The sequence below is a fragment of the Piliocolobus tephrosceles genome, chromosome 17 (assembly GCF_002776525.5).
Source record: "Piliocolobus tephrosceles isolate RC106 chromosome 17, ASM277652v3, whole genome shotgun sequence".
Taxonomy (NCBI): Eukaryota; Metazoa; Chordata; class Mammalia; order Primates; family Cercopithecidae; genus Piliocolobus; species Piliocolobus tephrosceles.
Window position 1 is genome coordinate 52,336,998 of NC_045450.1, and position 137,900 is coordinate 52,474,897.

General features: G+C 50.0%; 7 protein-coding genes across 14 annotated transcripts in view; 5 read left to right on the plus strand and 2 right to left on the minus strand.

Annotated features, from left to right (window-relative positions):
- Positions 1-15,159, plus strand: part of RIPOR1 (RHO family interacting cell polarization regulator 1) — an 18,804-nt gene extending 3,645 nt beyond the window's left edge. The window contains exons 1-22 of one of the 3 annotated variants that reach the window (XM_023210173.2): positions 5,465-5,602; positions 6,441-6,567; positions 6,707-6,859; positions 7,025-7,103; positions 7,760-7,783; positions 7,878-7,931; positions 8,084-8,236; positions 8,331-8,394; positions 8,491-8,534; positions 8,612-8,737; positions 9,499-9,647; positions 9,722-9,851; positions 9,936-11,315; positions 11,402-11,520; positions 12,376-12,508; positions 12,769-12,904; positions 13,031-13,192; positions 13,758-13,916; positions 14,039-14,235; positions 14,324-14,407; positions 14,516-14,606; positions 14,740-15,159. In XM_023210173.2, coding sequence (XP_023065941.1) covers positions 5,584-5,602; positions 6,441-6,567; positions 6,707-6,859; positions 7,025-7,103; positions 7,760-7,783; positions 7,878-7,931; positions 8,084-8,236; positions 8,331-8,394; positions 8,491-8,534; positions 8,612-8,737; positions 9,499-9,647; positions 9,722-9,851; positions 9,936-11,315; positions 11,402-11,520; positions 12,376-12,508; positions 12,769-12,904; positions 13,031-13,192; positions 13,758-13,916; positions 14,039-14,235; positions 14,324-14,407; positions 14,516-14,606; positions 14,740-14,837 — 3,681 coding nt within the window. In that variant the 5' untranslated portion in view covers positions 5,465-5,583 and the 3' untranslated portion in view covers positions 14,838-15,159. Of the gene's footprint in view, positions 1-5,464; positions 5,603-6,440; positions 6,568-6,706; positions 6,860-7,024; positions 7,104-7,759; positions 7,784-7,877; positions 7,932-8,083; positions 8,237-8,330; positions 8,395-8,490; positions 8,535-8,611; positions 8,738-9,498; positions 9,648-9,721; positions 9,852-9,935; positions 11,316-11,398; positions 11,521-12,375; positions 12,509-12,768; positions 12,905-13,030; positions 13,193-13,757; positions 13,917-14,038; positions 14,236-14,323; positions 14,408-14,515; positions 14,607-14,739 lie in introns of those variants that run through there. The other 2 variants (XM_023210172.2, XM_023210174.2) reach the window with 2 other exon arrangements.
- A 15,352-nt stretch (positions 15,160-30,511) lies between these two features.
- Positions 30,512-110,261, plus strand: CTCF (CCCTC-binding factor). 3 transcript variants are annotated; one of them, XM_023210176.3, is made up of 13 exons: positions 30,512-31,922; positions 40,670-40,786; positions 50,868-50,984; positions 77,749-78,538; positions 78,873-79,043; positions 83,945-84,078; positions 88,520-88,640; positions 89,275-89,424; positions 96,719-96,879; positions 98,210-98,392; positions 99,228-99,363; positions 107,767-107,928; positions 108,768-108,952. In XM_023210176.3, the coding sequence occupies exons 4-13, from the start codon at positions 77,758-77,760 to the stop codon at positions 108,950-108,952; spliced, it is 2,184 nt and encodes a 727-aa protein (XP_023065944.1). In that variant the 5' UTR covers positions 30,512-31,922; positions 40,670-40,786; positions 50,868-50,984; positions 77,749-77,757. The 3 variants fall into 3 exon arrangements, with proteins under 3 accessions (XP_023065944.1, XP_023065945.1, XP_023065943.1); XM_023210177.3 differs by lacking the exon at positions 50,868-50,984 and having other exon boundaries at positions 108,774-110,256; XM_023210175.2 differs by lacking the exon at positions 50,868-50,984 and having other exon boundaries at positions 31,724-31,922; positions 108,768-110,261.
- A 5,269-nt stretch (positions 110,262-115,530) lies between these two features.
- On the plus strand, positions 115,531-128,497 carry CARMIL2 (capping protein regulator and myosin 1 linker 2). Its single transcript, XM_023210179.3, is given in 39 exon segments — positions 115,531-115,904; positions 116,158-116,249; positions 116,342-116,395; positions 116,632-116,694; positions 116,800-116,924; positions 117,046-117,137; positions 117,334-117,404; positions 117,520-117,593; positions 117,733-117,808; positions 117,894-117,982; positions 118,102-118,196; positions 118,269-118,355; positions 118,435-118,547; positions 118,640-118,816; positions 118,818-118,903; positions 118,987-119,091; positions 119,274-119,343; positions 119,472-119,553; positions 119,655-119,751; positions 119,833-119,890; positions 120,027-120,199; positions 120,386-120,548; positions 120,629-120,730; positions 121,767-121,895; positions 121,981-122,094; positions 122,261-122,421; positions 122,497-122,584; positions 122,771-122,914; positions 123,047-123,113; positions 123,583-123,818; positions 124,709-124,809; positions 124,892-125,252; positions 125,334-125,456; positions 126,962-126,998; positions 127,157-127,228; positions 127,353-127,574; positions 127,731-127,811; positions 128,166-128,243; positions 128,334-128,497. Coding segments are annotated over 39 exon segments (4,311 nt in total). The 5' UTR covers positions 115,531-115,864; the 3' UTR covers positions 128,447-128,497.
- ACD (ACD shelterin complex subunit and telomerase recruitment factor) lies at positions 128,440-131,787 on the minus strand. The gene is made up of 13 exons (XM_023210181.2): positions 131,655-131,787; positions 131,048-131,413; positions 130,829-130,971; positions 130,628-130,721; positions 130,462-130,538; positions 130,300-130,344; positions 130,154-130,188; positions 129,853-130,004; positions 129,641-129,737; positions 129,479-129,562; positions 128,914-129,290; positions 128,690-128,781; positions 128,440-128,612 (listed from the first exon to the last, which is right to left on the minus strand). The coding sequence occupies exons 2-13, from the start codon at positions 131,144-131,146 to the stop codon at positions 128,534-128,536; spliced, it is 1,374 nt and encodes a 457-aa protein (XP_023065949.1). The 5' UTR covers positions 131,147-131,413; positions 131,655-131,787; the 3' UTR covers positions 128,440-128,533.
- Positions 131,788-131,841: 54 nt separating this feature from the next.
- Positions 131,842-133,687, plus strand: PARD6A (par-6 family cell polarity regulator alpha). Of its 2 annotated transcripts, none has more exons than XM_023210182.2 (3): positions 131,842-132,018; positions 132,372-132,594; positions 132,809-133,687. In XM_023210182.2, the coding sequence occupies exons 1-3, from the start codon at positions 131,956-131,958 to the stop codon at positions 133,558-133,560; spliced, it is 1,038 nt and encodes a 345-aa protein (XP_023065950.1). In that variant the 5' UTR covers positions 131,842-131,955; the 3' UTR covers positions 133,561-133,687. The 2 variants fall into 2 exon arrangements, with proteins under 2 accessions (XP_023065950.1, XP_023065951.1); XM_023210183.2 differs by having other exon boundaries at positions 131,843-132,018; positions 132,812-133,687.
- Positions 133,688-133,857: 170 nt separating this feature from the next.
- Positions 133,858-137,900, minus strand: part of ENKD1 (enkurin domain containing 1) — a 5,008-nt gene continuing 965 nt past the window's right edge. The window contains exons 1-7 of the mRNA XM_023210184.3: positions 137,220-137,900; positions 136,933-137,127; positions 135,923-136,095; positions 134,853-134,978; positions 134,572-134,735; positions 134,333-134,469; positions 133,858-134,234 (exon numbers count right to left, since the gene is read on the minus strand). The exon at positions 137,220-137,900 is cut by the window's right edge and continues 965 nt beyond it. Coding sequence (XP_023065952.1) covers positions 134,074-134,234; positions 134,333-134,469; positions 134,572-134,735; positions 134,853-134,978; positions 135,923-136,095; positions 136,933-137,127; positions 137,220-137,304 — 1,041 coding nt within the window. The 5' untranslated portion in view covers positions 137,305-137,900 and the 3' untranslated portion in view covers positions 133,858-134,073. The remainder of the gene's footprint in view (positions 134,235-134,332; positions 134,470-134,571; positions 134,736-134,852; positions 134,979-135,922; positions 136,096-136,932; positions 137,128-137,219) is intronic.
- The window catches only part of C17H16orf86 (chromosome 17 C16orf86 homolog), a 1,936-nt gene continuing 1,703 nt past the window's right edge, over positions 137,668-137,900 (plus strand). For 2 of the 3 annotated variants that reach the window (XM_023210185.2, XM_023210189.2), the window contains exon 1: positions 137,696-137,900. This exon is cut by the window's right edge and continues 40 nt beyond it. In XM_023210185.2, the coding sequence (XP_023065953.1) occupies positions 137,833-137,900 (68 nt within the window). In that variant the 5' untranslated portion in view covers positions 137,696-137,832. The other variant, XM_023210186.1, reaches the window with a different exon arrangement.

Consider the following 137,900-nt stretch of genomic DNA (forward strand, 5'->3'; position numbering starts at 1 on the left):
CTGAGACCTGGGTGACAGAGTGAAACCTTGTCTAAAAAAAAAAAAGAAACAGGCCGGGTGCAGTGGCTCAAGCCTGTAATCCCAGCGCTTTGGGAGGCCGAGACGGGCGGATCACGAGGTCAGGAGATCGAGACCATCCTGGCTAACACGGTGAAACCCCGTTTCTACTAAAAAATACAAAAAAACTAGCCGGGCACGGTGGTGGGCGCCTTGCCGTGAGCTGAGATCCGGCCACTGCACTCCAGCCTGGGTGACAGAGCAAGACTCCATCTCAAAAAAAAAAAAAAAAAAGTTAGGTAGTGAGTCTACCTCAACATCCCTACCCCACATACAATTCTTCCTTCCCCAAACACTTCCTATAGAGGGACATCCTCATGAGAGGAGATCTCATTTCATCCTCCCAGCAGCCTTGGGAAATAGCTGTTGTTATTATTATTATTGTCCTCTTTTTACAGATGGGTGTCTGAAGCCCAAAAGGCTGAATAAGTGTCTTGCCCAAGGTCACACAGTTAACCTCAGGTTTCTCAAGTGTGAAGTGGGGCTAATAGGACTTACCCCCATAAGGCTGTTGCCAGGATTAAATGAGATGATGTTTGCTAAGCTCAATGCCGGGCATATAGAATGCTCTCAATAAAGTACAGTTTTTGGCACTGCCAAGTGGCTAGAATTTTAAGGTCAGTGTTGTTACTGAATAACGAATGGATGATTGCAGGTTAGAGTGGAGACAGGGAGCCCCTCCGGAAGGTTCTAACTCATCAGAAGCCCAGCTGTAGGACTTGAGGGGAGAGTTGGTGATGGCTTGGACCTGAATTCTGGCTATAGGGGTAGAGGTGAGGTGGCAGATTGCAGAGAGATTTAAGAGCCAGACCTGGCAGGAGGGGATGACTGAGTGGCCATGGAGGCTAACTGAGACATCCAGGATGACTCCTAGTTTCTGTCTTGAACAACGGGGTACATAGATGGTGAGGTGTCATGGAGAAGTTGAGACTGAGGAGAGTCAGGTGGAAAGTGGTGAATTTGGCCGGGCGCAGTGGCTCAAGCCTGTAATCCCAGCACTTTGGGAGGCCGAGACGGGCGGATCACGAGGTCAGGAGATCGAGACCATCCTGGCTAACCCGGTGAAACCCCGTCTCTACTAAAAAATACAAAAAACTAGCCGGGCGAGGTGGCAGGCTCCTGTAGTCCCAGCTACTCGGGAGGCTGAGGCAGGAGAATGGCGTGAACCCAGGAGGCAGAGCTTGCAGTGAGCTGAGATCTGGCCACTGCACTCCAGCCTGGGCGACAGAGCGAGACTCCGTCTCAAAAAAAAAAAAAGAAAGTGGTGAATTTGGTTTGGGAACCTCAAACCCAGCATGCACTGTGACAGTGCACTCAGCATCTGGGGAGGCAGCAAGCGGGCAGCTGGATACAGAGGCCTAGTGCTCAGAAGAGTGGCTTGGGTGAAGGAGAGATAAGGAAGCTGGCAACATTTAGATGGCATTGAGCTGCAGGAGCTGTGCACAGCCCAAGGGCGGGGAGGATAAGGCCCTTTCAGGGATGGGGGGAGAGAAGGGCCCTCTGTGGGAAAGTAAGATATGCAGCCAGAGAGGTAGATAGAAAACCAGCGTATTGCCTGTTGAAATTCAGGGGAAGGAAGGGCTTAAAGAAGAGGAGAGGAGCCACAAAGTCCAAAGTTTTGCTGAGATCAAGCAGGATAAGGATGAAACATGGGCACTGGGTTCAGCAACAGGAAGGTCACTGGTGACCTTGTCCAGACTAGTCAGGGGAATGGTGGATACAAAAACTGGACCAGTGTGGGAAGAGGAGCAGGCGGGTATAGTGAGAAAATGCAGGTAGACATCTCTTTAAGACACTTGGCTTTGAAAGGAGAGGAGAGAGATGGAATAAGGAATTCGGTAGCTGAAGAAAGACAGAAGGTCCACAGGGCAGTCTTTTTTTTTTTTTTTTTTTTTTGAGACAGAGTTTTGCTCTTGTCGCCCAGGCTGGAGTGCAATGGTGCCATCTTGGCTCACTGCAACCTCCACCTCCCAGGTTCAAGCAATTCTCCTGCCTCAGCCTTCTGAGTAATTGGGATTATAGTCATGAACCACCATCCTGGGACTGTTTCTTTTTTTTTTTGAATTTTTTTTTTTTTTTTTTTGAAGAAAGAATCTTGCTCTGTCACCCAGGTTGTAGTGCAGTGTGATCTCGGCTCACTGAAGCCTCTGCCTCCTGGGTTCAGCAATTCTTACGCCTCAGCCTCCCAAGTAGCTGGGACTACAGACCATGCCACCACGCCTGGCTAATTTTTGTATTTTTAATAGAGTCAGGGTTTCACCATGTTGGCCAGGCTGGTCTCAAACTCCTAGCCTCGAGTGATCCACCTGCCTCAGCCTCCCAAGGTGCTGGGATTACAGGCATGAGCCACCGCACTGGCCCAACATTTTGTAATTATAACCAATTTTACATTGAAATATAATAGGGACACAAAAAGTGTGTATGTCCTAAGTGTACAACTCTGTATATTTTCATAAGAGAACACACTCATATAGGATCAGGAAATTTAACCCAGAGCAGGAAATAGGACATTACCAGCATCCTGGAAGACTCCTTGTGGCCTCTTCAGTCACAACACCTGGAGGGAGACTACCAGGCTAACTTCTATCACCATAGATTGGTTTTGCTTGCTTTTGAACTTCATTATCAAGGGGATCATACATTCGTCCTCTCTTGGATTTGCTCTCAGATTCACCCATATTGTTGCATGTCACTGTATATTTTTCATTCTTTTTGCTGTGTGGTAATTCCATTATTCATTGACAGGTATCTGGACAGTTTCCAGGGTTTTCTTTTTTTCTTTTTTGAGACAGACTCCCGCTCTGTCACCCAGCCTGGAGTGCAGTGGCACAATATCAGCTCTATGCTGCCTCTGCATCCCAGGTTCAAGCGATTCTCCTGCCTCAGCCTCCCAGGTAGCTGGCACTATAGGTGCGCACCACCACACCCAGCTAATTTTTATATTTTTTAGCAGAGGTGGGGTTTCACCATGTTGGCCAAGCTGGTCTCGAACTCCTGACCTCAAGTGATCCACCCCCCGCCTCCCGAAGTGTTGGGATTACAGGCATGAGCCACTGCACCCAGCCTGTTTTTATTTTTCATGTGGGAGTGACTTGAGCTTGTCTGAGACTTGTGGAGAAAGTCTGAAACACCCCAAAAGGAGAAAGAAGACTAAAGTCACACTTGAGGATTTGCCAGGTGGGTGGTGAGGACCTGGCCAAGGTTGAGGATTGCTCTATGATTCCAGCCAGGCTGCTGTGCCAAGACCTCTGGGAACTCCTGCCAACCTGTGTGCAGGTGTAGAGAAGACCAGGAGTTGGGTTCCCCAGGGCTGGTTTCTATCAGCTGGGAGAAAGGCAGGCAGTGCTGAGGATACTTGCAGCAGGTGAGTGATGGGATGGTGGCTGTGAATCCAGGCTGGGGAGGAGGCTGTGCAGGGAAGGTAGGGAAGAGAAGGTAGGAGGGAGCTGGCAGAAAAAAAAAAGCAGAGGCGGACTGTGTGAGCTCTGCACAGGGTGGTGTCTGTGAAATTCTGGGCTGTATCTCCAGTGACTGGCACATACTTGGCACAGGGTTGCCATTCAGTGAACAGGTAAATAAATGAAAGAGAGCTCAAGGGGTGAGAGGTCTCAGGTAAAAGGTAGCTGAGGTGGGGGTAATGGAAAGCCTGAGGGTTGTATCAGTGTGGTTGTGGTTTAGGAAAGGGGCATTCCAAAGGCGGGTGATAAGGCTGGGGATGGCTGAAGGGAGCAGAGAGGCCAGTTTTAGGCAGGCAATCCATGGGATGCACAGGTCACCAGTGTAGGGTGCAGGGTACCCAGGCTTCGGCTTCAAGGAGGAGGGGAGAATAACATGTCTCAAACTGAGGTCCCTGGACCTCTTGCATCTGAATCTGTCAGGGGGAGGGGGAACTTGTGGAAATGCAGACCCCTGGGCCCAACCCAGACTCTTGGGGAGAAAGTAAGCACAGTATGGGAGAATTGAGCCTCAGGGAGCAAGAGTGTTTATGGGATGGGGGAGCATCCAGCCCCTCCAAGGTCAGGGGAGGGATGGGCATGGTGGCATCTATCCAGGCTAGAGGTGGACATGGGATATTCAAAGAGATAGGCTGGGCACGGTGGCTCATGCCTGTAATCCCAGCACTTTGGGAGAATGAGGCAGGCTGATCACTTGAGGTCAAGAGTTTGAGACCAGCCTGGCCAGCATGGTGAAACCCTGTCTCTACTAAAAATACAAACATTAGCCGGGCATAATGGTGGGTGCTTGTAATACCAGCTACTTGGGAGCCTGAGGCAGGAGAATCGCTTAAATCTGAGAGGCGGAGGTTGCAGTGAGCCGAGATCGTGCCACTGCACTACAGTCTGGGTGATAGCACAAGACTCTGTCTCCGAAAAAAAAAAAAAAAAAAAAACAAAGAGACACTGGGGATGGGGATCAGGATGGGAATGCAGAACCTGAGAGGCCCATGTGAGCTGGGGGCAGTAAGGATGGGACATTAGCCTAGGATGCAGCTTGACTAGGGAGGAGGCCCTGGCTGGCAGCCGGACCTGATCCTTTCCCCTGGGTCCTGGGAGGAGGGGAGTGCTCAGACTGAGCACTCACTCTGTGGGAGTAGAGGTGGGGTGGTGCATGGGGCTATGGGACGCTGCATCCAGTTCCTTCTCTGCATCCCTCTTGGCGCAGCAGCACACACTATGGGGTGGATCTAGTCCCACACTTTCAGCCTCTCTTCTCAGCCTCCCAGTCCCCTGGTGATCAGTGCCCTAACTCTCTGCCCTCCATTGGCACAGCCCCTCCAATCAGCACCCTTGGCCCATCCTTCCACTCTTCAGCCCCCTACTATCCACCTTCACACACTTAGAACCCCAGCTCTCTGTGTGTTCAGCCTTAGCACTGCTCAACAGCAACTCTTTTTTGGGAGGGATGGAGTATCACTCTGTCACCCAGGCTGGAGTGCAGTGGCGCCAGCTCCCGGGTTCAAGCGATTCTCCTGCCTCAGCCTCCTGAGTAGCTGGGATTCCAGGTGTGCGCCTTCATGCCTGGCTAATTTTTGTATTTTTAGTAGAGATGGGGGTTTTGTCATGTTGGCCAGGCTGGTCTCGAACTCCTGACCTCGTGATCCGCCCGCCTCGGCCTCCCAAAGTGCTGGGATTACAGGCGTGAACCACTGCGCCCGGCCTCAACAGCGACTCTTTAAGGCCCCTACTCTAATGTCCGATACTTCCTCCACTTAGCGCCTTCATTCTATCCCTCCATATTCATCCCCATGTTCAAATCCCTTTACGCACATTACTGACCCCAGCCGAGAAGATCCCCCCACACCCCCGTCGGTCCCCTCCCCGAGGGGAACCCCAGTCACCGGTTCCGCCCCATCCAGGCGGGCTGAGTCAGGCGGCAGGAACTGGGCGGGGGGCGGCGCCGGGAGGAGCCGAAGCCGAGCCAGAGCCGCTGGGAGTGAGCCGGGAGCCCAGCCGGGCGGCTCCAAGTGGCCAGGGCTGCAGGGTCCGCGGTGGGCGAGCGCGGGTCGGGGACCGTCCCAGACCCACCATGAACACCAAGAAGAGAGGTAGGACCCGGCTCGGGGCTGCGAAAGCTCAGGGACTGGCCCCAGGGGGCGCAGGCCGGGTTCGGGGGCCAGGAGTGGGTGTTTCGCCGAAGCGGGGTGGGGGTCTGCCGAGGAGCTCTCCCGGCCGAGGCCGGGGTGGAGGCGCACGTCCGTGACTCAGTTTCCAGGTGGGAGCCACATGAAACAGGAGGGGGCGGGGCCCTTCTCGACATCGCGCTCGGATCTGGGAATCCCCCGGCCGGGAGGGCGCCGGGACGGCGGGGCCGGTGGGGGCTGTGGGGAGCAGGTCACGCTGGCGGGCGGGGGGCAGGCAACAAACCCGCACCGGATGGGCCTGTCGGGCAGCTCCGTAGGGCTCCGAGCGTGCGCCCTGCCCCGCCCCGTGACCTCCTCTGCCTCCTGGGGTGGGGGCGCCCGAACTCCGGGTGGCCTGGGTGGGGGGGGGCGTCTGGGGCAGGGCTGGGGAGGCCGCCCCGCCCCCGGGTAAACAGGCGCTTCCGCACATTCTTCCCGCGCGCCGCCTCTTTCCTGCCCCTTCCTAGCCAGAGGAGGGTCCGCGCGCGACCCCCCTTCCTGCCCCGCGGCGGGCTGAGCCCGCACCTCGGCAGGAAGTGGGGGCCGAGCCGAGGCCACGCTGAGTCCAAGACCGAGTCGCCTGCGGCTGGCCTGTCATTAGCGCCCAGGTCGGCGGGACTAGGAGGACCCGGCCGGAGCCCGCTGGGGCAGCTGTGCCTAGCGACAGGAAAGACCTGCGCCAGCCCTGGATTCCAGCTGTGGGGAGAGGGCTTCGGGGATGCGACTGGTACTGGACACCCCCCCCCCGCCCGATCCCCCGCAGGGAGCCCCGCGCGGACTCACTCTATGATGTCCCTGTCGGTGCGGCCGCAGCGCCGTCTGCTCAGCGCCCGGGTCAGTAGGAGCCAGTCCTTCGCAGGCGTCCTCGGCAGCCACGAGCGGGGGCCCAGGTACGCGGCCTCGCAGGGTTGGTGGGGTCAAAGGGCGTCAGATGGGGCTGGGACTGGGCGCTAGTGAGGATCTGGGGGTGCGTAGTGAGGGTCTGGGGGACTCCTGCTCTCCTCTTTCTGAGGACAGCCTCTCCCTCAGGAGCTTCCCTGTCTTCAGCCCGCCGGGGCCCCCACGGAAGCCCCCCGCGCTCTCCCGAGTGTCCAGGATGTTTTCTGTGGCTCACCCAGCCGCCAAGGTGCCGCAACCCGAGCGGCTGGACCTGGTGTATGCGGCGCTGAAGCGAGGCCTGACGTGAGCAGCTCCTCTCTTCCCAGCCCTGTCCCGGGATCCCTCCCCAAGCCCGCCTCCTGCTAGCAGGAACCTTCTCCAGCCCCATGCCCTCTCCCTGCTGTCTGCACCCTGGGCAGCATGAGCCTGGAGAGCCGAGTTCATTCTTGTGGTCGCCCCTTTCCTCAGGGCCTACTTGGAAGTGCACCAGCAGGAGCAGGAGAAACTCCAGGGGCAGATAAGGGAGTCCAAGAGGAATTCCCGCTTGGTGAGTGGCGGGAGGTAGGGATGCCCTTTGCCTCTTTGGTGTGGAGGGCTGGGCAAGGCCAGCCCTGGGTGATATCTGGGTTATTTTCTGAAGTGATCTGGTTCAGGTGTGAGTAGAAAAGGGGATATCAGGAAAGGCTGAGGGCTTTTCTATCCCCAAACTTTGCTGTGCATACTTTCTGCTTGGGGCTCAGTACCTGCTCCAGGAGCTTCCAGTGGGGTAGGTGGGACCCCTACAGACATGGACAGCAGGAGATTCTGCTGCCATTGGTATTGAGCAGTGGTACTGCTGCATGGTGCTTCTTAGGAAGACGGGCTTCCCAGAGGAGGGAACACTTCTGTCGGGTCTTGGTGGGAGTTCCCCTGCAGAGGGAACCTTGCCCAAGGAAGCATAGAGCTCTCCCCAGGGGGCTGCAGGAAAAGGAATCCCAGGGAAGAGGTGGGGGGAGAGGTCCTGGAGGGTGTTGAAGGGACCAGATCTGTGCTACCAGCATCCACCAAGGGCTAGGCCAGCAGGAAGGGGCATCAGTTGCTACTGTGATGGGAGTGCTTGTGGACTGTGGTGTGAGAGAGGGGAGCTGTGATGAGTCTGAGTGCCTCTGCTGGAGTCCTCCTCATCCCTCCTAAATATTTGCCCCTTCTCCCCACCCCCTGCAGGGCTTCCTGTATGATCTGGACAAGGTGAGTATGCTTGGAATGGTACTGGAAGGGATTGGCTCACAGGGAGGGTAAGGGCCCTGGGCTTCAGGCCCCTCCTGACCCACCTCTCCCCCAGCAAGTCAAGTCCATTGAACGCTTCCTGCGACGACTGGAGTTCCATGCCAGCAAGGTATGAGTGCAGCATGTGTGCAGGGTGGGTGGGGGGTTGGATATCATAGGGAGAAGAAAGGCAGTGCCAGGCCCAGGGTGAGCAACCCCAAAGGTAAGTAAACCCAGAGGTGAGTCTCAGTCCCCCTACTGTCACCCCACTCACCTTTCCAGATCGACGAGCTGTATGAGGCATACTGTGTCCAGCGCCGTCTCCGGGATGGTGCCTACAACATGGTCCGTGCCTATACCACTGGGTCCCCGGGGAGCCGAGAGGCCCGGGACAGCCTAGCAGAGGCCACTCGGGGGCATCGCGAGTACACAGAGGTGAGGGATGGGTGCCCACAAGGCAGAGGCACAGGGTGTGGCAGGGCTAGTGGCTGGCTCTTGACCCCCTCCTGTCCCTGCCCCTCCCTCCCAGAGCATGTGTCTGCTGGAGAGTGAGCTGGAGGCACAGCTGGGCGAGTTTCATCTCCGAATGAAAGGTACTGAGTTGTGGGGGCAGGCGGGGGGCCGGAGGGAGTATGCTGAAGACCTCCGATATGGCTCACCAACTTCTCCCCTTCTCCCCCAACTCCCAGGGCTGGCTGGCTTCGCCAGGTTGTGTGTAGGCGATCAATATGAGGTATGAGAATGTGCAGGGAAAGGCTGGGTTGGTAGGGTCCCAACACCTAGGCTGCCTCATCCCGCCTGTTCCCCCAGATCTGCATGAAATATGGGCGTCAGCGCTGGAAACTACGGGGCCGAATTGAGGGTAGTGGAAAGCAGGTGTGGGACAGTGAAGAAACCATCTTTCTCCCTCTGCTCACGGAATTTCTGTCTATCAAGGTGATGTCTCTGCCCAGGATAACAGGCCACTGTGGTCCTGTGAACCCCTTGTGACCCCCATTACCCTGAGTCCCTTACTCCTGTAATCCCCTCATGGCTCCATAGCCCTGTGAAGATATCCCATGACCTTCATGATCTCTGTGGCCCTCAGAGAAACAATCTTTATGATTCTTAGGACATCATGGCCTCCTGACCCTGTGACCTCCTCATGATCTTCTGACCCTGTGAATATTTGGTCTCCTAAGCTCCCATGAGGCTGTGACCTCATAACCTCAGTGACCCTACCATGCAGACCTCTGTGATTCCCATGCTCCCAGGCTGCTTCAAGCATCCATGGCTCCATGAGCATTTATCTATCTATCTATCTATCTATCTATCTATCTATCTATCTATCTATCTATCTATCAAGGAGATGGCAGGTCTCACTCTGTCACTCAGGCTGGAGTACAGCAGTGCAATCATACCTCACTGCAGCCTCAAACTCCTGGGCTCAACCCATCCTCCCACTTCAGCCTCCCAAGTAGCTGGGACTACAGGTGCACCACCATGCCTGGCTAAATTCTTTTTTGTTTTTTTTTTTTTTTTTTGAGACAGTCTTGCCATGTTGCCCAGGTTGGTTTTGAACTCCTGGCCTTAAGTGATCCTCCCGCCTCAGCCTCCCATGACCATTTTATAAGTTCTGTGCAAATTCAGACCTCAGATTGCCCATGATCTCATAGCCCCTGCACCCCTGTGACCCCACCATGCACTCTTGGCTACAGGTGACAGAACTGAAGGGCCTGGCCAACCATGTGGTTGTGGGCAGTGTCTCCTGTGAGACCAAGGACCTGTTTGCCGCCCTGCCCCAGGTTGTGGCTGTGGATATCAATGACCTTGGCACCATCAAGCTCAGCCTGGAAGTCACATGGAGGTTGGTGGGGCTGAGGGGCTTGGGGGAGGGCCACGAGGGCTGTGGCACCTGCCAACAGCCTCTTCCCTTCCCAGCCCCTTCGACAAGGATGACCAGCCCTCAGCCGCTTCTTCTGTCAACAAGGCCTCCACAGTCACCAAGCGCTTCTCCACCTATAGCCAGAGCCCACCAGACACACCCTCACTTCGGGAACAGGCCTTCTATGTGAGTCATAGCCCAGGTCCAGGCCTTGCCATCCCCCAGAGGCTCCCTGGGGGTGGTTCTGACATGCCCTTTCCTCTTTCTCAGAACATGCTGCGACGGCAGGAGGAGCTGGAGAATGGGACAGCATGGTCCCTGTCATCCGAATCTTCAGACGACTCATCCAGCCCACAGCTCTCAGGCACTGCCCGCCACTCATCAGCCCCTAGGCCCCTGGTGCAGCAGCCTGAGCTCCTTCCCATCCAAGTTGCCTTCCGTAGGCCTGAGACCCCCAGCTCTGGTCCCCTGGATGAGGAGGGGGCCGTGGGCCCAGTCCTGGCAAATGGGCATGCACCCTACAGTCGGACTCTTAGCCACATCAGTGAGGCTAGTGTAGACGCTGCCTTGGCTGAGGCTTCAGTGGAGGCCATTGGCCCAGAAAGCCTAGCCTGGGGACCTAGCCCACCTGCACACCCAGCTCCCACCCATGGAGAGCACCCCAGTCCTGTTCCTCCTACCCTGGACCCTGGCCACTCTACCACAAGCTCCACCCTCGGTACAACAGGCTCTGTCCCCACATCTACAGACCCTGCCCCATCTGCACACCTAGACTCAGTTCATAAGGCCACAGACTCTGGCCCTTCAGAACTGCCAGGCCCCACTCACACCACTACAGGCTCCACCTGTAGTGCCATTCAAAGCCCCCCCACTCACACTACTAAAGGCTCTACCCACAAGCTCATAATCTCTACCCTTACTACTACAGGCCCTACTGTCAGTATCATAGGCCCAGTCCAGACTACCATAAGCCACACCCATACCATGCCAAGCCCCACCCATACCCCCACAAGTCCCACCCATAAAACCAGGATGTCAACTCCTACCACTATAAGTCCCACCCACACACCCACAAGTCCCACTCATAAAACCAGGATGTCACCTCCCACCACTACAAGTCCAAACCCCAGTGCTATGGGCCTAGTCCAGACTGCCACAAGCCCCACCCATCCCACCACAAGCCCCACCCTTATAAATGTAAGTCCTTCCACTTCTCCAGAACTTGCTACCCTCTCCAGCCCCTCCAAACACTCAGACCCCACCCTCCCAGGCACGGACTCCCTTCCCTGTAGTCCCCCAGCCTCCAATTCCTGCACTCAGGCAGACTCTATAGTCCCCAGCACCTCCCACCCAAGTCCTGCCCATTCCAGTAGGAAACCCCTCACAAGCCCTGCCCCAGATCCCCCAGAGTCTATGGTTCAGAGTCTAAGCCCCACTCCCTCACCCCCAACCCCTGCACCCCAGCATTCAGACCTTAGCCTGGCCATGGCTGTCCAGACCCCAGTCCCAGGGGCAGCCGGAGGGTCTGGGGACAAGATCCTGGAGGAGGCACTGGGGGCCCTAATGGCTGCCCTGGATGACTACCGTGGCCAGTTTCCTGAGCTGCAGGGCCTGGAGCAGGAAGTGACCCGACTAGAGAGTCTGCTCATGGTGAGGAGGGCTGGGCTGGGCTAGGGCAACCAGGGAGGGCAGCCAGCGGGCAGCAGCTGCTCTGACACCCTTCACAACCTCAGCAGAGACAAGGTCTGACTCGCAGCCGGGCCTCCAGTCTCAGCATCACCGTGGAGCATGCCTTGGAGAGCTTCAGCTTCCTCAATGAAGACGAAGATGAAGACAATGATGTTCCTGGGGACAGGTGGGGGGCTAGGCAAGGTGGACATGAGGCTCCGTGAGAGGGAAAAGGTGAGGTAGGACCAGGGAAAGGTGGAACAGGTGAATTGGGAGAAAGTCAAAGGGGAGGACAGGTGAGGCAGGGTCAGGTGGAGCACATGAGGACTGAGTTGCTGGCAGGTGCACCTGTGTCCACCCCCCATGTCCTTCATGCGCATGTCTCCAACCCTATGTATCCCCCCCCCAGTGCTTCTGACCGCCCTCCTCATCTCTGCAATGTCTTCCTCCTCTTCCAGTCCCCATCAGCTTGGGTGCCTCCAGCCCCTCCTCTTCCCCTTGGCCTCACCTTGGACCTGCCCTTTGAAGAAGCTCTCTCAGTGCCTCGCAGTTCACTCTGGGACCCCAGCACTGCCCCACTCCTTCTTGACCCCAACTCTCCCAGAGGCCCTGGCCCCTCAACTGTCAGTCCTGGAGTGGCCTTTGCTGGTTCCCAGTTGAGAGTTGTGCCAGGTCCCTCCTCCCTCTGCTGTTGCCCAGGTTACAGCCCCATGCCCTGCACCCTTTGCAGTCCACTTGTCATAAACCATCCCGCCTGCAGCCTACTCCTACCCACGCCATCCCCAGTGGTCCCAGCTGGAGGTAGCACGGAGCAGACTGACTCCAGAAATCCCTTCTACCACCTGCTGATCCCAGCCCCTTCCTCCTAGAAATCCTCCACGAACTTACCCCACTGTCTGCTGTCAGTGCATCATCTTCTTCCTTTCTGGGATGGGGGAAGCGTAATAAAAATAAACACTGGTGACCAGGTGGTGATGCGTGCCTCCTGGTGACCAGGTGGTGATGTGTGCCTCTGGGGTGGTTGACCCCATTTTTCCCTCAGGCCTCCAAGCAGCCCAGAGGCTGGGGCTGAGGACAGCATAGACTCGCCCAGTGCCCGCCCCCTCAGCACGGGGTGTCCAGCTCTGGACACTGCCTTGGTCCGGCACCTGTACCACTGCAGTCGCCTCCTGCTGGTGAGGCTGATGGTGTTTCCCCACCCTTCCCTTGTAACCCCTAACCCCAGGGAGTCCTGTTCTTCAATCCTGGTCCTCTATACCTCCTCTGAGTGCCACACCCAGTGCCCCAGGGCCCTTGGCATCTGGCCCTTGCTGAGTGGAGTATCTTCCAACTCTGTAGCCCCAACCTCCCCAAGTGGGGAGGGACTTGTCCCTGAGCACGATCCTCCCAAGCCCTACCCTGATGCCTGAGCTACGTGGCCACCCATATTCTCCAGAAACTGGGCACATTTGGGCCTCTGCGATGCCAGGAGGCATGGGCCCTGGAGCGGCTGCTGCGGGAAGCCCGAGTGCTGGAGGCAGTATGCGAGTTCAGCAGGCGGTGGGAGATTCCGGCCAGCTCTGCCCAGGAAGGTAAAGGCCCAGTGGGTTGGGGCTCTGCCATCTGCCTTGAAGTTCCTGCCTCAGCCTACCACCATCTGCATGCTCTCTACTCACCCGCCTGCTCTATTGCTGACAGTTTCCCTCACGCCCTCACAGTGGTGCAGTTCTCGGCCTCTCGGCCTGGCTTCCTGACCTTCTGGGACCAGTGCACAGAGAGACTCAGCTGCTTCCTCTGCCCAGTGGAGCGGGTGCTTCTCACCTTCTGCAACCAGTATGGTGCCCGCCTCTCCCTGCGCCAGCCAGGCTTGGCTGAGGCTGGTGAGTAGGCTGCCTCCTCCTTCCACCCTTGCTCAGATTCCCAGTGACAGGAAGCTCGGGGAAGCCAGGTCAGTCCACACAGATAAATGAACTGGGCACCGAGGAGACCAGGAAAGACTTGGGCCTTAAAGCAGAAGGACCCAGATGGGTGGGGTTTGAACAGAGGGCCCCTGGACCTAAGCCTGGGATAGGAGCATCTCTCCCCTCTAAAAACCTGTGTTCAGGCCGGGCGCGGTGGCTCAAGCCTGTAATCCCAGCACTTTGGGAGGCCGAGACGGGTGGATCACGAGGTCAGGAGATCGAGACCATCCTGGCCTACACGGTGAAACCCCGTCTCTACTAAAAAATACAAAAAACTAGCCGGGCGAGATGGCGGGCGCCTGTAGTCCCAGCTACTTGGGAGGCTGAGGCAGGAGAATGGCGTAAACCCGGGAGGCAGAGCTTGCAGTGAGCCGAGATTACGCCACTGCACTCCAGCCTGGGTGACAGAGCGAGACTCCGTCTCAAAAAAAAAAAACACCTGTGTTCACCCAAACTCTGAGGCCCGTGCTACTGCCTCCTGCAGTGTGTGTGAAGTTCCTGGAGGATGCCCTGGGGCAGAAGCTGCCTAGAAGGCCCCAGCCAGGGCCTGGAGAGCAGCTCACGGTCTTTCAGTTCTGGAGTTTTGTGGAAACCTTGGACAGCCCCACCATGGAGGCCTACGTGACCGAGACTGCCGAGGAGGGTGAGGCGGTGGCCCCGATCACAAAGTGGCCTGACTCTTTGGATCTGAGGACATGAGTCCACCAGCGGGAGCTCCTCACCCTGTCACCTTGCCTATCCACCCACTATATCCCCTTTTTTCAGTGTTACTGGTGCGGAATCTGAACTCAGATGACCAGGCTGTTGTGCTGAAGGCCCTGAGATTGGCGCCCGAGGGGCGTCTGCGAAGGGATGGGCTGCGGGCCCTCAGCTCCCTGCTCGTCCACGGCAACAACAAGGTCATGGCTGCTGTCAGCACCCAGCTCCGGAGCCTGTCACTGGGCCCTGCCTTCCGGGAGAGGGTGAGTCGGACAGGGCTCCCTTGAGGGCAAGGGCTGGAGTCCTGGGCTCCCAGCATCTGGCTAAGTCTGTCCTCCCACCCTTCCACAGGCCCTCCTGTGCTTTCTGGACCAGCTGGAGGATGAGGATGTGCAGACTCGAGTGGCTGGCTGCCTGGCTCTAGGCTGCATCAAGGTGACCCCTGCCAACCCTCCCACCCCTCTGTCCCCTTCCGGCACCCCCACCCCTGAGCCCCTCCCATCTGCTCCCCTGGGCCCACCTCAATGTTCCCTCCCCTGACAGGCTCCCGAGGGCATTGAGCCCCTGGTGTACCTCTGCCAAACTGACACAGAAGCTGTGAGGGAAGCTGCCCAGCAGAGCCTACAGCAGTGTGGTGAGGCTGGGGGGTGGGAGAGATGGGTGGAGTTCTGGAACATCTTGGCTGATGGGGGTAGGAGAGATGGCGCCAGGGGTGGGAGAGTGGGATGGGGCTAGGGCCACCCCGACCCCATCCTCACTCATTACAGGAGAAGAGGGACAGTCTGCCCATCGACGGCTAGAGGAGTCCCTGGACGCCCTGCCCCGCATCTTTGGGCCTGGCAGCATGGCGAGCACAGCATTCTAAACTATTCACCCACGGGTTCCTGGCGCCCCTTCCCCCTACTTTCAGGGCTCACCAGGCACTGGCAAGGAGGGTAAGGGCTGGCTCCAGATACCCCTCCCCCACAGATTCCTAGCAATGAAAATCTAATATATTCTTCTGTTGCCCCTGGGGTTGGAGAGTCAGTGCCTGCAGTCAAGTGCCTCCCAGCCTAGGCTCAGCACATCCCTTGCCGCATATCAGTGTCCAGGGCTTGGCCACCCTGCCTCTGCCCAGCCACATCCCTTGATTTTGTATTTTATTTACAGAGTTTTACAGAAAATAAAAAAGCAAAATGCCTTTCCTACATGGCCTGGTACACTCCCTACCCTCTGCTCCAACACCCTCTGGCTGTGGCCCTGCCTGACACTGGTGTGTCCACACTGCAGCTATGACAGTGCCATGTGCACTTGTCCTGGAAATCCAGGTGGAAGAAAGCCCAGAAGGCTGGAACTGGGCTTGGAGAAGAGAGCAGGGGAAAAGGGTGGTTCAGCCTACAGGTGGGGCCTACGCTGGGCCTGGGAACTATGGCCCAAGGTGGAGCTAAACTGGAGTTGGCCCAGAAAACACCAAAGGGTGCCAATCCCAGGCTGTGGCCTGGGAGTAAAGGGGAAGGGAAAGGAAAAACAGGAAGGGAAAGGAGGCACGGGGTGGCTGGAGCTTCTGCCCACCAGGGGGCAGCAGATCTGCATCAGCAGATGCCAGGTTTGGGTCTTCTGCAGCCTGGGCAGCTTTCTGCAGAGGGGGCTGAAGAAGCTCCTTGAGGCTGGGTGGCAGGGGAGAGGAGCTCCTTGCAGAGGGGAAGAGCTGGGACCTGGGAGGCAGGAGAGCTGGATGGCTACCCTGTGACCCAAGACAGCAAGTCCCTTCCCTCCCCAGTTGTCTCCCCCTCTGTAATAACAAACCTGCCTGAACTCTGTGATCCCCAACAGCCAGCCAACCTGTGCTGCTTCAGGAAGCAGAGATCCCAGGGGAGGGCTTGCCTTTGCCCTGCCTCACCTCGCCCCAGAGCTGCCTGGCCAGTGAATGTGTTAACCCCAGAAGGCTGAGTCCTGTGTGAGGAACTGGAGGGTGGGTGGGACTTCAGGATGGCAGGACTGTTCTAAGGAGGGGCTGAGGGAGGCCCACACCCGTGGCTAGAGAAACAGGCTCTCCACCTTTCCCCTCTCCCTCAGCCCTTCCAGTATCCAGGGGCAAGGAGATGATGCACAGGCAGCACCTCCCCAACTCATTGAGGCCACTGTGATGTCCCAGTGCCTGTGGCAGCAGCTTGGCCTGTGCAGGACATGTCACGTTGGGGAGCCTGCCCCTCAGGAAGAGCCAGTGAAGTGCCAACAGTCCCCTGGAGGGTGACCCAGATCCCCGGGGAGCCCTGCCCCCAAGTGTTTTAGAGCTAGATATGAAGAGGTTTGGCTGGGGCCTTAACCACCTGCTGGGGAAGCCAAGCTGAGCAGAAAAAACGGCAACAGGAAGGAGCACAGGAAACACCTGTGTGGATGCAGGTGGCTCATTCCAGATGCTGGGGCAAGGGTGGGCAGGGCTAGGCAGGCAGCCCTCTGCACACTGGCGCAGCTCTTCGCTCCCTGGGTAACAAAGGATGGCACGGGATGGTGCAGCTCAGTATTTGGGGTGGTCAGCTGGAACAGCATGGGGCAGAGGAGGCAAACAAATGATGGAGACCAGGCCAGCACCCAAGGCTGGCCACAGCTGGGGGCATGCCCCCGAGGTCCATGCAAGAAGTCGGCAATCCCAGAACTGCCCCTAGCAGCCCTCAGTCCTGAGGACCCCACAGAGACCCTCTTGTGGTAGAGCAAGGTTGTCCACCTGCATCAAAAGCATAGCCTGTCATGGGGGGAAAGAGGAAGTGAACACTGGTTGACCAGGTCCTGGGAAAGTGCAGATCGGGGTGACTGAGCCAACACAAGCTCACAGCTCAGTACACAGGAGAGGGCAGGGCTTGGGCAAGAAATGGAGGATGGAAAAATGTCACCGTCCCAGCCAAGGGGTCCACTGGGGTTGTCACTGAGAATCCCTGGTCTCCAATGCTGGGAAGGGACAGACCCCTGACTCTCTGTGCTCTGAAGAGTCCTGAGGCCACAGCCTAATATTCAGCTCTAGCCAGGGGTGGGTGTGAGGATCGGAAGGGGACAGGAGCTGGAATGAGGGCACTATGAGCACAGCCAGGTGAAGCCCATGATGCCTATCTGACTCAGAGCAGCATGGATCAACCCCAGGACAGCCACTCGGCCTCTCTCCATCAGTGGCTTGAAGGCAGGCTGGATGGCCTCCTATACCCAGGCCCATGCCCAGGTTCCTCAGATGGTAGAGGGGCAGGGAGAACCCTTGTCCTCCCACCTCTATATCTCTCCTGACGCCCTCTGCCTCACAGGGGCCTCCCACAGGGCAAACCTGCCCATTGCACTCTCCCGCCCCCTGCCCTGCTGTCATGTGGGTCAGGGAGGCACGTGTTCCTGCTGTCTGGGACTGAGGACAGTTGGGAGCCCCCTGCCCCAGGTGATGGGTGGTTGATGATACCATCATGAGTCAAAGGTATCAGGGCAGGGAAAGCCTCTGCCCAGCCTCTGAGGGGACAGATGGAAGTGGGCCTCCAAGGCCTGTGACACACTGAGAAGTGCCCTATCAGTTAAGTCCATTGAGGCCATGGTCATGCCTTGGCCATCATCTCTGAGACTGCCCAGAGGAAAGTGATCCACGCACACTGCAAAACAGGGGCCAGGCTGAAGTAGTCCATGATACAGTTTATTGTGTTGGCAATCGATGGAGTGTATCCTCTACTCCCCTCTTTCCTCTTGCCCTCTCCCAACCTTACCTTTCCTCCTGTCTCTCACTCTTCTTCCTCATGTATGCCAAGCTGTAGGGGACCAAAAAAGAAAGAAAAAAGGCACATTTGTGAAGGCAAAGAAGCAGATGGGTGAGCACGTGGGAAGAGGACTGCTGCTTTGTCTCGCCCACAGAGCGGGGGTGCCTTCCTTGTATGTTTCTGTGCCTGGTATGTGGGTACAATTTGCTGAACCCCAGGCATATGACATGACCCTCCTTTTCCTCCATACCCCCCTCCCCACCCCAAACACTCCTGGAGTGTCCCCTTCAGGCCATCCATCTCCCATGGACAGAAGGCTCTTGGCTTGGCTGCAAGGCCTGGCTTTTCTGGGCCTGGGTGATACAGGAGGGTGAGCTTGGGAAGGACTCCCGTGCCTCATATAAACTGCTAATGAAGCACAATCTATCATTTAGAAAATAAGACTGACATTGGCCTGTGAGAAAGGGGTCTCTTGTTTCAGAAGGTTGATGGCAATTGGGTGGTGGCCACTACTCTGAGTTTAATGTCAAGGGGTCAAGTCTCACTTGTCTCCAGATACACACAGGGCATATGGACACTCAGTGAATGCTGACTGAGAGCAGCTGAATTGCTATATGCAACACCTAGATTTCTAGCTGTCTCCTCTTAATCTCCTTACAACCTTCTCCTCCTCCTCAGGCATGTCTTAAACATCACCTCATAGGGTTCCATTCTAGGCCCTTTTCTCCTCTCTCAAAACACACCCCTAGATGACCTCCCCATTCCACTGGCTTCCATCCACATGCTGAGGCTGCATGCCAATCATTCACATGGTTCTTACCTTGCTTCCAGACCCCCACATTCCAACTGCTCACGGGACACTTCCTTTTGAACATCTGGGGCATTTCAAACTCAACATGCTCAAAATCAGACTCAACATCTTCTCAAAACTTGTTTCTCCTCCAACAGCTCTAGGGGTTACCAATTACCCAGGTATCCAAGCCATACAACAGAGCCTTACCCTTCCTCTTTCCTCTGTACCCACATCCCAGCCATCAGAATCCTCCCAATTAAATGCCCTAAATATATATATTTTTTATATTGAGTCTTGTGCTGTTGCCCAGGCTGAGTGCAGTGGTGCGATCTTGGCTCACTGTAATTTCTGCCTCCCGGGTTCAAGTGATTCTTGTGCCTCAGCCTCTGGAGTTGCTGGGATTACAGATGCCTGCCACCACGCCCAGCTAATTTTTGTATTTTTAGTAGAGACGACATTTCACTTTGTTGGCCAGGCTGGTCTCTAACTTCTAACCCCAAGTGACCCACCCGCCTCAGCCTCCCAAAGTGCTGGGATTACAGGTGTGAGTCACGGCACCTGGCCCATGTATTTCTTTAGGAAGCTGCACGCCCACCTGCTCTCGTCACAGGAGCCTGCACTTTCCCTTCTGTAAGACTAATCACACTTCATTGCAATTGCTTACTTTTTTTATTTTTTATTTTTTTTGAGATGGAGTTTCACTCTTGTTGCCCAGGCTGGAGTGCAATGGCACGATCTCGGCTCACCACAACCTCTGCCTCCTGAGTTCAAGTGATTGTCCTGCCTCAGCCTCCCGAGTAGCTGGGATTACAGGCATATGCCACCATACCTGGCTAATTTTGTATTTTTAGTAGAGACAGGGTTTCTCCATATTGGTCAGGCTAGTCTTGAACTCCTTACCTCAGGTGATCCAACCACCTCAGCCTCCCAAAGTGCTGGGATTACAGGCGTGAGCCACTGCACCTGGTCTGCAATTGCTTATTTAGTTTGTACCCTCTGGAATATACATTCGTAATATATGCTGACAATTTTACTGGATAACCAGGTCTGAGGTGGGTGCCTTCCCTCTGGAACTTGGTCCAAGTGTTTTGTTTTGTTTTTGAGATGGGGTCTTGCTCTGTTGTCCTGGCTGGAGTGCAGTGGTATGATCATAGCTCACCGTAACCTTGAACTCATGGGCTCAAGGGATCCTTCTGCCTCAGCCTACCAAGTAGCTGGGACTACAGGCACACACCACTATGCCCTGCTGAAGAAGTGGTCTCGCTATGTTGCCCAGGCTGGCCTCAAGTGATCCTTCTACCTTCGCCTTCTAAAGTGCTGGGATCACAGGTATAAGCCATCACATCCAGCCCTTTTTATTTTTTTAACAGCTCTTTTTGAGATTTAGTGCACATACCATGCAATTCAACCATTTAAAGTGTACAATTTGGCCAGGTGCAGTGACTCATGTCTGTAATCCCAGCATTTTTGGAGGCCAAGGCAGGTGGATCACCTGAGGTCAGGAGTTGCAGACCAGCCTGGCCAACATGGTGAAACCCCATGTTGTCTCTACTTAAAAAATACAAAAATTAGCTGGGCATGGTAGCAGATGCTTCTAATCCCAGCTACTTGGGAAGCTGAGGCAGAAGATCTCTTGAACCTGGGAGGAGGAGGTTGCAGTGAGTTAGCTCATGCTACTGCACTCCAACCTAGATGACAGAGCGAGACTCTGTCTCAAAAAAAAAAAAAAAAGCGTACATTTCAATGGCTATTAGTATATTCAGAGTTGCACAGCCATCACCACCATTTTAGAACATTTTCATCAACCCAAAAAGAAACCCTGCACCCCTTAGCTGTCATCCCTACGCTTCCATATTCTCCCTACCCCCAAGCAACCACTAATCTACTTTCTGTCTCTACAGATTTGTCTATTCTGGATATGTCTTACAAATGAAATCAGGTTAGGGCTTTCCAACTTACCCAGTTCTAAGATCCACCTGAGAACTTCCCCGGAGATTCCAATACAGCAGGTCTGGCATGGGGCCAGCAAATTCTCTATTTGTTCAGGCTGCATCTGCCTTTGCTATGCCCAGCACCCAAGGCCAGATACACAGTAAGTGGTCCAGAAATATCTTTTGATGAACACCTCTAAAACCTGTCTCTAGCTCTGGTTTCCCTTAAATACGCCTCCTCAACTGATGGCCTTGTCTTATCTCAAAAGCAACCTGAAAAGCACTTTGAGTGTGAAAGTGCCATATGTTCAGTGTGGAAGAAGCCTGGAAACTCAAAAACACTCTCCCTAGTCCCCCCATGGGGCATAGTGCTTTAGAATGCACTTTCACCACCAGGATCCCGATTAAGGAATGGAACAGAAGCCTGAGGAGGGGACAACAGAGGGAGGGAGGACTGAGGTCAGACTGGTGGAGGAAGCAAGCAAGCTGAATCCAGAGGCCAGAGGGGGCAGTTACAGATAAGGCTGAGGGGATGAGCAGGGGCTTGGTCATGGGGGGCCTTGTGGTGTGGCTGAGGAGTTTGGAATTTATCCCAGGGTACTGGGGAGCCACCCGTGGGCTTGAAGCAGGGGAGTTTTGTGATCACGTGTGTGCTTTGGAAAGGTCACTCTGGCAGCTGTGAGAGGGAGAAGGCCGGAAGCAGGGAGGAGCCTGCAGTTACCATTAGAAGAAGCAAGAGTCTGGGCCTGGTAGCTCACGTTTGTAATCCCAGCACTTCGGGAAGCTGAAGCAGGTGGATCACTTGAGCTCAGAAGTTCGAGACCAGCCTGGGCAACATGACAAAACCCCATCTCTACAAAAAATATAAAAATTAGCTGGGCATGGTGGTGTGCGCCTATGGCATCATCTACTGAGGAGGCTGAGGCAGAACTTGAGCCCGGGAGGTCAGGGCTGTGTGAGCTGTGATTGCACTGCTGCGTGACAGCCTGGGCAACAGAGTAAGACCCCATTTCAAAAAAAATTAAAAAAAAGAAGCAAGAGTAGCCTGGGCCAGAGTGGGTATAAGCTAGAAGCAGAGGTTCGAAAGTCATGCTCACTTTAGTGTGCGGTTTCATATGACTACTGTGATGTCCAGAGACCACTCCATTCTTTTTTTTTTTTTTTTTTTGAGATGGAGTCTCGCTCTGTGGCCCAGGCTGGAGTCCAGTGGCACGATCTCGGCTCACTGCAAGCTCCACCTCCCAGGTTCACGCCATTCTCTAGCCTCAGCCTCTCGAGTAGCTGGGACCACAGGTGCCCACCACCACATTCGGCTAATTTTTTTTGCATTTTTAGTAGAGATGGGGGTTTCACCGTGCTAGCAGGATGGTCTTGATCTCCTGACCTCATGATCCGCCCACCTCAGCCTCCCAAAGTGCTGGGATTACAGGCGTGAGCCACTGCTCACGGCCTACACTTCCTTTTTCATCCTTGACTTATACCTACTAATACTTGAGATTTAGTCTGATATCTCTACACTAACATAAAACAAAATAGAAGGCACTCAAGGGCTAGGGACATCCTCTATCTATCTCTGGTATTACCTAACCTCGAACATAGACCTGAGTCCTAAGCAGTTATTCAGGACATACTTATAGATTAATAAGTCATCACCTAAATACCTCTGCTGCCTGCCTGAGAGCATGAAGTTTCCACAATTAAAGCCCTTCCCAGCCTGGGCAACATAGCGAGACCCTGTCTATGTAAATAATTTTTTTTTTTTTTAATTAGCTGAACATGGTGCATGTGCCTGTAGTCCTAGGAGGATTGCTCAGGAGGATTACTCAGGAGGATTGCTTGAGCCCAGGAGTTAAAGGCTGCAGTGAGCTATGATTACGCCATTGCACTTCAGCCTGGGCAACAGAGTGAGATCCCATTTTTTTTTTTCTTCTGAGACAGAGTCTCGCTCTGTTGTCCAGGCTGGGGTGCAGTGATGCAATCTCGGCTCACTGCAACTTCCACCTCCCAGTTTCAAGTGATTCCCCTGCCTCAGCCTCCTGAGTAGCTAGGATGACAGGCAAGCGCCACCATGCCCAGCTACTTTTTGTATTTTTAGTAGAGACGGGGTTTCACCATGTTGGTCAGGCTGGTCTCAAACTCCTGACCTCATGATGCACCCACCTCAGCCTCGCAAAGTGCTGGGATTATAGGCATAAGCCACCACACCAAGCCTACAGTCCCCCATTTTTTGGGGGGATATGTTCCAAGCTCTCTGGTGGATGTCTGAAATCAAGGATAGTCCTGAACCCTATATATGCATGTGCATTATCAATCTGATAACTGAGATGGCTACTAAGTGGCTAACAGGTGGGTAGTGTATACAGCATGGGTATGCTGGACAATGGAACGAGTCACATTCCCAGCAGTATGCAGCAGGATGTTGTGAGATTTCACCACTCTACTCAGAATGGTGTGCAATTCAAAACTTATGAATTGTTTATTGCTGGAAGTTTCCATTTAGTGTTTTCAGACTGCAGTTGACCATGGGTAACCAATAGCAGAAAATAGGAGAAACTGAAGCTGTGAACAAGGCGGGGACTACTGTACTCATTCTGATTTTGCCAACAAGTTGCTGGACAACCCTGAGCAAGTCACTTCATTTCTGAATTTAGGACATCAAATACAGCTGTGAGCATCACTTGAAAAGGCAGACATGAAGGTGTTTTGCAAAATGAAAAATATAGAGATGGATTATAAAGGGTGATCCATGCATGTTTGGAAAAGTAAGTAACAGCGCAGAAAGCAAAATCAACTTCTAAAACATTGGATGTAGGTCTAGGAACAGTCCTTTATACTTTAGAGAGCAGTCATTTGAGCTGAACGGTAAAAAAGAAATATGGCTGACTGGGGTAACCCCAGCACTTTGGGAGGCTAAGGCGGGCAGATCACAAGGTCAGGAGATTGAGGCCATCCTGGCTAACACAGTGAAACCCCATCTGTACTAAAAATACAAAAACATTAGCTGGGCATGGTGGCACACACCTGTAGTCCCAGATACTCGGGAGGCTGAGGCAGAAGAATTGCTTGAACCTGGGAGGCGGGAGCTGCAGTGAGCCAAGATCTCGCCACTGCACTGCAGCCTGAGCGACAGAGCAAGACTCTATCTCAAAATAAATAAATAGGCCAGCACAGCTCACGCCTGTAATACCAGCTCTTTGGGAGGCTGAGGTGGGCAGATCACCTGAGGTCGGGAGTTCGAGACCAGCCTGACTAACATGGAGAAACCCCGTTTCTACTAAAAATACAAAATTAGCTGGCCATGGTGGTACATGCCTGTAATCCCAGCTACTTGGGAGGCTGAGGCAGGAGAATCGCTTGAACCCAGGAGGTGGAGGTTGTGGTGAGCCAAGATCGTGTCATTGCACTCTAGCCTGGGCAACAAGAGCAAAACTCCATCTCAAAAATAAATGAATGAATAAATAAATAAATAAGGCTTTCACAGGGGTCTGAAAAAAGCAGACATTAATAAGGAAAAAAACTCCTACAGTCTAGGCAGGAGATGATACAGAAGGATGAGTCTTTAAAATGTTAGAAGAGGCTGGGCTTGGTGGCTCATGCCTGTAATCTCAGCACTTTGGGAGGCCAAGGCAGGTGGATCGTGAAGTCAGGAGATTGAGACCAGTCTGGCCAACATGGTGAAACCCCATCTCTACCAAGAATATAAAAATTAGCCGGGCATGGTGGTGCGTGCCTGTAATCCCAGAAATTTGAGAGGTTCAGGCAGGAGAATCACTTGAACCTGGGAGGCAGAGGTTGCAGTGAGACAAGATCGCACTACTGCACTCCAGGCTGGGCAACAGAGCAAGACTCCATCTTGGGTAAAAAAAAAAAAAAAAAATTAAAATGTTAGAAGTGGTTACGCTTGGCGGTTGATGTTGGTAGACAATGAATGCTTTTCAAATGTCTTTAAAGGTTTAGCATCACTACTCTACACCCTCATCCAATGGTGTAAGATGACTTGCTGTCCCCCAAATACTCTTGTAGACTTTTATGCCTTTGATCATGGCTCTTCACCTTACATGTCTTGTGTCACTTCTTAATGCCTTGTTAATCCTTTAGACCCAGCTGAAATAAGATACTCCTGGAGTGATTTACTCCTTTAGCTGTGAGCTCATTTCTTTCCACTATAACAATTATTGCATTAATTTTTTATGTGTTTGTTTTCACCAGTTTTACTAGTTAAATTTTGAGTCCAAGGGCAGGAAACACATCGTGAGTCATCTTTGAATCTCCAGTGCCTAGAACAGGAAGCTGCACACAGCAGGTATTCAACAATTACTTGGTGAGCTGCATCATGTCTCACACATGTTCTCAATAGGTATAGAGAAAATAGGAGTGTTCACATGTAGCTTTAGGCCTTACCCCAGATTGGGCAGGAATGTCTTAGAAAATCAACACATCTCCCCTTCATTTGTTGATTATCTTGATTAAAGAGTTTTTTAAAGAACATGTAAAAGAGCATAATCATTGCAAGCTTTACACGGGTAACAATAGGAGCCAAGGAAGATCTTAGAAATACAATTGTTCTCCTGAGAATCATAGGATAATGATTTCTGACTGGGTGCAGTGGCTCATGCCTGTAATCCCAGCACTTTGGGAGGTTGACGTAGAAGGACTGCTTCACACCAGAAGTTCGAGACCAGCCTGGGCAACACAGTAAGACCTCCATCTCTACAAAAAACAAAAAAACTTAGCTAGGTGTGTTGGCACTCGCCTATAGTCCCAGCAACTGGGAAGGCTGAGGCAAAGTTTGCAGTGAGCAGAGTTCGCCACTGCACTCCACACTCCAGCCTGGGTGACAGTGGACAATGCGACCCTGTCTCCAAAAAATAAAAATAAAAAAGCTTTACTTGCATTTTCTTGTCTAATCCTTACGGCTGTATCAAGCACAATTATCATCCCATTTTATTTATTTTTTTGAGACCGAGCCTCCTCTATTGCCCAGACTGGAGTGCAGTGGCGTGATCTTGGCTCACTGCAACCCTTGCCTTCCAGGTTCAAGCAGTTCTCCTGCCTCAGCCTCCTGAGTAGCTGGGATTACAGGCACCCACCATGGTAGCTGGCTAATTTTTGTATTTTTGTAGAGACAGAGTTTCACCATGTTGGCTAGGCTGGTCTTGAACTCCTGACCATAGGTGATCCGTCTGCCTTGGCCTCCTAAAGTGCTGGGATTACAGGCATGAGCCACTACGCCCGACCTATCATCCCATTTTATAGAAGACAAACTTATAGTTGAGTTGTTACTAATTCAACAGAGACCACACAGCTAATAAGAAACCAAAACTAGACTTGAATCCCAAACAATCTAATTCCAGCATCCAGAGAGGGTGACATTAAACATTTAAGTTATATGACTAACACTGCTTAATCTAATTAACTGCTCGTCAAATATTTCTAGTAATTTGGCTTCCCAGGATGTTCTCCTATAGGGGATCAATATATGCCTTTCGCCAGCATGGGGACACTGGTCTACTTGCTTGTTGCTAACAGCACTCTGCTTATCTAGCAAGTGCCTATGCACCTGACAAGTCCCCGAGGAAGGAATCTGCTCTTAGGGTACAAACCACATTGGGTTTCTGGTTCTGTATGTGAGGCTCAGGGCCAGATCTTTCTTTCTTTTTTTTTTTAAGACAGAGTCTCACTCTGTCCCCAGGCTGGAGTGCAGTGGTGTGATCTCAGCTCACTGCAACCTCCGCCTCCCAGGTTCAAGCGATTCTCCTGCCTCAGCCTCCTGAGTAGCTGGGACTACAGGCACCTGCCACCACGCCCAGCTAATTTCTGTATTTTTAGTAGAGACGGGATTTCACCATGTTGGCCAGGATGGTCTCGATCTCTTGACCTTGTGATCCGCCCACCTCGGCCTCTGAAAGTGCTGGGATTACAGGCGTGAGCCACCACACCCGGCCTAGCTTTATTTTTATCACCTCAACTGTTTCACAGCCTCTCATCATATTTTCCTTCAGCTTGCTTCTTTCCAGCCTCAAACATCCTATCCCCTTTGTTTGGCCTTCTGTTTGTCTTTGGAGCTGACTCCATAAAGCAGGACACACACATCATGATTTACCATAAAGAGAAGAAAATATTTTATTTATTTATTTTTGAGATGAAGTCTCGCTCTGTCATCCAGGCTGGTATACAGTGGCGCAATCTTGGCTCACTGCAACCTCCGCCTCCCAGGTTCAAGCAATTCTCCTGCCTCAGCCTCCCAAGTAGCTGGGACTACAGGTGCACCACCACGCCTGGCTAATTTTTGTATTTCCAATAGAAATAGGGTTTCACCATGTTGGCCAGGCTGGTCTCAAACTCCTGATCTCAGGTGATCCGCTTGCCTCGGCCTCCCACAGTGCTGGGATTATAGGCGTGAGCCACCGTGTCCAGCCAGAAAATATTTTATTTTCTTCCTTCCTGAGTGATCCTTGGCATTTTCTAAGCCCTATGTGAGAGCAGTACATAGGGTCTTTGTCTTCAGAAAGCAGGCTCCAAGGCCACTTGGACCCCATTCCTGACTTTTGATGCCTCAGAGATCATAGAGTTGTAAATATAATTAATATATAGTTGTAAATATAATCATAAATATAGCTGAGGTTTTTTTCCCTCTAAATCCACTGCCTCAGGGTGGGTGTGGTGGCTTACCTCCGTAATCCCAAGACTTTGGGAGGCTGAGGTGGGCAGATCTCCTGAGATCAGGAGTTTGAGACCAGCCTGGCCAATATAGCAAAACCCAGTCTCCACTAAAAATATAAAAAATTAGCCAGGAGTGGTAGTGCATACCTGTAGTCCCAGCTACTCAGGAGGCTGAGGCAGAATTGCTTGAACCCAGGAAGTAGAAGTTGCAGCGAGCTGAGATCGAGCCACTGCATTCCAACCCAGGTGACAGAGTGAGACTACATCTAAAAATAAAATAAAATAAAATAAATCCACTACTTCATATTTGCCTACATGAAAACTTTAGAAGGTGTTCTTGTAGTCTACTCTTAAAGAAGATGGGGACAGGTGTGGTGGCTTACACCTATAATCCCAGCACTTTGGAAGGCCAAGACAGAATTGCTTAAGCCTGAGACTAGCCTGGGCAACACAGTGAGACCTCATCTCCACAAAAAGAAAAAAAAAAAAAAGGAAGATGATTTGAGGTAAAATCTTAGGAGAAAGTGAACTAATTAGCTTATTAATGTTACTAGAAAGAAAATCTAAAGTTTAAATGCAAGTCAGCTTTTAATTTTTTTTTAATCTTTGAGACCATGTCTTGCTCTGTCACTCAGGCTAGAAAACAGTGGTGCAATCAGGGCTCACTGCAGCTTCAACCTCCTAGGCTCAAGTGATACTCCTGCCTCAGCCTCCCAAGTAGCTGGGACTACAGGTGCACACCACCACGTTCAGTTAATTTTTTGTAGAGATGGGATTTTGTAGAGATGTTACCCAGGCTGGTCTCAAACTCTTGGGCTCAAGTGATCCACCTACCTTTGCCTCCCAAAGTGCTGGGATTACAGGCATGAGCCACTGTGCCTGGCCTATTTTTTATTTTTTTGAGACAGGGTCTTGTTTCATCACCCAGGCTGGAGTACAGTGGCACACACATGGCTCCCTGTAGCCTTGACCTCCTGGGGTCAAGCGATACTCCCACCTCAGCCTCCCAAGTAGCTGGGACCACAGTCATGTGCCACCACACTCAGCTAATTTTTAAATTTTTTGTATAAACAGGGTCTCCCTATGTGAAAGTCAGCTTTTTGAGACAGAGTCTTGCTCTGTCACCCAGGCTGGAGTGCAGTGGCCGGATCTCAGCTCACTGCAAGCTCCGCCTCCCGGGTTTGTTTATGCCATTTTCCTGCCTCAGCCTCCCGAGTAGCTGAGACTACAGGCGTCCACCACCTCGCACAGCTAGTTTTTTGTAATTTTTAGTAGAGACGGGGTTTCACCGTGTTAGCCAGGATGGTCTCGATCTCCTGACCTCGTGATCCGCCCGTCTCGGCCTCCCAAAGTGCTGGGATTACAGGCTTGAGCCACCGCGCCCGGCCAGCTTTTTTGTTTTTAATACATAAGTTCCTAAGTATACCAGGAGCTATTTGGGCTGAGGAGAATGCAAAATGCAAATATTCCAGAGGCATCTGTTTGGTAATTTTCCTCTAAGTTTGTCTTTTCTTTATGTCTGAGTCCTAATGTGTTCATAAGAGGCAAATGTAATAACTTGGTTTCTACAAAAAGAAGGGTCAGGTGTAAATTTTCCAAATACTTCACACATTCCTAAAATAGTATCTAATGGTATAAGGTAAGTAACTGGGATTAGAAATGAGAAAACTTGCTGGGTGCGGTGGCTCGCGCCTGTAATCCCCAGCACTTTGGGAGGCCGAGGCGGGCGGATTACCTGAGATCGGGAGTTCAAGCCCAGCCTGACCAACATGGAGAAACCCCGTCTCTACTAAAAATACAAAATTAGTCGGGGTGGTGGCACATGCCTGTAATCCCAGCTACTCGGGAGGATGAAGCAGGAGAATCGCTTGAACCCAGGAGGCTGAGGTTGCGGTGAGCCGAGATCATACCACTGCACTCCAGCCTGGGCAATAAGAGCGAAACTCCGTCTCAAAAAAAAAAAAAAAAAAATAGGGAAAAACTTTGGGTCCTGGTGTTGAGAAGCATACTATCCCTTTTCTTTTTTTTTTTGAGACGGAGTCTCGCTCTGTCGCCTGGGCTGGAGTGCAGTGGCCGGATCTCAGCTCACTGCAAGCTCCACCTCCCGGGTTTACGCCATTCTCCTGCCTCAGCCTCCCGAGTAGCTGGGACTACAGGCGCCCGCCACCTCGCCCAGCTAGTTTTTTGTATTTTTTAGTAGAGACGGGGTTTCACCGTGTTAGCCAGGATGGTCTCGATCTGCTAACCTCGTGATCCGCCCGTCTCGGCCTCCCAAAGTGCTGGGATTACAGGCTTGAGCCACCGCGCCCGGCAATACTATCCCTTTTCTTCATGTCTGTACTCAAGCAGCTGAATGTTGGAGAGAAACCAACACACTGGGCCAACTCAACTGGTTTACCTTTAATGTTATGATCACAAACCTCAGATGAGCACCCAATGCCACCAAGGCAATCCTGTTAAGGACTTGCCTTCCCTCTTCCCTGCATTTGCATCTGTCTTCACTTTTGTTGCCCTTATCATGAATGGAAACATCCCTGCTCCTCTCCAAGGTCAACCCTCCCTGTTTCCTTACATCTTCTCATGGATTTCACTCCTATATGGGTCAAGCAAGCCTTCTCTCTCCTGGATCACCCATCTTTCTTCCCCACTGTATCCCTCCCAACAGCACATAAACATGCTCTGGGAACCCTACCATCTTTATTATTTTTTGAGATGGAGTCTCCCTTTGTTGCCCAGGCTGGAGTGCTGTGGCGCAATCTTGGCTCTCTGCAACCTCTCCCTCCCGGGTTCAAGCAATTCTCCCGCCTCAGCCTCCCAAGTAGCTGGGATTATAGGCACGTGCCACCATGCCCAGCTAATTTTTGTATTTTTAGTAGAGACGAGGTTTCACTATATTGGCCAGGCTGGTCTCGAACTCCTGACCTCAAGTGATTCACCTGCCTTGGCCTCCCAAAGTGCCAGGATAACAGGCGTGAGCCACCGCGCCCGGCCCGTACCATCTTTTAAAACATCTCTTCTTTCTATTATCTATCCCCAAACTTATCTGGTACCTTCACAGCAAAACCTCTCCCAAATTGCATACATGTGCTGTCTCCATTTCCTCACTTTCCTGGTCACTCTTCAACCCTATCCTACAGGTCCACCTCCCTGATATACCCACATCAATCAAGCCAAGGCCATCAGTGACATTCTCCAGTGACTTGCAAGGTGACCCAATCCAATAGCCGTATCTCTGGCCCAAGTTTATCACACTGCTCAGCGGATGCCTCCTACCTGAAACCTTCTCTGCCCAGGGGTTCCACAACTCAGGGCTAGATTTCATGACTTCCTAGATGCTCCCTTTCAGACTCCTTCTCCATTACCCTCCCAATATTGGAATGCCCCAGGATTTGGCTATGGAATTTATCTTCACTCTTTCCTTCAAGCCAAGCCAGGGGTCGTAAACTGACAGCTCATCTGTGTGGTTTAATCAGCTCATGAAGTTTAAAAGCATCTGATTCAGTTGCTAACATCTAAAAACTCTGGAGATTTGACATCTTAAAAATACAGATTTTTTTATTCCTTTACAGAAAAAAAAACAGAGTATCTGTTATTGGGCCAGCATTCTCACAACGGAACGGTCAGCTGGATGGCGCAGAAGCTGCTCCCTAGATGCTGGGTCTATTTGATATCTAATGGAAGAATCATATTCCCTGTAAGTACCAAAAGGCTCTCCTCCCAGAGCCACCAGCACCTTGCAGTCAGTTCTTGGTCAACTTGACTGCAGGTTGGGAAGGGTCCGTAGGCGCCTCCTGGGGAGGGGTGGGACTGAATGCCTCCGCTCATAGAGAACAGCTCTCCCGTACAGACAAGAAATGTACGTTTCCACAGAATTACACAGTGCTAAATACAGAAAGACCTTTCGGTAATAAAGGCGACTGCTATGATCGTGATAAAACATCAAGTCTGGTCTTCCGCTGCCGCTCCGGGCTGAGGTGGCTTGGGGACACCCAGAGGAAGCCCTCCCACTCTTCTCTCGCACCCGCTTTTAGGTGGCCCTCTTCTAGGGCGGAGAGATCATCAAAAGCCGCTGAGCAAAGACAGCCCTTCCAGCCGTCGCTCGCGGGACGGAGCTAGGAGCGCGCGGGAACCGACCCGGCCTTACTAGGTGGCGGGCAGCTGTGAGACGTTCGGAAGGCGGGTCGGGCCTGGCTGGGGCGGAGACTGGGCGGGGCCGGGCCCGGGAGCCTCCTCTGCTCCACTGGCCGGCCCCGCGCGCGCTTCCTCCAGCCACCCCCCATTTCCCCAACCCTGTACGGGTTCAGGGGGCCGGAGACAGCAGCTGGGGAATCAGGTCAAGCGGACTGGATCCGGCACCGCCCAGGGGCGGCGGCCTCCGCCCAGGAAGCCCCACCCAGCGGGAGCCGGGACGCCGCGGCGCCGGCAGAGCCCACGCGCGACCCGGCGAGGGCGCGGAAGGGCGCGTGCAGCGTGACGACGCGACTCGCGGCGCGTCCCGTGACGCCATCGCGCCCGCTTTTGAAAGTTGGCGCTCGGGGCCGCCTCCCATGCTGCCCTGCGCCAACCCCTCCCCTCACCTTTCCTCCCCCGCCCTCTACTTGCCGCCCGGCCGGCCCCCCCACCCGTCCCTTCCCTTATCAGCACCCGCGGCCCCGGCAGCGCCGACGCAGGCGCACTGCACCGCGCCGCCGCCATTTTGTGTCCGAGCCTGTGGAGCGATTAAACCGTGCGCGGAGCTGCTTCTTTGGCGGCAGCGGCGGCGGCGGTAGCCGGTGCGGACGCGCGGAGCTCGCCGGAGACGCTGGGTGGCCGGAGCCGTGGAGCGGCGGCGGAGCGGGCGCCGCGGGGGGTGTGGCGCGGAGGTAAGGGGGCCCGGGGTGGAGGAGGTTTCGCGGGCCGCCTCTAGGTGTCACGATGGGGCCGCTCCGGTCGGCGCTGGCTGCAGCCCGGCGCCAGCGCCGCCGCCGGGGGGTGTTTGTCTCCCTCTACCGTCCCTGCTGCGGCGCGGCCGCCGCCATTGCCCGTCGCCGCCGTGGCCTGGCCGTCCCCCCACCCCCACGCCCGCCCGCTAGGCCTCCCTCCTGGCAGCGCGCTAGGCCTTGGGCGGCGGCAGAGGCAGAGGCCCGCGCGCCCGGCGACTCCATTTTCCTTCCTTTGTCTCTGCCCTCGAGGCCGGTTCTTGGCCGGCCGATCGCCCGGCCGCGGCCCGCCCTATGTCCTGTGTCCTCCGCCCCTCCCGTGGCGGGTGGCCCCAGCTGAGACGCTATCTCCGCGTCCTGGCTTCGGCGCCTGCCTAGCTCAAGGGTTCGGACCCATTGCCGCCGCGCGCTCAACCAGGTCCCGGTGCCGTATGGGTGTCGGGCCCTGGCCGTCGCGTCTCGGGCTGCTCCTCCTCCAGCCCGCCCCGTCCCCGGAACCTACCCTGCCGCCCTGCGTGCCTCCCCAGCTGCTTGGCTGCTCGGCGGTCGCTCCCAGTCCGCGCGTCGCCGCCGCTGGTCTCCGTCTCCGCCGAGTGGCGCAGGCGGCGCTGCAGCGGCTGCGAGCAGAGGGACCCCAGAGCTGCCGAGAGCTCCCTCTGCAAGGCTGGCTGAGCTGCTCGCACCTCTACGCCGCCTGAGCGGGCGGGGGGACGCGCGCTCGCCGCCCCCCCTGCGCCCCCAAACTCGCGCCCGGGCTCTTGGCCGGACCCGACCGGTGCGGGCCCCCCTTGGTGGGCGGAAAAGATGCAAGTTCCGCACCAAGTAGTTTTTATCCAGCCGGGTTCGGACTCCCCAGCCCCTTGGAGTGATGGCAACCTGACTGTGCGCTCAGAGATCTCAAAGGGACTGAAACTTAAATTTCACTCTGATCTCAAGTGACGTGACAAATTTCTGAATTTGGGAGTATGGGCTAAGTCCTTAGAGTTTCCCTCCCGCTTTAAAATGTCCTCACACTAACTTAGTACCTGATGCTCTAGGGCTAGGCGAAGGCGGTTCTGCCCCAGGATTGTGCAACTCGATCTAGAGCGCCAGTAGGGCAGAATGAATTTATTCTTGACTGGTAATTTGCCCATACGATGAAATATGAGGGTTGATGTTGTAATTGAATCCTGGGTCAGTTGCTGCAGATGGTTTATAAATATCTACGCCTAATGTAACTACTGTTTAGTAGGAGACTTCCTGTAGCCCCGAGTTCAGCGTTAAGTAAACATTCGCATACGTAGTCTTCATACTTTGAGTTTCGATCAACTAGGAAAGTTAAAAACTCCAAGTCCGCATAGGTGGGAAAGGAAGTTAAACAGGGCATATATTTAAATTTATTCGGTCCTTAAGTTTTCTTTCTTCACTAAAAAGCTTCCCGTTGAATTGCGGGCGTCTTTTGCTTTTCCTTAAATATTCTAGTGCCTTAATATAATTCAGTGCAGCAGTTGATGTATCAGTTCGGGTTGTTTTGGAGAGAAAAAAGTCTGGATTAACATCTTTTTAAGAAGGAAGCTGTGTTAAGTTTATGAAGAAATTAAACAGCCTGATCCTAACCAAAGTTGTCCAGTCCACTGTATGTAATCTCAATCTGTAGCTCCTCAGTGCAGTCCTCTTCGTAGGCACGCTTTCTAGTCTCCTTTTGGAACCCTGCAGTATGTTCCTGGTGCCCCTCTTCCTCAATAAAATTGGGTTGAGTAAATGCAGTAGCGTCGATTGATAGTTAGACTTGGGAATAGAATCACATTTAACTATCTAATATATTAGTCCAATTGTGTAATTTGTTGCATTCTTTTGTGACTTTGTGTTCCTTTTGAAATTGTGGTTAAGTGGCATGTTTTATTTAAGCTCAACATTGAGTTAAAAATTAAAATACAGCAGGTGTGTAATCGAGCCAGGAGTAAAGCTTGTTTTCCCGGGTTAGTACTGTGCTCCATAGACCATATTTTACTTCTTGGTTTGGTTGTTTCGTATGCAGTTATCAGCTTCTTGGGTTTATACATCATTTATGCTGTTTTAATGGAATAGACCTTTTCCACATAGTTGTTATCCTTTGAAATTCCCATATGCCAGGAATCATACTTTGTTTTGTTTTTATTAGAAAACTAAATCTACAGAGAGAATAAATTGAGGATGAATTGATATGTCAGGGTAACCCAGAAGACTTTTTTTTTTTTTTTTTTTTGAGGTGGAGTCTCACTCTGTTGCCTAGGCTGGAGCAGCAGTGGTGCGATCTTTTCTCACTGCAACCTCCGCCTCCCGGATTTAAGCAATTCTCCTGTCTCCACCTCCCAAGTAGCAGGAATTACAGGCCCGCGCCACCACACCCGGCTAATTTTTGTATTTTTAGTAGAGACGGGGTTTCACGATGTTGGCCAGGCTGGTCTCGAACATCTGACCTCAGATGATCCACCCGCCTCTGCCTCCCAAAGTGCTGGGATTACAGGCATGAGCCATCGCCAGGCCAGGACCTATTATTTAAATCAGTGATAGGAGGATGATTAAAACAGGAATGTTTGCTTACATAAGAAAATACTGTCTATTTAAGAGTAGTTCTGGCTGGGTGCAGTGGCTCACGCCTGTAATCCCAACACTTTGGGAGGCCGAGGCGGGTGAATCACGAGGGCAGGAGATTGAGACCATCCTGACTAACACAGTGAAACCCTGTCTCTACTAAAAATGCAAAAAATTAGCCAGGCATGGTGGCACGCACCGTAGTCCAAGCTACTAGGGAGGCTGAGGCAGGAGATCGCTTGAACCTAGAAGGTGGAGGTTGCAGTGAGCCCAGATTGCGCCACAGCACTCCAGCCTGGGCAACAGAGTGAGACTCCATCTCAAAAAAAAAAAGAGTAGTTGTAAAGGTTAACTTTAGCGGGATCCATTCAACCTATGTAAGAATTTAGGAGGTGAAGTTATCATTAAGATGCATTCAAATTCTAAAAACTTTAGGGTTTTATTTTAAAGTATACACGCAAATGAGGGCACTCACCTGGGACTTGTGAGTGGCTTGGGGAGTTCCTTGGTGGAAGCCACTTGTGGCTGACTTAAGGCTCTGGGGTGGAATCTTGGGCAGAGCCTTGTAGGCTGGTGCTTGCTGGCCAAAAGTCACCTCTAGATACTTTTTTTGCTTCGGGGATGCTGCTGCTGTCACAACCACTCCACATCATCTACGTTATAGAATCCACCTAATTTTTTTAAACTAGACTATCTGTCTGCCTAATTTACCTGTCTTGGCTCCAGATGACTGTTGTGCCAAAAATTAGACCCCTCTTCAAACAACTCAGATGCATTATGATTTAAAAAAGAACAGTGATGGCAAATAATGTATAACTTTGAAGACATGGTTCTCAACTGATGTGTAGATTTGTAGGTGGGACATGGTGGCTCACACCTGTAATCCCAGCACTTTGGGAGGCTGAGGCGGGCGGATCACCTGAGGTCAGGAGTTTGAGACCAGCCTGGCTAACATGGTGAGACCCCATCTCTACTAAAAACACAAAAAATAGCTGGGTGTGGTGGCATGTGTCTGTAATCCCAGCTACTCAGGAGGCTGAGGCAGGAGAATCGCTTGAACCCGGGAGGCAGAGGTTGCAGTGAGACGAGATGGCACCATTGCACTCCAGCCTGGTTGACAGAGTGAGACTCTGTCTCAAAAAAAAAAAAAAAAAGATTTGTCTTACCACATTTATTTTATTGTTGTTGTGGGTTTTTGTTTTTTTTGTTTTTTTTTACTTGAGATGGAGTCTAGCTCTGTCTTCCAGGCTGGAGTGCAGTGGCATGATCTTGGCTCTGCAAGCTCTGCCTCCCGGGTTCACGCCATTGTCCTGCCTCAACCTCCTGAGTAGCTGGGAGGACTACAGGCACCCACCACCATGCCCGGCTAATGTTTTGTATTTTTAGTAGAGACCGGGTTTCACCGTGTTAACCAGGATGGTTTCGATCTCCTGACCTGGTGATCTGCCTGCCTTGGCCTCCCAAAGTTCTGAGATTACAGGTGTGAGCCACCATGCCCAGCCTGTGGGGTTTTTTTGTTTTGTTTTGTTTTGTTTGTTTGTTTGTTTTTTTGTTGAGACGGAGTCTCGCTCTGTCGCCCAGGCTGGAGTGTAGTGGCCAGATCTCAGCTCACTTGCAAGCTCCGCCTTCCGGGTTTACGCCCTTCTCCTGCCTCAGCCTCCCAGGTAGCTGGGACTACAGGCACAGCCACCTCACCCGGCTAGTTTTTCGTTTTTTTTTTTTTTTAGTAGAGAGGGGGTTTCACTGTGTTAGCCAGGATGGTCTTGATCTCCTGACCTCGTGATCTGCCCGTCTCAGCCTCCCAAAGTGCTGGGATTACAGGCTTGAGCCACCGCGCCCGGCCTTTTGTTTTAAGACAGGGTCTTGCTCTTTTACCTAGGCTGGAGTGCAGTGGTGTGATCACAGCTCACCGCAGCTTCCACCTCCCTGGCTCAAATGATCTTGCCACCTCAGCTTCCTGGGTAGCTGGGACTAATTTTTTCTAGAGACAGGTTTTTGCCATGTTGCCTATCTAGGCTGGTCTCAAACTCGTGGGCTCAAGCAATCTGTCTGCCTTGGCCTCCCAAAGTTCTGGGATTAGGTGTGAACCACCGTGCCCAGCCCTTTTTTTTTTTTAAACACCTGTAAACTTTGTGTAGTCTGTCTTCGTATCTTCCCTGCTAGTATCTTTGTGCATTTTCTCAGTGATTTAATATTTGAATGCAAAGGTGTGGCACTGCATATAGACTGCCAAAATACAGTCCAAAGATCAGGGTTAGGATGGTATTCTTTCACACGTGATCCTTGTTTTTAGTCACTCTTGGAATTTCCAGGGGCGGAAAATTTCATTCACTTTGAGGTATGCTAGTAATAATAATGGACTTTGATACAGAAGTGTTGCTTGGACTAACTACGCTAATCACCTGTTTCTGTTACTAAAAATTGTCTTTCAACAGAGGAGACTAGCTTCATCTAAGAGAGTATTATATCAGTTAGTTTTGTGGAGTTTAGCTAATTGTGAGATGGATTTCCTTTTAGAAGATGTACCTCATATGCCAAATTGTTTGGAAACTTTTTTTAAAATACATTTTAATTGAGGCAGGGTCTTACTCTGTTGCCCAGGTTAGAGTGCAGTGGCATGATCATAGCTCACTGCAGCCTTGAACTCCTGGGCTCAAGCAGTCTTCCTGCTGCAGCCTCCCAAGTAGCTGATACTATTGGCGTGTGCCACCATGCCCAGCTGAGTTTTAAAAATTTTTTTGTAGAGACAGGATCCTACTATGTTGCTCAGGCTGGTCTTGAACTCCTGGGCTCAAGCAAGTCTCCCACCTCAGCTTCCCAAAGTGTTGACATTACAGCTGTGAGCCACCATACTGGGCTTTTTTTTTTTTTTTTTTGAGACAGGTTGTCACCCTGTTGCCCACACTGCAGTGCAGTGGTGTGATCGTGGCTCGCTGCAGCCTTGTCCCCCACCTCCCCCAGGTGATCCTCCGACCTCAGCCTTCCAAGTAGCTGGGACCACAGGCACACAACACCATGCCTGGCTTATATATATATGTGTGTGTGTATGTATGTATGTATATGTATGTATGTATATATATGTGTATATATGTATATGTATATATAATATTTTTTAAGATGGAGTTTGCTCGTTTGCACAGGCTGGAGTGCAGTGGCATGTTCTGGGCTCAGTGCAAACTCGGCCTCCCAGGTTCAAGTGATTCTCCTGCTTCAGCCTCTCAAGTAGCTGGGATTACAGGTGCCTGCCACTGTGTTCAGCTAATTTTTGTATTTTTAGTAGAGACAGGATTTCACCATGTTGGCCAGGCTGGTCTGGAACTCCTGACCTCAGGTTATCACCCACCTCAACCTCCCAAAGTGCTCGGACTGCAGACGTGAGCCACCGTGCCTGGCCTTTTTGTTTCTTCTTATTCCTTGAGACGAAGTCTTGCTCCCAGGCTGGAGTGCAGTGGCGCGATGATGGCCCACCGCAACCTCCGTCTCCCAGGTTCAACCAGTTCTCCTGCCTCAGCTTCCTGAGAAGCTGGGATTACAGGCATGCGCCACCATGCCCAGCTAGTTTTTGTATCTTTAGTAGAGACCGGGTTTTTTCACCACGTTGGCCAGGGTGGTCTTGAACTCCTAACCTCATGATCCACCTGGTTCAGCCTCCCAAAGTGCTGGGATTACAGGCATGTGCCACGGTGCCCCAACTGGCTTCGAACTCCTAGGCTTGAGCAGTCCTCTACCGTGGTCTCCCAAAGTGCTGGGATTGCTGGTGTGAGCCATCACACCTGGCCATATTATTTGGAAACTTTTTTTTTTCCGGGATTGAGCCTTGCTCTGTCACCCAGGCTGGAGTGCAGTGGTGCAATCTCGGCTCACTGAAACCTCCGCTTCCTGGGTTCAAGCAATTCTTCTGCCTCAGCCTCCTCAGTAGCTGGGATAACAGGCGTGCAGCACTATACCTGGCTAATTTTTGTGTTTTTTTAGTAGAGACAGGGTTTCACCATGTTGCTCAGGCTGGTCTCGAACCCTTGACCTCGTGATCCGCCCGCCTTGGCTTCCCAAAGTGCTGAGATTACAGGTGTGAGCCACCTTGCCCAGCCTATTTGGAAACAGTTCAAATTTAGCTGTTTATTTCACTTGGGATTTTCTTTTTTTCTTTCTTTGAGACAAAGTCTCACTCTGTCGCCAGGCTGGAATGCAGTGGCACGATCTTGGCTCACTGCAACTCTGCCTCCTGGGTTCAAATGATTCTCCTGCCTCAGCCTCCTGAGTATGAGTAGCTAGGGCTACAGGCTCGCACCACCATGCCCAGCTAATTTTTGTATTTTTAGTAGAGACAGGGTTTCACTATGTTGGCCAGGATGGTCTCAATTTCTTGACCTGGTGATCTGCCCACCTTGGCCTCCCAAAGTGCTGGGATTACAGGTGTGAGCCATTCATTATGCCTGGCCTGGAATTTGCTTTTTTTTTTTTTTTCCTATAGACATAGGTTCCACTCTACCTTTGCTCGAAACTTGACAGTTCATTTTGTAATTTAGGGTGAAAAGATGCCATCTAACAAAGTATTCCATTATTTGACTAAAAAAACTGTTTCATTGCTCTGCTTCTAGGATTTTCAAAGCTCAATAAAAGCTCCTCCTGCCAGTTTTTGTAAGACGGAATCTTGCTCTGTTGCCTAGGCTGGAGTACAGTGGCATGATCTCGGCTCACTCCAACCTCCGGCTCCTGGGTTCAAGCAGTTCTCCTGCCTCAGCCTCCTGAGTAGCTGGGATTACAGGTGTGCGCCACCATGCCTGGCTAACTTTTGTACTTTTAATAGAGATGGGGTTTTACCATGTAGGTCAGGCTGTTCTCAAACTCCTAACCTCAGGTGATCCACCCACCTTACTCGGCCTTGTCAGTTATCTTACTAAACTGGAAAGCATAGCCTTTAGTTGTGGCATGAACAAACTTAATCAGTAAGACTGCTACTTGCTGAAGATAAGGAAATAGACTGTTAGAGGGCTATTACTGCAGCCATAAGAATTGTTATTATTATTGTTAATTTTTTTTTTTTTTTTTTGAGATGGAGTCACACTCTGTTGCCCAGGCTGGAATGCAGTGGCACGATCTCGGCTCACTGCAAGCTCCGCCTCCTGGGTTCATGCCATTTTCCTGTCTCAGCCTCTCGAGTAGCTGGGACTACAGGCACCTGCCACCACGCCCGGCTAATTTTTTTTGAGATGGAATCTCACTCTGTCGCCCAGGCTGGAGTGCAGTGCGGTGCAATGGTGCGATCTCGGCTCACTGCAAGCTCTGCCTCCCGGGTTCACACCATTCTCCTGCCTCAGCCTCGCCAGCAACTGGGACTACAGGTGCACGCCACCACACCGAGCTAATTTTTGTATTTTTAGTAGATACGGGGTTTCACCTTGTTAGCCAGGATGGTCTTGATCTCCTGACCTCGTGATCCACCTGCCTTGGCCTCCCAAAGTGCTGGGATTACAGGCGTGAGGCACCGCGCCTGGCCAAGAAACAATTTTTTTGGTATTTTGAGTGTGTGTGCCGTTATTTTTAGTAGAGACGGGGTTTCACCATGTTAGCCAGGATGGTGTTGATCTCCTGACCTCGTGATCCACCTGCCTTGGCCTCCCAAAGTGCTAGGATTACAGGCGTGAGGCACCGCACCCGGCCAAGAATTAATTTTTTGGTATTTGGAGTGTGTGTGCCGTTATTTGGTTGCAATATTGCAGTGGAGTTTTTTGTTGTTGTTGTTTTGTGGGGGACAAGATCTCTCACTTTGTCAAGCAGGCTGGAATGCAGTGGCACAGTCTCAGCTCACTACAGCCTCAAACTCCTGGGCAAGTCTCCCACCCTGGGTTCCCAAAGTGTTAGGATTACTGGTGTGAGCCTAGAGTACCATTTTACTACTTACAAATCTTCAGTAATTTATATATTTAGCAAATGTGTGGAAAAATAAGTGAATGTTTCGTTATTGGCTTGATGGTGGACATTTATGGAATGGCTCGGTTAGTGACATGACATTAACAGGTGTTTTGTTTTTTTCCCAATTTTTTCTGTCTTCAGTTTTCCCTCATTTTATTTTTTATAATATATGTGTATTTGTATGAATTGAGTGTTTCACAAAATGATTTATGCTTTTCTTTTAGAATGATTACGGACCTGAGGCCAAAGAACAAGATGCACTAGTGGATGGATTGCTGACCAGGGGCTTGAGAGCTGGGTTCGGTTTTCCCTCCTCAAACTGACTTTGCAGCCACGGAGAGGTAAGTGCTATTTCCATTTTTTTCTATCTTAAAAATGGTAGTAATATAACCCTCCTGGAGTTGGAGGATTTGTTGGCTAATTCTTGGGTATAGAGGATGTAGGATATCAGGTGATTAAGAGCATACAGACTTCATAATCAGAGTCCTGGGTTTGAAACTCTTAACAACGATATATTAGCTGGGTAATATGGGGCAAGTTAGTTTAACCTGTCTACTCCTGTAGTCCTCACTTGTGAGAGAATACCACCACCAATGTCAGAGACTATTCTCAGATTTAATGAGAATGTGTTTTGTAAAGCGTTAAGTACTATTCTGAACATGTACATAGAAAGATCTCAGGAAATTGTGGTTTCTTTTCTGTAGAAACCCTTGAAATGTATATTTTGATTATTGGCAAATGAACTGAAAAGAAGGTCCATGATCTGTGGCTACTTGTAATTTTGACGAGAAACAGATGGAATCCTGTTAGTGGGGAACCTGGTATCCTGGATAAAAATTGTCATAATTTGAGTTAGCCTAGCTTATTGCCCATTTTGCATCAGAGAGTGACAATAATTATTATTTTAATTTAGCCTATAATTTCTGCTATAAAATATAAGGGATATTATATGGAACTTGGAACAGGCCTCTTATAAATATTGGGATCTGCTATGCTTTAGGATCTCATAAACAACAAAGTGGGATTCTGGTTGTAAAAATTATCTCTTCTCACGGTATCAGAAAGCACATATTTTTTAGACCCTAGAAAAATGTGAAAATAATTTAATTGTACATGTGTAATGGCAAAAAGGAATGTAGAAGTGGAAATTACAAATGCCAAGATTAGATAAGTTTATATGAATGAATCATCTAAATGATTACTGAGATTTTTCTTACAAGCTCTGCCTGGAGCAAATAAAGAGAAGGGAATAGGAATGAAAGTTTGTTATTCTTCAAGCCTTCATTTTCCAAATGGGCAACTTGTTTTCCTGCTAGATGGGAAGTACAAGGTCTGTGGTAGTATTCTGTCGCTCCAGAAATAACTTATGCCCTGCAGGTTCTTTCAGGAGTGTTGACACGCAGTGCATACTAATAAGTTGCTGAAAAAAGAAATAATGCTGATTTAAAAACTATTGAGAAATCTAACCTTTAAGAGTTTAGGGAATGGGTTTATAGGAACACGTTAATCACTTTCAAGTGTTATGACTAGCTTAATTGCTTAGATCCCTGTTTCTCAAATTGGGGATATGAATACTCTTAGGGAATCAGGTGGTATGATTTCGGGTTACTTGGAGTCAAGATAGACATGACCCGTCTTCTTAGAACTTCAGTTATGCTCATTGAGGAGGTGCTGAGTTAAGTAATTTAACTGGTAAGTGATTAAATACTAAATATTGGCCGGTAACGGTAGCTCACGCCCAGTACTTTGGGAGGCCAAAGCAGGCGGATCACTTAAGGTCAGGAGTTCCAGACCAGCCTGGCCAACATGGTGAAACCCCATCTCAACTAAAAATACAAAAAGTAGCCGGATGTGGTGGTGGGTGCCTGTAATCTCAGCTACTTGGGAGGCTGAGACAGGAGAATTGCTTAAACCTGGGAGGCGGAGGTTACAGTGAGCCAGGATTGTGCCATTGCACTCCACTCTGGATGACAGAGTGACTTTGTGCGCCTCCCCTCCCCCCTCAAAAAAAAAGGCCGGGCGCGATGGCTCATGCCTGTAATCCCAGAACTTTGGGAGGTTGAGATGGGTGGATCACGAGGTCAGGAGTTCGAGACCAACCTGGCCAACATGGTGAAACCCCATCTCTACTAAAAATATAAAAAATTAGCTGGGTGTAGTGGCGGGCACCTGTAATCCCAGTTTCTTGGGAGTCTGAGGCAGGAGAATTGCTCAAACCCAGGAGGCGGAGGTTGCAGTAAGCCGAGATCACTGCACTCCAGCCCAGGCAACAGAGCGAGACTGTCTCAAAACAACAACAACAACAATTAGCTGGGTGTGGTAGTGCGTGCCTGTAATCCCAACTACTTGGGAGGCTGAGGCAGGAGAATCGCCTGAACCAGGAGGCAGGCAGAGGTTGCAGTGAGCCAAGATCACGCCACTGCACTCCAGCCTGGGTGACAGAGCAAGACCCCGTCTCAAAAAAATATATATATATTAAATATTGTTATATTAAAACAGACATTTTTGGAGCAGAATGAAAACTGTGTGATTAAGATAACATAGTTCTTCAACAAAATGAGGCATGAGTCCCTGAGGGTGAGAAGTTCTCTTTGTATAGGTTCTATAGTGGATATGTTTGAGAAGCAATACATTTGAGCTATAGAACAGCTCTGCTATCCTCTTTACTTTGTCCTTGTCATACTTGTGTAGGGAAAAACTCTCAAGCCCAGGTTTTTCCTTTGCTTTCACACAACAACCACCATCAACACAAAAGAAGACTTACGTGGCTGGGCCCAGTGGCTCAGCCTGTAATCCCAGCACTTTGGGAGGCTGAGATGGGCAGATCGCAAGGTCAAGAGATCGAGACCATCCTGACCAACATGGTGAAATCCAGTCTCTACTGAAAATACAAAAATTAGCCAGGCATGGTGGTGCACGCCTGTAGTCCCAGCTACTCGGGAGGCTGAGGCAGGAGAATCGCTTGAACCCGGGAGGCGGAAGTTGCAGTGAGCCGAGATCATGCTGCCGTACTCTGGCCTGGCGACAGGGTGAGACTCCATCTCAAAAAAAAAAAAAAGAGAAGACTTTTGTGACCAAAGATGGGGTGGAGGGATTTTCCCCATACACCAAACGGTGGATACCAGCTAGGTGTCCTCCAATTCAGTTCCAACACCATCTACCCAAGATGGTGTCAGATCCCACACGCTTAGGGTTCAGTCCCACCCATCCGTCCTACCAGTCACAAGCCCAGTCCTTCAGAGCTTCTGACCAACTGGCTTCAAGTTGAGATTCCCACGACCTCTTTCTTGGGTTCCATTAATTTGCTAGAGCAGTTCACAGTCCTCAAGGAAACACTTCTTTAGATTTGCCAGTTTGTTAAGAAGATTACTTTATTTATTTATTTTTGAGACAGTCTCACTGCATTGCCCAGGCTGGAGTGCAGTGGCGTGATCTCTGCTCACTGCCAACTTCCCCGTCCCAGATTCAAGCGATTCTCCTGCCTCAGTCTCCCGAGTAGCTGGGATTACAGGCGTCTACCCCCATGCCCAGGTAATTTTGGTATTTTTAGTAGAGATGGGGTTTTGCCATTTTGGCCAGGCTGGTCTCAAACTCCTGACCTCAGGTGATTCACCCAATTCGGCCTCCCAGAGTGCTGGGATTATAGGCATGCACCACCGCACCCAGCCAAAAGCATCTATTCTTTTTCTTTTTTTGAGATGGAGTCTCACTCTGTTGCCCAGGCTATAGTGCAGTGGTAAAATCTTGGCTCACTGCAAGCTCTGCCTCCCAGGTTCACACCATTCTCCTGCCTCAGCCTCCCAAGTAGCTGGGACTACAGGCACCCACTGCCATGCCTGGCTAATTTTTGTATTTTTAGCAGAGATGGGGTTTCACCTAGCCAGGATGGTCTCAATCTCCTGACCTCGTGATCTGTCCACCTCGGCCTCCCAAAGTGCTGGGATTACAAGCATGAGCCACTGTGCCAGGCCAAAAGCATCTACTCTTTTTTTTCTTTTTGAGATGGAGTCTTGCTCTGTTGCCCAAGATGGAGTGCAGTGGCGTGATCTCAGCTCACTGCAAGCTCTGTCTCTTGGGTTCACACCATTCTTCTGCCTCATCCTCCCGAGTAGCTGGGACTACAGGCACCCACCACCATGCCTGGCTACTTTTTTGTTTTTTTTTTGTATTTTTAGTAGAGACAGGGTTTCACCGTGTTGGCCAGGATGGTCTCAATCTCTTGACCTCGTGATCCGCCCGCCTCGGCCTCCCAAAGTGCTGGAATTACAGGTGTGAGCCACCACACCCGGCCAAAAAAACGTCTATTCTTAACTATGTGTTTTACAATTACTAAGTTTTTTTTTTTTTTTTTTTGAGACAGAGTCTCACTCTGTTGCCCAGGCTGGAGTGCAGTGGTGCGATCTTGGCTCACTGCAAGCTCCACCCCCCGGGTTCACACCATTCTCCTGCTTCAGCCTCCTGAGTAGCTGGGATTACAGGCGCTCGCCACCACACCCAGCTAATTTTTTGTATTTTTAGTAGAGATGGGGTTTCACGGTGGTCTCAATCTCCTGACCTCGTGATCTGCCCACCTCGGCCTCCCAAAGTGCTGGTATTACAGGTGTGAGCCACCACGCCCGGCCCAGTATTGTTATTAACATACTGCTCTTAATGTAAGTGGCATTTAAGAATTACATTTTCTCCATATGTCCTTGTGGGTAGAGGTAAAAAAAAGAATTTGCATTTTCTTTAGTCACGCGTCCTGGTGCATGCCTGTAATCCTAGCTATTCAGGAGGCTGAGGCAGTAGGATTGGCTGAGCTCAGGAGGTCAAGGTTGCAGTGAGCCATGGTCCCACCACTTCTTTTCAGCCTGGGTGACAGAGTAAGACCCTGTCTCGATAAACAAATAAGTAAGAATTAAGTTTTCTGAGGCTGGACATGGTGGCTCATGCCTATAATCCCAGCACTTTGGGAGGCTGAGGCAGGTAAATCAGTTAAGGACAGGAATTCGAGACCAGCCTGGACAACATTGCAAAACCTTGTCTCTACTGAAAATACAAAAATTAGCTTGGTGTGGTGGCTCATGCTGTGATCCCAGCTACTCAGGTGGCTGAGGCACAAGAATTGCTTGAATCCAGGAGGTGAAGGTTGCAGTGAGCCGAGATTGCACCACTTCATTCCAGCCTGGGTGGCAGAGCAAAACTCTGTCTTTAAAAGAAAAAAAGAAAAAACACATTTTCTATATTGATAGTGCCTGTTCTTTGGATATGGGTTTTGTATTTGAACCTAGTTGATTCTGAATATACTGAAATGTGACTTTCTCTGAAATGATGTGAATTGGATCAACCCAGATGTGCCTGTCCTGCATCTGTAATATTTATGAAACACTTGTAATGTGCTCATTTTATACTTGAACACATGGCTTTCTACTCTGTGCCAGGTACTACACTAGGTGCTAGGGTTTCAAAGATGAATAAGAAAAGGAACCTTCTCCTGAGGATCTTAGGTAGAGTGGGCAGGAGATCTGTATATAAGTGTCATTGGTGCTCTGATAAAAGTGTGTCCGGGGTGGGCTGGGCGTGATGGCTCACACCTGTAATCCCAGTACTTCGGGAGGTCGAGGCGGGTGGATCACCTGAGGTCAGTAGTTCGAGACCAGCCTGGCCAACATGGTGAAACCCTGTCTCTACTAAAAATACAAAAATTAGCTGGGTGTGGTGGCGGGCACCTGTAATCCCAGCTACTCAGGAGGCTGAGGTGGGAGAATCCCTTGAATCCGGGAGGCGGAGGTTGCAGTGAGCCAATATTGTGCCATTGCCCTCCAGCCTGGGTGAAAGAGCGGAACTCAGTCTCCCAGAAAAAAAAAGTGTTCAGGGTGTAGGGAGAGATTGTCAGTTACCCGAGTTTGGGAAAGATAGTAGGAAAGACTTTCTAAAGAAGAGGCCCTGATCTGGGTGTAACAGGAAATGCAAAAGAAACATAAATTTGATTTTAATCCTATTAGGACACCAAGTCCTGGCCATGCAGCTTAATAGCTATATGGCCTCAGGCAAGTCTATTAGAGCTGACTTCCTTGGGCTTCCCTTTCCTCTTTATTTTTGAGATGGAGTCGCGCTGTGTCGCCAGGCTGGAGTGCAATGGTGCGATCTCGGCTCACTGCAACCTCCGCTTCCTGGATTCAACCGATTCTCCTGTCTCAGCCTCCTGAGTAGCTGGGACTACAGGCGTGCACCACTATGCCCAGCTAATTTTTGTATTTTTAGTAGATACAGGGTTTTGCTGTATTGGCCGGGCTGGTCTCAAACTCCTGACTTCAGGTGATCCACCCACCTCGGCCTCCCAAAGTGCTGGGGATTACAAGCGTGAGCTACTGCAACAGGCCAAGTTGGTTATTGTATATATTTTGCATTAAACTGAACTTCGATGACCACCAGATAATACAGATGTTAATAAACTAAACAGAAATATTGTGCCAGAGGAAAATGGGTTAGATTTATCAGAAAATCTGTGGAGCAGTGGAGAAGTGGGTAAGAGAACAAGGTCACATTGCATGTTGCGAGGGATATAAAACCCTAACCCATTTAAAAAGATGAATGCCAGCCTGGGCAACTTAGTGAGACCTTGTCTGTTAAAAAAAAAAAAAAAAATGTAGCCAGGTGTGGTGGTGCACACCTGTAGTCTCAGCTACTTGGGAGGCTGAGATGGGAGGATCACCTGAGCCCAGGAGATTGAGGCTTCATGCACTCCAGCCTGAGTGATAGAGTGAGACTCTGCCTTAAAAAAAAAAAAAAAAAAAAAAAGGAGGACTGTTAACCAGCAAAATGCTTATGAGAGAGGTTTTTTAATAGCATAGTACCAAAAAATTAATTATTATGGAATAGAAGTAAAGAAAATCCCGAACTAAAACCTGGCATATAGCAGAAGCTCAATAAGTAACTGGTTGAATAATGACCAGGGCAAAAGACTAAATAGACATGGAAATAATCAGTCAAAACTAGTAGTGTGAGAGTAGTTTGGTTTGGGGGTCACTTTTTGTTGGTTTTGTATAGTTTGTGTAATTTTTTAATGCAAATAAGTTTTTTTCTTTTCTTAAATTAGATTAAAGCAGAATTACCAAAATCTGGCTATAACAATATTTAACAATAGGGGACTGGTTAAATTATGGTACATCCCTATAATAGAATGTTGTGTAGTCATTATGTATAAAAAATATGTTGAAATGGCAAGATATTTGAAAAAAAGTACAGAAGAAAGCAGATATCAACAATATGTATAGTATGATCTCATGCGAGAGTAAGTATGTGTATATATTGGGGAGGGGACTACGGATTTGGATATACGCCAGAATGTGTATATAAAATCTATAGGTAGGTTTCTTTAAGCTTTTCCTGTTGTCTGTATGCGTAATTTCTAAAGGAAAAGGGAATGCAGTACAGTAGGAAGTAGCACTGAAACTTTCTGATAAAGATAATGAAATGGGCCGGGTGTAGTGTCTCACACCTGTAATGGGCTGGGTGTAGTGTCTTACACCTGTAATCCCAGCACTTTGGGAGGCTGAGGTGGGCAGATTATGAGGTTAGGAGATCGAGACCATCCTGGCTAACACGGTGAAACCCCGTCTCTACTGAAAAGACAAAAATTAGCCAGGCGTGATGGCGGGCGCCTGTAGTCCCAGCTACTCGGGAGGCTGAGGCGGGAGAATGGCGTGAACCCGTGAGGCGGAGCTTGCAGTGAGCTGATTTTGCACCACCTCACTTCAGCCTGTACGATAGAGTGAGGCTCCATCTCAAAAAAAAAGATAATGAAATGATAAAAGGTGTTTTTGCCTAGTTTACTGGGCAGTAATGTCTAGACTTCTTGAGTGGAATCGAGAGGCCCACTGGAACAGTTACAGAAGTGCAGCCAGGAGGAGAGTAAGGCAGGAGGAAGCTGCTGCATCCGCCCAACTGTTAGAGAGGATTGAGGTTGCAGAGGCAGTTCTTGCAGTGTTCCTCACTTAAAGGTGGTCTTAAACTTTTTAAAAATATTACTGAAGTAATGTTTAGTTTCATTCTTTAGAAGAGTCTAATGATTGTAGAATTACATTAGAACCTAAAGAATCCTTTAACTTTGTTTCCCCAGAGCTGAAAATTGTTAATAATCTGGTTTGTTGACTTTGTGCTTTTATTAGCAGGCATGTACATATAATACAACTTTTTTGTTTTGTTTTGTTTTGAGACAGAGTCTTGCTCTGTCACCCAGACTGGAGTCCAGTGGCACAATCTCGGCTCACTGCAAGCTCTGCCTCCTGGGTTCATGCCATTCTCCTCCCTTGGCCTCCCGAGTAGCTGGGACTACAGGCGCCCACCACCACACCCGGCTAATTTTTTTTTTGTATTTTAGTAGAGACGGGGTTTCACCGTGTTAGCCAGGATGGTCTCGATCTCCTGACCTCATGATCTGCCCGTCTCGACCTCCCAAAGTGCTGGGATTACAGGCGTGAGCCACCGCGCCCAGCCAATACAACTTTTTAAACAAAATATAATTGTGCTATGCAAATTTTCTGTAACCACCAGATTTAATGTAAGAACATGAGGGAGAAATACTTCAAACAGTACAAAATGTTAATAATGAAAAGTAATCCTCAGTCCCACCTCTGAACTCTGTTTTCTTCCTCAGAGGCAATAAATACCAATTTTTCATGTATCCATCAAGAGAAAATTCTGCATATATTCAAACATATGAGTTTATGTATCTTGTTTTTTTGTTTTTTTTTTTTTTTGTTTTGTTTTTTCCCGAGACAGAGTTTTCACTGTTGCCCAGGCTGGAGTGAGAGGTGTGATCTTGGCTTACTGCAACCTCTACCTCCTGAGTTGAAGTGATTCTTGTGCCTCAGCCTCCCAGGTAGCTGGGATTACAGACATATGCGGCCATGCCCAGCTTATTTTTGTGGTTTTAGTAGAGACAGGATTTCACCATGTTGGCCAGGCCGGTCTTGAACTCTTGGCCTCATGTGTTTCACCCACCTCGGCCTCCCAGATTGCCTGGATTACAAGCATGAGCCAATGTGCCTGGCCAAGTTTATGTATCTTTTTGAAAAAGCACAAATAGGCTGAGCGTGGTGTCTCACGCTTGTAGTCCCAGTACTTTGGGAGGCCGAGGTGGGTGGATCACCTGAGGTCAGGAGTTCGAGACCAGCCTGGCCAACATGGTGAAACCCTGTCTCTACTGAAAATACACAAATTAGCCGGGCATGGTGACAGGCGCCTGTATCCCAGCTACTCAGGAGGCCGAGGCAGGAGAATCACTTGAACCTGGGAAGCGGAGGTTGCAGTGAGCTGAAATCGCGCAATTGCACTCCAGCCTGGGGGACAAGAGCAAGACTTTGTCTCAAAAATAAATAAATAAAAATAAAAGGCCGTGCGTGGTGGCTCACACCTATAATCCCAGCACTTTGGGAGGCCAAGATGAGTGGATCACCTGAAGTCAGGAGTTCAAGACCAGCCTGACCCCAACATGGTGAAACCCCGTCTCTACTAAAAATACAAAAAGTAGCTGAGCATGGTGGCATGCGCCTGTAATCTCAGCTACTCAGGAGGCTGAGGCAGGAGAATCACTTGAACCTGGGAGGTGGAGGTTGCAGTGAGCTAAGATTGTGCCATTGCACTCCAGCCTGTGCAACAAGAGTGAAACTCTGTCTCAAAAATAAATAAATAATAAAAATAAGAAATAAAAAAGCACAAATAGTAGCTTACTATACTCGTTTAGACGTTTGAGTTGTTTTCAATTTTGTTTTTTTTTGGAGATGGAGTCTTGCTCTGTCGCCTAGGCTGGTGTGCAGTGGTATGATCTTGGCTCACTGCAACCCACCCCTCCCAGGTTGAACCAGTTCTGTCTCAGCCTCCCGATTAGCTGGGCATGGTGGCACATGCCACCATGCCCAGCTAATTTTTGTATTTTTAGTAGGGACAGGTTTTTGCCACGTTGGCCAGGCTGGCCTCGAACTCCTGACCTCAGGTGATCCACCTGCTTCAGCCTCCCAACTGCCCAGGCCTCCTGAAGTGCTGGGATTACAGGTATGAGCCACCATTCCCGGCCTGTTTTCAATCTTTTGCCATTAGAGAAAAATACCTAGTAGTAGATAACCTTCTTACATACACATCTTTAGACTCGTGTACTAGTGTAAACATAAAGTTCACAGAAATTGAATTGCTTGTATACTCCTAGAAGAGGGAATGGCATGTACAAAGGCCCAGAGGCAGGAAAGGAAAGACCTAGAATGTTCTGGCTACTGAAAGCAGTTCAGTGTGATTAGAGGAGAGTATATCAGACTGGATGCAGATCTGCTGATAGGGCCCTGAAGCACGTGGTAGGCCATGTGAAAGAGTTTGGACTTTTAAGAGTTTTCAGCATGGTGGTTTCAGAAGGGAGGTCTTCTTGCTGATAATGGATTTATATTTTAGAAATCCGTGGCCACTGTGTGAAAAATGGTGGGTAATGGAGCAAGAGAGGAAGCAGGGAAACTGGTTAGAAGGCCATTTCATTGGTCCAAGCAAGATGTAATGCTGTCCTGACTTAAGGTGAGATAATTGGGATTGCTGTTTGTCTAGTTCGTTAAATTATGATGATTATTTTAAATTAATTAAGTTAGAGACAGAGTCTCGCTCTGTTGCCCAGGCTAGAGTACTGTGGTGTGATCATAGCTCACTATAACCTTGAACTCCTGGCCTTAAGCGATCCTGTGGCCTCAAGCTCCTGGGTAGCTAGGAGTGTAGGGTGAGTATCACCAGGCCCAACTAATTTTTTTTGTAAAGACATCCAGCAACAAAGTTCCTACTAATTAAGTAACAAAAGATGTTTTTTTTGAGACGGAGTCTTGGAGTCTTGTGTTGCCCAGGCTGGCCTTGAACTCCTGGCCTCAAGCAGTCCCCCCCACAGGCCATCCAAGGTGTTGGGATTACAGATGTCAGCCAGCACAGCCAGCTTAGTTTTTTAATTAATTATTTATTTATATTTTATTTATTTACTTATTTATTATTTGTTATTTTTGAGATAAAGTCTCGCTTTTGTCCCCCAGGCTGGAGTGCAGTGGCGTGATCTCAGCTCACTGCAACCTCTGCCTCCCGGGTTCAAGTGATTCTTCTGCCTCGGCCTCTGGAGTAGCTGGGATTACAGGTGTGCACCACCACACCCGGCTAATTTTGTACTTTTAGTAGAGGAGCCTGCCACCACTCCAGGCTAATTTTTTTTTTTTTTTTTTTAAAGTAGAGATGGGGATTCACCATGTTGGCCAGGCTGGTCTAGAACTCCTGACCTCAGGTGATCCACCCACCTCGGCCTCCCAAAGTGCTGGGATTATAGGCATGAGCGACCGCACCAGGCCTTACTTATTTTTAATTAGGTTGGAATCCTATTCTACATCCTCCTTTGTAACCTTGCTGCGTGTTATGAACATTTTTCCTGTTAGATATCTTTTTTTTTTTTTTTTTTTTTGAGACAGTCTCCATCACCCATGCTGGAGTGCAGTGGCATGATCTAGGCTCACTGCTACCTGTGCCTCCTGGGTTCAAGTGATTCTTGTGCCTTAGTCTCCTGAGTAGCTGGGATTACAGACATGCTCCACCAGGCCTGGCTTATTTTATTTTATTTATTTATTTGAGACAGACTTTTCCTCTTTTGCCCAGTCTGGAGTGTGGTGGCACCTTCTTGGCTCACTGCAACCTCCACCTCCCGGGTTCAAGTGATTCTCCTGCCTCAGCCTCCGGAGTAGCCGGGATTACAGGCGTGCACCACCACGCCCAGCTAATTTTGTACTTTTAGTAGAGATGAGGTTATACCACGTTGGCCAGGCTGGTCTAGAATTCCTGACCACAGGTGATACACCCACTTCGGCCTCCGAAAGTGCTGGGATTACAGCTGTGAGCCATAGCGCCCAGCACTGATTTTTGTTTTGTCATGTTGACTGGGCTGATGTTGAACTCCTGACCTCAGTTCATCCACCTGTCTCAGCTTCCCAAAGTGCTGGGGTTACAAGTGTGAACCACCGCACCCAGCCTCTGTTAGATATCTTTTGTTGGCCAGGCGCGGTGGCTCATGCCTGTAATCCCAGCACCTTGGGAGGCCAAAGCGGGCGGATCACAAGGTCAGGAGATCAAGACCATCCTGGCTAACGTGGTGAAACCCCATCTCTACTAAAACAAAAAATTAGCTGGGCGTGGTGGCAGGCACCTGTAGTCCCAGCTACTGGGGAGGCTGAGGCAGGAGAATGGCATGAACGGAGCTTGCAGTGAGCCGAGAATTGCGCCACTGCACTCCAGCCTGGGCGACAGAGCAAGACTCCTCCCCCCCCCCCCCAAAAAAAATACTTTTGTTAACTTCAAATTAGTAGGAACTTTGTTGTTGGATGTTAAGTGGCATGTGTACATGCTTTAGTTTTCGGAACAATTCTTTTGGGCATAGCAGTCCTTGTTTGCCCTAACTTTTTGTACGTTGTTTCTACCTATTCCTCATTAATTGAATTATTTCTAAAATATGAGCATTGACCAGACATGGTGGCTCACGCCTATAATCCCAGCACTTTGGGAGGCTGAGGTAAACAGATCGCTTGAGTTCAGGAGTTCAAGACCAGCTTGGGCAACATGACGAAACTCAGTCTCTGCTAAAAATACAAAAATCAGCTGGTTTTGGTGGTGGGTGCCTGTAATCCCAACTACTTGGGAGACTGAGGCAGGAGACTTGCTTGAACTCGGGAGGTGGAGGTTGCAGTGGGCTGAGATCGCGCCATTGCACTCCAGCCTGGATGACGAACGAAACTCCTTCTCAAAAAAAAAAAAAAAAACGCCGGGCGCGGTGGCTCAAGCCTGTAATCCCAACACTTTGGGAGGCCGAGGCGGGCGGATCACGAGGTCAGGAGATCAAGACCATCCTGGCTAACATGGTGAAACCCCGTCTCTATTAAAAATACAAAAAACTAGCCAGGCGAGGTGGTGGGCACCTCTAGTCCCAGCTACTTGGGAGGCTGAGGCAGGAGAATGGCGTGAACCGGAAGGCGGAGCTTGCAGTGAGCCGAGCTGAGATCTGGCCACTGCACTCCAGCCTGGGCCACAGAGCGAGACTCCGTCTCAAAAAAAAAAAAAAAAAAGTCTTCTTTTTTTTAAAAAAACTGTAAAGTGGTGATACTGGTTCCCTTCTAACCTATAAGTATTACACAAATTGATAACCTAAAAAACTGTAGGATATTAAAGCCAAAAGAAAATTTAAGTCAATCCCTTTATTTTACAGATAAGAAAACTAAGAGGCAAAGTGATTCACCTAAGGTCATGGATGTAGGACAAGTGCTTATGCCTTTTTTGTTCTTTCCTAGACTGGCTCTGAATAGTCTTTGTGTTTCCCAGAATTTCCTGCTGCTTTTGGTTCTGTAGCTAATTATTTTATACATTCATTTTTAAAATCTCTTTTGACAGAAAAACATTCATCAATGTGTATCTCTAGAAAAACAATGTAGAGGCTGTACATTACTGCTCTTGGGTGTAGTATACATGTCCTTTATTTTTTAGACAGAGTTTCGCTCGTATTGCCCAGGCTTGAGTACAATGGCACAGTCTCGACTTACTGCAATCTCCGCCTGCCAAGTTCAAGCAATTCTCCTGCCTCAGCCTCCCAAGTAGCTGGGACTACAGGCATGTGCCACCACACCCGGCTAATTTTTTGTATTTAGTAGAGACGGGGTTTCACCACGTTGGTCAGGCTTGTCTCGAACTCCTGACCTCAGGTGATCCACCCGCCTTGGCCTCCCAAAGTGCTGGGATTACAGGCGTGAGCCACTGTGCCTGATTTATACATGTCTTCAGTGTGTATTTTTCAGACAAGAGCAGTAATGTTACCAACTTTAAAAAAGTTTGCCAACGTTTGCAGCAATGCATTACTAGGCTCTGACTGACGATAATATTAAAGTTCAGTATCTAATAAGATTTTGAGCTTACTCATCTTCTTCTTAACCCAGGATTTTTCAGAATTCTTCAATCATCTTTGTGTGATAAGAACAGAACATCCTTAGAGGCGATATTGGTTAACACTTCTGTTTGTTTTTTTTTTTTGAGACGGAGTCTCGCTCTCGCCCAGGCTGGAGTGCAGTGGCCAGATCTCAGCTCACTGCTCACTGCAAGCTCCGCCTCCCGGGTTCATGCCATTCTCCTGCCTCAGCATCCCAAGTAGCTGGGACTACAGGCGCCCGCCACCTCGCTCAGCTAGTTTTTTGTATTTTTTAGTAGAGATGGGGTTTCACTGTGTTAGCCAGGATGGTCTTGATCTCCTGACCTCGTAATCCGCCTGTCTCGGCCTCCCAAAGTGCTGGGATTTCAGGCTTGAGCCACCACACCCGGCCAGCACTTCTGTTTTTAATACAGTGCACTTAGACCACTGAAAATTTTTAATTATTCCAACCACTACTTTTTGTTTATTTGCTTAAATAAACTCTAATATAACAAATCTCTGGACTAGCATGGTCACTATCACATATTATAAAGCAGGTAGAAGATATTTTACATTTACAGAGGTATGACGCAGAACTTTTCTATCTCATACCTTTCTACTCCTATTTAATAATTTTTAAGGTTATGTTGAGAGTATAAAATAATAGTGACTCTTGGTTTGTAATTTTTTTTCCCTGTCCAACAAAGTATTTGTTTCTTCCTGTCTTTATTGTGTCTTTCGGGTATATATAAATATATAACCCTCCCTGCCCCCCACCCTATCCCTATGCAATTTCTTGGTTATGGTATTGTCCGCATTTTTTTGTTTCCTATACATGTTTGTTTCAGTATTTCTAAGAAGTAACCAAATTGACAAATTATTTGTTTTAATCATCTTGGTTCAAAGTAACATTTTGAGGCTGGGTGCGGTGGCTTACACCTATAATTCCAGCACTTTGGGAGGCCGAGGCAGGTGGATCACTTGAGGCCAGGAGTTTTACAACAGTCTGGCCAACATTGCAAAACCCCATTTCTACCAAAAGTACAAAAATTAGGCTGGGCGTGGTGGCTAATGCCTGTAATCCCAGCACTTTGGAAGGCCGAGGCAGGTGGATCACAAGGTCAGGAGTTTGAGACCAGCCTGGCCAAGATGGTGAAGTCCTGTCTCTACTAAAAATACAACAAAATTAGCCGGGCATGGTGTTGAGTGCCTGTAATCCTAGCTACTCAGGAGGCTGAGGCAGAGAATTGCTTGAACCCGGGAGGCGGAGGTTACAGTGAGCCGAGATCATGCCACTGCACTCCAGCCTGGGTGACAGAGTGAGACTCCGTCTCAAAAACAAACAAACAAAAAATTTCCTGGGCATGGCCCCTGTAGTCCCAGCTCCAGCTACTAGGGAGGCTGAGGTACAAGAATTGCTTGAACCCCCTGGGAAGTGGAGGTTCCAGACTGTGTCTCGAAAAAAACAAACGAAGCAATATTTTGTTTCTTTTGTTGTTTAAACTTCTACATGTATATCTTTTTTGTTTTTTCAGCCTCTTTTATTCTTCGTAGCTATTCAGTAATACTTTATTATCCATATTCTATGCTGCTATACTCTTTTGTTGTTTTGTTTTGTTTTTTGAGACAGAGTCTCACTTTCTTGTCCAGGCTGGAGTGCAGTGGCTCAATCTCAGCTCACTGCAACCTCTGGCTCCTGGGCACCTGCAGTCCTCCCACCTCCGCCTCCTGAGTAGCTGGGACTGTAGCTGGGACTGCAGGCCCGCACCATCCATGCTTGACTAGTTTTTGTATCTTTTTGTAGAGATGAGATTTTGCCATGTTGCTTAGGCTGGTCCCCATCTCTTGGGATTACAGGTGTGAGCCACTGTGCCTGGCCTGCTACTTGCTAAATATGTCATTTGAGGGGGGTAACTGTTAAAATTTTTTTGTTTCTTTTTCTTTTTTTTTGAGACAGAGTCTCGCTCTGTTGCTCAGGCTGGCATGATCACAGCTTGCTGCAGCCTCAAAATTCTGGGCGCAAGCAATCCTCCTGCCTTGGCATCCTGCAGTGCTGGGATGGTAGGCGTGAGCCACCCTGCCCAGCCAATAACTTTCTTGATTGTTGTCGAAGACATTATATTGCTATTTATTATTACCACGTTGGTATTTGGTACAAGTGTCCATTGTTGTATTTAAACTGTTAGCTTCTGATTTAATGTTAACTTTACAGGCGAACCCCTTTACCAAATAAAAGTTGTCTTGGTTTTCCTAAGTAACCTTCATGAGTGAGTCCTGGGTTACAGAGATATTTTTATTTATAAAAATAAAAACCACGACAGTTCACCCTATCATGTGTGCCCATTTCTGCAGCTTTTTTTTTTTTCCCTTCTTCCATGCCTAGAGATTGTCCTTACTACCTAGAGATTGTGTTAAATATTGGTTGTACCCACAATAGAAGTGAAACTTCAAGGCTTACTCTGCCAGGCACAGTGGCTCATGTCTGTGATACCAGCACTTAGGGAGGCAGAGGCAGGAGGATAGCTTGAGCCCAGGAGTTCAAGACCTGCCTGGGCGACATAACACCCCATTCTCCACAAAAGGGGAAAAACACAAAAGACTTAGTCATTGAGTCATACATTCTATTATTGCTTATGTGAGGATTATATTAGTTTTGAGATAGGCTTTGTAGTTTTTTGTTGTTGTTGTTTGTTTTGTTTTGAGACAGAGTCACCCAGGCTGGAATGCAGTAGCGCAATCTTGGCTCACTGCAGCCTCCACCTCCCAGGTTCAAGTGATTCTCCTGACTCAGCCTCCTGAGTACCTGGGATTACAGGTGTGCACCACCATACCAGGCTAATTTTGTACTTTTAGTAGAGATGGGGTTTTACCATGTTGACCAGGCTGGTCTCGAACTCCTGACCTCCAGTAATTCACCTGTCTTGGTCTCCCAAAGTGCTGGGATTGCAGGGATGAGCCACCGCGTCCAGCCGGGATCTATATTTTTTAAAGCTCACCAGAATATTCTGATAGTAGAATATTCAGAATATTCTGATAGTAGAGTAGGTTTGGGAATCATTGCTCAGGCAGCATCTGTCCAAAATTCATAGAAGTACCTGTTAGGTGTTGTGTAAATCCTGCGTTATGTATGTGTAATTTGTTCCTATTTTGTAGCATATTTATTCAAGGTGATAGACTTGCTGTAGATCCTCAGTCTTTCTCATATTCCAAGTGATGAAAAGACTGTAGGGCTGCTCCAAAGACAGTCTAACTCAGAGCTACTTCCAGGGATATGGGTCTGCAGTGTGGCAAGGAGGGAGCTGGTGGTCTCTAGCATAGTCTCTTATTGGGAGAACAAGAAGTGAAGCTTAGGTTACTCTACACCAGCAAAAATGTCATTTGGGCTATGGAGAGCAGAGAGAGGACAGCATGTGCTTGGGAGACAGCCTTCTGTTGGTACTATGGCACCAGGGTCAACACAGATGAGGATTATCTTTGGTTTCATGTATAAATGTTAAATAAGTGAAATAAACAGGCTACCCTTAACAGAGGGCTAGGCTAGAACATGATCTCTGAAACCACATCAAAATAATTTTTTTTTTTTTGGAGACAGATTCTCACTCTGTACCCCAGACTAGAGTGCAGTAGTGTGAACTCAGCTCACTGCAACCTCCACCTCCTGGGTTCAAGCGATTCTCATGTATCAGCCTCCCAGGTAGCTAAGATTACAGGCACACGCCACCACAGCCAGCTAATTTTTGTATTTTTTTAATAGAGACAAGGTTTTGCCATGTTGGCCAGGCTGGTCTCAGACTCCTAACCTCAAGTGATCCACTGGCCTTGGCCTCCCAACATGCTGGGATTACGGGTGTGAGCCACCGTGCCCAGCCTCAAGAGGCCTGGATGTAATGGCTCATGCCTATAATCCCAACACGTTGGGAGGCTGAGGCAGGAGGATTGTTTGAAGCCAGAAGCTCAAGACCAGCTGGGGCAACAAAGCAAGACCCTACCTCTACAAAATAATAATAATAAAATAGCAGGGTGCAGTGGTGCGTGCCTGTAGTGTCCCAACTACCCAGGAGGCTGAGGCAAGAGAAGCACTTGATCCCAGGAGTTCAAGGCTGTGGCAAGCTACGATTGTACCACTGTGCTCATTCCAGTCTAGGAGACAGAGCAAGACCCCACCTTTTAAAAAAAGATTAATAATTATATTGAGATGGCTTAATACAGTTCCACTCAGTTACATTAAATTTCTTCTGCACAGAATTGGTCTAATTCTATACGTATTTAAGTTTTTGTTATATACTTTTCACCTGTTCTGTAGTTAGTTAGGCAAAGTCCATCTCATCCTTTAATATCCAGCTGTAGCAATTCCTCTCCTTAAAGCCCTTCACCCACTGAGGTCATCCTTTTTGCCAGGGTGGTAGGAAGTATGTTAACCCTTGTTATAGTAGTCATTACACTCTATAGCTGCTATTTGTTCTTTCTGCCTGCCAGACAAGGAGCTCCCTAAGAACTGAACCCTGTGTAGAAGACAAAGCTTATCTGGGAGTCAGCTTTGCCACAGGACTGATTGAAGACTGTCCCCAGTACATATGCTCGTACACTCTTTCCCTTCCATGCCTCCAGCCCCAAATGACACTTCAACACCTAATACCCCATTTCTTCCATTAACTTGAAAAAGAGCTGGGACGTGGTGGCTCACACCTGTAATCCCAGCATTTCAGGAGACCGAGGTGGATGGATCACCTGAGGTCAGGAGTTCGAGACCAGCTTGGCCAACATAGTGAAACCCTATCTCTACTAAAAATCCAAAAATTAGCCTGGGATGATGGTGGGCATCTGTAGTCCCAGCTACTCAGGAGGCTGAGACAGGAGAATCATTTGAACCCGGGAGGGGACCATTGCAGTGAGCCAAGATGGCGCCATTGCACTCCAGACTGGGCAACAAGAGCGAAACTCTGTCTCAAAAAAAACAAGAAGAAAAAGAACAGTTAGACCTTTTTTTTTTTTTCTTTTTTTAAGACAGAGTCCTGCTCTGTCGCCCAGGCTGGAGTGCAGTGGCGCGATCTTGGGTCACTGCAAGCTCCGCCTCCCGGGTTCACGGCATTCTCCTGCCTCAGTCTTCCGAGTAACTGGGACCACAGGCGCCCGCCACCATGCCCAGCTAATTTTGTTTTGTATTTTTTAGTAGAGACGGGGTTTCACAGTGTTAGCCAGGATGGCCTCGATCTTCTGACTACGTGATCCACCCGCCTCGGCCTCCGAAAGTGCTGGAATTACAGGCGTGAGCCACCACGCCCAGCTGGACCTTTTTTTTTTTTTTTTTTTTTTTTAAGAGAGAGTTCCTCTCTATAGCAGCATCAGCCACCTTTTGGTGAAAGAATTATTGTCTAGCCTTTATTATTCTGTGTAGCAAAGAAACTCCTTTTTCCGCTCCTCCCATACTAGTTTCACTGTTGCCATTACAAATATTTTATTAGTATATATTTCCTAGATTCAAAGCTTAAGTGGGCTTTCTTCAAGTAGCTGTTAGAATACTGAATCCTTTAATATTAACAAATGGGAGGGGAGATTGTTAACAAAATACTAGAATGCTCAACTTTTTTTTTTGTTTGTTTTTTAACTTACGAGAAGCATTTTTATTTCCCTTTTAATTATTTCTACACACACACACATACAAAAAGCCCTAACTGTTCTTTTAAAAATTGGCCAGGCACAGTGGCCAGCCAGGCATGGTGGCTCACACCTATAATCCCAGCACTTTGGGAGGCTAAGGCGGGTAGATCACCTAAGGTCAGAAGCTCAAGCCTAGCGTGGCCAACATGGCGAAAGGCTGTCTCTACTAAAAATACAAATATTAGCCGGACATGAATAACTGGGACAATGGATGGATGCCATCATACCTGGCTAATTTTTTAAAAAATTTTTAGTAGCGATAAGGTCTCACTGTGTTGCTCAGTCTGGTCTTGAACTTCTGGGTTCAAATGATTCTCTTGGCTCTGCTGCCCCAAGTGCTGGGATTATAGGTGTGAGCCACTGTGCCCGACCTGATTACTTATAATTGCTTTTTTTCCCTCCCTGTCCTAACGTCATTTAACATTCTCTATAGTCAGAATATCAGACTAAGCTTTTCAGTCAGCATTTTTCTAATTTAAAGATATATTGACTGACCACTGTGGCTCACACTTGTAATCGCAGAACTTTGGGAGGGCAAGGCATGCAGATCACCTGAGTTCAGGAGTTTGAGACCAGCCTGGCCAACATAGTGAAACCCTCTCTCTACTAAAAACACAAAAATTTGCTGGGCATAGTGGTGCACGCCTGTAAGCCCAGCTGCTCGGAAGGCTGAGGCAGGAGAATTGCTTGAACCCTGGAGGCGGAGGTTGCAGTGGCTGGGATTGTGCCACTGCACTCCAGCCTGGGTGGCAGAGCAAGAATCTGTCTTAAAAAAATAAATAAATAAGGCCAGGCACGGTGGCTCATGCCTGTAATCCCAGCAATTTAGGAGGCTGAGGCAGGTGGATCACCAGAGCTCAGAAGTTTGAGACCATTCTGACCAATATGGTGAAACCCTGTCTCTACTAAAAATATAACAATTAGTTGGCAAGGTGGCATGCGCCTGTAGTCCCAGCTACTCGGGAGGCTGAGACATTAGAATCATTTGAGCCCTGGAGGCGGAAGTTGCAGTGAACTGCTGAGATCATGCCACTGCACTCCAACCTGGGCAACAGAGTGAGACTCTGTCTCAAAAACAACAGTATCAAAAAAAGATACATACAGAGGTCAGGCGTGGTGGCTCAACATCAGTAGTCCCAGCACTTTGGGAGGCTGAGGCGGGTGGATCACTTGAGCTCAGGAGTTTGAGACCAGCCTGGCAACATGGTGAAACCCCATCTCTACTAAAAATACAAAAATTAGCCGGGCACAGTGGCATGCACCTGTAGCCCCAGCTACTCAGGAGGCTGAGGCAGGAGAATCGGTTGAACCCGGGAGGCTGCAGTGAGCCAAGATGGCGCCACTGCATTCCAGCCTGGGTGACAGAGTGAAACTCTGTCTGGAAAAAAAATTATATATATATGTATACATTTTAAATATAAATTTTATATCTATATATTTATATTTTAATATATGTTATAGTTATATATTTGTATATATATTTTATATTTTAATATTTTAAATATATATTTTATACATGTAAAGAGAAAGCTGCAAGGTATCTTCTGTTCTCTTAAAATTTTTTACAGTTTCAGCTTTTACTTTAGATTTGGGGTACATGTCCAAGTTTTTTTGTGTACGTGGGTATGTTGTGTGATACTGAAGTTTGGGGGTACAGTTGTTCTCATCACCCAGGTAATGTGCATAGTACCCAATAATTAGTTTTTCAGCCCTTACCCTGTTTTCTCCCTCCCCCTCCTAGTCCCTAAGGTCTTTTGTTATGTTTATGTCCACGTGTACCCAGTGTGTAGCTTCCACTTAAATGTGAGAACATGAGGTATTTGGTTTTCTGTTCTGCCTTAATTCGCTTAGGATAATGACCTCCAGCCGCATCTGTGTTGCTATAAAGGACATTATTTCATTCTTTTTTGTGACTGTGTGTTCTTTGCCTTCTCATGATGTCTGAGGGTTGCTGTCAATCTCTGTTAGGCCATTTGTTAGGTGCCCTTCAGGTTGACTTTCAGAATTTCTGTGGCTTGTGAAAGTTCATGGGGTCTTAGAGCTGCTAATGTGTTTCTTACCAAGAGAATGCAGATAGACTTCTGATCTCCCCAGGAAATAAATTGGGGATTTTAGCCATCAGTTGCCCGTTATAATGGATAGTAAGTAGTATATTAAAAAGTTGTGGGTTTAGTTATAAAATAGACTGCTGGAAATCATTCTTCTCTACTGTCTTATTCTCAGTACACATGGATTATTCCTAGTATAATAACCAGTCTACTTAACTGACTAAACTCTACAGTGGTGAGTATAAAAGGTTATTTTGGGCCGGGTGCAGTGACTCACGCCTGTAATCCCAGCACTTTGGGAGGCCGAGGCGGGCGGATCACGAGGTCAGGAGATCGAGACCATCCTAGCTAACACGGTGAAACCCTGTCTCTACTAAAAATACAAAAAATTAGCTGGGCGTGGTGACGGGCGCCTGTGGTCCCAGCTACTCAGGAGGCTGAGGCAGGAGAACAGTGTGAACCCGGGAGGCAGAGCTTGCAGTGAGCCGAGATCGCGCCACTGCACTCCAGCCTGGGTAAGAGCGAGACTCCGTCTAAAAATAAAAAAAAGTTATTTTGGTTGTTTTCTTTTGGAAATTGTGTGACATGTTTGCTATGTAGTCATAATCATAGGTGATAAATTACTAAACCTTAAGGTCTTCAAAAATTAGTGTATTCACAGTTAGCCTCCATTTTTACATGGCAGGATTTTTAAAAATCTAACCTGTAGTTGTGTTTTTGGGAAGTTTTATTTTTCTCTATTAAGAAGTGACACAGGCCGGGCGCGGTGGCTCAAGCCTGTAATCCCAGCACTTTGGGAGGCCGAGACGGGCGGATCACGAGGTCAGGAGATTGAGACCATTCTGGCTAACCCGGTGAAACCCCGTCTCTACTGAAAAATACAAAAAACTAGCCGGGCGAGGTGGCGGGTGCCTGTAGTCCCAGCTACTCGGGAGGCTGAGGCAGGAGAATGGCGTAAAACCCGGGAGGCGGAGCTTGCAGTGAGCTGAGATCCGGCCACTGCACTTCAGCCCGGGCGACAGAGCGAGACTCCGTCTCAAAAAAAAAAAAAAAAAAAAGAAGTGACACAGACTGAGCATGGTGGTTCATGCCTGTAATCCCAGCACTTTAGGGGGCCAAGGTGGAAGGATAACTTGAGCTTAGGAGACCAGCCTAGGCAATTCAGTGAGACCCCATCTCTGTAAACTAAAATGAGCCAAGTATGGTGGCACATGCCTGTAGTCCCAGCTACTTGAGAGGCTGAGGTGGGAGGATCACTTGAACCCAGGATGTCAATGCTGTAGTGAGCCATAATTGTGCCACTGCACTCCAACCTGAGTGACAGGGTGGGACCTTGTCTCAAAAAAAAAAAAAAAAAGTGTAAGAATTGACACAGGCTAGGTGCAGTGGCTCATGCCTATATTACCAGCATTTTGTGGGGGCTGAGGTGGGAGGATCCCTTGAGCCCAGGGGTTTGAGAACAGCCTGGGCAACATAATGAAACTTGGTCTTTCAAAGTTGCTAAACTTTGCATCACTAAAAAAATAGTGATGCAAAGAGAGCAATAAAGGTAAATTCATATACTTAGGCTTTCACTTAGCATATAAACATTGTTTTGTTTTTCCATGTTCCCTTCCTGTTCTTGTCCTATGCAGGAACCATTTATACCTGTTTCACCTGACAAAGTCACTGATAATTCCTGTTTGTCTAACACTGTTTTGTATTCATTGCTATAAGACTACAGAAATAAAAGGCATAGTTACTGCCCTTAAAAAGCTAATACTGTGGGGAAAAACACGTAAAACATTATGCTACAGTTAAAACTTGTGGTCAGTTTGCACTGGTCAAGGTTGAGATGACTTTGATTTAGAAAGTGACTTGAGCTGGGAAGGGACAAGACAGCAGATACTGATACGGAAGATGCCCAGCAGGAAATAGTCAAAGGTGAGGTTGGGTGGGTGGAAGGGAATGGGAACAAATTGTACAGAGCTCTGGGAGCTAAGATGGAGAATTTGGACCTGATTCAGTAGGCATCACCAGTCATGAATTTTTGGAATTTTTGAGCCTCATTTCAGGGAATTTTAATGTGGCATCAATATTCTGGACAGAACAAGACTGGCCAGCCTGCAAAGCTGTTCTGTCTCTTCCTACCACCCTCCCCCACCCTTCCTTTGACTCACCTCAAACTCCTGGGCTCAAGCCATCCTCCTGCCTCAGCTTCTCAAGTAGCTGGAACTATAGGTACAAACCACCATGCCAGGCTTGTTCTGTTTCTTTTTTACTCTTTCTCCTCCATTCCTGGATTTAGTTAGTCACCAGCTTCTGTCAACTGACTGATAATGATACCTTCATCCCACAGAAATCCAGTACTTTATCAGAGAAGTCATTTTTGTGGGGAAAATTTATCAAAGGTTCAGATAAGATTAGATTCTATGAATCTAATTAGAAATCTAAGCCACCGAAAAAGCATATATTGTTGTGTTAACCATGTTGAATGGCTTCTTGGCTGGCCTATAAGGATGCAGAGGATGACAGCTGGCACTATGCATGTGTTGTTTCATTGGGTTTTTATGATAGCCTGTGAAATGGGTGCCATTTCCTTATTTTATAGAAAAGAAAACTGCAGCGAGAAGGTAGCATATCTCACTCCAGATCACACTGCTAATTAGAAAAACCAGAATTGGGATGCACGTCTGACTCTTAACAGTTATTCCATTCTGCCTCTCCTGTCCGCCCTCCCTTTTTAAATACAGAACAAACATTTTCTCCATATTATGTATTATAATGCACTATTTTTAATGTCTCTGATTCACACTACCAATTACCTTCAGTAGAATTGTGCTGGTTTCACTGCACCAAGGCCAACATTGGAGAGTATCTTTCTTTTTTTTCTTTTCCTTTTTTTTTTTTTTTTTTTTTAGACAGAGTCTCTCTCTGTCGCCAGGCTGGAGTGCAGTGACACAGACTCGGCTCACTGCAACCTCGCTTCCTGGGTTCAAGTGATTCTCCTGCCTCAGCCTCCTGAGTAGCTGGGACTATAGGCACACACCACCACGCCCAGCTAATGTTTGTATTTTTAGTAGAGACAGAGTTTCACCATCTTGGTCAGGATGGTCTCGATCTACTGACCTCATGATCCACCCGCCTTGGCCTCCCAAAGTGCTGGGATTACAGGCATGAGCCACCATGCCCAGTCTGGGGAGTATCTTTCAAAACAGCCATAGCAGTTTAACAGAGGCAAATGCTGTCACATTATTTTAATTGGCATTTCTTTTACTATTAATGAGATTTGGTTTTTTATTCATCTGCCATTTGTGTGTTTTCAGTCATCTATTTGTGTCCTTTGCCCAACTTTTTCTTTCAGTGTTCATCTTTTCATTGTAAATTTTACAGTTATATATGTGATAAAAAGTAGTTAATCCATTGTCATAGATGTTGCAGATGTTTTTTTCCTGATTGGCCATTTTCTTTTTAGTTTTTGTTCAATATGTTTTTGTCATATATAATTTTATTTTTATTTTGTTTTATTTTATTTTATTTAGAGACAGAGTCTCGCTGTCACCCAGGCTGGAATGCAGTGGCATGATCGCGGCTCACTGCAACCTCCACCTCCCTGGTTCAAGCAATTCCCCTGGCTCAGCCTCCCTGAGTAGCTGGGATTACAGGCACATGCCACCATACCTGGATAATATTTTGTATTTTTAGTAGAGATGGGGTTTCACCATGTTGGCCAGACTGATCTTGAACTCCTGACCTTGGCCTCCCAAAGTGCTGGGATTACAGGTGTGAACCACTGTGCCCGGCCTGGAATTTTTTTTTATTTTATGGTGCTTAAAATCTCCGTCATTTCCTCTGATTTCTCCTATTACTTATGCTTCTAAACACAAAGCCTTCCTCATTTTTAGAAAGCTGTTCACCTTTTTCTTTTTTAAGTTTTATGTGTGTTTTTGTTTGTTTTGTTTCATTTTGAGACAAGGTCTCACTCTGCCACACAGGTTGGAGTACAGTGGCACAATCATGGGAGCCTCAGCCTCCCCAGGTTCAGGAGATCCTCCCACCTCAGCCTCCTGAGTAGCTGAGACCACAGGCGCACACCACCATGCCCAGCTGACTTTTTGTATTTTTAGTAGAGATGGAGTATCTCCATATTTTCCAGGCCAGTCTCAAACTCCTGGGCTCAAGCGATCTGCCAGCCTTGGCCTCTGAGTGTTGCGATTACAGGCGTGAGTCTCCGTACCTTGCCACGAATGCTTTTTTTCTTCTCTGAGACAGAGTCTCGCTCTGTGACCCAGGCTGGAGTATGGTGGCACGATCTCGGCTCACTGCAACCTCCACCTGCTGGGTTCAAGCAATTCTCTGCCTCAGCCTCCTGAGTAGTTGGGATTACAGGCACCCACCACTATGCCGGGTTATTTTCTGTATGTTTAGTAGAGACAGGGTTTCACCATGTTGGCCAGGCTGATCTTGAACTTCTGACCTTGTTATCCACCCGCCTTGGCCTCCTAAAGTACTGGGATTACTGGCGTGAGCCACCATGCCTGGCCCTGCCAATGCTGCTTTGTTTCATACAACAGATATATTCCAAATGGATTAAAGATAACTCAGTTTTTTTCCAAATAGTTAACTGTTTTTCTGATACCTTTTTTGTGGTATTTCTCTTTTCCCTACTGATTTAAAATGACAGCTTTTTATTTGCTAGGGTTTGTTTCTGGATTCTCTCTTCTATTTAAATTGTCTGCTTATAGTAGTAACAGTACCACATTATATGAATTATGTGGCTTTATGGATATAGATAATAGTGTCCTTACTTAGTGAGGTTTTTTAAATGCCTCCTGGAGGAGTTTGGGCCTGGAGGGAAAGGGTTGTTTTCTTTTTGTTTTTGTTTTTCTTAGTTTTTTTTAGACCGTTAGACCGTGTCTCATTTTATTGCCCAAGCCAGAGTGCAGAGGCATGATCACTACTTACTGTAGCCTTAACCTCCTGGGCTCAAGTGATCCTCCCAGCTTAGCCTCCAGGTAACTGGGACTACAGGCATGCACCATCACACCTGACTAATTTTTAAAAGTTTTTGTAGAGATGGTGTCCTACTGTGTTGCCCAGGCTGTGCTCAAGCAATCCACTTTCCTCAGCCCTCAAAGTCCTAGCAATCAGGCATGAGCCACTGCACCTGGCCAATGGAAGCGTTTTATAATCTTCAGATAGACCCTGCATGTTTTCAGTTCATGTTATTCTTTTTCCTGTATGTTTTTATCTTCTCTATGTTTTCCTGCATTTCAGTAGTTTCTGTTTATTGAATAGATACGTATATACACTTTCAAGTTTATAGCCCACCTTGTTCCAGAAAGAACTTGAAGAAATATGTGGGAAATACAGATAATAAATGATACAAATAAACCAGAAAATACAAATTATAATAGAAAGTTAGTATTTTTTTTTTTTTTTTTTTTTTTTTGAGATGGAGTCTTGCTCTGCCGCCCAGGCTGGAGTGCAGTGGCGGGATCTCAGCTCACTGCAAGCTCCGCCTCCCGGGTTCACGCCATTCTCCTGTCTCAGCCTCCCGAGTAGCTGGGACTACAGGCGCCCGCATCGTCGCCCGGCTAGTTTTTTGTATTTTCTATTAGAGACGGGGTTTCACCATATTAGCCAGGGTGGTCTCGATCTCCTGACCTCGTGATCCGCCCGTCTCCGCCTCCCAAAGTGCTGGGATTACAGGCTTGAGCCACCACGCCCGGCCAGAAAGTTAGTATTACATAGTTTGAGAGGCAAAAAATTAATCAAGATGTAGCCAGCTAAAAAAATGGCAATATGATCCTGTTACTTAGGTTTCACAATGAAAGAAAAAAAATTCCCTTGAAGAAAAGCTTTTCTAGGTATTTAACTCCCAGTGCAATTTCTCCCACATGTCCTTTAGTGTAAGCTAAGGCATGATGCCAAAGTGAAACTCGGTAAAAGCAATTCTGTAGGGGATAAGGCCATGTGGCCCAAGTATACCCAGCTTTCTGATGGTCTGGCATAATTCTGGGATAAAGCCTAGACTAGAATGCTGAATTCCACAGACAGGTCAAGTCAGATAAGGACAGAAAAGCCTCGGCGGATTTACCAATTAAAGGCCATTGCTGGCCTTAGAGCAGCTTCGTAGAGTATTGGGGAGCAGAAACCAAACTGGTGAGTGGAAAGTAAGTAAAGAATTAGAGACAGCAAGTGTAAAGTTGAGCGTGGTAGGAAAAAAGAGATGACAGATACTAAATCGTGCAATGGGGTTGAGGGGAGTTTTACGTGGGCAAGATTTAAGCAACATAGAGCTAGCTAAGAAGTAGCTGAAGCGGCCGGATGTGGTGGCTCATGCCGGTAATTCCAGCACTTTGAGAGGCCGAGGCGGGCGGATCACGAGATCAGGAGATCGAGACCAGCCTGGCTAACATGATGAAACCCCATCTCTACTAAAAATACAAAAAATTGGCTGGGTGCGGTGGCTCACATCTGTAATCCCAGCATTTTGGGAGGCCAAGGTGAGTGGATCATGAGGTCACAAGATTGAGACCATCCTGGCCAACATGGTGAAACCTTGTCCCTACTAAAAATATAAAACCTAGCTGGGCCTGGTGGCGCGCGCCTGTAGTCCTAGCTACTCAGGAGGCTGAGGCAAGAGAATCGCTTGAACCTGGGAGGCAGAGGTTGCAGTGAGCCGAGGTCGCGCCACTGCATTCCAGCCTGGGCGACAGAGCAAGACTGTCTCAAAAAAAGAAAAAGTGGCTGAAGCAAGAGAAGGAAGGGCTGATCCATGCTCCCCAAGGATACAGGCCTCTGGGGTCTCTGTGTTGGCACCTGGGCCCTTGCATCCTCACACTCACCAGTCAGTAGGGGCAGAGAAGCATTAAGATGCCAGTTTTCCTTCCTTTTAGCCCCTCATCCCCTATTGCTTGGATATTTCTTCCTCAGTCTGGAGGAACCTCCTGTTTATCCTCAACACAGAAATTGACCGAATAATAAAACTTTTTTTATCTAAGCTTCAGTTTTTCACCTAGATGACAGAGAAACGCAATAAGGATCTGGTCTTAGGAGCTCCATTTTATGGTGATATCGCAGTCTGGATGACTAACCCACCCACTTTGCCAAGCTCATTTAGTTGGTTAATAATGGATTGGGTATACTGGAGTTTCTTTGTATTCCCTGTCCAGTGCCATTGAGTTGAAGGTGACAGCCAACATTAATAGAGAGATCCTTTAGACAGTGAAACTTGGATTGCAGATATGGATTGGAAAGACCTCTGTGTAGAAACAGTGGAAGTTAAAAGGCTAGTGCAGTGGGCGGCTACAGAGCCTTGGTGTACTCAGGGAGGCTGGTGAAAAGTGCTCAGAGACAAAGGAAGGGATCTAAGGGAGGAAAGAGGCTTATGAAGGAAGAAGATGAGTTTCATCTTGTCACATGCCAGAGACACTGAGATTAAGGATGAAGGAAAGGCATTTGGGTTGGCTTTGGTGGTTCTTGATGGATGGTACCTGTGGGCCAAACGAAGGGGCCATAGAGGGCTAAGGAGGGAGTTGAGTCCTTTTTAATAAGGACGGATATTTAAATTTATTATATTTTTTGATTTATTTTATTTTTGAGGAACAGGGGGTCTCATGCCCAGGTTGGAGTTCAATGGTGTGATCTCAGGTCACTGCAACCTCTGCATCCTGGGCTGAAATGATCCTCCTGCTTCAGCTTCCCAAGTAGCTGGGGCTACAGGCATGCACCACCATGCCTGGCTATATTTTGTAGAGATGGTGTTTCACCACGTTGCCCAAGCTAGTCTAGAACTCCTGGACTTAAGGGATCTGCCCATCTCAGCCTCCCAAAGTCCTGGGATTATAGGTGTGAGCCACCATGCCCAGCCTGGCTAATGTGTGTTTTTTTTTAATTTATTTTTAGAGATGGGGTCTCCCTATGTTGCCCGTGCTAGGCTTGAACTCCTAGGCTCAAGTGATCTACCTCAGCTTCCCAAAGTGATGGGATTACAGGCTTGAACCATCACACCTAGTCGTAAGGACAGATTTTTAAGATAGGAGAGCAAAGCCATATATAGAAGTGTATATAAATTCTATATATAATATGATTTCATATATATAAAAAATATGTACCTTTAATTGAATAGCTGAGAAAACAGCATCAGAATATTAGGTGATTTTTGTAATCTGGAGGAAAAAAATTGTGTCTTGTAAGTAAGTAAAAACTGTTTTGATTGATATAAACTTATTTTTGGTGGTGGTATTGGTCCCCAAAGAAAGATTTGACAAAACCTAGAAGGCATGGGCAACTCAGGCAAGGATAGAGCCGAAAAATATGTAGGAATTAGAGTGAGTGGGTATGTTTTGTGCTAAGAGGAACTGAGTATTTGAAAGCAATAAAGAAAGGGAGGAGATGGATTGGAGCTGCTAGTGTCGGGAGAGGCAACTAGAAGCACAGTCCCCAGGGAGTGGGGAGAGTGACCTGGTCCAGCCTATTGGTTACTTACTGATTCAGAGGAGAGACTCCCATCCTCTGGAAAGAAAGTAAAAGAAGTTAAGTAAAAAGAGGGATCCACTGGTTGATGGGATGCACTGAGTTTTCTGGTTTTTTTTTTTTTTTTTTTGAGACAGAGTCTCGCTCTGTTGCCCAGGCTGGAGTGCAGTCGCACAATCTCAGCTCACTGCAAGCTCCACCTCTCGGGTTCACGCCATTCTCCCACCTCAGCCTCCCCAGTAGCTGGGCCTACAGGCACCTGCCACCATGCCTGGCTAATTTTGTTTTTGTATTTCTAGTAGAGACAGGGTTTCATCGTGTTAGCCAGGATGGTCTTGAACTTCTGACCTCGAGGATGCACTGAGATTTCTAAGCAGTGTATTGAGAGGCTGATGGCTTGCTACTTTGTGTCTGATTTTTCTCTATTAAAAATAGAAGTTATTGCTTTAAGACCTGAGTAGATGCTGTTGTTTTGTGGACTTTATGCCACGTGTGTTTTTTTCAGCAAGACAATACTCTTGTCAGCTCAGCTCTTTGAAAGCACAGTTGGTTTCAATTTGTATCTTTTGTACCACTTCTGTTTCTACCTGGTTTATAATTCTGTGACCTTTTTTGGGTTGGACTTGGTTGTTTACAAGCAATTTTTTTCTTTTCTTTTTTTTTTTTTTTTTGAGGTGGAATCTCACTGTGTCGCTCAGGCTGGAGTGCAGTGGCCTAATCTCGGCTCAGTGCAATCTCTGCCTCCCAGGTTCATGCGATTCTCCTGCCTCAGCCTCCTGAATAGCTGGGACTGTCGGCGGCTGCCACCACGCCTGGCTAATTTTTGTACTTTTAGTAGAGATGGGGTTTCACCATGTTGGTCAGGCTGGTCTCGAACTCCTGACCTCAGGTGATCCGCCCACCTCGGCCTCCCAAAGTGCTGGGATTACAGGCATGAGCCACCCTGCCATGCCTGTTTACATTTTAAGTTTTCAGGTTAACACCAGAGACAAGATGGAATTTTTTTCCATCATCTTCAAGTTGTAGCATCAAATTGTGCTACAAAATCCTGGAGACCCCAAAGATTGTTTTTCCTCCACCGATTTTATTATTGAGAATATTTAAATAGTCTGGGATTATGTAGTGACTCTGGCAGGGTCACCACATTTACATTGACAGCATCTGAATTTTTTGTACTTTGGTACATTTTCTGAGAATGTCACTCTGAAGTAAATTGGACTTTTTGTCTGTTCCCTAGCTCCAGACAATTGGATTATCATTCCCTTTGCAGGAATACTAACTTTTGGGGCTCTTCAGGGACTGAAAAACTCTTAAAAAATTTTTTTCTTGGGGCCGTGCACGGTGGCTCATGCCTTTAATCCCAGCACTTTGGGAGGCTGAGGCAGGCGGATCACCTGAGGTCAGGAGTTCGAGACCAGCCTGACCAACATGGAGAAACCCCGTCACTAATAAAAATACAAAACTAGCCAGGCATAGTGGCGCATGCCTGTAATCCCAGCTACTTGGGAGGCTGAGGCAGGAGAATCGCTTGAACCCAGGAGTCAGAGGTCGCATTGAGCCGAGATTGTGCCATTGCAGTCCAGCCTAGGCGACAAGAGTGAAACTCCGTCTCAAAAAGAAAAAAAAAAAATCTTAATGGGGAAACAGTATAATGTTAAATTGCAAAATCTAATTCTGTGGGTCAAGGGTGGGACCTGAAGGTCTGTGTTTCTAAGAAGCTCCAAGGTTATGCCAGTACTGCTGGTCCTCAGACCATATTTTGAGTAACACAAGTACAAAGCTGTGCTGTCCAGTACAGAAGCCCCTAGCCTCATGTTGCTGTTGAGAATTTAGAGTTTTAGGCCGGGCGCGGTGGCTCAAGCCTGTAATCCCAGCACTTTGGGAGGCCGAGATGGGCGGATCACGAGGTCAGGAGATCGAGACCATCCTGGCTAACACGGTGAAACCCCGTCTCTACTAAAAAATACAAAAAACTAGCCGGGCGAGGTAGCGGGAGCCTGTAGTCCCAGCTACTTGGGAGGCTGAGGCAGGAGAATGGCGTAAACGCGGGAGGCGGAGCGTGCAGTGAGCTGAGATCCGGCCACTGCACTCCAGCCTGGGCAACAGAGCAAGACTCCGTCTCAAAAAAAAAAAAAAGAGAATTTAGAGTTTTACTGGTTCAGATTAAGATATGCTGTAAATGTAAAATATAGCTGGGCATGATGGCACATACCTGTAATCCCAGCACCTTGGTAGTCGAAGATGGGACAGTCACTTGAGACTGGGAGTTCAAGACCAGCCTGGGCAACATAGTGAGAGCTCACCTTTACAAAATAAAAAATAAAAAAAAATTAGGCTGGGCGTGGTGGCTCACACCTGTAATCCCAGCACTTTGGGAGGCTGAGGCGGGCAGATCATGAGGTCGGGAGATCAAGACCATCCTGCCTAACAAGGTGAAACCCCGTCTCTACTAAAAATACAAAAACAAAATTAGCTGGGCGTGGTGTTGGTTTCCTGTAGTCCCAGCTACTCAGGAGGCTGAGGCAGGAGAATGGCGTGAACCCGGGAGGCAGAGCTTGCAGTGAGCCGAGATCACGCCCCTGCAGTCCAGCCTGGGCGACAGAGCAAGACTTCCTCTAAAAAAAAAAAATGTCCAGGCACGGTGGCTTACGCCCGTAATCCCAGCACTTTGGGAGGCCGAGGTGGGCAGAGCACAAGGTCAGGAGATCGAGACCATCCTGGCTAATAGGGTGAAATCCCGTCTCTACTGAAAGTACAAAAAATTAGCCAGGTGTGGTATCGGGCGCCTGTAGTCCCAACTGCCCGGGAGGCTGAGGCAGGAGAATGGCGTGAACCTGGGAGGCAGAACTTGCAGTGAGCCGAGATTGTGCCACTGCACTCCAGCGTTGGCAACAATGCAAGACTCTGTCTTAAATAAATAAATAAATAAATTAGAGGCCAGTCATGGTGACTTATTCCTGTAATCCCAGCACTTTGGGAGGCTGAGGTGGGCAGATCACTGAAGCCCAGGAGTTCGAGACCAGTCTGCGCAACATGGTGAAACCCCACTTCTAAAAATACAAAAAAATTAGCCTGATGCTTGGCATGAACCCGCTGGAGGCTGAGGTGGAAAAATCACCTGAGCCCAGGAAGTCAAGGCTGCAGTGAACCGTGACCGTTCTGCTGCACTCCAGCCTGGGCAACAGAGGAAACCCCATCTAAAAAAAAGAAATTAGTTGAGTATGGTGGCATGAACTGTAGTCCTAGCTCCTCGGTTGACTGAGGCAGAAGGATCACTGGAGTCCAGAAATTGGAGGTTACAGTGAGCTGTGGTCCTGCCATTTCACTCCAGTCTGGGCAACAGAGCAAGTCTGTGTCTCAAATATAACAATTTTTTGTTTGTTTGTTTTGGGTTTTTTTGTTGTTGTTGTTTGTTTTTGAGATGGAGTCTCGCTCTGTCGCCAGGCTGGAATACAGTGGTGCGATCTCAGCTCACTGCAAGCTCCGCCTCCTGGGTTCACAACATTCTCCTGCCTCAGCCTCCTGAATATCTGGGACTACAGGCGCCCAACACCATGCCCAGCTAATTTTTGTGTTTTTCATGGAGACGGGGTTTCGCCATGTTAGCCAGGATGGTCTCGATCTCCTGACCTCATGATCCACCTGCCTTGGCTTCCCAAAGTGCTGGGTTTACAGGCGTGAGCCACCGCGCCCAGCCAACAATTTTTGAAATTGATTAAACCTTGAAATGATATTTTGGACCTACCGGGTTAAGCAAAATAGATTACTAAAATTAATTTCACCTGGATTTTTTAACTTTTTAATATGAAATTTTTTTACTTAAAATTGCATGTAATGTGGCTTATGTTTGTGGCTTGCATTATATTTCTATTGAATAGTGCCAGCATAGAGAATTTCTATCCTAAACGTAATCTGTCTGAACAGTACTGAGTATATAAAATTAATTATAGTTAAGATCATGCTTAGTCTTTTACAATCAGAGGTATAAATGAGATCTTATAATAAAAATGCTAGCACTTTGCTCATTTTTAATTTATAGGCAAATTATAAAGCGTTCTACAAATGTTCTTTGATCCCCACCTTCTGCAGTAACATTTTTTTGTATTTGTCCCCACTGTCATGAACAGCATAATAAGAGGCCTTTGCATTGGATGTTGTATTTTTTTCTTGTTTGTTGAGAACAAGGGACTAATGAAAGAAAGAAGGTAGTGGCAGAATAAACCACCCTGGCAACTCAACAACCTCGGGAGTTTACCATGAGCCTTGTTTTTCCCTAGGCAGATGGTGGGGTTTGCTGAATCTGTCCAAAAATGTATGTTGCTTCAAGCCTGGCTTTTGCCCTTAAAGAGCTTTCACACCCAGCTGGGAAAATAGATCGTTTTGAGAAAATTTTAAGTGCTAAACTGTGTCTTTATTTTATCAGGAACACATTTGGAGCAAAGTAATGGCCACAAGAACCTCAGAAAGCTTTGTTGTGCCAAAGATGAGCTGGTGTTGAGAGGAGTGGATCAGACGTAAAGTACAGAGTGAAAACAGGGAGATGACAGTGGGAACTGTGTCTGGATGAAAAGACAGCTTAACTGAAGGGGAAAGTGCTAGAGGGCAAGACATAAATCTGAATAGGTTATCATAGTGTCAGGTGAGCCTGAAGGGCCTTGTGAGCCAGAAGGGTGGATAAGTGCATCAAGCAGTTTTTTGCAAAAATAGAGACACACCTTTTGAGGAAATTAAGTCCTGTTCTTTGTGAAATGAGTGAATCTTTACTTCTCTGCCCAGAAAGCGTAAGTGGTTTTCCTTTGCCAGCCATCTGAGGTATTTTGTTATTCAAGACTGTCCAAACTATGGGGGCAACCAGTACATCTTTCACCTGTCTTACTGCCCTCTCCTCTGTCCTGTGCTTTAAACTAGTTCTTTTTCTTACTCATAATTCCTACATGTATTTATTTTACCCAGAAATCCAAACCCTTCCCCTATAGAATACACCCTCTGCCCCCCACTGTCAAACTCTGCCTTTAAATGTCCCGCTCATGTTTCAGGGTTCCATTCAAATTCCACATTTATGAAGCATTTTTCTGTCACACCTAGTTATGTTACCTTTCTCCAGACCTGCCTAATTTTACCTTGAGCCATTGTACTACCTATTTTGTCCTTTATGTTAGACAGTAACTCCTAGAATGTAGGACCAGGCCTTGCCCATCTCTCTGTAGTCCTTGTACTGCCTCGCAGGTGGTCCTGGCGTAAGGAGTCTTCTCTGACTGCTAACGTGGATATAATACAATGTTAAGGTGCCTAGACAGAGAATTAGAGAAAAGTGTCAAAGTGTCTTTAATAGGAGTAACAAAAGCTTCGTTTGAACTGTATTCTTGGCCAAAAATACAAAACACTTTAATGTTTTGTTGTTGTTGTTGTTGTTGTTGTTGTTTTGAGATACAGTTTTCACTCTTATTGCCCAGGCTCCAGGCTGGAGTGCAGTGGCACTCAGCTCACTGCAATCTCCGCCTCCAGTGTTGAAGCAATTCTCCTGCCTCACTCAGCCTTCCAAGTAGCTGTAATTAGAGGCACACCCCACCACACCCAGCGATACATTTTGTTTTATTTTAATTATTATTAATTATTATTATTTTAATTATTATTATTTTTTTTTGAGACAGAGGCTCGCTCTTGAGCCCTGGGTGGCGGGAGTACAGTGGCCCAATCTCAGCTCACTGCAACCTCCACCTCCCAAGTTCAAGCAGTTCTCCTGCCGCAGTCTCCCGAGTAGCTGGGATTACAGGTGTGTGCCACCACACCTGGCTAATTTTTTTGTTTTTAATGAAAATGGGGTTTTATCATGTTGGCCAGGTTTGTCTCCATCTCCTGACTTCAAGTGATCTGCCAGCCTTGGCCTCCCAAAATGCTGGGATTACAGGCGTGAGCCACCACGCCCGGCTCCTATTTTACTCTTGTTTAGGTAATATCATTCACAAGGTTTTTGTTTTTTGTTTTTGAGACCAAGTCTCGCTCTGTCACCCAGGCTGGAGTGCAGGGGCACATTCTCAGCTTACTGCAACCGCCACCTCCAGGGTTCAAGTTCTTCTCGTGCCTCAGCCTCCGAAGTAGCTGGGATTACAGTTGCGCACTGCGCCGCCTGGCTAAATTTTTGTATTTTTAGTAGAGATGGGGTTTTGCTATGTTAGCCAGACTGGTTCTGAACGCCTGGCCTCAAGTGATCCACCAGCCTTGGCCTCCCAAAGTGCTGGGATTACAGGTGTGAGCCACCGTGCCCGGCCCATTCACAAGATTTAAGAGCCAAAAACTATGAATTGGCTGATGTGTTTTCTGTTTTCTATTATATATTCAATTCGGTTAGCATTTATTGAGTAGCCTGGGCACAGTGCTAAAGAGTAACAATCATGGCCGGGCATGGTGGCTCACACCTCTAATCCCGGCACTTTTGGAGGCCGAGGCAGGCAGATCACAAGGTCAGAAGTTCAAGACCAGCCTGGACAACATAGTGAAACCCCGTCTCTGCTAAAAATACAAAAAAAATTAGCCAGGTGTGGTGGTGGGCACCTGTAATCCCAGCTACTCGGGAGGCGGAGGCAGGAAAATCACTTAAACCTGGGAGGTGGAGGTTGCAGTGAGCTGAGATCATGCCATTATCCAGCCCAGGCAACAGTGCGAGACTCTGACTCAAAAAAAAAAAAAAAAAAGTAAAAACCGGCTGGGCGCAGTGGCTCACGCCTGTAATCACAGCACTTTGGGAGGCCGAGGCAGGTGGATCATGAAGTCAGGAGATCGAGGGCATCCTGGCTAACAGTGAAACCCCATCTGTACTAAAAATACAAAAAATTAGCCAGGCCCACCTGTAGTCCCAGCTACTCAGGAGGCTGAGGCAGAAGAATGGCGTGAACCCGGGAGGCGGAGCTTACAGTGAGCAGAGATCGCACCACTGCACTCCAGCCTGGGCGACAGAGGGAGACTCCATTTCAAAAAAAAACAAAAACAAAAACAAACCCACTTGTTAGATGTGGATCTTATCCTCAGGGAATTATAGGTAGTGTTTTTTTCTTTCATCAAGAGGCACATAATGTCTGTTGTGTCTTTTTCAATGTTAACAACCATTGATGCCTAATTCATTCACCAAAGGGTCTTTTTGTTTTAAAATGTATGTTTTTATTTAGGTTGCTTTGCTTTAAATAACAATCTGTGTTCTCCCTTAATAAAGGCAGGGGAAATGGAAGGTGAGGCGGTCGAAGCCATTGTGGAGGAGTCTGAAACTTTTATTAAAGGAAAGGAGAGAAAGACTTACCAGAGACGCCGGGAAGGGGGCCAGGAAGAAGATGCCTGCCACTTACCCCAGAACCAGACGGATGGGGGTGAGGTGGTCCAGGATGTCAACAGCAGTGTACAGATGGTAATGATGGAACAGCTGGACCCCACCCTTCTTCAGATGAAGACTGAAGTAATGGAGGGCACAGTGGCTCCAGAAGCGGAGGCTGCTGTGGACGATACCCAGATTATAACTTTACAGGTTGTAAATATGGAGGAACAGCCCATAAACATAGGAGAGCTTCAGCTTGTTCAAGTACCTGTTCCTGTGACTGTACCTGTTGCTACCACTTCCGTAGAAGAACTTCAGGGGGCTTATGAAAATGAAGTGTCTAAAGAGGGCCTTGCGGAAAGTGAACCCATGATATGCCACACCCTACCCTTGCCTGAAGGGTTTCAGGTGGTTAAAGTAGGGGCCAATGGAGAGGTGGAGACACTAGAACAAGGGGAACTTCCACCGCAGGAAGATCCTAGTTGGCAAAAAGACCCAGACTATCAGCCACCAGCCAAAAAAACAAAGAAAACCAAAAAGAGCAAACTGCGTTATACAGAGGAGGGCAAAGATGTAGATGTGTCTGTCTACGATTTTGAGGAAGAACAGCAGGAGGGTCTGCTATCAGAGGTTAATGCAGAGAAAGTGGTTGGTAATATGAAGCCTCCAAAGCCAACAAAAATTAAAAAGAAAGGTAAAACGAGTTTATCCATAGTGGTTTCATAAAACCATTTTGGGATAAGCACACGACACAGTGCATATGCAAGTTGTTTTATGTTAACCGTATTTGTAAAAGGTCATTATGTGGGTACAGTTCTTTAAAACCAGTCTAAAGTACGATTTTTTACAGATCGAATGCTCTGTTTTTAATCCCAAAGAAGAAGTAAATGTATTAATGATATGAGATAATTATGACTTATATTGGGTTTTGTTATTAAAAGCTAATAAAATATATTTGTAGAAATTTAAGATTAGGATTAATCTTAACACTTTGAAACTCTGCAGCAAGTGTTTTATTTTGCACATAGGTGTAAAGAAGACATTCCAGTGTGAGCTTTGCAGTTACACGTGTCCACGGCGTTCAAATTTGGATCGTCACATGAAAAGCCATACTGATGAGAGACCACACAAGTGCCATCTCTGTGGCAGGGCATTCAGAACAGTCACCCTCCTGAGGAATCACCTTAACACACACACAGGTGCTGGATAAGAATTTTGGGGGCTACAACAGCAAATGCTCAGACTTGGCTTTTTAGTATTCATTCAAGCTCACTCCAGTGGGAATTTAAAGGAAATTTTTATTATTTCTTATGATGCCCTTTTTGTAATCATGATTTCATTGTAAGCACTTGGACTTAGTTATTATAGACAAATGTAAAGAAAATTTAATGAAAAATAACAACACCCTGTCTCTTAAAAAAAAAAGTCTCTGGCAATAGATGCCTGGTATTCTGAGGAAGAACATTAGAAATAGAAGTGAAATCCCAGTGAAACCCCATCTCTACTAAAAATACAAAAAATTAGCTGGGTGTGGTGGCGGGTGCCTGTAGTCCCAGCTACTCAGGAGGCTGAGGCAGGAGAATGGCATGAACCCGGGAGGTGGAGCTTGCAGTGAGCTGAGATATCCCGCCCTGCACTCCAGCCTGGGCGACTGAGTCTCCATCTAAAAACAACAACAACAACAACAACAAATGGAAGTGAAATCCTACCTTTATTTCCAAAAAAAAAAAAAGCTGGGCAGAGCGGCTCATGCCTGTAATCCTAGGACTTTGGGAGGCTGAGGTAGGCAGATCACTTGAGATTAGAAGTTGGAGACCAGCCTGGCCAACATGACGAAACCCCATCCATCTCTACTAGCAATACATAAATTAACCAGGTGTGGTGGCAGGTGCCTGTAATCCCAGCTACTCAAGAGGCTCAGGCAGGAGAATCTCTTGAAAACTGGGAGGCAGATGTTGCAGTGAGCTAAGATAGTGCTACTGCACTCCAGCCTGGGTGACAGTGAGACACTGTCTCAAAAACACACCATAACGTTTTTTGTTTCTGGTTGTTTCAGGGTAAGTAATTCATAATTTTAGAATGGAAAAGTTAAGACACCATTCTGATAATTCAAACATCTATTTGAGCACCCTACTTACTTTAGTGTTCAGATATTCTGATATTAGCTTCATGTTGGCTATGGCCAGGTTCCATGAGGTCTAAAGTAGAGGGACTGTGTGTGCTAAACCTCCCTTTAAGCTCTCCTGGGCTGTTTGTTATTCCAGTGTAGGAACTTAGTTGCAAGTCTTCTCACGTGGTTTTTCATGCAGAATAACTTTCTTCTATCCATATTCTGTACTTCATTTCATATGATAACTCTTGTTTTTGTTTTTCAGGCTTCTAAAAATTTCTAATGACAACTTTTGTTTTAGATTTGTTTGTGCTGGTTGTCAGATGACCATGATCAAGTGGGTGTTAATCATAAACAGTATGCTGTACATTGGCACATTCTTCACTAATGTGACTGACTTTTAAACATCTCCATAATTTCTACTCAGACATTTGATAATATGTTTTATTTGATACTTTGAAGACACTAGGATGGGGCATATGACTACATAAAAGTAACTGGGTAATCCCAGCACTTTGGAAATCCGATTGGAGGTAGATCACTTGAGGCCAGGAGTTCTAGACCAGCCTGGCCAACATGGCAAAACCACCTCCGTACTAAAAATACAAAAAATCAGCTGGGTGTGGTGGCACACGCCGGTAAACCCAGCTACTTGGGTGGTTGAGGCAGGAAAATCACTTAAATGCGGGAAACAGAGGTTGCAGTAAGCCGAGATTGTGCCACTGCATCCCAACCTAGGTGATAGAGCAAGACTCTCACCAAAATCAATAAATAAATGGCCCTATGACAGGAGTTCCCAGGATGGGTGTGCCTTGATGTGGGCATTCTCTATCTAGTCTTACTTTGAAAGTAAGAGGTGCAGTCTGTCTGGTTACTCAGCAGATTTGGCAGGACTGATTCATATCAACAAAACCCACAAGAGCAGACAGGTGCCTACACCAAGTATACCTTTTCATGTTCCAGATGCAGTTGCATTGTATTCTAGGGGGCGCTGTTGCCTTTGTTATGATGCTGTAGCAGCCAGGCGCCATAGCTCTTGCCTGTAATCCCAGCACTTTGGGAGGCCGAGGTGGGTGGGATCACCTGAGGTCAGGAGTTCAAGACCAGCCTGGCCAACATGGCGAAACCCTGTCTCTACTAAAAATATAAAAAATTTAGCCAGGCGTGGTGGCGCATGCCTGTAGTCCCAGCTACTTGGAAGACTGGGGCAGGAGAATTGCTTAAATCCAGGAAGCAGAAATTGCAGTGAGTGGAGATCACACCATTGCACTCCAGCCCGGGTGACAGAGCGAGACTCCATCTCAAAAAATAAAAAGATGCTGTAGCAGTTGAAAGCTAACTTGGTGAGGATGAGCCTTGATGGCTGGGCATGGTGGCTCACCCCTTTAATCCCCGCACCTGGGGAGGCTGAGGCTGGTGGATGACTTGAGGTCAGGAGTAAACCCTGTCTCCACTAAAAATACAAAAATTAGCCAGGTGGCTGGGTGTGGTGGCTTACACCTGTAATTCCAGCACTTTGGGAGGCCGAGGCAGGCAGATCACCTGAGGTCAGGAGTTCAAGACCAGCCTGACCAACATGGGGAACCCGTCTCTACTAAAAATACAAAATTAGCTGGGCATGGTGGCACATGCCTGTAATCCCAGATACTCGGGAGGCTGAGGCAGAGTTGCTTGAACCCGGGAGGTGGAGGTTGCAGTGAGCTGAGATCATGCCATTGCACTCCATCCTGGGCAACAAGAGCAAAACTTGGTCTCAGAAAAAAAAGCCGGGCGTGGTGGCTCACGCCTGTAATCCCAGCACTTTGGGAGGCCGAGACGGGTGGATCACAAGGTCAGGAGATTGAGACCGTCCTGGCCATCATGGTGAAACCCTGTCTCTACTAAAAATACAAAAAAAAAAGCCAGGTATGGTGGTACGTATCTGTAGTCCTAGCTACTGAGGAGGCTGAGGCAAGAGAATTGCTTCAACCTGGAAGGTAGAGGTTGCAGTGAGCCAAAATCATGCTACTGCACTACAACTGAGGTGACAGAGCAAGAGACTCCGTCCCACAAAAAGGAAAAAAGAGGATGGGCCTTGAGTGAAGGAATGTAGATGGTCATGTGGCACAGCCTAATGGAAATCCCTGCTCTACAGCAATGTCCACTTCTTTGCTAATTGCCATGCTTATGTCTGCCAGAGGCAGGCCTCTTTCTCCCCTGGATAGTACTAGGTAAACACCAACATTTATTTTTTAGCTTACTTTTTTCTAAAAGAAGACCAGGCATGGTGGCTCACACCTGTAATCTCAGCACTTTGTGAGACCGAGGCCGGAGGATAGCTTGACTGCAGGAGTTTGAGACAAGCCTGGGCAACGTGGCAAGACTCCATCTCTACAAAATAGAAAAAATTAGCCAGGCATGGTGGTGCAATCCTGTAGTCTCAGCTACTGGAGAGGTTGAAGTAGGAGGATCACTTGAGCCTGGGAAGTCATGGCTGCAGTGAGGCTTGATCCTATCACTGCACTCCTGCTGGGCAACAGAGGAAGACCCTGGCTCAAAAACAAAAAAGGAAAAGAAAATTGGATGCCACTTTTCTTCTCTTGTTAATTGTTTTACTTCTTATCCATACACCATACTCTACACTTTTCACAGGAAGAACTCTGTGCTTTACCATTAGATCCATGGTGGTTCTAAAGAATCAAATTGAATGAAGAAATGAACATTCCTTGGAATTGCTTAGTTTTTATTATACTCCAATCACTCTTCCTCTCCACCATTCTCTTCATTCTCAAAGAATAATTTCTGCAGATGGCTGGTTCTATTCATTACATTGTGGCTCTTCCTAATTGTATTCTCAAAGGCAGACTTCTTTTGGTTTTAGTGTTTGGTATTACCTTGCTGTCACCCCTTACCTGCTGCCCACAATTACAGATGGTCACTAGTCTCTGAAACTGGCACTACATTGTGCTATCAGTTTTGTCTCTAGGATTCCTTCAGTGAAAGACAAGAAATGTAGAGAGTATATTATTCATAAATGTTTTATATTGGATGAATTGACATTCAGAATGATCACAGCATATTAGACGGGTGCTTGAAAATCATTTGTTTAAATCACATAAAAGGCAATACTATGTAAAGCCTATAATAAGCCTGTGAAATTCCTTATCAAGAGAGACAAATATAGAAAACAAGCTATATGCTTGTGGTTTTTTGTTTTTGTTTTTGTTTTGAGACAGAGTCTCGCTCTGTTGCCCAGGCTGGAGTGCAGTGGTGCAATCTCGGCTCACTGCAAGCTCCGCCTCCCGGGTTCACACCATTCTCCTGCCTCAGCCTCCCAAGTAGGTGGGACTACAGGCCCCTGCCACCACGCCCGGTTAATTTTTTGTATTTTTAGTAGAGACGGGGTTTCACCGGGTTAGCCAGGATGGTCTCAATCTCCTGACCTCGTGATCTGCCCGCCTCGGCCTCCCAAAGTGCTGGGATTACAGGCGTGAGCCACCACGCCCGGCCATGCTTGTGTTTTTAAAAGAAAGTTTCAGAATATGGACAGCCCCATGGCCCTATATTTATAGTCATAATACAGCGAGATTTGAGAGACGGGATCTTGCCATGTTACCCAGGCTGGTCTGAAACTCTTAGCCTCCCAGAGTTCTGGGATTAGAGGCCTGAGCCACCAAGACCGGTCTCTATTAACTTTTAATCCATAATGACCAGGATATTCACAAAATAGGAGTAAGAAGGTTTTTATTATGTTAAAAGGCAGCAGATTCAGATGGGTAATTAAAAGAAACTAAATGTTTGGCACGTGTTACAATATCCCGGCGTTAGTATTATAAATTCATCCAGGCCCTCCCATAGTTTTTGGAGCTCACTTTTGGATCTACTTACAAGCTACTGCAATTGATGGGATGACTAGGGTTCAGTCTCACAGCAGTTCTATGCCACACATTGATATCTGTCATTAACTGTGCCCTTGATCTTGCTCTTCCTGTTATTCCATCCTTTCTCTAGGTACTCGTCCTCACAAGTGCCCAGACTGCGACATGGCCTTTGTGACCAGTGGAGAATTGGTTCGGCATCGTCGTTACAAACACACCCACGAGAAGCCATTCAAGTGTTCCATGTGCGATTACGCCAGTGTAGAAGTGAGTGTTCAGCTTTTTGTTGATATCTCACTTAGGCAGGCCATGATGTATTTCTGTACAAAGCTATAATCTACCCAAACTGACTTAAGATGAGGTAGAAAAATGTTAGTAAATTATTGGCTGGGCGCGGTGGCTCAAGCCTGTAATCCCAGCACTTTGGGAGGCCGAGGCAGGTGGACCACGAGGTCAGGAGATGAGACCATCCTGGCTAACACAGTGAAACCCCGTCTCTACTAAAAATACAAAAAAATTATCCGGGCGTGGTGGCGGGTGCCTGTAGTCCCAGCTACTCGGGAGGCTGAAGCAGGAGAATGGCGTGAACCCAGCAGGCGGAGCTTGCAGTGAGCCGAGATTGCCACTACACTCCAGCCTGGGCAACAGAGCAAGACTCCGTCTCAAAAAAAAAAAAAAAGAAAAATGTTAGCAAATTATTAATATTCTCACACAACACCCCTCCCCGAAAAAAACATAATTATGAGTGTGAAAGATATATCTGTTAAAAAGAGTACCAGTATCTGGCCGTGTGTGGTGGCTCACGCCTATAATCCCAGCACTTTGGGAGGCCAAGGCGGGCGGATCACCTGTGTTTGGGAGTTCGAGACCAGCCTGACCAACATGGAGAAACCCCATCTCTACTAAAAAATAAAAAATTTAGGCCAGGCACGGTGGCTTACGCCTGTAATCCCAGCACTTTGGGAGGCCGAGACGGGCGGATCACAAGGTCAGGAGATCGAGACCATCCTGGCTAACATGGTGAAACCCCGTCTCTACTAAAAAATACAAAAAAAAAACCAGCCCGGCGAGGTGGCAGGTGCCTGTAGTCCCAGCTACTTGGGAGGCTGAGGCAGGAGAATGGCGTGAACCCGGGAGGCGGAGCTTGCAGTGAGCCGAGATCGCACCACTGCACTCCAGCCTGGGCAACAGAGCGAGACTCTGTCTCAAAAAAAAAAAAAAATGGTAGGTTTAGGCCGGGCGCTGTGGCTCATGCCTGTAATCCCAGCACTTTGGGAGGCTGAGGTGGGCAGATCACGAGGTCAGGAGATCAAGACCATCCTGGCTAACACGGTGAAACCCCGTCTCGACTAAAAATACAAAAAATTCGCCAGGCATGGTGGCAGGCGCCTGTAGTCCCAGCTACTTGGGAGGCTGAGGCAGGAGAATGGCGTGAACCCGGGAGGTGGAGCTTGCAGTGAGCTGAAATCACGCCACTGTACTCCAGCCTGGGCAACAGAGCAAGACTCCATCTCAAAAAAAAAAAAAAAAAAAGCTAGGTTTATCAATTTTATTATTTGAAGCTACACTGTTACCAAACTGGGTTAGAAAACTACCAAAAAGAAAACTTATCCTCAGAGAAACACAAATTTTAAATGAAATTATTAGCCAGTGAGCCAACCTAATTTAGTAATACGTTCTAAAATATAAGTGATACTGAATATATCTGAAACACAATGATAGTTTATCATTGGGAAATTACTGATGCATATTACATTGAAGGATTGAAGAAAAACCATATTATTTCTGTAGATGGGAGGGGGTGCTAAAATTCAGTAATCGTTAATTACTGTTTAATGTCCTAGCAAGTTAAGTATAGGAGAAAATTTCTTTAATGTGTTTAGTCTGGGCGTGGTGGCTTAACGCCTGTAATCCCAGCACTTTGGGAGGTTGAGGTGGGCAGATCACCTGAGGTCAGGAGTTGACCAGCCTGGCCAACATGGTGAAACCCCATCTCTACTAAAAATACAGAAATTAGCTGGGCATGGTGGAATGCGCCTGTAGTCTCAGCTACTCGGGAGGCTGAGGCAGGAGAATCATTTGAACCTGGGAGGTGTAGGTTTCATCGAGGCAGGATCACTCCACTGAACTCCAGCCTGGGTGACGAGTGAGACTGCCTCAAAAAGAAAAAAAAGCATATATATACCAGAAATGTATAATAAACTCATCCTAATTAATTCTGAAACATTGAAACTATTTCCACTAAATTCTGGAATGTGACAAGATACTCAATGTTACTGTTTCAGCATTGTACTGGAAATCCTAGCTAATAGAATAAAGTAAGAAATGAATTATTAATGGAAAGCTAAAACTGTTATTTCTTGCAGAGAGATTTGCTTACAGAGAAAATCTAAGAGTATCAGAACAAAAACTTAGAGCGGTAAGATTTCAGTTCACTGACCAGATATAAGATAAGCATACAGAAATCAGTAACTTCTGTAGTGATAGGAAAGTGTGAAATGGATTCCAATAGTAATAAAATAACTTAGGGATAAACTGAACAACAAAAAACAGTATCTGGCTGGGCATGATGGCTCACGCCTGTAATCCCAGCACTTTGGGAGGCCGAGGCGGGCGGATCATTAGGTCAGGAGATGGAGACCATCCAGGCTAATACAAACAAAATACAAAAAATTAGCCAGGCGTGGTGGCGGGCACCTGTAGTCCCAGTTACTTAGGAGGCTGAGGCAGGAGAATGGGGTAAACCCGGGAGGCGGAGCTTGCAGTGAGCCGAGGTCGTGCCACTGACCTCCAGCCTGGGCAACAGAGTGAGACTCCGTCTCAAAAACAACAACAACAATATCTATGAAATCTACATGAAGAAAACCTCAAGCTTTTCCAAAGGACATGAATAAATGAAGAAACATTACAAGTTGATTCTAACTTTCAGCTGGAAGAATAAATGTGAATGGCTAAGAAAAATTTGAAAATAGAATGAGGGGCTTATGTAATTGTATTTTGTAAAACTGTAGTAAATGAAACCAGGGTGATATTGCAGCAGGAATAGATAGCTCATTGGAACAGAGTGGGTTCTGGTACATACGAGTTAACAGGTTAAATAGGGAAATCTTGAAGGAAGAGAATTAGTAATGCTGTTAGGATAGTTATCGACTTATGTGTTGAAAACTTGGTGCATAACACTTATGACTGGGGCCGGGCACGGTAGCTCACCCCTATAATCCCAGCACTTTGGCAAACCAAGGCGGGTTGGTCACCTGAGATCAGGAGTTTGAGACCAGCCTGACCAACATAGTGAAACCCCATCTCTACTAAAAATACAAAAGTTAGCCAGGCGTGGTGGTGTGCGCCTGTAGGCTCAGCTACTTGGGAGGCCAAGGCAGGAGAATTGCTTGACTCTGGGAGGTGGAGGTTGCAGTGACCCACAGTTGTGACAGTGCACTCCAGTCTGGGCAACAGAGCGAGATTTCATCTCAAAAGAGAAACCAACGACACTTAAGAGTGCAGTGTTTGTTTTTGTTTGTTTTTTACTTAAAATTGGGAAACTTTTTAAATTTTTCAAAACAAACATTGAAACATTAGTGAATGTTCAAAGCGCTTTTTGGGGTAGGGGGTGCGTGGGGGACAGGGTCTCTTACTCTGTCGCCCAGGCTGGAGTGCAGTGGCGTGATCATGGCTCACTGTAGCCTTAAACTACTGGGCTCAGGTGATCCTCCCACTTTAGCTGCTCCTCATGTAGCTGGGACTACAGGCATGTACCACCACACCCATCTAATTTTTGTATTTTTTGTAGAGACAGGGTTTTGCCATGTTGCCCAGGCTGGTCTCGAACTCCTCACCTCAAGCGATCCGCATGCCTTGGCCTGCCAAAGTGCTGGGATTACAGGTGTGAGCCACCGCGCCCTGCCCTCAAAGCACTTCGTAGAATCAAGTTTGAAAGTCACTGTTCTAGTATAAGGTATCCTGCAGGGGACTAAAGGATGGATAATGGTGAGGATGATAGATGAGAGGCCCTTCGAGCCTGGCCTGTCTAGGAAACGCAAATGATAGGAAAAGAGGATGAGTGGAATTAAAACATGTATTCAGTAACTCAGGATTTGGAACAAATTGATCTGTAAATAGGCATGGATTAGTTTTAAACTATAATGGAAAATTTCAAACATGTAGAAGTAAAGATTGTAGTACATCCTCATGTGCCTACCAACCAGCTTAAACAGTTACTAGTCATGTGCAATCTTTTTTTTTGAGACAGTTTCGCTCTTGTTGCGCAGGTTGGAGTGTAATGGCATGATCTTGGGTCACTGCGACCTCCACCTTCTGGGTTCAAGAGATTCTCCAACCTCAGCCTTCCGAGTAGGTGTGTGCCACCATGCCTGGCTAATTTTTGTATTTTTAGTAGTTACGGGTTCTCAGCATGTTGGCCAGGCTGGTCTTGAACTCCTGACCTCAGATGATCCGCCCACCTTGGCCTCCCAAGTAATGACTAATCTTGACTCATCTACACCCGTATTTGTTTACCCACTTCTCTTAGATAATGATAAGGATTCAAGAAGCAAAGTTTACAAATAATGAAGAGAGAAGAAGGTTATCTTTTAGATGACTTCTGTATTCTGAATTTCAGTGCCCCAAAGCTAAGCTTTTGTGCCTAACCTACAGTGCTCATGTTACAGTCTGTGTTAACAGAAGTTAAAGTTTTGTTTTCGTATTTCAGGTCAGCAAATTAAAACGTCACATTCGCTCTCATACTGGAGAGCGTCCGTTTCAGTGCAGTTTGTGCAGTTATGCCAGCAGGGACACATACAAGCTGAAAAGGCACATGAGAACCCATTCAGGTAGGACTTCTTCACTCTTTACTGTATTAATGAGCTTCTTTTCAGTGAATCCCGTGGGACCCTGTGGACCACTGTGTGCCCCCATTGTTTATGCAAATGGAAGACTGGCATGAAAATAGTATGGAATTGATTAATGCTTCTCTGGCATATCCTCTGAGTTCATTGTTCGGAGAATACATTAGAAAATAGTACCTTTTGTTTTGTTCAACTTGAATCTGCCTATACCAAGAAAATAATACTTTTTAAGGGAGAAATTAAGTTAAAATGGACAGATTTTAATTTTGAAAGTCTGGGTGGATTTCCTAACCCACCTCACTCAGTTTTCCTGGATATTGTCTTTTCCTAAAAAGAAAAACTTGTGGGTTCTCCATTCAGTTTCCACCAAAGGTAAGCATTGCTGTAATGTGGAGGATTCCAGAGCAGAGCTGGACAGAGCAGAGGTGGCCAGTAGCAGTTTAGGACTTGGCCATGTCTGAAGATAGACATGATCTGGGCACTGGGACTGAGCCTCAGCCTTCCTGAGACCTGTAGATTCTCTGTGGTGTAGTATATCTGCCACCTGAGTTACCCTCCAATTAAATTACAGTATTTATTCATTTCATTTAATGTGTTCAATTCTGTATTTTCTTTAAAGGGGAAAAGCCTTATGAATGTTATATTTGTCATGCTCGGTTTACCCAAAGTGGTACCATGAAGATGCACATTTTACAGAAGCACACAGAAAATGTGGCCAAATTTCACTGTCCCCACTGTGACACAGTCATAGCCCGAAAAAGTGATTTGGGTAAGTAGATCAGTGACAAGTGAAAAAAATATTTTGAAGGATTTATATTTCAAAATACGGGGATCATAAATAACTTCACCTTCTGACTCTCATACATTTTATGTATAGGAATGGCCTGTCACTTAGTAAAAGCCATTGCTTAGCTGCTTTTTTTTTTTTTTTCCTATTTCTTCTTTTTCTTACTTTAGTCAGGCCGCAAGATTCTGTCCTGAATGAAACTCATCTGTAAATTAATGGGAGCTGTGATGGGAGGAAACAGAGTACACCTTTAATTAGTAGCCCTCCTTCCCCAAATAGGAAAGTAACATAGTGTGATTCAAACTCAGGTCATTCTATTGTATTTTTTTGAGAACATCTGTACTTTAAGTAATGGGACTGTTTTATTGGTTTAGTGGCAACTGTTTTTCTGTGCATAAACTAGAGTTTACATAGATATGGAGTTTATTAATATTTAGTGTAGGCCGGCATGGTGGCTCACGCCTGTAATCCCAGCACTTTGGGAAGCCAAGGCAGGTGGATCACAAGGTCAGGAGATCGAGAACATCCTGGCTAACACGGTGAAACCCCGTCTCTACTAAAAATACAAAAAATTAGTGGGCATGGTGGTGGGCATCTCTAATCCCAGCTACTCGGGAGAGTGAGGCAGGAGAATGGTGTGAACTCGGGGGACGGAGCTTGCAGTGAGCCGAGATCGCACCACTACACTCTAGCCTGGGCAACAGGGCGAGACTCTGTCTCAAAAAAAAAAAAAAAAAAAAACACATTTAGTGTAACTCATACAGAAAGATAGTCACTTGGATTGCCTGCTGTGTTTTTTTATTCAAAGCAGAAATAAATATTGCCCATTGTTTTACTTTTTTGCTCATTGAATTTCACAACAACCATATGAAGTAATGAAGGCTCATCTTACTCTGATTTGATAGGTGATAAGCCTAAGACTCAGAGAGCTATCTTTACCAAAGCTTTGCAACACAGCTTCTGGGTGGCAAAACCAAGCTAACTTCTCTTGAGTCTGCCCCAGCTCCTTCTCACACTAGGGTGTATATTAGTACCCAGGCCATAGCAGCAGCTTGTCCCTCCCCAGCATAAACATGGCCTGTCTGTCTGCAGCAGTGATTTTACTCAAAAGAGTTTTGAAGAAACTGTATGCAATTTATCTGGTGTCTTAACACTGGTTTTTTTTTTTTTTTTTTTTGATACGGAATCTCACTCTGTCGCACAGTCTGTAGTGCACTGGCACGATCTCGGCTCACTGAAACGTCCACCTCCCTGGTTCAAGCGATTCTTCTGCCTCAGTCTCCTGAGTAGCTAGGACTACAGGCATGTACTTCCATGCTCAACTAATTTTTGTGTTTTTGGTAGAGATGAGGTTTTACCATATTGGCCAGGCTGGTCTCGAATTCCTGACCTCATGATCTGCCTGCCTCAGCCTCCCAAAGTGCTGGGATTATAGACATGAGCCACTGCACCCTGCCATCTTAATACTTTTTAAAATTTATTTTTATTGGGGCTGGGCACGGTGGCTCATGCCTGTAGTCCCAGCACTTTGGGAGCCCGAGGTGGGCAGATCACCTGAGATGAGGAGTTTCAAGACCAACCTGGCCAACATGGTGAAACCTCGTCTCTACAAAAATACAAAAATTAGCCTGGCATGATGGTGGGTGTCTGATCCCAGCTACTCAGGAGGCTGAGGTGGGAGAATCTCTTGAACCTGGGAGGCGGAGGTTGCGGTGAACCGAGATTGTGCCATTGCACACCAGCCTGGGCGACAGAGACTCTGTCTCCAAAAAAAAAAAAAAAAATTACTTGTATTTTTGTATTGCTATGTAATAGTTCTGTTAAAACTTTTTTATATAGCCAGGCGTGGTGGCTTACGCCTGTAATCCCAGCACTTTGGAAAGCCAAGGTGGGCGGATCATGAGGTCAGGAGATTGAGACCATCCTGGCTAACACGGTAAAACCCCGTCTCAACTAAAAATACAAAAAATTAGCCAGGCGTGGTGGCTGGTCGCACGTGCCTGTAGTCCCAGCTAGTTGGGAGGCTCAGGCAGGAGAATCGCTTGAACCTGGGAGGCAGAGGTTGCGGTGAGCTGAAATCGCACCCCTGCACTCCAGCCTGGGCAGCACAGCAAGACTCCATCTCAAAAAGACAAACTTTTTAAAAATATAAATATATTAAGCAAAATGCAAATGTCATTTTATTTTTTTTATTTTCTTTGTTTGAGATGAGTCTCGTTCTGTCGCCCAGGCAGGAGTGCAGTGGCACAATCTTGGCTCACTGCAACCTCCACCTCCCGGGTTCAAGCGATTCATCTGCCTCAGCCTCCCAAGTAACTGGGATTGTAGGCTCGCACCACCATGCCCAGCTAATTTTGTATTTTTAGTAGAGATAGGGTTTCACCATGTTGGCTAGGCTGGTCATGAACTCCTGACCTCAAGTGATCCACCCACCTCAGTCTCCCAAAGTGCTGGCCTTATAGGCTTGAGCCAACGTCACATATATTTTGAAGATGAAACCATGAGCTTGAAGTAAACGGCTTTGGGCTCCACGTAAGACCCATAAGTCATACATTCATTCTGGTCGACCATTAAGAGTTTTGTGTTAGAAATTAAATCTTTCAGGCCAGGCGTGGTGACTCACTCCTGTAATCCCATTACTTTGGGAGGCTGAGGTGAGCAGATCACGAGAGTAGTAGCCTGGCCAACATGGTGAAACTCTTGTCTTTTACTAAAGAAATACCAGAATTAGTTGGGCATGGTGGCAAGTGCCTGTAATCCCAGCCACTCAGGAGACCAAGGCAGAAGAATCGCGTGAACCCGGGAGGTGGAGGTTGCAGTGAGTAAGATCGTGCCACTGCACCCCAGCCTAGGCAATAGAGCGAGACTGTCTCAAAAAAAAAAAATTAACCAGATGTGGTGGTGCACACCTATAGTCCCAGCTATTTGGGAGGCTGAGGCAGGAGAATCGCTTGAATCTGGGAAGCGGAGGTTGCAGTGAGCCGAGATCTTGCCACTGCACTCCAGCCTGAGTGACAGAGCGTGAGACTCTGTCTCAAAAAAAAGAAAAAAAAAGCCAATCCTAAAAAAGTTTGTATTTCCTCTTTGAAAACAGGTTAGATTTTACTCTCAAACAGGTAGCGAGTGAAAAGTGAGAGCCATCCTCTCCCTTACCTCGTATCTACTCCCAATAATTAGCTCTCTTTAAGTTTGGTGGGATATCACCTCAGTTAATACAACTTGTAGCACCGTAAATACATAAATTAATAATCCCAAATGTAGCTGGGCCCTCACTGCTCCTAGCTATTCCAGCTGTTTGTTCTTGTCAGGTGTGCTCCAGTTCTTCTTTATGAGTCAGCGAATTCATTCCACAATATTTGGTGCTTGTTATATAGAGTTGGGCACCCTACTCTTCCTTTTTTTTTTTTTTTTTTTTTTTTGTTGAGATGGAATTTCCCTCGTCACCCAGGCTGGAGTGCAATGGTGCGAACTCAGCTCACTGCAACCTCTGCCTCCCAGGTTCAAGTGATTCTCCTGCCTCAGCCTCCTGAGTAGCTGGGATTATAGGCACATACCACCATGCCCACCTAAGGGTTTTTTTGTGTGTTTTTTAGTAGAGATGGGGTTTCACCATGTTGGCCAGGCTGGTCTTGAACTCCTGACTTCAGGTGATCTGCCTGCCTCGGCCTGCCAAAATGCTGGGATTACAGACATGAGCCAACGTGCCCAGCCCTCACTTATTTTTTTTGTGACCAAGTTTTGCACTTGTCACCCACGCTGGAGTACAGTGGTCCGATCTCTGTTCACTGCAACCTCCATCTCCTGGGTTCAAGCTGTTCTCCTGCCTCAGCCTCCTGAGTAGCTGGGACTACAGGTGCCTGCCACCATGGCTAATTTTTGTATTTTTAGTAGAGATAGGGTTTTACCATGTTGGCCAGGCTGCTCTCGAACTCCTGACCTCAGATGATCTGCCCTCACTGGCCTCCCAAAATGTTGGGATTACAGGCATGAACTACCACACCAGACCCCCTACTCCTACTTTCCTATAACCTCTAATTTTCCTTCTTTTTTCTCTCCCTTCTTGGTCTCAGTAAATGACTTCTCTTCCTACTTAAAAAATAAAGACAAAGGGCCAGGTGCGGTGGCTCACGCCTGTAATCCCAGCACTTCAGGAGGCCGAGGTGGGCAGATCGTTTGAGCTTAGAAGTTCCAGACCAGCCTGAACAACATGGCAAAACTCCCATCTCTACCAAAAATACAAAACAGCCGGTTGTGGTGAGGTGCACCTGTGGTTCCAGCTACTCAGGAGGCTGAGGTGGGAGGATCACTTGAGCTTAGGAGGTGTAGAGGTTGCAATGAGCCGAGATCGTGCCACTGCACTCCAGCTTGGGTGACAGACCCCATCTCAAAAAAAAAGAATCTTAGCCAGGCACAGTGGCTCACACTTGTAGTTTCAGCTATTCAGGAGGATAGGCCAGGAGTTCTAGACCAACCTGTGTGATACAGCAAGACCCAATCTCTTAAATAAAAATATGGCTGGGCGCAGTGGCTCACACCTCTAATCCCAGCACTTTGGGAGGCTGAGGTGGGTGGATCACAAGGTCAGGAGATGAAGACCATCCTGGCTAACATGGTGAAACCCTATCTCTACTAAAAATAGAAAAAATTAGCCAGGCATGGTGGCACGCGCCTATGGTCCCAGTTACTTGGGAGTCTGAGCTGAGATCGCGCCACGGCACTCCAGCCTGGGCAAGAGAGTGAGACTATCTCAAGAAGAAAAGAAAAAGAAAAAGAAAAAAAAAAATATATATATATATATATACACACATACATTATATATATATACACACATTATATATATATATTATATATATATATATGTATGTATGTATGTATGTCTTCGCTCTCTAGGTTTAACTCTTCTCCTCTTCTCTCCTTCCCAGCCAGCCTTTATGAAGAGTTGCATCCCTCACAGTCTTCTCTCCCTCATCTTTCTCTCTTATCTGGCTTATTCCCCATCACTCTGGTATAATGATCACTCTGGTATAATGACTCTTGCTTAAGGTCATGAATGACCCCACACTCTGAATGTAGTGAAGGCTCCTTTCCACTCTTCTTCCTAAGAGATGACTTGATCACTTAGCAGTGTTCTTCATAGTTGACAGCACCCTCTTCCTTTGAAACACTTTCTTCCCTTGGCTTCTGTGACACTAAATCCTGTTGGTTTTCTTTTTTCTCTTATTCCTCTCAACTTTCTCTTGTTTTAACCTTTTTTTCTCTCACTAGCCTTAACTCTAAGGGTTTTTTGTTGTTGTTGTTTTGTTTTGTTTAATTATTGGAGACTGTGTCTTTCTCTGTTGCCCAGGCTGGATTTCGGTGACGCAATCTTGGCTCACTGCAGCCTCGACTTCCCAGGCTCAAGCAGTCCTCCCACCTCAACCTCCCTGATAGCTGGGACCTCAGGCACATGCCACAAGGACCAGCTAATTTTTTTTCTTTTTTTTTTTTTTAGCTTTTGGTAGAGACAGGGTTTCACTATGTTGCCCTGGCTGGTCTCATACTGGACTCAAGCAATCCACCCACCTCAGCCTCCCAATATGCTGGGATTACAGGTGTGAGCCACCACGCCTGGCCCAACTCTTAGACTTCTTTGTGTGTGTGTGTGCATGTGTGCTTTGTGTGAGAGACAGAGTTTCACTCTGTCGCCCAGGCTGGAGTATAGTGGCACGATCTCGGCTCACTGCAGCCACTGCTGCCCTGTTTTAAATGATTTTCCTTCCTCATTTTCCCAAGTAGCTGGGACTACAGGTGTACACCACCATGCCCAACTAATTTTTGTATTTTATAGTAGAGAGGGGGTTTCACTATATGTTGACCAGGCCAGGTCTCAAACTTCTGACCTCAGGTGATCCACACGCCTTTGCCTTCCAAAGTGCTGGGATTCTTTTTGACATGGAGTCTTTGTCACCTAGGCTAGAGTGCAGTGCAGTGGCACAATCTTGGCTCACTGCAACCTCCGCCTCCCAGGTTCAAGCCATTCTCTTGCCTCAGCCTCCCAAGTGACTGGGATTACAGGTTTACAGGCATACACCACCACGCCCAGCTAATTTTTTTTTTTTTTTTTAGGAAGAGTCAGAGTTTTGCCATGTTGGCCAGGCTGGTCTTAAACTCCTCACCTCAGGTGATCCACCTGCCTCGGCCTCCCAAAGTTCTGGGATTACAGGCGTGAGCCACTGTGCTTGCCAACTCTTAGACTTCTTAAAGCATGACCCATACTTTTTATTTTAATTCTACTTTTTGCCTTAGTGATCTTATCAGCTCCCATGGTCTCAAATTCTAACAACTCTTTGTGGCATTGGTGGTACAGTGATAAGCATAGCTGCTTTCAAATCCTAACAACTTGCACATTTATATTCCTACTCCAGATCTTTATCTTGAGTTAACCTTATATAACTGTCTATCCCTTGCTATCCCACCCCTACATTGATGTCTCTCGCATTTCAAATTCAGCATGTCTAAAACTGAAGGTCTAAAACTTCTCTATCCCTTATACCCCCCGACTCCCCGACCCCAAAAATAACACATACAACTTGGTCTTAAGCCCTCTTCCACTATTCTTGTCTCAGTAAATGACCCCAACACCTACCTGGTTTTCCAGGCCTGATACCTACTTTCTTCTTCACTCTACAATCACTAAATCCTATTGATGCAGCTGCTTCCATCTCTCAGTTCTTCTTCCATCCACACCCATTGTCATCACCCTTGTCCCAGCCACCATCTTCTCCCTCCTGTTCTGTTTGAACAGTCTTAATTGTTCTCCCTGCACCTGTTACTCTGCCGTTTCCATTCATTTTTTGTATAGCACCCAGAGTAAACTTAAAAATCAGGAGAAATGGGCTGGGTGCAGTGGTTCACACCTATAATTCCAGCACTTTGGGAGGCCGAGGTGGGCAGATCACCAGGTCAGGAGATTGAGACCATCCTGGCTAACAGGCTAACACGACGAAACCCCGTGTTTATTAAAAATACAAAAAAAAAAAAAAAAAAAAAAATTAGCTGGGCGTGGTGGCAGGCGCCTATAGTCCCCAGCTACTCGGGAGGCTGAGGCAGGAGGATGGCATGAACCTGGGAGGTGGAACTTGCAGTAAGCTGAGATTGTGCCACTGTACTCCTGCCTGGGCGACAGAACAAGACTCTGTCTCAACGGAAAAAAAAAATCAGGAGAAATGTATTAGTAACTTATTAAAGTGCTTGTTTGTGTTTTAACGTTACACTGGGCTTTTTACTGTGCTTTCAGGTGTCCACTTGCGAAAGCAGCATTCCTATATTGAGCAAGGCAAGAAATGCCGTTACTGTGATGCTGTGTTTCATGAGCGCTATGCCCTCATCCAGCATCAGAAGTCACACAAGAATGAGAAGCGCTTTAAGTGCGACCAGTGTGATTACGCTTGTAGACAGGTAGGAACCTTCACTGAAAGTTGTTGGTGCTTCCTCAGTGTCTGATGTTATCAGAAGGCATTTACATATTTTAAGGATAGTATTTTCAAACTGTGGATTATGAGGAATGTCACCAAAATCAAAGGTCATGCTCCTTGTCAATTGTATTATCCCAGTGTCCCACTGATGTTTTATTCAGTCACAGCTTACCTCTTCCTTAAGCAGACATCTCTCTGAAAACTGTGGAAAGTAAGTCCAGGACTTGAGAGAGGGGAAGAATCTCATGCAGGGACATGACTCGTGGGGGAGAGCCAGAGAAGGAGCTCAGCAGGAATAAGCAGCTCTATCTGTGCTAGAATTATGGAAGCAGTTCTGCACCACACTAAAAATAACTTTATCAAGCCGGGACCAGTGGCTCACACCTATAATCCTAGCACTTTGGGAGGCCGAGATAGGCAACGGAGAGAGACCCTGTCTCTACAGAAAGAAAAATTAGGGCCAGGCACGGTGGCTCGAGTGCCTGTAATCCCAGCACTTTGGAAGACCGAGGTGGGTGGATCATTTGAGGTCAGGAGCTCGAGACCAGCCTGGCCAAGACGGTGAAACCCTGCCTCTACTAAAAATACAAAAATTAGCCAGGCGTGGTGATAGACATCTGTAATCCCAGCTACTCCGGAAGCTGAGGCAGGAGAATCGCTTGAACCTGCAGCAGAGGTTGCATTGAGCTGAGATTGCGCCACTGCACTCCAGCCTGGGTGACAGGGCGAGACTGTCTCCAAAAAAAAAAAAAAAAAAAAAATTAGCTGGGGCCAGGTGACTCACACCTGTAATCCCAGCACTTTGGGAAGCCAAAGCAAGCATATCATTTGAGGTTAGGAGTTCGAGACCAGCCTGGCCAACCTGATGAAACCCCATCTCTACTAAACAATACAAAAATCACCTGGGCATAGTGGCACACACCTGTAATCGCAGCTACTCGAGAGGCTAAGGCAGGAGAATTGCTTAAACCTGGGAGGTGGAGGTTGCAGCGAGCCAAGATGGTGGCACTGCACTCCATCCTGGGTGACAGCAAGACTCCGTCTCAAAAGAAAAAAAAAAATTAGCTGGGCATGGTGGCTCATGTCTATGGTCCCATTTTGAAGCTGCAGTAAACCATGATCACACCAGTGCTCTCCAGCCTTTGCAACAGAGCAAGACCCTGTCTCTAAATATATAGCTTTATCATCTCAAGCCGTGTTGAGTCTAGACCTAGCTTGGGTGAGAAAGACCTGTTGGCCACATGCATGCAGGTGGCAGCTGGGATAGTAGCCCCATGAGCAGGCTCTGAGGCCTTTCCCCCATGCCATTTCAGGAGAGGCACATGATCATGCACAAGCGCACCCACACCGGTGAGAAGCCTTATGCCTGCAGCCACTGCGATAAGACCTTCCGCCAGAAGCAGCTTCTCGACATGCACTTCAAGCGCTATCACGACCCCAACTTCGTCCCTGCGGCCTTTGTGTGTTCTAAGTGTGGGAAAACATTTACACGTCGGGTAAGGGTCAGAATTTCACTTTTCCTATTATGATACTGAATATTGGATTTTTGGACTTCCTCTGCAGAGCAAGGTAGTTTTTTTGACTGAGGTTATAAACAGAGATGCTCCATTGTTTGGAAAGAGTCACCCCATCTTGATGTTTCTACCCATGTGTGAGCCCTTCCACTGATGGGGAACACAGTATCTTTGAATAGATTGATTGTATAAAGAAATTTCCTGCTGGGCACGGTGGCTCACGCCTGTAATCCCAGCACTTTGGGAGGCCGTGGTGGGTGGATCATGAGGTCAGGAGATGGAGACCATCCTGGCTAACACGGTGAAACCCTGTCTACTAAAAATACAAAAAATTAACCGGGCGCAGTGGCAGGCCCCTATAATCGCAGCTACTCGGGAGGCTGAGGCAGGAGAAAGGCACAAACCAGGGAGGCGGAGCTTGAGTGAGCCAAGATCACGCCACTGCACTCCACCCTGGGCGAAAAAGCAAGACTCCGTCTCAAAAAAAAAAAAAAAAATTTCCTTAGGTGGATTGAAACCTGCATCCCACTCCACCCCTAGCTAGCTGTAGCCTGTGCAGGGTCTTCTCTTGAGGGCTGTGTTAGATCTTGACAGAACTAGGAGCTAGTCTGAATCCTCCCCCGTCTCTGTCTGTAGGCTGCTGAGCTCAGAGAACCCAGCCTTATCCATTTCCCCTGAGCAGAGACAGCATGTTCAGGACATACTTAGCAGATACTAGAATTTTTAGGCTTAATACGGATTTTATTAAAGTAAATAACTTCCAATGTGATCTTAGCTTTTTTAGTGGTGTGAAAGAGGATTTTGTTCTTTTTGTTAGAATACCATGGCAAGACATGCTGATAATTGTGCTGGCCCAGATGGTGTAGAGGGGGAGAATGGAGGAGAAACGAAGAAGAGTAAACGTGGAAGAAAAAGAAAGATGCGCTCTAAGAAAGAAGATTCCTCTGACAGTGGTAGGTGACTTGTTTCTTGATTTGCTTACTATGGCAGGCTTTGGAGCCCAGTTTCCAGTGTATTTATGTATGGATATGCTGAGATGTAGAGGCGGGCACATGCTCTTCCTTTCTTTAAACTTCTCATCTTCTAATGTCTGTTTACAACAGCAGTTAGTGTTTCTCTGGGGCACGTTTTCTTTTCTCCTCGTGGCATTCTGCTTATTAATGCCTTATAAGTAATCTTCAGTTAAAGTCAAAGCAGAATTAGTATTTGTATTTAGTTTATTCAAATATGTGATATTCTAAGGCCAGCCGAGTTTCTTGTCCTATGTTCTTAACTTTTACATTTAGGTAGCTGGTCTAGATTTGAGCAGTGAATCTAATGGACATGAAGAAAGTTGTTTAAGCATCTTCACTTATGGTTTGACTGCCTGTGTCAGCCTAGCCTTGAGAGGTGCTGATCAAGTCAGTGAAGGTCAGCCTTTCTCTTCCTACCTTAATCTCTCCATTTAAAGTTTAAAATCTTGCCTATTTTCCTATCACAGGTACTCTTTGGAGTGTTTTTTGCCTCTCTAGTCATGAAACCCAGGCAGGAGGTTATGCTTAGAAGTGCCAAGCCTTGGTCGGGCACAGTGGCTCACGCCTGTAATCCTAGCACTTCGGGAGACAAAGATGGGCAGATCACTTGAGGTCAGGAGTTTGAGACCAGCCTGGGGAACGTGGCAAAACCTTGTCTCTACAAAAAATTTAAAAATTGGCCAGGCGTGGTGGCTCAAGCCTGTAATCCCAGCACTTTGGGAGGCCAAGGTGGGCGGATCACGAGGTCAGGAGATCGAGACCATCCTGGCTAACACAGTGAAACCCTGTCTCTACTAAAAAAAAAAGACAAAAAACTGGCCGGGCGAGGTGGCGGGCGCCTGTAGTCCCAGCTACTTGGGAGGCTGAGACAGGAGAATGGTGTGAACCTGGGAGGCAGAGCTTGCAGTCAGTGGAGATCGCGCCACCGCACTCCAGCCTGGGTGACAGAGCGAGACTCCGTCTCAAAAAAAAAAAAAATTTAAAAATTAGCCCGATGTGGTGGTACATGCCCATAGTCCCAGCTACTCGAGAGGCTGAGGTGGGAGAATCACTTGAGCCCGGGAAATAGAGGCTGCAGTGAGCTGTGATCACGCCACTGCCTTCCATCCTAGGCGTCTTTTTTTGTCTCCAAAAAAAGAAGTGCCAGGCCTCACAAAGAGGGTGGAAGAACAAGAGTCTTGGTAATTTGGAGGCCACATTTAATTACACAACATGTTCAGAGTGTTAGATTCTATAGTGTGGATATGTGGTTGCTGGCATCCGGGTGGGAAGGCACCTCTGTAACTAAAGACTTAAGGTATGGATGGAAAAGGTGGTAGAGAGTTTGGTTTTAGGGAATGGACTTCCCAGAAGCACCATTAAACTGGAGAGATTATAGATGATGCCTGATAGTCTAGGGATTCTTCATTTTGTGTTTTGCACTGGTTGTCAGTAGAAATAGTGGGGAGGGGATGAGATTTTTGAAGAAGTAACATATTGGAGAACTTTAGTCACTTATTGGGCTTTTTTGTTTTTGAGTTTTTTGTTTGTTTGTTTTGTGTTCTTTTTTGTTTTTTGAGACGGTGTCTCCCTCTTGTTGCCCAGGCTGGAGTGCATTGGTGTGATTTCTGCTCACTGCACCTCCACCTCCTGGGTTCAAGTGATTCTCCTGCCTCAGCCTCCCAGGTAGCTGGGATTACAGGCATGACCCACAACGCCCTATTAATTTTTGTATTTTTAGTACAGATAGGGTTTCAGCATGTTGGCCAGGCTGGTCCCAAACCCCTGACCTCAGGTGATCTGCCCGCCTCGGCCTCCCAAAGTGCTGGGATTACAGGCGTGAGCCACCGTGCCCAGCTGTGTTTTTGTTTTTAGAGATGCAGTCCCACTGTGGGCCCAGGCTGGTCTCTTAACTTCTGGGCTCAAGTGATCCTCCTGCCTCGACCTCCCAATGTGCTAGGATTAGAGGCATGAGCCACTGCACCCGGCTACTTTATGCTTTTCTTTTTTTTTTTTTTTTTTTTTTTTTTTTGAGACAGAGCCTCGGTCTGTTGCCCAGGCTGAAGTGCAGTGGTGTGATCTTGGCTCACTACAAGTTCTGCCTCCCAGGTCCACGCCATTCTCCTGCCTCAGCCTCTCCAGTAGCTGGGACTGCAGGTGCCCGCCACCCTGCCTGGTGAATTTTTTTGTTTTATTTTTTGTTTTTTGTTTTTGTATTTTTAGTAGAGACAGGGTTTCACTGTGTTAGCCAGGGTGGTCTCAATCTCCTGACCTCGTGATCTGCCCTCCTCGGCCTCCCAAAAGTGCTGGGATTACAGGTGTGAGCCACTGTGCCCGGCCCTTTATGGGTTTTATTGTAAAACCTTCTCATGAAAGCACTAAGCTGTTTATATTTGAATCTGTAACAAGGTCCCCTTGCTTTTTTTTCCCTGTTTCTAAATGGAGTATCTGTTTTTTTGTTGTTGTTGTTTTTGTTTTGTTTTTTGTTGTTGTTGTTTTTGTTTGTTTTTGCTTTTTAAAAACTATTTATTTAATTTTTTTGATAAGCCTTTTTGTCGGTTTGAATAGTTACCTTAAACATCATTTAAGAATTGTGCCTCTTTGCGACATGGTGCATTTTGAGAATGATGTCTCTTTTTGCCTTTCTACAAATGATGTCTTGCCTAGTCACTCAATGCGCTCACATTGCCCCTCCTTCTGAGGCCCTCAGTCCCCATGTTTTCCTCTGCAAACAGTAGGGGCCAAGCAGCTTTAAAGCTTTTTGATCAGGTTTCATGTGGGGAGACATTATGCATTAACTGGCATATTGGAACTACCACTGAGGCACTATTAGTCAACAACTATTGGACTTTTACACTTTAGCCTCAGCTACTCCCCAGTAAGTGTAGTCCCAGGTCTTCTGCTAAAAGACAAAAAACAACCATGTGTAGGTGTATGTTATTTTGTTTGGTGTTTAGAGGAAGTCAAGGATTTGGATTGCTAATGATATGGTGACTCAGAATGGGTGTTGGTGTTTTTTTTTTTATTTTTTTTTTATTTTTGAGACAGAGTCTCACTCTGTCGCCCAGGCTGGAGTGCAGTGGCCAGATCTCAGCTCACTGCAAGCTCCGCCTCCTGGGTTCACGCCATTCTCCTGCCTCAGCCTCCCGAGTAGCTGGGACTACAGGCGCCCGCCACCTCGCCCGACTAGTTTTTTGTATTTTTAGTAGAGACGGGGTTTCACCGGGTTAGCCAGGATGGTGTCGATCTCCTGACCTCGTGATCCGCCCATCTCGGCCTCCCAAAGTGCTGGGATTACAGGCTTGAGCCACCGCACCCGGCCTTTTGTTGTTTTTTTTTGTGATGGAGTCTTACTCTGTCGCCCAGGCTGGAGTGCAGTGGCCGGATCTCAGCTCACTGCAAGCTCTGCCTCCCGGGTTTATGCCATTCTCCTGCCTCAACCTCCCAAGTAGCTGGGACTACAGGCGTCCGCCACCTCTCCTGGCTGGTTTTTTTTTTTGTTTGTTTGTTTTTAGTAGAGACGGGGTTTCACTGTGTTAGCCAGGGTGGTCTTGATCTCCTGACCTCGTGATCCGCTCGTCTTGGCCTCCCAAAGTGCTGGGATTACAGGCGTGAGCCACCGCTCCCGGCCTGGAGTATCTGTTTTAAGTAGCATCTTTTTCAGTCACTGGGTGTTAAGTGTATGCCTCCTTTAAGATGTCAATTTGCAGCCGGTCATGGTGGCTCACGCCTGTAATCCCAGCACTTCGGTAGGCCAAGGCAGACAGATCACCTTAGCTCAGGAGTTCAAGACCAGCCTGGGGAACATGGCAAAACCCTGTATCTACAAAAAAAAATACAAAAATCAGCAGGGGGTTGTGGCCTGCACCTTCGGTCCCAGCTATCTGGGAGGCTGAGGTGGGAGGATGGCTTGAGCCCAGTAGGTTGAAGCTGCAGTGAACTGAGATAGTGTCACTGAACTCCAGCCTGGGCGACAGAGCGAGACCCTGTCTCAAAAAAAAAAAAAAAGAAAGAAAATTATTGCAGTGAACTGTTGGGGGTTTTCAGAAATGTTGGGAGACTCCCAGATATTACCAGTGATCAGATAATCTTAACCTTTGGGGTCCCTATAGTTGCTCTTAGTTGCAAAGCCCTCTGCTGCCAGACTCTGTCCTATGTCCTGCTTTCTCCTGATACTTCCTTGTTCACTTCTGTGATTCATCTCCAGGAAGACCAGCTTCTTTCCCTCATCGTATGTAACCAGAAGCATATTAAGTCTAAAGAGATTATTGATAGCTTCTGATAGATTTCTACAGTTCTTCCTTCGGTCTGCTGCTGTTTAGTAGAGCACGAAATTTGGTTCAAGGCCTTATACCTAGTGACTCTATCTCCCCCAGAAAATGGACGTCAGCCTGGGCTCCATGCCACTGATGGCCATGCAGTCTTACTTGTCCTGACCCGGAAGTTCTGCTTGTCGGCTCTCTACAGAAATCGACCAGCAGATGGTCTGCTGCTGTTTTCAAGGCTTTTTGCCGAAATACCACCAAGCCAATAAGCCTTTGATCCTGTTAGCCTGCTTTTGTGTGCTTTTCCCCCCAATTCTGACTGAATTTGTTTAGTTTTCTAGGCATTGGGCCAACTTAGGCAATAGGGGGCTTAAAGAAGTTCAGCAGGGAAGCATCTCTCGTTTGACACACTGCCACTTATCTCTACATTCCCCACATTTTCACTTAGGATTTCAGTCACTTGAGAAATAAGGCATTTTATCTGGAAGATCAGGAGTTTACCCACAGATCTCTAAATTTAAACATTTTGTTCCAGAGAAAGAGAGTGCACGTCAATAACCTGTGCTTTCTAGAGGAAGGCAGGCATTGTACATTTTGTGCCACAGCCATGGGGGCGGGATAACAAAAGCTCTTTGGCTGCCTGCAGATGTGGGTGCCAGAACAGCCCAGACTGAGGGCAGAGGTTTGAATTCTACCTGCTGTGACTTGGCTGTGCATTACAATCACTTAGTTTCTCATTTTTTCTATAAAATGAGGGTAACACCCTCATTCAATGAAGTACTGAAGCCTAAGTGGAAAATGGTGAATATTTAATTGTGATGTTTGCTATAAGTAAAAGCTGTGTTTGTGGTAGACTGTAGGTTACAGAGCAGGATTACATGAGTTGCCTCAGTCCTGTTGATCTCCAGGTCACTATTAAGTGGAGTGAGAGTGCTACAGAAATTGCTCAGGGAAAGTGAGTCTCAGCTGGTCAGATGTCCCAGGTCACATACCTAGTAAGAGATCTGAGACTCAGAGCCTCATTACCTGACTCCTCGTCAGTATTCTTTATACAATAATTTCCTCACTTTTATGTACCACTTACTTTACCACGGATGGACAACTGTGGCATTAGGGAGGAGAGCAAAAGGGTTGAGAATGACACATTAGGTCTGGTACAGCTGGGAATTAAGTCCAAAAACTTGACTTTAAAAGAGAATCAATAATAGTTTCAAAAAAACTCTTGCTACTTACCTTAGCAAACAGGACCTCACAATGTGTAAGAATTTCTGGCCAGGCATGATGGATGAAGCCTGTAATCCTAACACTTTGGGAGGTCAGGAGTTAGAAGCTGCAGTGAGCTATGATCGCACCACTGCACTCTAGCCTGGGTGACAGAGCAAGACCCCGTCTCAAAAAAAAAAAGAAAAAGAATTTCCATCTTGTCCCCCGACACACACACACACACACACACACACACACACACACACACTCTTACCCCTCCTGCCCACTTAGAGATGAGCAGAACCATACCCCTCCTGCCCACTTAGAGATGAGCAGAACCACATCTCCAAGGGTCCATTTCAGGCTTAGTGTCCTGCTTTATCCTGGTATAGTAGGTAGGGGGATCATTAAAATTTGAAATTCAGTATTGTGTTGAATCAAAAAAGTAGGGTCTAAAGCTAAAAGGAAAAACTCATAGCCAATCCCACATAAAGTGTGAATAATAGTATTCAAGTCAATTTGCTTCATTCTGCTCCAATACCTGTTTATTATATTGATCCTGATAGCAAAAATTCCAGCAAAAGCATTTTTATTTATTACTTTGGAACCTCTGCTCCCCTAAAAGCATTTTTAAATGGACTTTTGTTTTGTTTTGTTTTTAATTTTTAATTTATCTTTTTTTGTTGTTGTTTGTTTTTCCCAAAGTCTTACTCTGTCACCCAGACTGGAGTGCAGTGGCATGATCTCAGCTCATTGCAACCTCTCTGCCTTTCAGGTTCAAGTGATTCTCATGCCTCAGCCTCCTGAGTAGCTAGGATTACAGGTGCCCGCCACCACACCTGGCTAATTTTTGTATTTTTAGTAGAGACGGGGTTTCACCATGTTGGCCAGGCTGGTCTCAAAGTCCTGACCTCAGGTGATCCACCCACCTCGACCTCCCAAAGTGCTGGGATTACAGGCATGAGCCACCACGCCTGGCCTAAATGGACCTTTTTTTTTTTTTTTAAACACAGGATCTCACTGTACCACCCAGGCTGAGTACAGTGGTGAAATCACAGCTCACTGCAGCCTCTACCTCCTTGGCTTAATTGGGCCTCCTGCCTCTGCCTCCTGAGTAGCTGGGACTACAGGCATGCATCACCTGTATCTTGCTAACTTCTTTCTTTTTTTTTCTTATTTTTTTTCCTTGAGACAGAGTCTCACTCTGTTGCCCAGGGTGGAGTGCAGTGACGTGATCTCGGCTCACTGCTACCTCCGCCTCTCAGGTTCAAGCAATTCTCCTGCCTCAGCCTCCTAAGTAGCTGGGATTACAGGCGCCTGCCACCATGCCTAGCTAATTTTTGTATTTTTAGTAGAGATGGGGTTTTACCATGGTGGCCAGGATGGTCTCGATTTCCTGACCTGCCTCGGCCTCCCAAAGTGCTGGGATTACAAAGTGCTGGGAGTCCACCTGCCTCGGCCTCCCAAAGTGCTGGGATTACAGGCCTGAGCCACCATGCCTGGCCACATTTTTTTTTTTTTTTTTTTTTGAGTAGAGACGGGGTTTCACCATATTTGCCAGGCTGGTCTTGAACTCTTGAACTCAAGCCGCCCACCTCGCCCTCCCAAAGTGCTGGGATTACAGGCATGAGCCACCATACCGAGCCAATTTTGTTTTTTTGTTTGTTTGTTTGTTTTTTCTTTTCTCTCTCTCTCTGGAGACAGTGTTTCACTCTTGTTGTCCAGGCTGGAGTGCAATGGCGGATCTCAGCTCCCCGCAATCTCTGCCTCCCGGGTTCAAGTGATTCTTCTGCCTCAGCCTCCCAAGTAACTGAGATTTCAGGTATGCGCCACCATGCCCAGCTAATTTTATATTTTTAGTAGAGTCAGGGTTTCTCCATGTTGGTCAGGCTGGTCTTGAACTTCCAACCTCAGGTGATCCACCAGCCTCAGCCTCCCAAAGTGCTAGGATTACAGGCGTGAGCCACCGCGCCCAGCTGCCAGTTTCTTATTTCTTGTAGAGATAATGTCTCACTATGTTACCCAAGCTGGTCTTGAACTCCTGAACATGAGTGATCCTCCAATCTCAGCCTCGCAGAGTGCTGGGATTATAGGTGTGAACCACTGTGCCCAGCCTTAAATTGGTTTTTCTCAGTCAATAAAATAATTGACTGAGCACAGTGGCTCACGCCTGTAATTCCAGCACTTTGGGAGGTCGAAGTGGGCAGATCACCTGAGATCTGGAGTTTGAGACCAGCTTGGCCAACATGGCGAAACCCTGTCTCGACAAAAAATACAAAGATTACCTGGATTGGCTGGGCAAGTTGGCTCATGCCTGTAATCCCAGCACTTTGGGAGGCCGAGGCAGGTGGATCACCTGAGGTCAGGAGTTCAAGACCAGCCTGACCAATATGGTGAAAGCCCGTCTCTACTGAAAATACAAACATTAGTTGGGCGTGGTGGCGTATGCCTGTAGTCACAACTACTAAGGAGGCTGAGACAGAACAACTACTAAGGAGGCTGAGACAGAAGAATTGCTTGAACCCAGGTTGCGGAGGTTGCAGTGAGCCGAGATCGTGCCACTACATTCCAGCCTGGGAGATAGAGTGAGATCTGTCTCAAAAGAAAAAAGAAAAAGAAAAATTACCTGGGCATAGCGGTGCGTGCCTGTAGTCCCTGCCCCTCAGGAGGCTGAGCCATGAGAATTACTTGAATCTGGGAGGTGGAGGTGGCAGTGAGCCGAGATCGTGCCACTGCACTCCAGCCTGGGCAACAGAGTGAGACTCTGTCTCAAAAATAAGAAAAGAAATATATATATGTATAAAACAAGACTTCAAAGAATATATAATTGTTTTCTTTCTTCTGCACCACCCTTCTCCTTGTCCCACCGTCCTGTGCTTCCTGATATCATGAAAAGAAAATGCTGAACCAGATCTGGACGACAATGAGGATGAGGAGGAGCCTGCCGTAGAAATTGAACCCGAGCCAGAGCCTCAGCCTGTGACCCCAGCCCCACCACCTGCCAAGAAGCGGAGAGGACGACCCCCTGGCAGAACCAACCAGCCCAAACAGAACCAGCGTAAGTTGTTCATCTCTGCTCTGGAGGCTGGAGTCTTCTCCGAGCATGTGGGGGAGCCAGATGGGTCCTTGTTCTTTGGGGAGGTGGGAACTAAGCCATGAGAACAAGTTAAGGGCATGTCGAGAACAAACTCTCAGAAAATGGTTTTTTAGGAGTTTTTACTGAGGAACATCTGAGGAAGTCTTTAGAGGCCTGTTACATTTCAAGGAGAAGAAGTCCAGAGTAGAACGGTACTTGTGTTCTACAAGATGGGTACTGTTAATGTGGGCGGGTTTTGAAAAACAACCGAAGTCACAGTCAGCTGGCAGAATGGATGCGGTAATGAATATAAAAGAGCCAAATCGTAAAAGGTGGAGAGGGAAAGCAGTTTTTGTGCTGAGATTGCCCCTTCTAAGAAACTCAGGGTCAGGCACACTGGCTAACACCTGTGATCCCAGCACTTTGGGGGATCAAAGCGAGAGGATCACCTGAGGTCAGGAGTTCCATACCAGCCTGGCCAACATGGTAAAACCCCATCTCTGCTAAAAATACAAAAATTAGCCAGGCATAGGGGCGGGCGCCTGTAGTCCCAGCTACTCAGGAGGCTGAGGTAGGAAAATCACTTTAACCCGAGAGGCAGAGGTTGCAGTGAGCCAAGATCGTGCCAGTGCATTCCAGCCTGGTGATACAGCAAGACTCCGTCTCAAAAAATAAAATAAAAAATAAATTGACTCTCTGGACCACTATCTAGTAAGGCTTTCCTGCATTGCTGACATCCTGTTCGATGTCAGTGTGAAGGACCCTTGTGATTCTTGGGGCTTTAATGCACCATTTGTTCTGTCTGTGCTCTTCTTTGCCAGCAACAGCTATCATTCAGGTTGAAGACCAGAATACAGGTGCAATTGAAAACATTATAGTTGAAGTAAAAAAAGAGCCAGATGCTGAGCCCGCAGAGGGAGAGGAAGAGGAGCCCCAGCCAGCTGCCACAGACGCCCCCAACGGAGACCTCACGCCCGAGATGATCCTCAGCATGATGGACCGGTGATGGCGGAGCCTTGTGTGTCGCCAGGACTGCTCTGGGCTGTGTTTAAACGGCCCGCATCTTAATTTTTCTCCCTTCTTTCTTTTTTTGGCTTTGGGAAAAGCATCATTTTACCAAACATACCAAGAACGAAAACTTCAAGGATGATGTTAGAAAAAAATGTGATTTAACTAGAACTTGCTGTCTGATGTTAGCAAATCATGGAATGTTCTGAGTCCCCGAGGGTTTACTGTGAAGTGCTGAGGACAGTGTTGACGACTAACTCGTTTTCCTAGATGGAAACGGAGACATTGATCCCTCCCTCCATGTGGTAAACCACTCCAGAATGGCCACCAGGCTTCCCAGAGTTCTATGGTCTTCTTCCCAAGAGAGTTTTTAATTGTAAATGCATACTTGGGAAGGACTTAGACTTTTAAACTGTTTTTTGCTTTTGCTTTTCCCTGACTCCCTTTGCTTGGAGTCAGCTGCACACCAGTAGTATGGCATGCTACGATCAGGTTCTGTCCTGAAAGCTTTGCCTCTTTCTTGGCAAAGTTTCTGGTATGGTCAAGCTTGTAAATAACTTTTTTTACATTTTAATCTTTTCCATTAATTAAGAGGTTGAAAAGAACTGCAGTGTAAGAAAACCCAGCATTTTAATTACTTGCAAATTAAGTTACCACAGACTCTGTAGTGTGTAAATGTTGACAAGGAATTGGATCACAATCATGTAGCAGAATGGCACCCAGACCACTGCCCACCAGTGACGGACACCCACGTGGCAGATCATGATTTCCAGCCCACGGAGCCAGCATTTGAACCTTGTACAATTAACTTTCAGTTATGATTTCCCATCAACATTTTCTTTGCCCCGTTTGTAGCTGATTGTTGTGTTTTATAAATCTTCTGTTAAAGCAGAAGGGTGATTATGAGTGGGTCACAGCAGCCCTTATAAGCTGGGCCAGAAAATTTCACTAGGTCAGAAATTTAAACTTTGGATCTTCAAAAAATAATAATGTGAAACAAAACCAACTAAAAAGTGATTCTTGCACATGAACTGTCACATGTTTAAAAATGTGTTTTTTAGAAAGCCTCAGTCTTACTGATTTCAAACACTTTTTTCTTCTGTGTATTGCTTTTAAGAAAGCCATCAGTTAGCTATCAGACTCTAGGTTGATGCATTTTGTACTTAGCTGTACTGTGTGATATTTTTCATTATTTTAGGATGCCAACATGAGACCTGTAATAAAATATGTAATGGGGTTGAAAGCTGGGGAGGAGGATCTACTGCTGTACAGCTAATAAATCATAACGGATTAACAAGTGCTCCAAAGACTCCATCTTGCGTGATTCCTGCCTGCTTGAGGGAGGTTGGGGGACTGCATACATGGTTCCAGGCTGTGCAGGCTGCTGCCTTTCACAGGCAACCTCTGTTCCTGGGATGGTACTTTCTCCAGCAGATGGGAGGATATCTTGGCGGGTGACTGGATATTGAGTACATCCTGCTATAACTTTTTTCTTTTTTTTTTTTTTTTTGAGATGGAGTCTCGCTCCGTTGCCCAGGCTGGAGCGCAGTGGCGCAATCTCGGCTCACTGCAACCTGTCTCCTGGATTCACGCCATTCTCCTGCGTCAACCTCCCGAGTAGCTGGGACTACAGGTGCCTGCCACCACGCCTGGCCAATTTTTTGTATTTGAGACGGGGTTTCACTGTGTTAGCCAGATGGTCTCTATCTCCTGACCTCATGATCCACCCGCCTCAGCCTCCCAAAGTGCTGGGATTACAGGCGTGAGCCACCGTGCCCGGCCCCTGCTGTAACTTTCTAACTCCCCAGAAAGTGTGTTTGAGTACAGGTGAGTAGATGGACGGCAGCCAGCTTCCGTGATCCGCTTGAGGAGTAGGCGCCCCGTGCACAGAGTAGATGGGCCACAGAGCTGCTTAGAGTGAAAGGGGTAATGGGAGGCTCTCAGCATCTCAGCTCAAGGAGGCCTGGGATCAGATGTACCTGGAGCTCTGCCAGGTGTGAGGGAACAGAGAAGCTGGACCCAGCCTGCCCTAGAGAAGTTCATTTGAAAGGAGAGACAGATGCACAACCATCAGGTAGTGAGGAGACTGTCTTAGATAATAGATCTGCCTGTTAGCACCCCAGGAAGGTGGATGGAGTTGTGTCGTGTTTGGAATCTTAGGCGTGACTGGAAAATCATCATGCTGCTGCCGTTTCTAGGCAGATTGCTTTGGCAAACCCACTTTAGGCGAAAGTTTAAACCACTTACTCGAGTTTTTTAACCAAAATTCTAACTTACAAGTTTTCAATGAGAAGTAACAGCAAAATGTGTGAAGCTTTTGGCTGCCTAGTGCTGTCCACACAGATGGGTCTCCCAGGAAAACAACCCAGGGCCTCCTGGGGCCTCGGGATTCAGCCAGGCAGTGAACTCCTTGCTCTGAAAGTTAGTGGTCTCGGTCTGTTGGAGCTTGAGTTCTGTCTCCCATCCATAGTTTACCCACCAGGGTACCCACTACCAGTCAGCCAAAACTTTTTTTTGAGACGGAGTCTCACTTTGTCACCCAAGCTGGAGTGCAGTGGCACAATCTCGGATCATTTCAACCTCCACCTCCTGGGTTCAAGGGATTCTCCTGCCTCAGCCTCCTGAGAAGCTGGAATTACAGGCACCCACCACCACACCCAGCTAATTTTTGTATTTTTAGTAGAGATGGGGTTTCACCATGTTGATCAGGCTAATTTCGAACTCCTGACCTCAGGTGATCCGCCCACCTCAGCCTCCCAAAGTTCTGGGATTACAGGCATGAGCCACCACACCTGGCCCCAACTTTTTTTTAATTCCAGTTTTTTTTTGAGACAGGGTCTCACTCTCACCTAGGCTGGGATGTGGTGGCACAAACAACTCACTGTGACCTCGAACTAGGCTCAAGCAATCCTCCTACCTCAGCCTCCTGGATAGCTGGGACTACAGGCCATGCCATCACACCTGGCTCATTTTTTTTTTTTTTTTTTTTTTTTAGTTTTTTTGTAGAGATAGGGTCTTGCTATGTTACCCAGGCTAGTCTCAAACTTCTGGACTGAAGTGATCTTCCTGCCTCAGCCTCCCAAAGTGCTGGATTATAGGCATGAACCACCATGCCCAGCCACCTAAGCATATATAACCTTTTTGCAGAACAATGAGGCTCAGTTTTTCTGTATCTTCAACACAGCCTGTCATTCCTGATTGTACATATTCTGTTTGAAAGGTGTTTGTTTGTTTGTTTGTTTGTTTTGAGATAGATTCTCTGTTGCCAGGCTGAAGTGCAGTGGCACAATCTGGGTTCACTGCAACCCCTGCCTCCCAAATTCAAGCGATTCTCCTGCCTCAGCCTCCGCAGTAGCTGGGAATACAGGCGCATGCAACCACGCTTGACTAATTATATTTTAGTAGAGACGGAGTTTCACCATGTTGGCCAGGATGGTCTCGATCTCCTGACCTTGTGATCTGCCCACCTTGGCCTCCCAAAGTGCTGGGATTACAGGCGTGCACCACCACTCCCGGCCCTCTGTAAGTGGATTTGTTTTAGCTTGGGAAGGGGCAAAAGAATTGACATTGTGAGGGAGTTAAGGCTGAAAAGGGATCCTCCTGCATAGCCCAGGATGCATCCTGTCTGACCCTTAATTATAAAACCTTTAGCAGCAGAAACCAGTTTTGTTACTGCACCCCAAAGAACTGTTGACGGGGAAGTTCCTGAACCTGCGTGCAGCTCCCTCACTGTTAAGCCACAGAAGTAAAGAATCTATGCCCTTTTCACCCCTGGGCTGTCATCACCCTATTGCTGCCCAGCTCAGCAAGTACCTGAGCTCTTCTCTGGCTTGTCAGGACCTGGACTTCGAAAATCATCTGAGGTAAGCCTTGTGGCAGCACCAAGGGGGCGTAGCCCGGCCCACCTGGGAGGCAAGTCTCGTCCTCAGCCTGTGCTACCCAGAGCAGGCAAGGCTAATACTCTCAGGAGCTTTGGCATTTCCTGAACGCCCATGGAGTAACATGCCATCCAGAACACAGAAGGGCTTGAACAAGCTGACAACTTCTCATTGAGTCACTGTCACTTGTAAGAACTGAGTCCCATGTGTTCACTTGGTCTCTGAGATCAGGTTTGCTGTGTTACTACCGCCCTGACTGCCACCAGCCACGTGGCTAGTCCTGCAAGCCTGGCCTGATTTCTCTGTGTCCCTGCCTGCCCCCATGTGCTCACACACACAGGGACTGGCCCCACTGGCATCGCTGCAGCCTCCAGAGGCCCTCCACCTGGGCATGGCTCCAACCCTTTTGGCAGTCACTCTCATCTCTCCTCCTTGTCATTCTAAACAGAAAAATCCCAGTGAGGTAGATTTTCTGTCATTCTGTTTTGGAATCCCTGGGTTGTCATGGTAGACTTGGCAAATGTGAGTGTTATCTGAGTGCCAGGCACTGTTGTGGGCACTTTCCTTAATAAACATTGAATCCTTAGAGCAAGGCTTGAGGTTAGTTAATAGCTCCGGCTTACAAACAAAACTGGAAGACCAGAAAGGCTAAGTAACATGTTAGGTGTCATCTAGGCAGTGTGCCTGCAGAACCTGCTTTTTTTTTTTTTTTTTTTGAGATGGAGTCTTGCTCTGTCACTGGAGTGCAGTGGTGAGATCTTGGCTCACTGCAACCTCTACCTCTTGGACTCAAGCAATTCTCGTGCCTCAGCCTCCCCAGTAGCTGGGACTACAGGTGCCCATGAACACGCTCAGGTTTTTGTATTTTAGTAGAGACAAGGTTTCACCATGTTAGCCAGGTTGGTCTCGAACTCCTGAGCTCAGAGAATTCACCTCGGCCTCCCAAAGTGCTGGGATTATAGGCATGAGCCACTACACCTGGCCAGAACCTGCATTCTTGGTTCCTTGGCAGTACTGTGTGAGACCTACTGAACTGTCACCCTACAAGCAGTTTGAGGGTTCTGTGTGGTCTTCGAGCCTTAGATTTTAATCCAAATTATGTCTCTTCGTGGCCAGGCATAGTGGCTCACACCTGTAATCCCAGCACTTTGGGAGGCTGAGGTGGGCAGATCGCCTGAGGTCAGGAGTTGGAGACCAGCCTGACAAACATGGTGAAACCCCATCTCTACTAAAAATACAAAAATTCGCTGGGCGTGGTGGCACGTGCCTAATTCCAGCTACTTGGGAGGCTGAGGCAGAAGAATTGCTTGAATCCGGGAGGCAGAGGTTGCAGTGAACCAAGATCTCCCCACTGCACTCCAGCCTGGGCAACAAGACCGAAACTGTCTCTAATAATAATAATAATAATAATTAATAATTAGCCTGGGCATGATGGTAGGTGCCTGTAATCCCAGCTACTCAGGAGACTGAGGCAGGAGAATCGCTGGAACCTGGGAGGCAGAGGCTGCAGTGAGCCAAGATTGTGTCACTGCACTCCAGCCTGGACCACAGAGCAAGACTCTGTCTCAAAAGAAACAAACAAACAAACCAAGTATGTCTCTTCAATCGGGGAGGCAGCAGGAACTCTCTGTGCAGCATCTTCTCCAGCTGACTCCTCTCTGTCACCCTTAGCTGTCTTTTCACCTCCGCCTTGCTGAGCTACGGGCAGGGTAGACCACTGATCCTTACCGCTTAAGTGGAGTTTAGATTGTAATAGAAGAAAAAAAAATGCAGCCTCTTCCTGTGAACCTTCCAGAATCTAGGTCCTGGTCTTTTAGAGGGCAACAGGCTAGCAGGCCCTACCCCATGACTGTCTGACCCCTCTCAGCCCTGGAGACACTAGCTTATCTCTCTCTCTGGCTGCCCCTCCCAAACTCTCTCCAGCTTGGGGAGAAGGCAGACACAGGAAGACCCCCATGTACCTGGAGGACTCACTCCAGCGCTGTATGAAGTGCTTGGGGTTCAGGACTCACCTTAGCCCCAGGCTGCCCCCCTGAAGGCCCCAGGTACACCCTCACCTTCAGCCTTGACCCCACCTCTGCAGCAAGGAAGGGCGCTGGAACCATCAGGCTTTTTTTTTTTTTTTTTTTTTTTCAGACAGGACCTGGCTTTGTCACCCAGACTGGAGTATAGTTGTGCGATCTCCGCTCACTGCAACCTCTGCCTCCCAAGCTCAAGCGATCCTCCCACCTCAGCCTCCCAAGTAGCTAGGATTACAGACACACACCATCACACCGGCTAAGTTTTATTTTATTTTTTTTGTAGAGACAGGGTCTCCCTTTGTTGGCCAGCTTGGTCTCAAACTCCTTGGCTCAAACGTTCCTCCCGCCTTGGCCTTCCAAAGTGCTGGGATTACAGGCGTGAGCCACGGCGCCCGGCCCCATCTGGCATTTTTTCCCACCTATTCAAAATGTCTTGGATCTGTAACACGGTCACGGACTCCAGGTTCGGAGCAACGGGCAGGACCCCTGGTGTTGGCAGATATCAGACGCTCCTTGCTGAACAGTCCCCCTTTCTGCCAGGCGCCTCGTCCACCTCCGCAGCCTGGGCTTTGGAGGGGACCAGCCTGGGTGGGCCGCGGGGATCCCCGGGCAGGCAGCGTCCCCTGGTGTTGGTGGCAGGGACTGCGGGGCGGGGTGGAAGCAGGGGGCGAGGACCAGCTGGAGGCCCGCCATACGCGCCACCCTCCCGGCCACGCCACTCCCCACCGCGACGTCTACCCTGGCGGAGAAGCTCCTGGGCGACAGGGTGGGAGGGCAGGTGGGACTCGGCCCCCTTCCCACAACCCCGCTCCCTGGAGAGCTCTAGGGCCGCGAGGCCGGGGCGGGGAGGGGCCGGACCGGGGGCGGCCTGGCAGGAAGCGGCGCGCACCTTCCGCCGCCGGGGGAGCAGGTGGCTGCCGTGCGGGTCGGGGCCCCTGGCTTCCTGTGTGCGCGCTCGTCCGCTGCTGTTTCCCGCCGGAGCTCGTTGGGCCTCCCCAGCCTACCCTGCCCATGGCCCAGACCCCCGACGGCATCTCCTGTGAGCTGCGAGGTAAGCGCTGGCTCTTCCCGCCTTCTTGGCTGGGAGGAAGTAGTGCAGCCCCAAAATCAGCGGCCCACCCAGCGCCCCGGAGGGCCCGGTCAGAGGTCCTCTCTGCTCCCCAGGAGGGCGGGCGCCCCAGATCCTCTCCCCTCCTTCCTCGCTGGCCGCAGATTAGCCCCAGGGCCCCAGCCTGGCACAGACTGCGGGCACCAGTGGCTTATGTGCAAGGACCGAAGTCATCCAGCAGGCTGCCCTTCCACAGGCGAGATCACCAGGTTCCTGTGGCCCAAAGAGGTGGAGCTGCTGCTGAAAACCTGGCTACCCGGGGAGGGTGCTGTGCAAAACCATGTCCTGGTATGGGGCAGGGGACAGAGCTGGGGAGGCAGCTGTGGCCCCACAGAAAGAGCCTCTTGTTCTGCCCAGGGTATCAGACTGTCTTTCCCCAGGCGCTGCTACGATGGAGAGCCTACCTGCTACACACCACCTGCCTCCCGCTGAGGGTGAGTCCCAGGGCCTGGCCACACCTCCCACCCTCCAGCAGCTACCTCAGCAAGGGGCTGCATCTGCAGTCTTTCTTGGCCTTGTGGGCCCTGACTTTGCACCAGCAGTCGGCTCCCGGCAGCCAACAGGAGTGGAGTCCAGGCAGGTCTGGCTCTGCTCCAGGCTGCCCAAAGGACTGGGCTTCCATGAGGGCTGGGTTTGGGGCTTGGTCCCAGCTGATCTAGGCGCTTCCTAGGTGGACTGCACATTCAGCTACCTGGAGGTCCAGGCCATGGCGCTGCAGGAGACACCCCCTCAGGTGAGACACCTAGCACCCCACCTGGGCCTGCAGCCTGGTCTTCATGCTACCACCATCACCTGCGCCCATGCGTGGAGCCGGGGCCCAGTAGTCCCCCTTCCCTAGGTCACCTTTGAGCTGGAGTCCCTGCGTGAGTTGGTCCTGGAGTTTCCTGGTGTGGCCGCCCTGGAACAGCTGGCCCAGCATGTGGCTGCAGCCATCAAGAAGGTCTTCCCTCGCTCGACCCTTGGGTGAGGCCTGGCAAATTTGAGGGGCTGACAGGGAAGGAAGGAGGAGGGAGTGCATGAGAAGGGCCGCTTCCCATCCCAGAGGCTGGAAGTCCCTTGCCTCCTTCTGCTTAACCCCTACCAGGAAGCTATTCCGGAGGCCCACACCTGCCTCCATGCTGGCTCGGCTGGAGAGAAGCAGCCCCTTGGAGTCCACTGGCCCCTGCAGCCCCTGTGGTAAGGGCAAAGGCAGGGCCACAGGCCTTCCAGCCTGCCCCAACTCTGCCTCCCCAGACCCACAAGCTGGGGGATCCCCACACTGGACAGAGCCATTCAGGTCACAGCCACCACCTAGCCTGTGGGTCTGGTCTTCCTCCATTGCTGACCTTTTGTCTCTCTCCTTCCCCCCATTGCACCCCTGTCCCCTCCCCAGGTGGCTTCTTGGAGACATATGAGGCTCTGTGTGACTACAATGGCTTCCCTTTCCGAGAGGAGATTCAGTGGGTGAGGGTAGGGCCCTTTTGGAGGGCTCTGGAGACATCTGGTCCCCCATGTGTGCTGAGCCCCTCCCTGCCCCTTGTGGTCCCAAGCAAATTGTAAGCATCTCCTTCTTGCCCAGGATGTGGACACCATCTACCATCGCCAGGGCTGCCGCCATTTCAGCCTGGGAGACTTCAGCCACCTCGGCAGTCGGTGTGCAGCCTGCCAGGATGGGAGAGGAGGACAATCCCGGGGCCCATATCCCTGGGCCTCATCTCCATGGAGGGGCTGCTGGGCCTGGGACCTGGCTGGAGGGCCCTGAGCTCTGTCTCTCTTTCCACCCTCCCACCAGGGACCTGGCCTTGAGTGTGGCTGCCCTATCCTACAACCTGTGGTTCCGGTGCCTCTCCTGTGTTGACATGAAACTGGTGAGGGGGTGGGGGGTAAGGGCAGGGAGGGGCCAAGGGTGTGAGCCAGGGTGCAGCCCGTGAGCCGCCACCCTCTGCTTCTCAGAGCCTTGAGGTCTCAGAACAGATTCTACACATGATGAGTCAGTCATCGCACCTGGAGGAGCTGGTGCTGGAGACCTGCGGCCTGAGGGGGTGAGGGGACAGGGCAGGGCTTGGAGAGGAGAGTCTAGGGGCTTGGGATTGGGGGCTAGTGGACTGGAAGGGGTTGGCAAGCCAGGGGCAGAATCTCATGCCTGGGGTCTGGTCCCCAGAGACTTTGTCCGACGACTGGCCCAGGCTCTGGCGGGACACTCGAGTTCTGGGCTGCGGGAGCTCAGCCTGGCAGGGAACCTGCTGGATGACCGAGGTATGGATGAGCCTGGGGACCGCAGGGGGGGCAGCAGGAGGTGAGACCCATGTGGCTGGTCCCACCCCCTAGGCATGGCTGCACTCAGCAGACACCTCGAGCGTTGTCCAGGAGCCCTGAGGAGACTCAGCCTCGCCCAGACAGGGTTGACGCCGCGAGGTAGGCTGGATGAGGGAGGGGGTGAGGGGAGGGGGGTGGGGGTCTGCTCAACTGCTGAGCCACCCCACCCCACCACCAGGAATGAGGGCTCTGGGCCGGGCACTGGCCACCAATGCTGCCTTCGACTCCGCCCTGACCCACCTGGACCTTTCCGGGAATCCCGGGGCGCTGGGGTCCTCCGAGGACAGTGGGGTAAGTGGCTGTCTTCAGGGTGGGAGCCTGGGGTTGCTCGGAAGCCCTGGGAGGCCATCTCCGACTCCATCCCACCCCTGTCCTCCGGCCAGGGCCTCTATAGCTTCCTGAGCCGTCCTAACGTGCTGTCGTTCCTGAATCTCGCAGGCACCGACACCGCCCTGGACACTGTGAGGGGGTGCTCCGTGGGGGGATGGATGATCGACAGGGCGGACTGGAGGGCGGGACAGGGAGGGCTCGGTCCCCCCGCGGGTGCAGCTAACAGCCTCCCCCCCGCAGCTCTTCGCAGCGCTGTCCCGAGGCTGCTGCACCAGCCTTACCCACCTCGACGCTTCGAGGAACGTCTTCTCCCGCACGTAAGGGGGACCTGTCGGGGCCGGGGGAGGCTGCTGGAAGCCGCCTCCTTGCTCCCCCAGGCCCACCTTCCCACTTCCCCCAGGAAGTCCCGCGCTGCGCCTGCCGCGCTGCAGCTCTTTCTCAGCCGCGCGCGGACGCTGCGGCACCTGGGCCTGGCGGGCTGCAAGCTGCCTCCGGACGCGCTCAGGTCAGTGTCTGACCCCGGCCACGCCCCTGCGGGCGCTCCAACCCCGCCCTGGCCTTCGCCCCTCCCCGCTCCTGCTCCGGTTGCTCCCACAACCTCCCCCAGATCCTGGCCCTGCCTCCTTCGTTCGCACCCTGGAGCCTCCTGTCCCAGCTCCCGCCACCCCCTGTAATGTCCCCTCCCAGGGCTCTTTTGGATGGCCTCGCGCTCAACACGCACCTCCGCGACCTGCACCTTGACCTCAGCACTTGCGAGGTGAGCGCCCTCCCCCAGAGAACACACATTAGGAGTGGCCCTGGGAGGCGGGAAGGCAGGGCTGTGGGCCGCCTACCCCTCCCCACTCGCGGCCTGAGTGGGTCCCATCTCCCACCTCCCACATCCAGCTGCGCTCGGCCGGCGCCCAGGTGATACAAGACTTAGTGTGCGATGCAGGCGCTGTGAGCTCCCTGGATCTGGCGGATAACGGTGAGGCTGCACGGGAGCCCATCCTCGCATCATCCACTCGATTCCTAATCCCCACCCTATCCTTGCAACTTCGCCTCGTGCGTGACCCGAGTCACCCCCAGGCTTCGGCTCGGACATGGTGACTCTGGTGCTGGCCATCGGGAGAAGCCGGTCCCTGAGACATGTGGCACTTGGAAGGAACTTCAACGTCCGGTGCAAGTGAGCCCCCACCCCACTCCTAGGCCTCCCAGACAACACCCTGCCGCCCCTGTCCCCCACAACTGCGGCCTCTGCCCGCAGGGAGACCCTGGATGACGTCCTGCACCGGATTGTCCAGCTCATGCAGGACGACGACTGTGTGAGTTCACGGGACCTTGCAGGGTCCTCGGGCAATTAGACCCCTTTGGTCCTCCCTTCTCTTGTTCCCTCAGACCCTGTGACCTGCCCTCACTGACCCCTGACTCCAGCCATCAATGGCTTTCTCTTAACCCCAGCCTCTTCAGTCTCTGTCAGTGGCTGAGTCTCGGCTGAAGCTGGGCGCCAGCGTCCTACTCCGGGCCCTAGCCACCAATCCTAACCTGACTGCGCTGGATATCAGCGGCAACGCCATGGGGGACGCGGGCGCCAAGTTGCTGGCCAAGGCGCTCCGGGTCAACTCCAGGCTCCGGTGGGCGGGGTCAGAGGGGTGGGACCAGCGGGCAGGGGGCGCGGTGGAGAGGTGGGCACCGGGCTAAGGGGCGGGACTGAATGAGGCGGAGCAAATGGAGCAGGTAGACGAGGCGAAGAGAGGAGGCCCAGGGTTGGGTGGGGCGTTGTGGAGCTCTGTCCCTGACTGAAGCCAGGCCCGGCCCAGGTCTGTGGTCTGGGACCGGAACCACACATCTGCTCTGGGTCTGCTGGACGTGGCGCAGGCGCTGGAGCAGAACCACAGCCTGAAGGCCATGCCTCTGCCACTGAACGATGTGGCCCAGGCACAGCGCAGCCGCCCTGAACTGACAGCACGTGCAGTCCATCAGGTGGGCGTCCCCCTCTTCCCTTGTCCTTCTCTGCACAGTGGCTCTGTCCCTCGGCATTTCTCAATACCCCTTACCCCTAGATCCAAGCCTGTCTCTTGAGGAACAACCGCGCAGACCCTGCCTCTTCTGATCACACGACCTGCCTTCAGCCACTTGGTCTGGTCTCAGACCCCTCAGAGCAGGTCAGTGTCCCCTTCCCAACCACGAGAGGTAGGGCATGAGGAGACCTGTGGCATCCGGGAGCCTCCATGAGTCAGAGGGTCTGACTTTCCTGGAACTAGGGTGCCTGAACCCTGCTGTCCCAGACAAAGTCTCTCTCCTTGATCTGGAGATGGCTAAACACCCCTTAAATAGCTCTCCAAATGACACCCTTGGCTGCATAACGTTAAGCATGTAAACAGGGTGTCCTGTTAAAGAGGAATTTTTATGTCCTCCCTCAGTTTTCCCCCAATTATAACCCCATCTCTGACCTCACATATCCAGAGCTCCTCTCTCCTCTCCATTGTGTGTCTAAACCCAGCTGCTCCTTCACTGTTTTCATCTCCCTCCACTACCTTATCTATTGGAGGTGTTTCCACCTCTCCATTCCCAAATACCTCTTCTGTCCTAAGCTGCAGAGCCCAAAGGTCTTAATCCAGACATCCTGCAGAGCTTCATGCTGTGCACTTCTCCAAGTGATGTCATCATCTCCCACAAATCCTGTTCTCTACCCTGGAGCCCAATTCCACTGGTGCCCACAGCCACCCAGTGCTGTGGACAGAGGTTGGGGCATCCTTCCAGGTCTCTCTTGGTCACACTGGAGCCCTCATAGCCCTCCTTCATCCTGCCTCTAGACCAACCTTCCAACATGCCACTCTTTACCCCCACACCAATTATCCCTTGCTCCTCCTGGTCCCTCCTCCAGGGCTACTCACTCCCTTTTCCACCCCTCTCCCAGTCTGTCCTCTGTGTGGACAGACTCAGCTTCTAAAATACAGACATGATTTACAACTGCTTTCCTTCCTATTCTGGGCACTTAGGAAGTATATATAAAGTCCTTAAAATGAACCAAAGCAACAGATAGTTCCTTCCCTCCTTGAACAGATAGGGTTCCAAATTGGCTGGTCTAAGAGTGCCAGCTTCAGGACTTCCCTCTGTTAAAGAGCCTGGGAGGAAGGCAGGCAGGATCTGGGAGACTGGGAGGGAGCTAGGCTGAGACTGATCCCCATTCCCCCCCAGGAAGTGAATGAATTGTGTCAGTCGGTGCAGGAGCATGTGGAGCTGCTGGGCTGTGGGGCTGGGCCCCAGGGTGAAGCCGCTGTGCGCCAGGCCGAGGATGCCATCCAAAATGCCAACTTCTCTCTCAGTGTGAGCACTCCCCCTCCTGCTACGAGGACCATTCCCCTCTTAGTCAGCTGTCAGCTTGCAACTGCTTTTCCTCTTTGGCCCTCAGATTCTCCCCATTCTATATGAAGCTGGAAGCTCCCCAAGCCATCACTGGCAGCTTGGGCAGAAGCTGGAGGGCCTTCTGGGACAGGTGGGCGAGGTCTGCCGCCAGGACATCCAGGTGAGAGGGTACTCCTGCCCCAGCCCCACCTCCATTTGCAGGTTTTACCCCCATCCTTTAGTTTTAACCATGATATCCCCTGACTCAATATTCTGTTGGAGTTGGAGCCTCAAGCCAGCAGCCTGGTGTCTAGACATATCCTTATCATGCTCTGACCTTTGTCCAGGACTTCACTCAGGCCACACTGGACACAGCAAGGAGCCTCTGCCCACAGATGCTGCAGGGATCCAGCTGGAGGGAGCAGCTAGAGGGGGTCCTGGCAGGCTCGAGGGGCCTCCCGGAGCTGCTCCCAGAGCAGCTGCTGCAAGATGCCTTCACTAGGCTCAGGTAGGCTGGATGGGGCTGGGCTGGGCAAGGCTAAGCAAAGCCAGCCCATTAACCCCTGTCCTCTCCTGCCCTTAGGGACATGCGGCTATCAATCACAGGGACCTTGGCAGAGAGCATTGTGGCTCAGGCTTTGGCAGGCCTGAGTGCAGCCCGGGATCGGCTGGTGAGGGGGAGATGTGCACACACTTTCGTGCAAACACACACATGCAGTGACTTGGCCATCTTCCTTGCAGGGGCTCTGTAATGTCTTCTGGGGTCATGTAGCGTAGGGCTATTTCAGGGTCCCCTTAGCACCAATGGGTTCATGGCTGAGGCCCTACCTGCCATCTTTGGCTGCTTGGTATTGCAGGTGGAGAGTCTGGCTCATCAGGCAACAGTGACAATGCCCCCTGCCCTACCGGCACCGGATGGAGGTGAGCCCAGCCTCCTTGAGCCTGGGGAATTGGAAGGTCTTTTCTTCCCCGAGGAGGAGAAGGAAGAGGAGGAGGAGAAGGTAAGTAGTTTTAGAACACGGGGCATAGCACTCCCAATCTTTCCATCTTGCTGTGGAGTGTGGAAGGTGAAAGGCAGTTCTTTTGGGGTGGTGCTCTCCTACCTCAGGCTGAGTTTGTGCCCTCCCCACCAGGATGACAGTCCTCCACAGAAATGGCCTGAGCTCAGCCACGGTCTTCACCTGGTTCCCTTCATTCAAAGTAAGTCAGAGCCTTGGGGAAGGGAGTTTACATGGGTGGGCTGAAGCTCCATTAGACTGGGGACCCGGGTACCTGGATGAATTCATTCAGCCTTGTCTCGGTACCCCCCAGCCCTTGACTGGGCCAGGCCAGGACCCCCGTGCACCCTGCAAAGCTGGGGTCTGCTGTGGTCAGCCCGGGGCGGGACGTGGGCAGACTAGGGACAGGACACCGGCTCGACTCGCCTCCCCCATGCCCCTTTCCCTACCCCCGGGACGCGCATGCTTGGCGGCGGCGCGGAGCCGCGCTCGCTCGGGGCCGCGCTCAGCACCACGGACAGCGGCGGTGGGGGAGGGGCGGAGGGGCGGGGGGACGGGCGGCGTAGCCGGGCCCCTCCCCGCGCCCTGGGCGGGTCCCCCGCCGCCCTAGCGCCTCCGCCGCCACCTCCCCGGGCTCGGCGTTCGGTGCTCTTCTGGTGCTGTCCCCTCAGGTGCTGCTGAGGAAGCGGAGCCGGAGCCCGAGCTGGCGGCTCCGGGAGAAGATGCGGAGCCGCAGGCTGGGCCGTCCGCGCGCGGCTCTCCGAGCCCTGCCGCCCCCGGGCCCCCGGCCGCCCCACTGCCCCGCATGGACCTGCCACCGGCGGGGCAGCCCCTGCGCCATCCGACCCGGGCCCGGCCGCGGCCGCGCCGCCAGCACCACCACCGCCCGCCGCCGGGGGGCCCCCAGGTGAGCACCCTTCCCCCACTCCGGAGCGCGTGTAATTGGGGATCGCGGGTGGCCCGGCCTTTCCCCATGGGTGGTGGCGGTCAAGGAGAGGGGTTGGCAGGGGCCCAAGGCCACCTGGTCGTGAGGCCGTGGTCACATCCTGGCTTCTTCCTGGCCACCCCGCACCCCAGGCCATGCCTGTGCGGGACCATGGGTGTGCGGGTTCCGTTCGGGGTGTGCCTGGGTGTGGGACTCCGCCTCGGGGCGGCCCGCGGCCTCCGTGGCTGCGCGAGAGAGGGTGTCCGTCCTCCCTCCCTCCCCCGGGGCTGCTGAGAGATGCCGGGCAACCGGGTAGCCGGGCCGTGGGGCCAAGCCTGCGTCTGCTGCGCGTCCGGCGGCGGCGCGTGTGGGGAGATGCGTGTGTGGGCTGCAAGCCCGCGGGGGCAGCGGGCACTGGCGGAGGGCGGGGAGGAGCTAGCTTGAGGCCCCCCAGAGGGTCTGACGCAGCAGCCGGCGCCACTGAGCCGGCAGCAGGCCGGGTGGAGTGGGGGTGGGGTGGGGGACACTGCAGGGAACTGTTCGGAGCAGAGCTGGTGGCAAGTGGGAATGGGTGACCCCGGGGGCACGTGGGGTCTAAGTTTGCTGGTGACCGGGTGGCTCGGGCATGTAGGATACTCTGTGGGACAAGGACGGGTGTGGACTGGGTGTGCGGGAGCCAGCAGCGGGTGAGGAGTGTGTGAAATCTGGCGTCTCTGTCCAGCAGCAGGACAGTAGGAGGCTGGTATCAGCAGCCTCTAGGGTCACCCCAGCCTGGAATCCGGGAGTTACTCAGTCCAGGCTGCCGGCCAGGGGCGAGGGGAGAAGCCAGAGTTGCACTCAGCCCTGACTCCTGACCCCATGATGCCCCCCAGGTGCCCCCAGCCTTGCCGCAGGAAGGGAATGGGCTCAGTGCCCGCGTGGACGAGGGCGTGGAGGAATTCTTCTCCAAAAGGCTGATCCAGCAGGATCGCCTGTGAGTGAGGGGCATCTGCTGGGGGTGGGAGAGGGTGGGGTGCCTGATGGGCTTTCTCACTCACTGCTGGGTGTCCCCACAGCTGGGCCCCCGAGGAGGACCCGGCCACTGAGGGGGGCGCCACTCCTGTCCCCCGTACACTGCGAAAGAAGCTGGGCACCCTCTTTGCCTTCAAGAAGCCTCGTTCAACGCGGGGTCCACGACCTGATCTAGAGACCAGCCCTGGGGCAGCTCCCCGAACCCGAAAAACTACGTTTGGTGACCTACTGCGGCCGCCAACCCGTCCCAGCCGTGGTGAGGAGCCTGGTGGGGCTGAGGGGGACACCAGCAGCCCTGACCCTGCCCGCAGGAGCCGACCTCGCTACACCAGAGATAGCAAGGCCTACTCAATGATACTGCTGCCTGCTGAGGAAGAGGCAACGCTGGGTGCCAGACCCGACAAGGTGAGGCTTGCTGATGGCAGGGAAGGCACTTCTGGGACCCAGGGCATGGACTCTCTCCAACCCGAGCATCTCTGTCCCTAGAGGCGGCCCCTGGAGCGGGGAGAAACAGAGCTGGCTCCATCCTTTGAACAGCGGGTACAAGTAATGCTGCAGAGGATAGGCGTCAGCCGAGGCAGTGGGGGTGCCGAAGGCAAGAGGAAGCAAGTGAGTTGGGGGGACATGACCATGAAGTAAGAGGGCAGGTGGCATGCTGTGGGTGACATATGTGGCCAAGATGGAGGAGACTCATGACAGGTCTAATTGTCAGTTCTACTCCGTCCTCCTCAAAATGGTTACAGAATCGACCTTTCTTCCCTCTTGGCTTCTCAACCCAGGCACAGGCCACCAGTATCTCCTCTTCGGACCTGAGAAAGTCTTTTCTCTGCAGGTCTAACAGAAATCTAAGACCTGGGCTGGGTGCTGTGGCTCACGCCTGTATTCCCAACACTTTGGGAGGCTGAGGCAGGTGGATTACCTGAGGTCAGGAGTTAAGAGACCAACCTGGCCAACAGGTGAAACCCTGTCTCCACTAAAAATACAAAAATTAGCCGGGTGTGGTGGTGGGTACCTGTAGTCCCAGCTACTTGGGAGGCTGAGGCACAAGAATTGCTTCAACCTGGGAGACAGGTTGCAGTGAGCCTGGATCGTGCCACTGCACTCTAGCCTGGACAACAAGAATGAGACTCCATCTCAAAAAAAAAAAAGAAAAGAAAAAAGAAAAGAAAAGAAAAAAAAAAGAAAAATTCTGACCTTGTCACCTGTACTTGAAATAGCAAGTCCTCCAGGGGCTTCTTCTCAAGACACTGTTCAGACTTCACACCCTGCTTGGGGGCCCTGTGGGGTCTTGGCCCTGGCCACCTTAAAACCTCACTGCTTTCCTCCCCTAGGTGCAAATCAGAACCTCCACACACGTCCCTGGGTGGTCTGGATGTCCTCCCTGCCTCACCTCCAGTCTCTAATTGTGGGTTACACCAGGTCCCTCCTCAGCCATCCCTGCATTGCCTGCCCATGGTTCTTCCCTGACTCTCCTCTGTGGCCACCCTGCTCATCATGTTGATCAGGCCGGTCTTGAACTCTCGACCTCATGATCCACCCACCTCAGCCTCCCAAAGTGCTGTGATGACAGGCATGAGCCACAGAGCCTGGCCAGTTTTACCAATTTCTTTTTTTTTGAGACGGAGTCTCGCTCTGTCCCCCAGGCTAGAGTGCAGTGGCACCGTCTTGGCTCACTGCAAGCTCCGCCTCCTGGGTTCACGCCATTCTCCTGCCTCAGCCTCCTGAGTAGCTGGGACTACAGGCGCCTGCCACCGCGCCCGGCTAATTTTTTTTGTATTTTTAGTAGAGACGAGGTTTCACCGTGGTCTCAATCACCTGACCTTGTGATCCGCCCATCTCGGCCTCCCAAAGTGCTGGGATTACAGGCGTGAGCCACCGCGCCTGGCCCATTCAACATCTTAAAACAAAACAAAACAAAACAAAGCATGAAGTTGGCCTGAATTTAGAAACATTGAAGTGTGTGAAGAGTTCTAAGAGGGCTGGACTGGGTTTGCCATGTTCTCGTCCAGCCCATGGTGGGCATTCAGTGGCTGGATTATGAGAACAAGGATGAACAAAAGGCTAGGGTTTGGGGCTAGGGCAGGGCTGGAATCTGATTGCCCTGTTTCCTACAGAGCAAAGATGGTGAAATCAAGAAAGCTGGCTCAGATGGTAAGTGGGACCCTGGGGTGTGGCAGTACATTTGCTGGGAGGTGTCCTTACAGACAGCCCCGAAGGGCTGCTCTCCTGGGGGAGGAAGGGGAGAGGCCAGGTTTTTCTTCCCCTCACCTCCAAGGTCAGGTACCTGAGTCCCCAGCTCCGCCTTGCAGGTGACATTATGGACAGTTCCACGGAGGCCCCTCCCATCTCGATTAAGTCCCGCACCCACTCTGTGTCTGCTGGTGAGTGACGGCCACTGTGTGTGTTGGTAGGGGGAGCAGGGACAGGCAGGAGCGGGGTCAGACCGTTGTTCAGACGTATCTCCAAGACCTGACCAGGTCTTGGCTGACACCCTTCTCCCCACAGACCCCTCCTGCAGACCCTGCCCAGGGAGCCAGGGGCCCGAGTCTGCCACCTGGAAGACACTGGGGCAGCAGTTGAATGCAGAGCTCAGGAGCCGTGGTTGGGGCCAACAGGATGGTCCAGGCCCTCCCTCTCCTGGTCAAAGCCCAAGTCCCTGCAGAACCAGCCCCTCCCGAAACAGCCTGGGCCTCCCAGAGGACCCTTGCTTGGGCCCTAGGAATGAAGGTAGGCAGGCACCCGATTCCCCATCCCAATCCTGGGTTGGGTGCTGGAGGAGTTCCTGCTGGGAACTCAGCTCCTCTAAGGACCCTGAGGGTGGGAGGCAAGGGCTGGAGTGGGGACAGCTGTTGGAACACCCCCTGATTCCCTGGCCTCCCTCAGATGGCCAGCTGAGGCCGAGGCCTCTCTCGGCAGGGCGGCGAGCAGTGTCTGTGCATGAGGACCAGCTCCAGGCCCCTGCTGGTGAGGGGAGACACCTCCACGTGTGCTTGAATGCAGGAGATGCGGGAGGGTGGGCTTCTGGGGCTCCCTTCATGGCTTTGGTCCTTGGAGGGAGCCACCAGTGTGTGAGGGCTCAAGAAATCAGGGCGCCAGAAGGCCAGGTGCAAGGGTTTGACAATAAGCCCTTTCAACTAGCACTGGCTCCATGTCCCGAAGAGCAGCCTCTGTCAGGGATGAGGACGCAGGGATGGGGGCTGCTCTGAAGGCAGCAGTGTGTGAGCGCATGCTTACATGCACTGGAGGTGGAAGAGAGGGGCAGGGGACGGACAGACCCCGAGCCTTAGCACCTACCCCAAGCCTTTCTGTGTCCCTTAGAACGGCCCCTGCGGCTGCAGCGCTCCCCGGTCCTCAAACGCAGGCCAAAACTTGAGGCACCTCCATCCCCAAGCCTAGGTAAGAGGGGGGTCCAGGCCAGCTGGGAGGGTGGCAGGACTGCTTAGCCCAGCCCTGAACCTTCCTCTCTCCCCCTCCCTCTCCTCACAGGATCTGGCCTTGGAACGGAGCATCTGCCCCCACAGCCCACAGAGCCCTCCAGCCCTGAGCAGAGTCCTCCCTCCCCAGCCACAGACCAAAGAGGCGGCGGCCCCAGTCCCTGATCCTCTCCTCTCCTGCCGCATGAGATTATTTTATTAAAAAACTCGAAGGAAGCAGAGTGTGGAGCGGTATCTGTCCTGCGTGACCTCTCACATTGGAGTTGGCTCAGACTCTGGCTGTGGATCCATCAGAAAGTGCAAGGCCCAGGCCATGAGCTGGGGAGGAAGCCTGGAAAGAAACCACAGCTGCAGGTCAATGGAGCCTGGGACTAGTGACCAAGAGTGGGGGCAGACCCAGGAACTCACCTGGCAGCTTGGACCCGAGCACAGAGGGACATGCAGGGTGGCTCATACTCATATTGGAAGGCAGAACCATCACGATGCCTCTTTGGGGGTTCCTGAAAGGGGTATGGCGTCTGGGGAAGAGCTAACAAGGACCCCAACCCCATCCAAGGCTACCCATGCTCCCTCCCAGCTCCACCTCAGGCCTTCCTCATTCCACCCTCCAGCTGCAGAGGGGCTAAGCTCACCCAGACAGGGCAGGGCTCCTGGGCTCCCTTGGTAGCTCCGGTCCTAGGAGAAGGCCGCTGATTCTTGCAGGGCAACCCTACAAACTCCTTGAACTCCAGGCTAGGTTTCTGGGGCCTGGTCACAAGAGCCTGGTGTGGACTGGGGACATGGCCACGGGGTGAGAGACTGGGAGTGCAGCTATGAAGTGGGGAGCTGGGGGTTTGACTGGGGTGTGGGGACCTGGGGATCAGGGGGGCAGGGGCTGCGCAGATGGCTGGTGGGGGCTGGGAGCTGCTCCTCTGCCCTGGGTCTGGAGCAGCCAAGGACAGGGCAGGCAGAAGGCTGATGCTGGTACCACTTTCCTCGGATGACATGTGGCCGGGTAAAGCTGGGGTTCCTGAGGAGGAGGGGACTCATTGTAGGCACAGCCCTCTCCGCTTAGAGCAGCTGAGTGGCCTGCAAGCTCAGATAGGACTGCAGGGACCGTGTTCATCCCCCGCCCGCCGTGCAACTTGAACAGCATCCTGCGCAGCCCGGGAACCTGACAGACGGCAGTGAGTGCCTGTGGCGTGTGCATCACCTCACCTGAGGAACTGGGTGAGGAAGGAGAGGCTATGAGGGTCAGAGATAGGTCCTGCAGAGCCGGGTCTGGTGGGGGCAGCTCAGGGCCTGGGGGGTTCAGGAAGGCTTATCAGCACTGTGGACCTGGGCCCCAGGTATCCCCCCAACCTCTCCAGTCCCCCTTACCCTGTGTCCTCTGACAGGGGCCTAGAGAGCTCAGAATTAGCTGGTCATTCTCAGAGATGCATAGCATTGAGCTGGGGACAGTGTACACAGCTTCTCCCTGTGGGACATAAACTCTGTAGGACAGGCCCATTTACTCTCATGTCCTGTGGGACAAGACCCTTGCCCAACTCCTCACCCTGACATCTCCCAAGAAAAGCCCCAGACTGACTGACCGTAGCCTTGCATCGTGAGGCAGCCCAGTGGGTGAGCGGGGGTGCTGTGCAAGGGCCCTCCAGCGTCAGGCAGCTTTCAGCCAGGCACACGAGCGCCCCCTGATGCTCCTGATCCTCCCGCATTTCATCCAGAAGCTGGGACAGTGATAGGCCTGGGGACAGGGGACCATGGGATGAGTCAAGGCTTAGAGGAGAGGACCAGGAGGGGAAGTGGGAGGAGAGCTTATTGAGGAAGCGGGAGTTTAAGGCTGGAGAGGTCACTGCACAGGGTGTTAGGACGGCTGGCCAAGCCCTACAGTACCTGCATTGGACGAGGTGGACTCTGAAAGGTGCTCCCTACAGGAAGAGAGTGGCCAGGACTCAGGAACCATGCTGAAGCCCGTCTACCCAGATACACCAACCCCTCACCAAACCACACGTGGCCCCCGAGCCCAACCCCAGACTCACTCAAGGCATTCATAGAGCTTTTTCTGAACATCTAAGTCTTGGTTGCTAAGAAAAAGACAAGGGTAGTTAATGGGGGCCCAAACCCTCCTACCCCAAAGGCTTCTGCCAGCGCCGGCCAGGCTGGGGTGGGGAGAGTTGCTGGAGGGCAAAGGCATCACTTACCAACCAGGCACCCGTAGCCGGGGCTGCTCCGTTGGCAGCAGGCTGAAGCGGTCCACCTGGAGATAGAACTCTGCGGGCTAGAGGAGTTCGGGGGGAAGGGGAGGTCTCAGGAATCGTCACGAAGAGTCATGCCCGGTAACCCGCCCAAGGCAGTCTCACCACTCACCGCGCCGCCCTCAGCGACCTGGATATGAACCCCGCAGTCCTGCAGCAGCAGCAGCCGGCCCTCTGTCCCGCGGAAGCCGAACTCCTTCTCCTCCCTGCGGCGAGCAGGACCCTCACTGCCGGGCCCACCGGAACACAAGGCCCGCCCACCTCGCGCTCTCGGGCGGGACTCCGACCTCCGGAGCCGCGCGGGGCCTCTCACCAGTCCGAGGTGTCCAGGGCCTCCCGCGTCACCAGGCATCGGACACTGTAGGTCCCGTCAGACACAAGCAGCGTGGCCCCGAGGTCGGACGCATCAGGGGCGTGGGATGGGCCCGCGGCCGCGGCCTCGGCCTCCTGGAGAACCTGACGGCAGCGAGCAGCGTCAATCCCACCACCCCGGGCCTCCGCCTCGGTCTCCGGGCCCTGAGTGGGGGCTCACCTCGAGCAGCTGCCCGGCTCGTGGACTGGAGAGTGTCTCTGACCCCAGAATCAGTTCTCGAATCCAGGGCCGTAGGACCAGCCTCCCCGAACCTGCCATCCCGGCGGCTGCACCGAGCGGAGGCAAACCGCCCGGGTTTCCCGCGGGCGCCGAGGCCCCGCCTCTCCTCGGAAGAGGAAGCGCCTTCGGCTGGGCGGGGCCTGAGGAGGAGGCCCCGCCCACGCACACCCCGCGCCTGCCCAGGAGAGCGTCCTGCTCGGGAGCTTACGTGGAGACTCCTGCTGGTCCACGGGATGCTGGCCCGTTTACTCTCATCGCTGCGTCACTCCGACAGCGGCCCGGCGTTTCGGCCGTTCGTCAAGATGCCTGTGGTACCGAGAGGGAACAGAACAAGAGCTGGTCCGGTCTCTGGAGAGGGATCCAGGGCCGGGGCCTGCGGCCGAGTGCCGTCCATTAAGTTGACTCGAAACCATTTCAGCGCCGTGTGACCCCCGAGGGGTTCAGCACATATTTATTATGACTCAGTTTCCTCATCTACACAATGCACGGTCTTGTAAGGCCAGTGGAAATAAGAGCACACACACACACAACGCCCAATAAATGGTACCTCCTTGGCTCTCCCCTCGGATTGGCCGAGCTCTCCTCGCCAGACTCCGGGGGCGCGTGGACCTCAGCGTGATGACGCAAGAGCGGAGGAAGGCTCCTCTCCACCCCCGGCTCCGTTTCCTAGGAAACGTGAACTCCGCGTTCCACTCTGCGTCGCTGCCCCCTTGACGTCAGGCTCCGGATGGGAAGGCGGGGCGTGTGCTACCGCCAGGGGCGGGGCGGCGCGGGCGGGCCGGCCGGGCTGTGCACCTGCGCCTCGGCGGGCCGCCTGGGGCACCGTCCCCGGCCCGCCCGGCCCCGCCATGGCCCGGCCGCAGAGGACTCCGGCGCGCAGTCCCGATAGCATCGTCGAGGTGAAGAGCAAAGTAAGGGCTCCTCCGGCCTCGGCCCTAGGCGCTCCCAATTCCCTCTTTCTCCCCTTCCCAGCTCCTTGGTCCCCGCCACCTCTTCCCTCTATCCTCCAAGTCCCATTCTGCATTTCTGCTCGCCTTCCCCCATCCATCTTCCTTCCTCCACTGCTGGTCTCCAGATCTCTCTGTGGCCTGAGTACCTGGAGGGCGGTGAGAAGACCTTGGACAGCGTCCCTGGTACTGGAGCTGAGGTCTGGGCTTAAGGCTGCCGCTTTTGCGGCAGCCGGTATCTTTCCCACCCCTGCCAGCCTGCGGTGAGAAAAGGGCGCAGGCTGTCCTGACTCCTCTCCCCCAACCCCGACTTCCAGTTTGACGCCGAGTTCCGACGCTTCGCGCTGCCCCGCGCTTCGGTGAGCGGCTTCCAGGAGTTCTCGCGGTTGCTGCGGGCGGTGCACCAGATCCCGGGCCTGGACGTGCTACTTGGCTATACGGATGCTCACGGCGACCTGCTGCCCCTCACCAACGACGACAGTCTGCACCGGGCCCTGGCCAGCGGGCCCCCACCACTGCGCCTATTGGTGCAGAAGCGGGGTGAGAAAGGGTACAGTGGGCAGCCTCTGTGGGGTAAGGTGCCTGTGGGGCAGGTCTACAAGGGTTAGTCCATGCCCAGGGTACCCACGTGTCACCCTCTGCAGTCCCTGCCCTTGACCTGACCTCCAAGTGGTAGGAAATAGCTACAGTGGCCCCTGTAAAGAGCCCAAGTCGGGGAGCAGGTCTCTGATCTCAACACCCACCTCTTCTGCAGCAGAAGCTGACTCCAGCGGCCTGGCTTTTGCCTCCAACTCTCTGCAGCGGCGCAAGAAAGGGCTCCTGCTGCGGCCAGTGGCACCCCTGCGCACCCGTCCACCTCTGCTAATCAGCCTGCCCCAAGATTTCCGCCAGGTTTCGTCAGTCATAGATGTGGACCTACTGCCTGAGACCCACCGACGGGTGCGGCTGCACAAGCATGGTTCAGACCGCCCCCTGGGCTTCTACATCCGAGATGGCATGAGTGTGCGTGTAGCTCCCCAGGGCCTGGAGCGGGTTCCAGGAATCTTCATCTCCCGCCTGGTACGTGGGGGCCTGGCTGAGAGTACAGGGCTGCTGGCGGTCAGTGATGAGATCCTTGAGGTCAATGGCATTGAAGTAGCCGGGAAGACCTTGGACCAAGTGACGGACATGATGGTCGCCAACAGCCATAACCTCATTGTCACTGTCAAGCCGGCCAACCAGCGCAATAACGTGGTGCGAGGGGCATCTGGGCGTTTGACAGGTCCTCCCTCTGCAGGGCCTGGGCCTGCTGAGCCTGATAGTGATGATGACAGCAGTGACCTGGTCATTGAGAACCGCCAGCCTCCCAGTTCCAATGGGCTGTCTCAGGGGCCCCCGTGCTGGGACCTGCACTCTGGCTGCCGACGTCCTGGTACCCGCAGCTCTCTGCCCTCCCTGGATGACCAGGAGCAGGCCAGTTCTGGTTGGGGGAGTCGCATGCAAGATGGTAGTGGCTTCAGCCTCTGACAGGCAGGATGCAGCCCCATGCCACTCCAAACTGCTGGGACATGGCAGGGACTTCACAGTGGGGGTTTTTAGCTGGATCCCAGGGCTCCCTCAGCCTGGGGAACATTAAAGGTTTTCTACAAATACAGTCTTGGTCCTTCTGTGTCCCAGTCCCAGCCTCCTCCCTGGTCCCACCAGCTTGTCTTCTGCTCTGGACTAAGTCCAGAGTGACAATGGGGAGAACTTCCTGCAATCAAGCAGCAGGAGGGCCACCAGGCTTGGCATTTTTAGGGTAAGAAAAGCTCTTATGGAAACAAATCCTGTGTACCAAAGGTTTAATTTTGACAAAGCGGTTAAAAGGCTGGGGTGGCCCTTCTGCAGCCACTGGTGGCTGGGAGGAGTGCTCTAGGGACACTGGCCACCCCCCTGCTCCTGTCCTCAGACCTCTGCTCTGGGATTGGGTCCCACCCTGTCCTTTGCAACCATGTGGCGATCCTCAGCATGGAGCTCCCTGCCACTGTCCCTCAGAGGGACTCAGGTGTCCATCTTCACGAAGACTTTGGGCCGAGAAAAGATCTTGATGGCCTCCTCTACCTGCACCAGTTTCCGGTCCAGCTCAGCACGGTGGCTCTGGGCTCTCAGTGAGTCTGCCCTGGCAGGCAGCAATACCAGCTCACGCAGCAGCTGGCTCTGGTCTACAGGGGGCCCGGGAACAGTGAGAACAGTGAGTGTTGGGCAGGGGTGCCTGGTCCCCAGTGGGGTCCCCCTCCAGCCTCCCTGCCCAGGTACTCACTCTGGAGCAGCTTGGTCAGTGTTTCCAGCCGCTGGTTTTCAGGCATGCGTGTGTGGCCTGGGGGCATGGCAGGGTCTGGCTGGCTCTGCTTGCGAGCCTCAGCCTCCCGCTGCCACAGGTCCCTGCGCTCCAACAAGCTGTGGGTACACAGGTTCAGGGTTGATGACCCCAGGGCAGAGGTTGGTTCCCGCCCTCCACAGGTGTCTCCCTCACCCTGAGTGTCAGGCAGTGAGACCTACTAATGCGGCACATGGCCCTTCTGTGTGGCATTGTAGTGCTCCTGGGCCTGCCGCTGCTGCTCTAGCACTTGTGCCAGGACCTGCAGCGAGCGGGAATGCCTCCGGGGGGCCCTCTTTGCAGCTCGTGCATTGTGACGAATGAAGTCCACCCCCAGGCCTGGCTCCTGCAGGACACAGCAAGTGTGGGTGGGGGCAGACAGCATTAATGTTGTGTCCCTGAACCCCCACCACACACCGGGAATGCTGCCCAACCACCATCCAGCCCCCACACACCCTCTCACCTTAGCTTTGGGACCTGGTGGTGTTGGCTGAGGACTAGGTACACGGGGTGGTGGGAGGCCAGGGCCACAGCGGGAGTGCGCCCGCAGGAAGTGGGTAGACTCTGTCCCAAAGGCAGGGCCAGGCTCCTGGAGGGCAGGGCACAGCAGAGAGACCAAGCAGGCTGAGGTCTGGGGCTCCAGCTGCAAAACCCTGGCCCTCTTGGCCCTTCTGACCTTTGCATCCGTGTCCCTCGGGCCCTCTTCCCTCTTCAAGAGACACTTGTCCTCCTCAGCACACAAACGTGTGAGTATGTCACATTTTTAAGAAAACAACAAACCATCTCTCCTTCCACCTCAGTACTGGCCCACCTACCACTCTCTTTTATCCTTCCTAGCCAAGCTTCCTGGCTCTAGCCCCGCGAGGTTCCTGATGGCTGGCCTCCAAGTCCTCAAATCCAGGCGGTCACTTCCTTGGTCTCGTTGTCCTCAACCTGATCGTCAATAACTCCTGGGTCTCACTCCTGAGATCCAGGCCTGAATTTCCATCTGCTTCCTGGACACACTCCCACCCCCTGGGAGCCCCACAGATGCTTCAGCCCCGACACATTGGTGTGACCTTGCCTTTCCTCTCACGCCTGCTCCTCCTGCTGAGTCCCTGGATGGAAGGATAGTGCTACTCTCTACCCGAGACAGAGCCACCCACCATACCCCTGCCCTGCCCACTGTCCTCAGAAATAAGGACTGAAAAGTGGCTTTTGCGGCCCCTGATGTGGGCCCAGCTGACTTCTTGGCCTAACTTCACGCCCTTCTTTCCTCACGGTGAACTGTACACCTAGCATCTCCACTGCTGTGTGCCCTGTGGTCTGTGAGGTTCCATTTTTTGGGAATGTTCTCCTCTGCTGTCCCCTTGACTAACTGCTGCTTGCCCCTCAGGATCAGCCCTGCCATCACCACTTCTGAGAAGCCCCCCAGCCTTGCCCTGCAGCAGAGCCAGGGTCTCTTAGTTCCCTCCCTCCCCAGAACTCGGATCAGGGTATAGTTGCCTATTGGCCAACGAAAGGATAATACTTCTGGCTCCCTGGAGCAGGTACCTGGAGCTGGGCCTTGACCCGGGACTCCACCTTGTCGTACTTGGGTGAGCGCCACAGAGCTTTCAGGGGCCTGGGCTGTCCATGCTCCCGGCTGCGCTCCTGTTCTCTGAAGCGCTTCTGAATCTCCCTGATCCGCCTCAGGTTCTCCTTCTCATGGTCTTTAGGGTCCTTCCCTGGAGAAAAGATGCCACCAGGCTCTGCCCTACATAGGGCCCACACAATCCAACTTCCACTAGTTCACACACAGGCCTGCCCCCTGCCTCCTACAGAAAGAGTTCCCTTCCTCATGTAGTATTTCAGGATGACTGTCTCCATTATTATTATTATTATTTGAGACAGGGTCTCACTCTGTCATCCAGACTGGAGTACAGTGGCATGATCACAGCTCACTGCAGCCTTGACCTCTCCAGCTCAAGTGATCCTCCCACCTCAGCCTGCTGAGTAGCTGGGATTACAGACACATGCCACCATGCCAGGCTAATTTTTATATTTTTTGTAGAGATGGGGTTTCACCATGTTGGCCAGGCTGGTTTCCATCTCCTGGGCTCAAGTGATCCGCCTGCCTGGGCCTCCCAAAGTGCTGGGATTCCAGGAGTGAGCCATTGCGCCCGGGTGATTTTCTCCATTATTACAGTGAAGTATACCATAGATCATCTCATATATGACATTCATCTCTTGTTCTTTGTCTCCCACCTTGACTCAATGATGGCTCATGCTCATCTTCAACCCTGTGTTCTAGCACCTATATGGCCTGGCACACAGTAGGCACTCAACAAACAAATTTGACGGGTAATAAATGCACGAAGCAGAGCTAGGGCTTCGTGGGAACTACCTTATTCAGTTCACTTCCTTCGAGAAGGTAGCACATTTCTCCCTCTTTTATAGTTGGGGAAACTGAGACTCAAGAGATGCAAAGCCTGGGCCCAGGTCAGGGCGGAAAGGGCAGCTGCTTTTGATCTCTTTCCACCCCGCATTGCCTCTCTGCCCCTTCTTCCATTCCTGGGACTTACTCTTGAGAGAGGCCCCAGGACCTAGGGAGATCCCCTCGAGTTGCAACAGCACGTCCCCGACGCCGCGCCGGCCGCGCTCTAGGATCTCTCGGGCACCGGGACCGATGCGGGGGCCACAGGGAGCGGTGGCGTCAAGGGCCCGGTCCGAGGTCAGCAAGTCCAGCTTCAGCGCGTTTCCCTCGAGGCGCCCTTGAGCTGTGGGGCGGAGCCGGGCGGAGTCCAGGGCTCAGAGGTGGAGCCGGGGCCGACCCCCGAGCGTCGCACCACCGCCGAGCCCCCGGACTCACCCGAGGCCGGCCGCCGGTAATAGTCAGGGCAGAGCGTCGGGTCTGGGGGGATGGGCCCCGAGATGCGGGACGGGCCCTCGCACATGCCGCCGGCGCCACCCAGCAACGGTGCCCCGAGGCCTGCAGGGCTGTGCACCTCCCTCCCCGGGCCCCCTTCCCCAACCCCGGGCCTCCTCCCTCGCCCAGGACCCTGACCCTGCCGTGCCCGTCACTCCCGGGCCCCTGCCGGTCCCCGCCTGGGCCCCGGCCTCGCTCGCCGCCTCCGCGACCTCTCCTCCCAGCCCACTTCTCGGTCCTGCTCGCGGCCTCTCCCCCGCAGCACTCGGGCAGGGGCACACTCGAGAGGTTTTGCCGCCAGCCGCTGCCACCCGACGGGAGTTGTTGTTGCCGGGCAACCGTGGCTTCCGTCCCCGGGGTCAGGGTCCACTGATCCTGGCGCAAAGCGTCCTGGGGCTTGTAGTTTCCGCCGAGTGTGGGCTCCGCGGTCGCCGGTTTCGCTTCCCAGCTCTGCCCTCGCTTGCTGGCCGGTCTCCGGGGTCAGCGCGGGGCCACTATCCAGCCGCTCGGGGCCCTCCCCAAGCAGCTGTGGAGGATGCACTGAGCCTGCGCAGCCATGGCCTCGGCAGGGGCGGAGAGGCGGCCGGGGGTCCAGGAGGCTACGGTCGTGGGGCAGGGACAGCT

Coding starts and splice junctions, on each gene's coding strand:
- CTCF (XM_023210176.3), top strand. CDS start 77,758: ATGGAAGGTGAGGCGGTCGAAGCCATTGTGGAGGAGTCTGAAACTTTT. Junction 78,539..78,872: donor AACAAAAATTAAAAAGAAAG/GTAAAACGAGTT, acceptor TTTTGCACATAG/GTGTAAAGAAGACATTCCAG. Junction 88,641..89,274: donor GCACATGAGAACCCATTCAG/GTAGGACTTCTT, acceptor TTTTCTTTAAAG/GGGAAAAGCCTTATGAATGT.
- ACD (XM_023210181.2), bottom strand. CDS start 131,146: ATGGCAGGTTCGGGGAGGCTGGTCCTACGGCCCTGGATTCGAGAACTG. Junction 129,563..129,640: donor CCCCTGTCAGAGGACACAGG/GTAAGGGGGACT, acceptor TGAACCCCCCAG/GCCCTGAGCTGCCCCCACCA. Junction 128,782..128,913: donor AGGAGCCCTGCCCTGTCTGG/GTGAGCTTAGCC, acceptor TACCCCTTTCAG/GAACCCCCAAAGAGGCATCG.
- PARD6A (XM_023210182.2), top strand. CDS start 131,956: ATGGCCCGGCCGCAGAGGACTCCGGCGCGCAGTCCCGATAGCATCGTC. Junction 132,019..132,371: donor TCGTCGAGGTGAAGAGCAAA/GTAAGGGCTCCT, acceptor CCCGACTTCCAG/TTTGACGCCGAGTTCCGACG. Junction 132,595..132,808: donor CCTATTGGTGCAGAAGCGGG/GTGAGAAAGGGT, acceptor CCTCTTCTGCAG/CAGAAGCTGACTCCAGCGGC.